The sequence below is a fragment of the Dama dama genome, chromosome 28 (genome assembly GCF_033118175.1).
Source record: "Dama dama isolate Ldn47 chromosome 28, ASM3311817v1, whole genome shotgun sequence".
NCBI classification, from domain to species: domain Eukaryota; kingdom Metazoa; phylum Chordata; class Mammalia; order Artiodactyla; family Cervidae; genus Dama; species Dama dama.
In genome coordinates this window covers 41,018,454-41,120,215 of record NC_083708.1, presented here as the reverse complement: position 1 = coordinate 41,120,215, position 101,762 = coordinate 41,018,454, and the positions used below count along the sequence as shown (strand labels likewise).

Here is a 101,762-nt window from a genome sequence, read left to right as displayed (position 1 = left end):
TACTGCATCACTAACATGAGAATGGGTTGTTTAAAAAAAAAAAAAAAAAAGACATTAAAAGGATAAAAGAGGATCTTTGGAATTAAAAATATGAGAGTAGAAATGGAAAATAGAAAGATCAAAGGATGTTGTCAAGACAGAAAAAACTAGAAGAAATTAGGGGCAGTGTAGGAGAAATATGGCAGGCTAATGCCCCTTGAGGGGTCCACAGAAGTGAGATACACGCCCCTCCTGGCCTCACTCTCCTGCAAGTTTATTTTAGCCAGTTTTTAGTTGCATTTGGATGTATTTGGGGAAAACAACGGTTTTGGAGCTTCCTAGACCATTTTGCTGACATGAATAATCTTAAGTAAAGTTTGATTGCAGCAATTTTTGTTCCCCTGCCTTAAGATGTATTTTAGAAGCAGAGAATAAATTTCTTAAGGAAGATTTATACATCCTTTTAAGAAATCATGCTGTTTTGGAAAATATGTTAATCGGAATATTGTTGCTCTCTCATTCGAAAATACTTTAGCAGGAGAAGTACTCTAAAGACACACAGATGGATTTGGAGCTGACACAGGAATGAATCCAATAGGTAAGAGGGCCCTGTCACCTTATTCTGTTTTATCCCTCACCTACCTAAAGGCCACATTATCAACATCTTAACTGATAAAACTGCATTTTAGGTACCACTTTGGGTAAAGTCCAATTTTCAGACGCTAAACTTCTAAGCATCATGAGAAACACTGGGTTGGATGAAGCACAAGCTGGAATCAAGATGGCCGGGAGAAATATCAATAACCTCAGATATGCAGTTGATACCACCCTTATGGCAGAAAGTGAAAAAGAACTAAAGAGCCTCTTGATGAAAGTGAAAGAGGAAAGTGAAAAAGTTGACTTCAAGCTCAACATTCAGAAAACTAAGATCATGGCATCGCGTCTCATCAGTTCATAGCAAATAGATGGGGAAACAGTGGCTGACTTTATTTTTCTGGGCTCCAAAATCACTGCAGATGGTGACTGCAGCCATGAAATTAAAAGATGCTTACTCCTTGGAGGGAAAGTTATGACCAACCTAGACAGCATATTAAAAAGCAGAGACATTACTTTGCCAACAAAGGCCCGTCTAGTCAAGGCATGGTTTTTCCAGTAGTCATGTATGGATGTGAGAGTTGGACTGTGAAGAAAGCTAGGCGCTGAAGAATTGATGCTTTTGAACTGTGGTGTTGGAGAAGACTCTTGAGAGTCTCTTGGACAGCAAGGAGATCAAACCAGTCCACCCTAAAGGAGATCAGTCCTGGGTGTTCATTGGAAGGACTGATGTTGAAGCTGAAGCTCCAATACTTTGGCCACCTGATGTGAAGAGCTGACTCATTTGAAAAGACCCTGATGCTGGGAAAGATTGAAGGCTGCGGGAGAAGGGGACGACAGAGAATGAGATGGTTGGATAGCATCACTGACTCAATGGATATAAGTTTGGGTAAACTCTGGGAGTTGGTGATGGACAGGGAGGCCTGGTGTGCTGCAGTCCATGGGGTCGCAAAGAGTCGGACACGACTGAGTGACTGAAATGAACTGAACTGAAACTTCTAACCATATCACAAGACCTAGGGACTTTCCACCCAGGACTTCCCAACAACAGGGGGCACCCTCACTGTCTCTGGACCTCCCAAGCACCACCCCAGCCACAGCATACATCAGCCATCTCTTTAGTCAGGGATGGGAAGGGCTCTCCCACTAATAATTTTGATCACCCAGATAGGTGTGGTGACTCCACAAACAGGTGATGACATCTGTTAATCAGTATTTTAGTACAACCAATTCATATGAAACAAAGCATGATACACATTGTATTACATAAGCTACCACTCCTTCCCCCCGGAAATGTTAATCAGCAATACATATCCCAGGGTTTACTCAAAAATCTGCCTAAAATTAGCCATTTCTTTATATGTCTGCCTTGCTAAACCCTGGATGTTTGGGGAGTTGCTGGGATACAAACACGACAGTCTTCCCCACAATATCACATGCTCTTCCATTTTCAGTGGGGATATGAACAGGGCCATGAAGCTGTGGAGCACCACACTTCTCAGAGCCATCACTCTTACAGTGATATATGTCCAATCTCTCAGGTGGTCTTTGTCCCTCCATACATCGGGATTTGTATATCCGAATGCTGTTCTGGAGCTTATCCTGGGTTGTTGACTACCAGTCTCGACTGCCCTCCCCACCCGCCTTCTTCAGAGAGCCTGGGAACATCCATACAGGTCTCACATGTCCAGTAGGTACGATCAGTGCTGGCAGATCATTTGGGGATGAATTTGTGATAGGTACTTAGAAAACCAAGAAAACAAGTTTAAAAAAATAGAGAAAGAGACAGAGAATTATTAAGTCAGAGAAAGACAAAGAAAATGTAACTGTAATTCATTACATGATTCAATTCAAATGATATATAGTTTTTCAAAACAATATTATCACTAAGTATTGATTTCACTAAATATTATGCCATAACTTTATTGGGAGGATGGAAAGAGGAAAAGATGGGATGAGGTCTTTAAGCTAAACTTTCACCTTCAGACAAAAGAGATCAACAGACTATATCTAAAATAAAAAAATAATCAAGAAAGGGCATTATATGCAGTTTAATTAGAAACTCAGGCAAATATCAGAAACAACAGCTGAAAACACTTGTCACTGGAGAGCAGGGATGGGAAATAACTATTCTTTATGTAAATTTTACAGAATTATTTGTCTTTTTCATTTCTTTCTCAATAGATACATATATTCATACATACATAAGTTTAACTGTAAAAAGCATTAAATAAAAAATTTTAAGCTTGTCCATTAAAACAGAAAAAAGATCACTGATCTTCTACCTCTGAGGGTGGAGGAACTTAATACTAGGAGCATGATTTTTTTCACCTAAGAAGAGTTGGCATTTTAAAAAAATATGTAATGAAATCCAACCATAAAATAAATTTTTTTAAGATTTTAAAGTAAATCTAATCAATCACATTGGGTGTTTTTACACATAATAAAAAATTTCTGTGTTATTATAGATTCTTTAGGAGAATACCAACCACTGCTTTCTAGCTGGACACTGGAATAGTTTTCTTGGAGAGATCCAATGAGCAGTGTAGTACCTAGAACAGTGCCTGTCACAAAATGGGTACTCCATAAATGTTTGTTAAATGATGAATAAATGAATGAGAGATACTAATTCATTAAACACTTGTGAACATCTAGTTTTCTAGATTCATAGTTCAGTGACTCTAATCCTACCTCTGAGTGAGAAGGAAAGAGTTCCTTGAAAGCAGACAGTGTTGGGTCTATTTTGGGGTCCTGATCTGGAAAAACTGAGGTTACCCACTCTGTGTCTAGTACACCCCTATTTTTACAGGGATTTTATACTAAATAGGCACTTTTTGAGCTGTCTGGTATATCAGGTGCTCAAAGATTCCTAATTTTGGAATGCCCTTCCCCTAACTTACGGGAAGTGAAATGACAGGAAATGTTTCCCTTCATCCATTCAACAGTATGTAATGAGTGCCTTCTGTGTGCCAGGCACCATTCTCGACTCAGCTTAACAAACAGACCAAACTCTCTAGCCTTGTGAGGCCTATAGATTATAAAGATTATAGATTATTGCCAAATATTTGGGAATCTTCCAGATATCTTACTGTTACTGATTACAGGCTTAATTCTAGTATACTTCAAGGACATACTTTGTGAGATTTCCTTTTTTTTTTTTCCATTTATTTTTATTAGTTGGAGGCTAATTACTTTACAATATTGTAGTGGTTTTTGTCATACATTGACATGAATCAGCCATAGATTTACACGTGTTCCCCATCCCGATCCCCCCTCCCACCTCCCTCTCCACCCGATTCCTCTGGGTCTTCCCAGTGCACTAGGCCCGAGCACTTGTCTCATGCATCCAACCTGGGCTGGTGATCTGTTTCACTCAGATAATATACATGTTTCGATGCTATTCTCTCGAAACATCCCACCCTCGCCTTCTCCCACAGAGTCCAAAAGTCTGTTCTGTACATCTGTGTCTCTTTTTCTCTTTTGCATATAGGGTTATCATTACCATCTTTCTAAATTCCATATATATGCATTAGTATACTGTACTGGTCTTTATCTTTCTGGCTTACTTCACTCTGTATAATGGGCTCCAGTTTCATCCATCTCGTTAGGACTGATTCAAATGAATTCTTTTTAACGGCTGAGTAATATTCCATGGTATATATGCACCACAGCTTCCTTATCCATTCGTCTGCTGATGGGCATCTAGGTTGCTTCCGTGTCCTGGCTATTATAAACAGTGCTGCGATGAACATTGGGGTGCACGTGTCTCTTTCAGATCTGGTTTCCTCAGTGTGTATGCCCAGGAGTGGGATTGCTGGGTCATATGGCAGTTCTATTTCCAGTTTTTTAAAGGAATCTCCACACTGTTCGCCATAGCGGCTGTACTAGTTTGCATTCCCACCCACAGTGTAAGAGGGTTCCCTTTTCTCCACACCCTCTCCAGCATTTATTGCTTGTAGACTTTTGGATGGCAGCCATCCTGACTGGCGTGTAGTGGTACCTCACTGTGGTTTTGATTTGCGTTTCTCTGATGATGAGTGCTGCTGGGCATCTTTTCATGTGTCTGTACCTGCCCACCTGCCCTCCGCCCCACGGGCCCAGCAAGGGCGCCACACACACTCTGCAGGCAGCAGCACCTCCTGCCCACAGGCCCAAACTCCAGGAACCAAGAAGAGGTTTCCTTTTTTAAACCTGTTAAGGTTTTCCTCATGAGCCACCGTATGGTCTACCTTGGTGAATATCTTGTGTGTGCAGTTGGGAAAAAAAATGTGTTTTCTGCCCTTGCTGAATATTCTATAAATATCAATTAGGTCAATATTGATATTATCCAGATCTTCTTTGTCTACTGTTTTCTATTTTTTCTATCAGTCCTTGAAGTCTCCATCTATAATTGTTGATGTCTCTTTCTCCATTCTTTTTTTTTCTTTCTCCTTTTAGTTCCCGTAGTCTTTTCCTCATGTCTTTTTAAGCACTACCTTAGATACACACATATTTAGGATTGCTATGTCTTCTTAGAAGATTGATCCCTTTATCATTATGTAACATCACTATTTATCCTGACAATATACCTTATATTAAAGTCTAATTTTTCAGATATTAATATAGCTATTCCAGCTTTCTTTAGTGCATATTTATTTTTCATCCTTTACTCACAATGTATCTATGTTTTTATATTTAAAATGAGACAATGTAAAGTGGTCTAATATAGCAATTGAAATACAAGAAAGAGAAGAGAGAGAACGAGGCAGAAGAAATACTGGAAGAACTAAGGACTGAGAATTCTTCAAAATTCATAACAGACACCAAACCACAAATCCAAAAGCTCAGAAATATCAAGCAGAAAACAAAAACATCATACCTAGATATATCATTTTCAAACTGCTGAAAATAAAAGATGAAAAGGAAATCTTGAAGACAGAGGGGGTAGAAAAGGCATATTACATTCCCTGGGGAAGACTAGAGACTCTCAAAGAGTAGTCAGAAATATCATTTCAGTACCTCTTTAGAAGATCATCAATCCAAAATTTTAAAAAGGAAAAAACAGAATTGACTTCACCAAACCTGGAGCATCTGTTTTGCAGCAATTTTAACAATTTTAATAACATGCCTTTTGAGCACAAGACATTAGAGAAGTGTCTTATTCAAAATAATCCAGGAGAACAACTCCCCACACACCATACACTTCTTTTACCAGTTTCTTCATCAACCTGCCTGCTCTGCCCACCGACCCTGCAGGTGACTTCTGCGCTGTTCCCCCACGAGCCCTACAGAGGGGCACTGGAGAAGAGCAGGACGCCTGTAGGCACATTCAGCTTCAGGGAAGGAGACCAAACATATTGCCAGGTGGGAATGACCCATCCAAATTTCTGGAAACAGGCTGGAGGGGGCCGGACAGGGATTGATCACACCTGCTCTCACAAGATCTAGAGAGCTCACTGGTGAAGAGCGTGGGAGGTATGGCAACAGGGCTGCTGGTACCAGGGCTGCTGGTGATGTTGCTCAGCTTCAGCACCTGTGATTTGGTTTCCACACCCCTGGGAGAGGGCTTCCCTCATAGCTCAGCTGGTAAAGAATCCACCTGCAATGCAGGAGACCCCAGTTCGATTCCTGGGTTGGGAAGATCTGCTGGAGAAGGGATAGATGACCCACTCCACTATTTTGGGCTTCTCTTGTAGCTCAGCTGGTAAAGAATCTACCCACAATATGGGAGACCTGGGATCGATCCCTGGGTTGGGAAGATCCTGTGGAGCAGGGCATGGCAACCCACTCTAGTATTCTGGCCTGGAGAATTCCATGGACTGTACAGATCATGGGGACACAAAGAGCCAGGCACGACTGAGTGACTTTCAGTTTCACTTCCACCCCTGGGAGAGAAAAACCAAAGCAACAGAAAAAAAAGAAAAATTGTAATAATAGCGAACTGAGTAGAAGACACAATCAAGAGCACAGTATCAGACTAAAACAAGTAAGTGTTTGCTAAAGAAAAGCTAGATGTAAGATGGGAGACCGGAGGCTCCTGCATTGCAGGCGGATAAGATGGTAGACAGGAAAATTGAAAAATAAAATGTATACCATGACACAGAACAATTAAGTGATGGGACACAGGTGTGAATGTGTGTCAGGAGGAGAAAGAAGAAATGAAGAACTGACAGGAAGAAAGCATATGTAGTTCATGGGAAGGTGAGTGGGTACTCTGGAGCAGAGCTGACTCACAAAAGCATGGGGATACATGTTGTTGAAGGAGGGGGCCAAAGAGGGAAGGCAGGAGAAAGGGTGCTGGTGCCCATGTTTACAAGTGATTAAATTAGTCTTCTACCCAAAATCTCTTTTCACCTAAAATGCACAGAAGAAATTATTAATGTGCTCACAATGGATCAAGAAACTGATGATTTAAATGATTTGTAGGTACTAATTAGCAGTCATAGCTTCTAACATCTTTAAAGGTGTGCAGAAGGATATTAAAGGGTCCCTGCTGGATCAAGACTTCCTCACTTTGCCAAATAACTTTATTTTTAAGGACAGAATCCAATTCATTTTCCAAACTACCTCCAAAGCCCCAAATTGCACTGGCCATCGCAAAAAGGGGACTTCCTCCCTGAAGCCATTCTCCATCCCATTTGTTCACATGCCAAATTTTGCACCTTCAATATGTTAATATTTTACAGAAATTGAAAATTCATATCCCCAACACAGTAAGACAAAGGACCTCATTTTGGAAAAAAGGACCATTCAAAATTAGGTCTAGGGGAGGGGGGTTGGCAAAAATCTCTCCAAATGTAGCAGGACTTGATGGCCCTGACTACCACGTTAGCATTGGTGGGGCCTGGAGACACTCCCAGGGGGACCAATAATGCTGGGAGACCTCATGTGCTATTAGCCTGTTTTCACTCTGGACTTAGCAGTTACTGGACAGGTAATAGTTCTCTGGAAACTACAGAATGATTAACTGGATTCTTTTTGTCTCCAAAAACCAGTGGAGGAACTGGGATTCTCTCACTGACCTGAGAGATTTCCTGTTACTAATTAGAATATTAAAAGCTTATGGAACAATAAGGTGACCGAAGTCTGAGTTTGAAACTCTATAGTGACTATACTCAGAAAGAATTAGGCAAAGCATTGTTTTGAGTCTTCAGATTTCAACTGTGTAACAGAACACAGCACTGCATTAGAGTCTGTCATCAAAGTAAGAAGATACAGTCCAGGGAGGCAGGGTTTTATGAGACCCAAATTATGATAAACATTTACTACACATTATTAAATTTTTACCTCCAATCCTCTGAATGCCTGCCCTGGTTTTTCTTTCTTGGACCAATTCCCAGCACCTCAGTGAACTTGGGTGTCACATTGACAAATCCATGGAGGATGCTCTGCTCAGGGTCCCGTTTCCATCTGCAATGAGAGAAGACAAGTGGGCCTCTGCCCTGGGGAAGACAAGGACCCCCTCCCTGGAGCGAGCATCTCCACCACACTCACTGTGGAGAGGAAAGCGTCTCTCCTGCCAGGAGCTCAGCTGGTTTCTCCAACCAAGTTTAAGCATCTGAGGGGAACAGTGGGCTCTCCCAGGAAGTCAGCACTTCCTGGGTTCTGGGAGCTTCCTGATCAGAGCTCCAGCCTGGCAGCCAAAACTCTGGCTATCGAGGTATAGATGGGACCCCCTACCCCAGAGTCATCTTTCAGGTACCAATGAATTGCACTTTCATTCATCAGGGTTTTCTTGGTGTTATGGGTTGAATTGAGGCTTCCCTGGTGGCTCAGACGGTAAAGAATCTGCCTTCAGCAGGAGACCCAGGTTTGATCCTTGGGTCGGGAAGATCTCCTGGAGAAGAGAATGGCTACTCACTCCAGTATTCTTGTCTGGGGAATTCCATGGACAGAGGAGCCTGGCGGGCTACAGCCCATGGGGTCACGAAGAGTCGGACATGACTGAATGACTAACACACACACACAGGTTGAACCATGTCCCTCACAACAAATTATATTGAAATCCTAGCCCCCAGTTCCTCAGAACATGACCTTATTTGAGATAGGGTCTTTACAGAGGTATCAGGGTAAAGTGACATCATTAGGGTGGGTTCTAATTCAATATGGACTGGCGTCCCTATAAAAACTTTGGACACAGACAGTGGTACATATACTCCATGGAATATTACTCAGCCATTAAAAAGAATTCATTTGAATCAGTTCTAATGAGATGGATGAAACTGGAGCCCATTATACAGAGTGAAGTAAGCCAGAAAGATAAAGACCAATACAGTATACTAACACATATATATGGAATTTAGAAAGATGGTAATGATAACCCTATATGCAAAACAGAAAAAGAGACACAGATGTACAGAACAGACTTTTGGACTCTGTGGGAGAAGGCGAGGGTGGGATGTTTCGAGAGAATAGCATCGAAACATGTATATTATCTAGGGTGAAACAGATCACCAGCCCAGGTTGGATGCATGAGACAAGTGCTCGGACCTAGTGCACTGGGAAGACCCAGAGGAATCGGGTGGAGAGGGAGGTGGGAGGGGGGATCGGGATGGGGAATACATGTAAAAATCCATGGCTGATTCATGTCAATGTATGACAAAAAACCACTACAATACTGTAAAGTAATTAGCCTCCAACTAATAAAAATAAATGAAAAAAAAAAAAAAAAAACTTTGGACACAGACAGACGTGTATAGAGGGGAGACAGTGTGAAGAGACACCAAGGAAAGATGCCATTTATGAGCCAAGGACAGACCCTGGAGTGATCCTTTCCTCACAGCTCTCAGAAGGAACCAACTTTGCTAACAGCTTGATTTCAAAAATCGAGTCTCCAGAACAGAGACAATACATTTCTGTTGTTGAAGCCACTCAGTTTGTGGTACTTTGTTACAGCAACCCTGGGAAACAAATACACTTGACTTCCTCTCCTCCCAGACTATGCAGGTCAGGACCAAGGAGAGCATATCTAGATCCGAGTCAGTCCTATTTTGGATTGGATTCCACAGTGGAGTGAGGGAAATAAGCTCAACAAGAGCCAAACAGTGTTACTAGGAATTTCATAAGGGATCTGGTCCCTCATAGGGGATTGAGTCCTTTGACCCAAAATCTAAATGTAATGAACACACTGACTGTACATGTGTGTGTGTCCTATAGGATAGTGGTTGTAAAATGGTTACCCAGAAGTGAGGTCTCCAGGTGGCTTCCACCAGGCTTTGTACAAGGTGGTGTACAGGTGGTACCATGAATTCCATATTTCTGCCCCACCCAACAGTTCCTATTCAGCCTGGTCTCCAGTCAGAAAGTAAACCTCTCTGCCAAAATTACAAAGCACAAATTTGCCTATTATAATAAGTTTACTTTGGCCACCTGATGCAAAGAGTTGACTCACTGGAAAAGATCCTGATGCCGGGAAAGATTGAGGGCAAGAGGGAAAGGAGATGAGATGGTTGGATAGCATCACTGACTCAATGGACATGAGCTTAAGCAAACTCAGGGAGATAATGAAAGACAGGGAAGCCTGGCGCACTGCAGTTCATGGGGTCGCAGAGTCAGACACCACTTACCAACTGAACAACAACAATATAAAAACATTAAGCTTCTCGAAAGGAAAGGTTCCATAGACATAAAGGGCAGCAGCTTTAGCTGAATTCCATGATCTAAGTGATCGGTTGTTTCTTTTTAAAATCTGTTAAGAAAGCTGATGGCTTGGGAGAAGAGTCACAGACAAAACTGTACTTGAGTTTACCTGAAACAAAACAGAGAGAAATTGTATTAAAAAAGAAAAAAAACTATCCAGGTTTTTACAAGTGGAGTTTAAAATATACAGATAAGACACTCAAAAGAACAGAAATGAGTATCTCTAGTGCTGAGAGCTTCACACATTCTTCCATTCTTCACACACCTTTCCCTTCCTCCCTCCACATAAATTAATTCTTGGCTAGTTACCAGAAAAATTATAGGACATTCAGTCAAATTCAAATTTCAGAGAAACAAGAAACACACCCACATACACACATATACATTTAGTATACCAAATGTATATTCCTGATACATGTATATTTATTAATAATGTTTATACATATTATGTAATGTATTTAGCATATTTTCCTAAACATGTAGTATAAAAATATATAGTTAAATGCATTTCAGTATAAGTGTGTACCAAATATTGCACGAGACACACACCCTAAAGAAATAATCTGTTGTCTATGAGAAATTCAAATTTACCTGGCATTCTTTTGTGTGCGTGCTAAGTCTGCCAACCCTGTTCCTGGCCCCAAAGCCAGGCCCTTGACAGCTCCGAAGGAACGAATTTATCCCGGGGGGTGGCTGTATTTTAACCCTGCTCTAGCAAGAGACCCCAAAATTCACTGGGTCCCTCCTCCGAGGCGATGACCGTAGGAAGCTGTCGGCCCTCGGGGTAGGGGTCAGGGGCTGGGTCCTGGGGACAGCGGGGAGAGGGGCAGACCGCCCGGGGCAGGGCGCCAGCCCTCACCACCCGAGAGACCAACAATCAAAGCGACAGTGACTCCCTTTTGCCTCCAGAGGCCCGAGGAGAAGCAGCTCGGTCCGGGGAGGGAAGCGGGGTCGTGGTCGGGCCGCCGGGCCGCCCGGACCTCGGGCGTGGCGGGGCCCTGCCCTGCGGCCGTGAGGCGCCGGCGGAGCGGCCGGACCGTAGCGGCGTCCACGCCACAGAGGTTCGGGCCGCGGGCTCCGGGAAGGGGCCCCGGATGTCCCGGCTCCTCCTCGGCCTCCTCGCGCCCCCTGGCGGCCGCAGCTGGACACGCGGCACACTCTGAGTCCGTTCCCGCCTGAATCTGAGCACCTGCTCTGAGCGCCTGCCTTGAATGGGAAGAGTCCTGGGGAAACCAGGGCTTCACGGGACAGGGCGGAAGAAAGGGAGCCTTTCAACCGAAGGCACGTCTTTCAGGGTCTTCAGATGCAAGGGAATAACTGAGCTCCTGGTCAAAGGACCCCAGGAACAACCTCACTACTTCTGAGAGCACTTTTGCTCGTGACTTCTGCAGGTATTAGCTTAATGCTCAGCTAGCCCCACCACTTGGAATAACTTGAGTTAAATGTGATGAGGAATCCATCTTTTCAAACACAAGACTTGCCAAAGTGTAAGAAAGACGTAGGTGGACATCTTGCTCACTCAGAATTAATAATATCCTCAGGCTCTTGCTGCAAACGCAAAAAGATCAAGGTCTTGGGCCTTGTTTTACCTAATTCACACAATGATTCCATCCTCTCCACTTCCCACAGTGCTGTGTGCATGTTCTCTAAGCAGACACAAAAATCAGGAGGCAGACGTTCTGGTGAAAACTGAAGGCAAGGGGTCCTAACAGCCGACTGACTGTCTCCCTCCTTCTCCACCCCAAGCAAGTTAGTTGACAAATATTGTCAAAGTCTTCACAGTGAGTGGTAATTTTATGTGTCAATTTGGCTGGGCCAAAGGACTCTTATATTTCAAACACGGGTCTGGATGTTGCTGTAAAGGTAGTTTTTAAATGAGGATTGCCAGTTTGATCAGTAGAGTCTGAGTAAGGTAGATTATCCTCCATAATGTGAGTGGGTCTCATCCAATCTGTTGAAGAGATCAAAAGGGAAAAGATTGACTTCCCCCAAGGAAGGTGGGAATCCTACCTCCACACTGCCTTTGGACTCGACTGCATCAACCCTTCCCTGGTCTCTAAGGCTGCCAGCAGCCACCCTAGTGATTTTGGGCCTGCCCAGCCTGTACAGAGGATGAGATGGTTGGATGGCATCATTGACTCAATGAACATGAGTTTGAGTATACTCTGGGAGTTGGTGATGGACAGGGAGGCCTGGCATGCTGCTGTCCATGGGGTTGCAAAGAGTAGGACATGACTGAGCGACTGAATTGAACTGACTGAACTGAGCCTGTACTTGTTTGAGCCAATTCCTTAAAATGCCTGTCTGTCTCCCTCTCTCTCAGATACATAGATATAAAGACGTCTATATCTGGCTGGCACCCAGCTCAGTCCAGACTCAGTCCAGCTCATCCCTCTTGCCTACTGCAGAACCTGGCTTCAGCAATTCCCCTCTCTTGTCTTTTAAGTTTTTGCTCTAGTAGATGATTTCCTTCTGCGTAAAACACATTGTTATTTCATTTCTCTTCCAGCCACTACTCTCTTTGGTCTTTTTTTTCCCCTTTAGTCTTTTTGTAACAATATTCCTCTAAAGAGTTGCTAGCACTCTTTCTCCAGTTCTCTCCTCCCATTCTCTGTTTGCCTTTTTTTATCGTGAAATACAACACATATACAAAAAGGGGGGGGGGGGGGGTGAAGGTAAAAATAGAACCATACTGCTTAATGATTTATTTGAAACAAACACCTTTGCTAAAATAGCACCGAAGCCTTCCTCAGGCCCCCTCCCACTTCCCTGTCTGCCCCCAAAGGTAGCCACCATCCTGACTTTTATGACCAACACTTGCTTAATTTATTTTATTGTTTTGCCTTTTAGGCATGCATCCCTCAACACTGTAGTTTTACCTGGTTTTTTAACTTTAACAGTAGGATAATTTTAAAAATGGATTCTGATCCTGGCTCTTTTCATGCAATATCATGTTAGTAAAATTCACCCATGTTGACAAATATGACTGCATTTCATTTATTTTCACTACTTTATAAAACCCCATTGTACTAGTTATCTATTGCTGTGTAGTTATCTATTGCTGTGTAACAAATTACCCCAAGATTTAGTGGTTGAAACTAGCATTAATTATATCACCTACGTCCTGAAAGTCAGGGATCATTTGTGGCTTTCCTGGGTATTCTGGCTTTGGGTGTCTCGTGTAGCTGCAGTTAAGCCGTCACCTGAGATTATAATCTCTGAAGACTTAGTCTGACTTGGAAGATCCTCTTCCACTTTCACTAACATGTCTGTTGACAAGAGTGTTGCCCCATGGGCCTCTCCATAGGGCTGCTCATGACATAGATTCCCCAGAGCAAACAGTCGAAGAGAAAAAAAAACTGTGATTGAAGAAGCTCCCAAGATGGAAGCGGCACTGTTTTGTGTGACCTAATCTCAGAAGCGACACACTGCTCCTGTAAGCTGTTGAGCACACAGATCATCCTGGTCCATGTGGGAGGGGACCACCATGTGGGAGGAAGCAGGCATCACTGGGGGTCATCTTGGAGGCTGCCCACCTCAACCTTTGCCTAAACATAGAAAATTTGATTTATCCATTCTATTATCAATCAATATTTAGGTTACTTCTAGTTTGAGACTGTTCTGAATATGGCTTCTGTGAACATTCTTGTACATGCCTACTGGTGCATATGTGCATGCATTTCTGCTGGATAAATTCCTAAAGGTGTAATTTCTAGGTCACTGACTAAATGTCAAGTTTAGTGTGTGTGGAGGGAAGTGGGGTATGCCCAGTCATTCAGTTGTGTCCCACTCTTTGCAACCCTATGGACTGTAGCCCGCCAGGCACCTCTGTCCATGGGATTTCCCAGGCAAGAATACCGGAGTGGATTGGCATTTCCTCCTCCAGGGGATCTTCACCACTCAGGGACTGAACCAGCGTCTCCTGCGTCTCCTGAATTGGTAGGTGGATTCTTTACCACCGAGCCACCTGAGAAGCCCCATCAAGTTTAATAACAAATGGCAAACTTTTATATAGTAATCTACAAAGTTGCAAGCCTACCAGGAGTAGATGAGATTTCTGGTTGTCCTCAATATCACTTGGCATTGTCAATCTCTTCAACTTCTGCCATTCTTGTGAGTCTGTAGTGATATCACACTGTAGTTTTCATTTTCATTCCCTGATGGCTAAAGGGTTTGAGCATTTCTTTGTGTGTCTTTTTGGACTTTAGGATACAGTGTTTTGTGAACTGTAGTAGATATGGAGACATGGCACTCAGCTCCTTCTTCAGGAAGGACTTACTGCCCAGCGGCAAGGAGTGTGGTCCCCAGACAGCCTCCAGCCAGCGGCTTCTTCAGGGTCAGCCGCAACAGCAGAGAGCCACTTTGTCTGAGGTCATGCTTTTCCTGGGAAGCTCACACTCTGACTGAGCAAGTCACAGCTACATCAGCCTGACCCGGGACACAGGACACGCCAATGAGCAACCTCCACTGGATTAGCCTGGGCTTTGCTGGGCCTGCCTCGAAGTTCAGCTCCTTTCTCCTCCCAGACCTGCTTCTTCTCCCTTTTGTTCACAATAAGCATCTTGATTCTTAATAAACATCTCATACCACAAACTCTTTCTCATGGTCTGCTTCTGAAGAACCCAGTCTGTGACACAAAGTGTCTTTTTCAGCCTATTGCCCATTTTCCTATTGAGTTATCTGCCTTTTTTTCTTACCAGTTTTGTCAGCATTTTTTATTTAATATGGATGCAAGTCCTTTGTCAAATACATGTGTGGCAAATATCTCTCCCACTATGGGGCTTGCTGCTTCATTTCTTTATTGTGTCTTTGAACAGAAGTCCTTTATTTGGATATCATTCAGTTTCTCAATTTTCTTTCCTTTTTAGACATGCTCATTGTATCCTACCCTAAGGTCATGAATATATTCTCCTATATTTCAAAAGCATTCATTGTTTTCCCTTTCAATTTTAGACTTACATGCAACCTGGAATTAATTATTGTACAAAGCATGAGACAGAAGCCTTGCATCTTTTTTTTTAACCAAATGGATTTCCTACTGTCCCAGCACCATATTTTGAAAATGCCTTCCTTTCCCCCATTGTCTGCAGTGCCAAACTGTCACATATATTAAGTGTGTGAGTCTATCCGCACGTGTGGGATTGTTTCTGGATTCCAACTCTGAGTCATTGGCCTCCTTGTCTGCTCTGGTCCCAATACTGCACTGTTATAATTACCATTTGGAATTTCAAGCCTGCTTGGAGCAGGGTTTTTCTCTCCAATTGTTCCACTGAAATGGCTCTTGTAGAGATCACCTTCTACCTTCAAAATATGCACATCCCAAATCCAAACACTGCAGCCCACCTCCACATGGCTGCCAGCCCACAGAAGCCCCAACTTGGACAAAGGGAGAGCTACGTAGGGATAGAGGCTTCTCTGGCGGCTCAGACTGTAAAGAATCTGCCTGCAACACAGGAGACCCGGGTTCAATCCCTGGCTCAGGAAGATCCCCCGGAGAAGGGAATGGCCACCCATGCCAGTATTCTTGCCAGGAGAATCCCATGGACAGAGGTATGGGGCTACTGTCCATAAGGCCATAAAGAGTTGGACATCACTGAGCAACCAACACTTCCGTTTATTCATACAGGCATACCTAGTTTTATTGTGCACTTTTTTTTTTTTATAAATTGAAAGTTTTTGACAACTCCCTTTCAAGAAAGTCTATCAAGCCCATTTTTCTACAGAATTTGCCTACTTCATGTCTTTGTGTCACAATTTGATAATTCTCACAATATTTCAAGCTTTTTCTCTATAATATTTGTTGTGATGATTTGTAAATGTAATCTTTGATATTACTACTGCAAAAAGATTGACTTGCTGAAGGCTCAAATGATGGTGCTTTAGCAATAAAGTATTTTTAATTAAAGTACATATGTTTTTTTAGACATAATGCTATTGCACACGTGCAAATATAAGTTTTATATGCACTGGGAAACTAAAAAAAAAAAACCTTGTTGCAATACCTGCTTTGCTGCAGTGATCTGGAGCGAGGCTGCAGTCTCTGAGGTCTGTCTGTATATTAGCCATTGCCTCATAACACATGTAAAAATTCCAGGGAGAATTCTTCAGTAACCTTCTGATTGGTCTTCCTACTTCAACCCCTCTCTCCTTCATTTGTTTTTTTTTTAAACACAATAGCCAGAGGAATCCTTTGAAGACATAAGCCAGATTCTGTCACTCCGCTGTTCAAAACCCAGCAGTGGCTCTTCCTTCGCTCAGAGTAGAAACCAAAGTCCTTAAACAACCCTCAAGGCCTTTCCTGCTGCGCCCTTGACCTTCCATGTCTCTCTGAGCTCATCTCCTGCTCTTCTCTCCTGACTCTGCTCCAGCCACTTTGATGTCCTCTTTGCTGCTCCCCACGCTTGCCAGCTGCTTCTGTGTTACAGCCGGTGTGTCAGCTTTGCCCCCTGACTAAAACACTCTTCACCCAAACATCTGTATGGCTAACTTCTTCACTCCTTGGCCCAAATGTGAGTTTTGAGATGAGACCCGTCTTGACCACAAAAATCAAAACCTGTTTTCCAATCTGCCTGCTTTGCTTTTCTCTACTTTCTTTTTCCCATCACTCTTATCACCATCAATGTGTGCGTGCATGCTCAGTCATGTTCAACTCTTTGTGACCCCATGGGCTGTGGCCCTCCAGGCTCCTCTGTCCATGGGGATTCTCCAGGCAAGAATATTGGAGTGGGTTGCCATTCCTTTCTCCAGAGGATCTTCCTGACCCAGGGATTGAACGGGAGTGTCCTGAGTCTCCTGCACTGGCCGCAGATTCTTTACCACTGAGCCCCCTGGGAAGCCCTATCACCTTCAGTGATGCTATATAAATGATCTGTCAATTATGCTTATTGTCCATTCTTTCTCCTCTTCTAGAATGTCCCCAGGGATCTTTGTCTGCTTTTTCTCTGTGTTACTCTCTTTGCATCCCAAGCACCCAGAGCTTTAAACCACAGTCCACTGTTCGCTTGTCCTCTGCCTCTCCCCTCTAGGCAGTGATGGGCTTCTGGTCTCGCCCTGCTATTGGAAGCAGCAGTGTGCGTTGAGACACGGGGATTGTTCAGCGTAGCCCCTGTGAGGCAAGGTGCCTGGGTCCCAGCTCCAGGTCTGTCACCAACTGTGACGGGTTGCTTCTCTTACCCACATCTTTGTTTCCATGTCTCTCCCTCAGGTCAATGCCCTGCCCTCTGTGGGTGCAGATGGGAGTGCTACTTACTCCAAAGCAGAGTTGCAGACAGAGGGTCTCAGCATGTACACTCATTACTCATGTACATTAACTTCCCACTGTAATACCACCCAACAGATGTAGCGCCAAGACTAAAAATCCATGGATTTTGTTTCCATACCTATATCCCAGGCTCTTTTATTAGGCTGTGGAGGGGGTTGAGGGAGGGGAGGTGTGGGCAGGCACTTGGTTCAATCAGATTGTAAGTACCTAGTACTAAATGCAAAGAAAACTTTACAAATCATACCAAGGGAGATGAATTTTTTTTCTCGTTCTAAAAATTATTCCTTCAACATACCGAGACAGTCACAATTCTACTCAAAATACAAACCTAAGCTCATCTGAAATGTGCCGCTCCTGAGGTGTCATTCCTGACACTGAGCGTGATATCCTGTCATTAAGTCAGAAGACTTGAAAGATGTGGGGGCTCAGTGTATAAAGAAATAATGCTGTGAGTCATAACACTAGTTTCATCTCCAATTCTCAAGAGCACCCTGCTGAAAATCGCATTAATCCTTATAATTTCCATGATAATAGACCCAGATCAGCACTTGGTGAGTGGGGTGGGGTAGGTGGAGTAGGATCTCCTCCTTGGGATGGTGAAGGAACTGCGGAGTTCTGAACGGAGACTTGGTGGTGGGGAGAGCTGCAACTCCGATACTTGGAAGGGATGCCCTGCTCCCCTTCAACTGGGGGCACCTCTCTCGGTGTTCCCCTTTCTCTCTCTCACTCATATATGTGTTGTCATGTCAAAAAGAGGAACTGTAGGCTTCTGGAAAAATTTGAAAAGCTGATGTACAGCGTAGTCGGCAACTGGAGTCGCAAGATAAGTGGCAGAGAATCAAGAAATTTAAAAGCTGGAGACACTGTGGATGTGATTATAAAGTAGACTAACTTTACAAAGATATAGATGTGGATTAATTCTTAAAAATGAGGGAGGCTATAGTTACCCCTGTAATAATACTGAATGTCTCCTTGGGAGTCCTCAGATGCACTTTAAATAAAAATCATGATTTTTAAAAGTCATTCATTGTATTATAGTCTCATGCTTAATTTTTCATCAAAATCATCAGCAAATGTGACTACCCTCCCAATTTATTTGGATCATCTCTAAATACTTTTCACAGGAAAAAAAATAAATATTCTTTCAAAGGATGATCAGATGCCGGCACAACTGTTCAGAAGAATATTTCAGAGGTCCCTCGATTATTTCAATCAAAGATGCTCCAAAGACTTCTTGAACTTGGGTAGCATCTTAGGAAAAAGGAATGGCAGTTCTACAAGGATCCAGATTCACTTGGAGGCACACTTTCAGTTTGTTGCGAAGAGTGCGATTTAAGAAAGAAGGTGGATGGGTGTCGGCGAAGCACACGTTTTGGGCTGAGGTTTTGGGGAAAGGAACAGAGGCAATTATCAGAAGATTTTATGGTTACAATATATAGCAACTATAGTGTTCATTTTTAGACACTCTTTTTCCACTGTCACACTGTTAGGGGAAGCACACTGATTGAAACCGCCCACCCTGGCCAGGCACCATAGTAACCATTTGCATGAGTTGTTTTATGACAGGAGATCCTGATAAGGAATACAGAACTAATAAGCCACCACCAACCGGAAGAGTTCGGGAAAGGTCAAAAGGAAACACCACGTGTCTATCCACTTCCCAGAATCCCTCTTGCTAGCATCCATCTTGGCTGAGCGATGCATGCGCCACCAGGAAAGACTCTGAATTAGAATGATTGGCCAAAGACCACCCGGAAACGAATCCCATCACCATAAAACCCAAGACTGCGAGCCACGCGGCAGAGCAGTTCTCCAGGGTTCCCTTACCTACTGCTCTCCACCCGGGTGCCCTTTCCCAATAAAATCTCTTGCTTTGTCAACATGTGTCTCCTCGGACAATTCATTTCCGAGTGTTAGACAAGAGCCCAGTTTCGGGCCCTGGAAGGGGACCCCCTTCCTGCAACAACACTGCTCTGGATTCAATTTGGAAAATTCTGGACTTTTAGTTGGCACACAGGTTAAGTAAACTGTCTTCAACTGTAACATAAAATTATCTTTGACAATAAAACATTTGTGAGAGGTATATTGTCAAGGAGGATGGTCTCACTGGTCCTAATCTGCACTAAATAGAACTCACTCTGTTTGAAAGTAAGTACCCCATGTGCTCAGTCGCTTCAGTTCTGTCTGACGCTGTGACCCCATGGAGTGTAGCCCGCCAGGCTCCTCTGCCCATAGGATTCTCCAGGCAAGAATACTGGAGTGGGTTGCCATCCCCTCCTCCAGGGAATCTTCCCGACCCATAGATCAAACCCAAGTCTCTTGTGTCTCATTTATTGCAGGCGGATTCTTTACCTGTTGAACCATCGGGGAAGCTCATGTCTTTGTAAATAGAGATACTATATAATCTGAATTCCAACTTTTGAGAGACAATTTTCTATAGCTATCTCATGTCTCTGCAAACCTTGTGAGCAGAGGCACACTGCTTTTGTTCCAAACTATCCTTTTATATTTGCATAAGGAACAGCCTTGGAAGAAAGAGTACCTCCCTCTTGGGCAGCTTTGCTTGCATATACTTTAGAAAGGTTTCTTGAGCTCAGAATTCCTCAGTATATACAGCTTCCACCTGGGCTGCTCCACATCGGCCCCATGGAACTTGGGGGACAGAGGAGTAACTAGACAACAGGAAGCCGTCTGTGATGCCTCTGACTTGGGGGTCTCCTGTCTTCTGCCAGCATCCATGACACTGCAGAGAGTGTTAGCTTGCACAGAGTCAGACCCTTTCATGGTTTTTGACACTTACCATCCAAACACTAATTTCGTACAATAAAAGGATTTCTTGTCCTACCCAACTTCCCACTTCTCTCAGGCAAACAATCTGATACAATTCTAGCACAATTAATAAATGTGGATTGTCTTCTGGAGTTTGCTGCAAAGGGGCTCAATGGATCAAGCCAGAAAACCGAGAAGTTTAATATATTAAAAGACATATATAAGAAAGAAAACACTAAGGGGGAAGGAGGTAAGCCTAGAAGGTGATGATAGAAATAAATTACACAGCCTGTCTTTAATTTTAGTTGTCTCACAAACTAAACCACTCTTTTGCTAAAGAAAATTATAGCCCTATCGCCCTCTACCAGAACCAAGCTAGAAACTTCAGCAAAGTGGTTTAAAGTTCTTTCTGAAATTTGCTCATACCCTTTGTGGTATCCAGGGGTTTCCCAGGTGGCTCAGGGGTACAGAATCCTCCAGCCAATGCAGGAGACATGGGTTTGATATCTGGGTGAGGAAGATCCCCTGGAGAAGGAAAAGGCAACCCTCTCCAGTACTCTTACCTGGAAAATCCCATGGACAGAGGAGCCTGGCGCATTACAGACCATGGGGTCCCAAAGACGAGGACACGACGTGGCAACTTAACAACAAAGTGGTATCCACTGCAGCAGTTATGCAGAATTAAAAACATAAACTTCAGGTGTTCACGAAGGTAAAAGGTACCCAGCTGCCTTTGCATACCAAGCCTGCCAGGTTAGTGCTGGACCATCTAGTGCTAGAGTGGACAGCCTTCTCACACTCACCTGCCATTTGTATCAGCCATGGACTGCAGGGACCACGAACAGAGCTGCAGACTCTGCTGGAAGTCCCTGGAAGCCGCACCTAGCACTTCTGCCCTCACCTGTTCCACATTCATTCTGTGGATGACAGCTGCATAGAACCCTCTATTCATCTATTAACCCTGTCAGCATACCTACTCAGTTCCACCTCAGAAAATAACCACTTTGCTACACAGTGAATGCCGACCTTTTGACTCTAGCAAAGGAGCATCATCTTGCAAACTCAAATGGTAAGTACCAAAACCCCAAACCTTCATTTTTGCTTAAATGGCATTATACCAACACGTTAAACACACTACAGCAACACTTTAAAGCATTATATCCAAATATTTGATCAAGCATTGAAATCAGAAAAGAATGTCTAATACGCCAATAAATGTATTTATTTATAAATTATAGAAGTGTACAATTGTACAATATATTATGTACATTATAAAACACACAAAAATAGAAATTTAAAAGGTTGAGATTAAATACAAACAACCACTTTAACATTTTCCCAATAGACTGATTACTGCATACTCCTGGGAGGTACACATCCCCACCTAAAACCACAGCCCTAAAGCATGCCAATGATTGCTAGATTTGAATTTTTAGCTAGTTACAGAAAAATGTACAAGATCACAGCTTTTTTAAGTTTTGCAAAATAGCCTGAGCATCAAGTTTAAATGTTAAGATGCTTGATGCTAACTTTTCAAGACATGATTGGACTAATCACTGCGCAGCTGGTAAAATGTCACATTATAGTTCACCGATAGCTGTCTCAGTTATCATAGGGCAGATTAAACTGGGGATTCTATGAAGTTTAATATTTGGGGAGGAAATGCTTTAAGGAAACATTCAAAACCAACAAACAGCTAGCACCTAAAAAAAAAACCCTCCTCTGCCTACAATGGAAAAACAAAAAAAATGCACTCCAAACAATGGCCATTAGAATGCAAACGGATTAAAATAGATTGCTATACATTTGCCTGACTTAACACCTGTGAGCCATAAGAAGATAAATTCTTTTAATAGCCCCAGTGTCTGATCACAGACCTGGAAACACTGAAATTCAGTAAACAGGTGGTGAACAATGAACAACTCCTCGAAAAATATGTGCGACATGGAATTACGTTTGAAATTACAATTGTTGCTAAAGACCACTCCAGCATCTGTCTTTGCTTGGCTGAAGCAAATGACTGGATAAATGTTGTGGTCAAGAATTACATGCTCAGAGCCCCTTCACATTCCTCCACACCCTTGCTCCCCTTTCCCACATCAGCCGGTTGGTGTCCGCCTGCTCTGCTTCTACCTAGGACTTGAGCTTCCCCTCTCGCGGGGGACCCTGCAGCCAGACAGGCTCATCCTCCTCCAGCACGCAGTGCAAGCTGGGGTAGAGAACACAGTTATGTTCTACACAGAAAACCTTATTCCATGTACTCCTTAATTTAAAAAAAATTCACAAATTTTTTTTTTAATTTTTAAAGGCTATAAACACCTGACTTTGAGATGAGATATGCACATAGGGCTTCAAACAACTTGTGCAACAAAAATTTATAACTCAAAGACTTTCACTGATGGTCTCCTCTGGAGGAGTACCTTTTAATAGGTACCTCACCAATTCAAAAAGATAAAAATACTACACAATGGCTTAATTTCATAAAAAACCACTTTCACTTTACATACATACACTGATGGTTTTCATCTATTCTGTTGACAAAATGTCAGTGTTTCTTGATGGGACCAAATTGAAACTACACTTAGAGAAAGTTTCATTTGATTAAATACACACAAGGGTAAATTAGTTATTACATCTCAAGAGAAGTAAAGAGGGGATGCAGAGTTCAGAGACTTGCTGGAGAGAAGAGAATGATAAAATGAAAGTTCAGTCATTTCACTATGGCAATATTGAAAGAGCTTACTTAAAGCACTCATTAGAGGAAAATGTGTTGTTGGTTGCCAAGTACATATATATCACACAAATGGCAAAGCAACACAGACCAGTAGGATTTCCTAATGAGGTGATGCTATTTTTAAGCATTGTGGTGAATTACTAGGTTGTGAAATCCTCTAGTCTTAAAAATGAGAAAGAAGCCAGTAGTTTGAATAACTTATAAAACCTCTTTTATAAGACAAAACAGCCACTAGAATAAGTACTTTTCTTGAAAAGTATCTTTCAAGAAAATCAGAACTGCACACACTACACTTTGTTTCATTTGCTCATTTCCCTTGCCTTCACACCACCTGAGTTTTCTCTAACCTCTCCCTTCCCTGGGTGCTACTGGCTGGCCCACTCCCTTCCACCTCACTTAGGTGACCAGCAGCTTCCCAGCAAAACCTGACTTGAAAATTAAACCTACCCTCTACTTAAAAAATGAAACAAATCCTCACAAACGAATCAGTGGCACTCCTGCTTGCCAAGGAAGGGTCTCACTAACACTTTTAAAACAAAAACAATGGAGGCTCCAGAGAAAAAATCTGCTTTGACCATATTATAGGAAATACTACATCCCAAATTTAGAAACAAACAAAAAAAAAAAAAAAAGAATTCATGCTTTGGTTAAGTTTCAAATTTTATTTCCAACTACTGCAGTAACAAAATACCAGTGGTAGTTCTGCATGGGAAGTGGCCACCTTTCAAGTTTAGGCCACAAATTAGTATTCTGACAGCACTTGGATCTATGGAGATTTTGATACGGGAGTATTATTACCATCAGTACTATAATATAAACTTATGTTTCCTCCGTGTTTAGTAACAAAAATATTCATTCTACCTCAATACTTCATCATGTACACATTTCTACTCTTTGTAAGCATGATCCTTGCAGGCTGTACTGTGGGACAGTGTGAGGGGGAAGTTCCCCCCAATCACAGGTTTTTCTATAGTACACAGAAATAGCAGTCACTTTAGCAGTCATGGACAGTATTACTAAATTTTTAGTTGAAAAATAAAAGAATGAGTTCTCCTATTATCCCTTTCTGGGAGTAAAAAGACACACACCATTACAAACATAAAATGAGTCAAACTTCTATTTTATTGACAGGAGTCCAAAATGAATACAAAAAAATGCCTCCTTTGCATGTTATATTTTACCTTAAAAGGCTTCTGATAGAGTCAGGTAGATTAAAAGCTAAGAATGTATTTCAGCTTTTATAGTGACCTTTTTAAAAAGGTTTAGTAACATAAGTCACCAACATCAGAGAACATATGGTCCCACAATCATTTTTAGGTCTATAGCTTATAAAAAGAATTAGATCCTGCATTGATCTGCTAAAATAGAGGCTTAAAAATGTTTTAAGCCATTAAAAGCCATTTTTATAATTTATCTGGTAACTCTGGGCAATTAAGAAAAGGAAAAATCCCAAAATGTAGCCCTCTAGATTATGTGGAATGTGACAGAATGCCAACTTATGACCAAGATAGGCAAAAATAAAATGTTTAAAGCTATGAATGGAGCTATTATAAATAGTCTTATATCACTGCAAAATGTCAGTAAATGAATAATAGAGCTTATTAAGACATTAAAACTTGAGCAGATGTTACTTAAAACATTTGTGGTGTTTATCATACACACTTTAATATTTGTTAAAACTAAAGCTAAACAAAGAAAGGTCACTCATTTATAGATTGTTTTTCATGTACCTTTACTTTTACTGGGACCATAGATGATAGATAATACATAGCCCACACTTCTGGACAGTTGTAACAAAGGGTTTATTATCATTTGTGGATGAAATAAATGCACCATCCCATACCTGAAAGGCTTTCACAAACCTTAAGCATTTTTCAGACTGTACCAAGGCACCACCACTGCCTTGGTAACACGCCCATTTCTAGTAACACTTCCCTCAACATCAGTTCTGCACTGCTTTTGGTTTATTATACACTTCTAAAACAGCAAAAACTTGCAAAGATGTGCACATATTGTGGCCCATGCGTTTACTGCTTAGTCATCATCTTCCTCCTCTTCTTCCTCTTCCTCAAAGCTGTCTTCAAAGCCCTCACTGTCTTCCTGGTCTTCATCCCCCTCTATTGCTGTATCCCACTGTGGGTGATTTTCTGGCACAGGCTTAGCCTCATGAACTTCCAACTAGAAAAAAGAATTAAATGCAGACATTAGAAATCTGGGGAGGAATAATGGAAGAAATATCTGGGAAAGAAAAGGTTTTCTTTGACAGCAGCACTTGTAAAGAAAAGATTACATCTTTTAACTCTAAATTTAACACATTTAAGAAAAGATACTCATCCACAAAATAAAAACTCAATCTAGGAACATGTTAGTAAAGTTAAGTTTCTAGTGTAGTTTAATAGTATGATTTTACAGGAGCTATATACTATTTATTCTGCAGCATGAAAGATGAATAATTCTGACTCTTGAGCAGGAACACTGTTCTTAATAAGTCTTCTGTGGATGGAAAAAAAGTTCAAACATGACTTCCAAAGAGGTATCTGCAGCCTCCAGACTACTCATGAAATTAACATCCTATAGCCAATGGGAAGAAATACAGTGCCCTCATGGGGAAAAAAAGCCACGCCTTTGCTGGCTCCTTTCAGTTGAGGCCCAGTACACAGTGTTAACACTTCTTCAGCACAATCTCTCCAACACAATAGCATGCCTTTATAAAAAGCTCAAGAGATTTCCCTGGTGGCTCAGGTGGTAAAGCGTCTGCCTACAATGTGGGAGACGCAGGTTCAATCCCTGGGTCGGGAAGATCCCCTGGAGAAGGAAATGGCAACCCACTCCAGTACTCTTGCCTGGAAAATCCCATGGACACAGTCCACAGGGTCGCAAAGAAACAGACATGACTGAGCAACTTCACTACTTTCACTTTCACAAGTGAAATGGTAACATCGATGGGAATGTGCTTCAACTGATACTCACACAAGTGTACACTCTAAAATGAAATACATGTGCCTTTCTAAAGAAAACAGAAACGATCTGGTGAGGCCCTATAAAGGTATGGCACATTATAGTATATTAAAATTATCACACTGGTAAGTTATACTCAAGGTTCTAAATCATCATACTCCTTTAACACAAGTTTATTACTGAGAGCAGCCCATCAAGTGTATTATATTAAACTATGAGAGGACCTCTTTCCCTGTTATTCTACATTTCAAAATTAGAAATGCTTCCCTAAGATGTAATACACTTATTCAAATAGACAACCTTATTTTTTTAAGTTCCCTTTATTACCTCAAAAATGTATAAAAAATTTTTTTGCATGGTTTGATTCACACTTTTTCTCTGTGTATCTCTCTTCTTCCTTCCTTCTCAGGTATTTGAAAATTTCTCAAAAAGGAGGAAGTGGTAACTTTCATTTCCCACACAAGTATAATAATACAAATCCATACCCACCATAGATTGAAAAAAAATTCATTTTCAAAAAAACTTTATTATTATAGTTGATTGACAGGGTATATAGCAAAAGAAAAAAATCAGCTATACATATACATAAATCCATTCTTTTTTTTTTTTTTAAAAAGAGTCTTTTCCCATATAGGCATTACAGAGTATTGAGTAAAGTTCCCTATGCTATACAGCAAGTTCTTATTAGCTATTTATTTTGTATACATAGTAGTATGCATATGATCAATCCCAATCTCCCAATTTATCCCTGCCCCCTCACTTTATCGCCCCAGTAACTGTAAGTTTGTTTTCTACATCTGTGACTCTATTTCTGTTTTGTAAGTAAGTTCATTTGTAGCTTTTTTTAGTGTGCACATACAAACAATATCATATAATATTTGTTTTTCTGTGTCTGACTTACTTCATTCAATATGACAATTTCTAGGGAACACCATATTTACAGCATAGTCATTATTCTTACCTTCAGTGGTTTAATCTGATCCAAACCCATATAGGAGTCTGATCTTAGAAACACCGTATATTGATAATTTCCAGGCTTGCCTGGTGCAGGAAACTTCAGTTCTACCTAGAAGATAAATCAGAACTTAAAATCTATATTTTAAAGAATGGAAGAAACAATAGCCCCCTCCTAACATATTTAGACCAGAGAGTATTTAATAGCCAATGCTTACGCAGATGACAGAAGAGGTCTTAACACATGTTACAAAAGTTCTAATGACAACAAATGTATGTACATATATGACACTTGTGTCATATATGTACTACGTAAAAAGGAAATAAAAACAGGCAGAATTGATAGGGGTAATTTCTATCTCCAGAATTCAAGAAAACATATTTAAAGCAACCAAGTTCTATCTTGATAACCTGAAGAAATGAAGCTGGGTATAAAAGTAAAATAAATGAAATGTCGAACTAAAACAGACTTCACCAAACAGGAATAGTTCTTGCCAAATTTTCTTATTTCTAGAACAAATGTTGAGAGAATAGAAAATACATTCATCATATATATATATGTGTGTGTGTGTGTGTGTGTCTCTGCCCTCAGTCACAGAGCTCCTCAAATCCCTCTAATTCCAAAGTGACAAGAGCACATAAGGAGCATCTTCTGTTCTAAAATTTGGTCTTTGGATCTGGTTCCTGACACTGAGCTGACAAATCCCTTTTCCTGGATGAAAAGAATGAGTTCTCTTCTAATGAGGCAACTCTTGGTCTCCTAGATAAGGACCAGTCACCAGAAAGCCCAAGCCATGAGTAGAAGCCTGAACTTTTAGTCCCACCCCCTACTCTCCGGAGAGAGGCTGAAAGCTGAGTTAATGATCAATTATGCCTATGTGATAAAGCCTCCATAAAAATACCAAAATAAGGGGTTCAAGGAGCTTTCAAACTGGTGAACATGCAGAGGTGCTGGGAGAGTGGATTGCTCAGAAAGAGCATGGAAGCGCGATATCCCTTCCCACATACCTTGCCCCATGTATCTCTTTCATCCGGATAGTCATCTACTTCATCATACTATTTTCATAATAAACTGGTAAATATGTTACCCTGAGTTCTATGAGTCATTCTGGCAAATTACTGAACCCAAGGAAGGGATCATGGGAACCATGATTTACTGCCAGTTGATCAGAAGTACAGGTGACAACCTGAGACTTGAAACTGGCATCTAAAGATGGACAGCGGGGCAACAGCAGTCCTCTGGGACTGAATCTTAATCTGAGCTGTCTGGGGAAATAGTGTCAGTACTGAGTTAACCACAGGACACTCAGCTGGTGAAACAGAGAAAAAGAAAGAGGTCAAAACCCATGGATGAATGGTCCATGGGGGCATGATAATATGCCTGCAACATTTTTATATATCTCACAAACTGAAAGGCAATGAACATACTATACTTGAACATTCTTTCTCCCTATGGAGAAATAAACATTTAACAACATCTATCAAAATTACAATGTATAGAGCCTCTAATTCATTAATTCTACCTCTATGAATTTATCCTATAGATGTATCTGAATGATATGAGGTTATTAATTGCAGCAAAACACAAGAAACACCTTGTAAGTCCACTAAAGAGCTGAGCACTGAATAAATAAACTTCCACACAAAAGAATATCATGCAGCTGTAAAAACAAACAATGAAGCTTTTTTCTGTATTAATATGGTACAAATTCCAAGTTTTATCACTGAGAAAAAGGTAAGGTGCAGAACATGATGTATGCTACTTTTTGTGCAAAACTGGGGAGAATATACCTACGTATATGCTTGTACTTTACTACAATATCACATGAAGAATACATAAAAATTTGGTAATATTGATGGTTTCCAGGAAGTGGAATGGGTGACTGAGAGACAGGAATACAAGATGTTTCAGCGTATGCACTTCTGTGTATCTTCTGAAACACTACCTAGGCAAATGTATTATCCATTCAAAAATGGGTAAAATTTAAATTTTAAAAAATGTTAAAATTACTCTGTGAAAGAGATATCCATAAGTTGGCACTATCGCTAAGTGTCAAACAACAATAAACTACTTTAAACATTTACTACTTGGTTAGAAAGGTAGGAAAAATCTTTTGGGATTTAAAAATCATCGTTACAGAACTCTCTTGAAATTCAAAAGCTTTGCTCTTGTCCACCAAGTCCAGGTAGACAGAAACTTCTTTCTCAAATAGTAATGTAAAAAAATCAAAAAGAAAAACAAGGAAATCCAAGGGGAAAGTATGTTCATCACAATGCCATTTAAGTGATGTCACTGACAGTGGACAATGCAATAAAGTAAAAAATTACACTTTAAAAAATCAATCACTAGTACTTACATTTGTTTTTAACACAAAAGCACTAATTCAATGAGGATACAAACCATAATTTCTGAGCACTAATCCAACAAGGATAAAACTCATAAGAATTTGTAGAACATAACTAAATTCTGGAGATATGGTAAGGCAAGTATTCTTAAGACAGTAACAGTGAAAACTCCCCAAAATAAGTTGAGAACAAGGTTTTAAAAGACCACCAAGTTGTCTACCTTTAACAATTTAATACTCTATAAATTTCCAATGAGCTCCCTCCAAAAGTTGTCAGAGAACAGTTATAAAATGTGTTTTAAATAAAATGCAATAAGCCGTATGTGATAAATGGATTTCTATACTGTTTTTTATATCTAAATAATGTTGTTGTATACTTACCTCTTCCGTATCTTTTAGTGTACACACATGATATGGCATAGATATTAATGTCTGTTCCTTCCTATCCGCGATATAAAGCCACCACCATTCTTGCTTTTCCTGCAAAGAAAAAAAGAGAAGAGTATAAATAGCCAGAAAGAATTAAAGAAATACAGTTTTGCCTTATCTCATTTTAGGGGTACCTTGGTACCTTAGGGGGACTGATTCCAAACAAGTTCCCCTTTCACCCCCACAATGCGGATACCAAAATCCATGAATGCTCTAATCTCTTACATAAATTGGCGTAGTATTTGTATATAACCTATGCACATACTCCTGTACACCTTATTTAGCCTCTAGATTAGATTACTTATAATATCTAGTACAATGTAATTGCTATGCCAATACCCAGCAAATTCAAGTTTGCCTTTTTGGACTGTCTGGAATCCACCCCCCAACATTTTCAATCCACAGTTGATCAAATCCATGGATGCAAAACCCACAGATGCAGAGGGCCAACTGTATTGCCCTTTAGCCACTGCTCTACCCCCAGCACATACACCATGGTTGGTACCAAATAGACGTCAATAAACATTTACTGAATGAATAAACTGTTCTTAGAACCATTCTCCAACAAAAGAATTTTGTATGTAATTTTGGGGTTTCAAATGGCCCCTTAAACCCTACTGATGAACCCCTGCATTTTAAAAACCCCTAATTAACCTTAAATGATAAAAGATATGCTAAAAAATAAAACAGTATAAGCTATCATGAATTCATCTAGCAAATAATTTTAGTAATCTTAGCTAGTAATAAGCAAAAGACAGGAAGTAGGAGTGGAAGGGACTTGGGTAATAATATCAGAAATCAATACATTAAAACACGTTACTTATAAGAGAGCATCTCAGATTCTAAGAATCTCTTTGTACCATTTACAGTACATGATTTCAATAAGCTCAGCATTTTCAGTTATACTACATAAAAGATTAGGAACAGAAAAAGGGCTGGGTAAAGAAATTGCCACCAGAACGCACAATGATAGCAGGAAACACTGACAGGAGACAAAAATTTATTAAAAAAAAAAAAAATCAGAATACCAGTCTGGGAGCACCAAACTTCAGTGTGGTCAGCAATCACCACTGAATTACAGCACAGATCAGTAATTTTTTATTCACCCACTTTGCATCCACTGTTTAAGAATGGGATAGGGAAGACACCTTTCTAAAATGGCTTAAAAAAAGTTTTGGAGCTAAAAATAAAATAAATTGTAGGATACTCCAATTAACCAAAGCAACACTAGAGTCTCAATTATCCAAGAGAAGTTTAAAAAAATAACTTTTTATTGAAAATAGTTTCATAGGAAAAATGTCTGCATCTTTAAACCAAAATCACTTGTGCTTTCTATTTTATTTCAATCTTAAGACATTAAAATATGGTTTATTATCTTCCTAATAATGGTACACTAAGTTCAACTAAAAGCTTTTGTTTAAATGCCTTAAACTACAAGGCAATGCAACATTAATAAGCAGGATAACAAATCGTAAGTGGATGACTAACTCAACTTCTGCTTAATCCAAGGGTTAGGACTGCTACAACAAAAGGTATAGGTGTATACATATGTCTTTCTACATGTGTTTTGCACACATGAAATGGGCAGAAACAACAGACTCAAAGTGGAGTACTGTTGTACTCACAGGAGATCAATTCCAGGACCACTCCACCTCCGGAATACCGAAATTCATGAATGTGCAAGCCTGTTACATAAAATGTCGTGGTACACTTGGCCCACCACATTTGCAGGTGCAGAACTCACAGATTTAGAGGCCAAAGAGTCTGCTCTAACTACTCAACTCCGCTGTAACTACTCAATGCTGCCACTGCATTACAGAAAGAATGAGCGTGGCTCTGTTCCAATAAAACTTCATTCACAATAATACTTCATTCATAAAACGAGCTGGGAGGCAGATCTGCCTGCAGGCAGTAGTCTGCCAATGTCTATTTCAAAGTCATCCAGACCCAATTATTTCACTTCTTGAAACCTCACCTTTTTTCTCTGTTAAGTGATGAATGCCTACCTCAAGTTGTGTTGTGAAGACAAACTGAGATAATACAAAAAAATATCTGTTAAAATGCCTAGGACACAGAGTCCAATAAAATTACAGTTATATCAATATAGCCACTCTGGAAAACAGTATGGAAGATCCACAAAAAATTAAAACTACAACTACCATACAATTCAGCAATTTTACTTCGAGCAATTTGCCCCAAGAAAAAAAAAACACAGACACTAATTTGAAAAGATACGTGAACATCAATTCATTGCATCATTATTTATAATATTCAAAATATGGAAGCAACTGAAGTGTTCATTGATGGATGAATAGACAAAGAAGGTACATATAAACAATGGAATATTACTCAAGCCATAAGAAATCAAAATCTTGACATCAGAAACAACATGGGTGGACCTAAAGGATATCATGCTAAGTGAAGTCAGAGAAAGACAAAATACCATGATCTTGCTTATTTGTAGAATCTAAAAAACAAACAAAATGAGATGAAAACAGGCTCATAGATACAGAGAACAAATATGGGAGAGGGGTGGAGGTGGCGGGAGAAATGATGGAGATTTGGAAGTACAAACCTCCAGCTGTAAGGTATTAATAAAGTAGGCATGGGATGTAATGTACAATACAGGAAGATGATCAGTAACGTTACAGCGACTCTGGACAGGACAGACAGTGACCAGGCTTACTGTGGCGACCATCCATCCCACAACGTGTGCCAACGTCAAACCACTAGGTGTTATACCTAAAACTAATGCAATGTATGTCAACTATATCTCAATAACAATTTTAAATGCTGTGATTATTCATGAAATGAGGTAAACATTTCTCTATTTAAGCAGTCTGACATTTCATTTTCAGAAATATCATTACTAGAACATACATGTTCAAGAATGTGGATTTATTCTTTATCTCTACTTAGAGAATGCCTCCCACTGCCCCAAATCTATCTGATTAAAATGAGATTCATTCAAGAAAAATAAACATTAAGAAGCTAGTGATTATTACCTATGGAATTGCACCCAGATTCTCTTGATGCACATGGTTAAAGTAGAAGAGTCTCTATCATGAGTTATTTGCACTTTAAACCAAACTGGTTTTCTATTGCATGGGATTCCCAACCATTCTTGTTAAATATATGACTTTCAATAACATTTAAGTCAATTATTAACATAAAACTTTAAGTAATATACATGAGAAGGTAGACAGGTAGAAGTTAGGAAAATCCCAAATAAAGTCCATCTGATAAACGGCACTCTGAGATGTTTACTATGCAGATAAAATTACAAAGAGGCATTTTCACTACTAAAATGTACTAAGGGAGTAAATGAATGCTTTGCCTATTAACTAAGCATGGTCTAAAATGAAGCTGTCTATTATAAGGGTACAAATTATGCAGCTTACAGCGTCCCATGGTACTTTTTTTTTCTTTTTTTTTTAAAAATATGGAACGCTTCACGAATTTGCGTGTCATCCTTGCGCAGGGGCCATGCTAATCTTCTCTGTATCGTTCCAATTTTAGTATATGTGCTGCCGAAGCGAGCACCCATGGTACTTTTAAAACCAATCAATGAATGAAATTTATTCGCTTGATTTCAGGAGCCTTGGTGTTGGCAGACTACACTGCAATGGGCGAAATGCCCCTAACAGATGGGCTATAGCTCAGGACATGCCAGAAGATCAGCATGCACAGTAAGATGGAATCCTGGGCTGACTGCTCTCCAAGTTAAAAAACAAAAGTCTGTGCATAGCCACTCATTTATTAGGAGAGCCAAATTACTTAGGAACTTGCCTTCAGCAGTCCCCAATAACTATAGATTGACAATCTGGAGCAGAAAGCATATTTATACATGAAATCACCCGCCAAACACAAGTGGTGAGCAGAAGGCTCTATGGCAAAGCTGCGAAGCAGTCTGTGGAACAGCTTCCCTGAACTAACAGGCAATAGTCCTTGACCTCCAGCCACAGAGAATTATCTGCAAAAGCAATATGTCAAGATCTCAAATTGATCTCAAATTCATCTGAAAGACAAAGCCTATCAAAGGGATGGAAAGCTGAACAGGCCACAGCCACAAAGTAAACAAGCACAGCAGACAAAGAACGTCGCAGTGATCAGTCTGGAGCTTGGGGATCAGCTCTTACTAAACTCAGAGGGTCCCTCAGGCCTGGGCTTCTTCCCACAGATCAGGGCAATTATCAGAACAAGTCTAGCGTCTCCAGATGGCCAGTATAGGACCCTCAGAACAAAATCCATGAGCAGAATTTAAGAACATTTTCATCCTATTCAAAACATGGTAGAAGTATGAGACAAGTATGAGACTCACAAAAGCCACACAAAGTCACAGGCAAAATATGCATTTGTCTCATTAAGACTGCCTGAACTGCAAGTGAGAAATCATCAGTAAGTATAACCCTCAGTAATCCAGGCACAGAAAAGACAGAAGCCCAGGACAACAACAAGGTGCTTAAAAAGTTGACAATCCTCCTTTTAAACAACTCATTTACTCAAAGTAATGCATACTGAAATATATGCTTCAAAAATGTGACGTATCGAGAATACACCACATTCAGCACATCTGAATCAGTACACGCTACAGAGAGGATAAGAGTCAATTCAGGCTACAGAAAGCACAAACAGCAACTAAGAAATATCTGACTAGAAGAAGGAAAACACTAGGCTGTGGATGAATAACTCACCTCAGGAAAGTAAAGACTATAGACAGGATGTGTTATCTTTGATTTGGTTTCCAGTAGTGCTCTCTCCTTTCGCTGAATACTTTGTTGTAATTCTTGCCACTCCTAGTAAAGTGAAAATTAGAAATAATGGAAATGAAGCATGTTTTCGATCATTTCGAAGGGTGTCCATCTTCTTCCAGATGGCATTCCTGACAATGCTAAATACTACAGTACCACAAATCTGATCACTTCCCTGCTCAAAACTTACAATGCTTCTTTTCATAAATCTAACGTGTATAGCATGAACTACACTACCAATCATGACCTGACCTGAGCCTCTCTCTCCAGTCTCCTGTCACTGCTCTCCTCTCTTCACTTTTTATTCTAATCATTTCAAACTGCTAGACTTCCGTGACCTCACCGGCTACTTCACTCTTAAGCCTTGTTTGTATTTTTGCTTTCTTTTTTCTCTACCTGGCAAATTCCTGCTCATTATCTTCTCAGGAGCACCTGAAGCCTAAAGTAGGAGTTCCTGGGTCCCACAGACCATCCTCCCAGAGCTGAGCTGATCACACCTTTCTTTGTGCCATCACGGCCCCTTGCACAATGCGCACAGTCTCTTTTGTACTATAACGTTTATTCATTAGTCTGCCTTCCCCTTCAGGCTACCATCATTCAAAAGCAGAAACGTTCACATTTGGCTTTGTATTCCTACTAATATTTGTTATTCGTATAATTATTTGTTAACTGAATGAATGTATTATTGGTCATCTGAAGAAATCAGTTTATCAAAACCCTAAAGTCACCTCTACTAACCCTAATATAATCAGAAAGAAATATGTCAACTCTCTGTCAAAGCAAGGATGCTGTGTTTAGTCGCTCAGTTGTGTTCAACTTTTCTGCGACCCCATGGACTGCAGCCTGCCAGGCTCCTCTGTCCATGGGATTCTCCAAGCAGGAATACTGGAGTGGATTGCCATGCCGTTCTGCAGGGGATCTTCCTAATACAGGGATCTACTGTGTCGCCTGCACTGCAGACGATTCCTACTCACTGAGCCATAATCAGAAAGAAATATGTCAACTCCTTCTAAAAGAGAAGGAGGGGTAATAATTTCTCTGACAGGTTTTAATTTCATGGCAACCAACTTAATTCTCAAAGTACAAAAACACTCAAGGGCCAGCAACTGCTAAAAACAGACATCCTTATTTTTCTCCCATCCCAAAGGCAAGTACTTTATCTCCTTATACTTTTATCCTTTGCCCTTTCCCTTTTTTTTTTTTCCCCAGCCTCTGCTTTTGCTTCAGAGGCTATTCAGGCAATCTCTCTTAAATTCCTAAACCACAGGAATTACTTTTAGACCAATAGCCCAGTCAAGAACAACACAAACATTAAAAAAAAAAAAAAATTGGCTGATCAAGTTATAGTTCATCTGCAGTGAGCATCGATGGGCCATTATTTGTTCACCAAATATTCTTTTCTGTAGCCTTCTCATAAGTCATGTGCAACTTCACACCATGCCATGAGATTTTTTTCTATTCCCTATACCCTCATCATCTTAATCTCTCAGTGACTTCCTCTTTTCCTGAATGTCTTATACACCTCTTAAAACAAGGTGGCATTCTGTAACTATTAGCCTTTCCCTTAACCAAACTCTTGACATTAGAGCCCACAGTAATGTTTCTTACCCTAAACACTGCCTGCAACTTTTGAGAACCTCTTCCAAGTAACTGCTCCCTATTTCATAACCCACCTTTCCTTCCTCGTATTTCCAGAGTCATCTCCAACACAAAAAATTGCCTTAGGAGAACAAGCTGAGTTCACCTCAGACCCAGGTCTTACTCTATCTAACAATGTAAGATTTAAGAAAATTAGGATTTCCAGTCCTTGTCAGAAGTAAGTTTTCTTCATAATTACAACCACCATCTCTCAAAAACATTGTCTGAAAGTAATGCAACAGTATAAAATATACTAGTATTGTTTAAAACAAGCAAAGAGATGTAAGTAAGCAAAAGAAAAACAACAACAAAAACCAAAACTATCATCAGAGGTATAATTCCAGTTATTTAAACCTATGTCTTACTGCTTCATCATCCTTGTTTTGTTTTTCATCTTGCTCTCTATCAGAGTCTCTGTCACTACCATCTTCTTTTTCACTCTGAGAGTCTCTATTGGTTTCTTCTTCCTCAGAGTCACTGCCTTTGTCAGAAACTTCTTCTTCATCTTCCTTTACTGCAGCTTCCTAAAAGGAAAAAGCAACCACAAAAGTTCTGAATGTCTCATTGAATACATCCTGAGTCCCTGAAACTAATCTACGGTCATTATAATTAAACTGGCTTAAGACTACAGTTTCACTATTGATATAGAATCATTAAAAATTGTTATGAACATTCTTATATATAAATACATGGGAGTCAAGCTGAAGAGGTTTAACGTTTGACTTATCTGCTTATTTGTCAGTTATTTTATTCATTCTTCATAGCTGATAAAAAGAAAAAAATACTTCTATTTGCAAAATATACAACAATGGCTAAACTGGTTCATTTTTCAAAAACATCACTTATGTAATATTTTATACAGTATAATGAGAAGTTGATAGAAAAGTACTGCTTTAGGAGTTTAATATTATCTTCAATAACTAATAGTATAATGCAAAAAGGAAAGTCAATGTCCCAAACAAAATACTTAGTCCATTTCAAGAAGCAAGAAAAATAGCAAATTAAATGCAAAGAAATCAGAAGTAAATACAGATCAGAAATCAATTAAAGAGAAAGCAGATATAAAAAAGGGAAACCCAAACAAGACTAAATGTTGGTTCTTTAAAAAGATTAATAAAATTCATAAATTAGGCAAGACTGATAAAGGAAAAGACACAATAAAATTACCAACATTAGGAATAAAAGATACATAACTACAAATCCAAAAGACATCAAAAATAAGGATATTATTAACTCTTTAAATAAATTTGACAAGTCAGAGGAAATAGACAAAGTCCTTGAAAAACACAATTTACTAAAACTGATATGAGAAAAAAAGTAGACTATGTTAAAGAAATGGACTCTATAACTAAATTCTTTTTCAAACTCCAAGCCCAGATGGCTTCTCTATGTAATTCTTCCAAATAAGAAACAAATCCAATCTTACACACCCTTCCAGGAAAAAGAGAAAGTAACCTCTAACTAATGAGGCCAGCATAAATGTAATCCAAAACCTGGCGAGAATATTACAAGAATGATAAACTGATATTCTCTCCTAAAAATAGTTTCAGGAATCCTAAACAAAGTATCATCAAACCCAGATAAATAGTTTAAAAATACTATGTTATAACAAAATGAGATTTGTTTACAGAATACAATGATAATTTAATTTTTTAATTCATCAGTATAATTAACCACATAAACAGAAAGGAGAAAAATCATACAATCATCTCAATATATGGAGAGAAAGTATTTAATAAAATTCAGCACATGCTCATAATAAAAAACCAAACTGAGGGAAAACCTCCTTAACCTGATAAATATTATAAATAAAGTATATCTACAAAAACTCTATAGCTAACATCATACTCAATGGTGAAATAATGTATGCTTTTTCCATAAGACCAACAAGACAAGGTGACTGCCATCTTCACTTCAAATCAACTACTGCAAGTTCTGGCTGGCACCAGTAAGGCAAAAAGGATGAAATAGCATAAAGATTAAAGAAAAGCTGTTTTCATACCCAGATGGCATGACTGTGTATGTAAAATATCTTTTTTTAATATCTGCAAATTGTTACAATTATTGTCAATTCATCAGGAATCCTTGATACAGGGTAAATATTTAGAAGGCAACTGTATTTCTATACACCAGCAATAAACACTGAAGAATAAGCTTTTTTTAATGTTGTTTGCAATAGCACTAGAAAGCATCAAATACACAGGAGTAAATCTAATGAGAGGTGTGTCATTCTCTGCCAAGAGAAATCACAAAACACTGCCGAGAAAAATTAAGGGAGATAATAAAGATAAAGCATAATTATGAATAAAAACAGTCAATAACCTGTTAACCTGTGAATTCTCCCCATATTGCACCAAAGATTAAACACAATACCAATCTAAGTGCCAGAAGCATTTTTGGGGGTGGAAATTGTCAAAATTATTCTAAAATTTTAGCTGAAAATGCAAGGGACATAAAATAGTCAAGACAATTTTGAAGAAGTAAAATAAGAGTTTGAGGACTAAAAAAGAAAAAAAAAAGAGTTTGAGGATTTACATTATTCCATTTTAAAACTTCAAGCCACAATAATTAAGACAGTGTGGCACTGGCACAAGAGACAAATAATCAATGGAAGGAGAGCCCATAAAGAGATTTCCACATATACAGTTAAGGTAACTCATTTTACAACAAATTACGACCGCAATTCAGACAACCTTCCAATAAATGGTGCTAAAATAAATGGCCCATAATCCCAATCTCACACTATTCACAAAAATGAAAGATGCATCACAGAGCTAAATATAACAAGTAAAATACTGTAGTAATACTTATAGAAGGAAACAAAGTATCTACCTTTCCTTGTGCCCTTGGGATAGGCAGAGATGTCTTAAACAGGACACAAAAGCACTTAACCATAAAGATTTCTGAAACAGACTTTATTACTAATAAGAATCATCTAAAACTCCATTAAGAAACACTTATCCACAATGTATAAAAGATTCCTACAAAGCTGTCAGAATACAAATAATCCAAAAATAAATGATGATATCCAAATGGCCAGTAGGCATGTGAAAAGGTGTTCAATACCATTAGTCATTAGGTAAATACAAAAATGACCACACACAGAAATACCAACTACAGATCCATTACAGTGGCTAAAACTAAACAGACTGGTAAAACCAAGTACTGGTGAGAACGTACAATAACTGGACTCATATTTTGCTGGTAGGAGCATAATATGGTACAACTTTAGAAAATGGGCTCTTTCAGGAAGTTAGACATACACCTATTTTATGACCCAGAAATTTTACTAATAGGCACATATCAAAGAAAAATAGATGTCCACAAAATGACATGTATCAAATAGGCAAAAACTAGAAAAACCTGTATGTCTACCAATCACAGGACAGACAAACTGTAGTATATTCATAAAATGGAATCTCTCACACACACACGCACACGCGCACACACTTGCTGCTACACATAATACTGAAGAGTGTCAAAGACAATGTTGAGTGAAAACAGCCAAATGACTCTACTTACATGCATTTTAAGAACAGGCAAAACTAATTCATGGTAATGACAGCATAGTGGGGAAGGGAGTGGGGGTGGATGGAGGGGCCAAAGACTGAGAAGGGGACCAGGGAGCCTTCTAGGGTGCTGGTGGGTTTTATATCTTGACTTGGGATCATGGGTACATACATTTATAAAACTTCAGGAGCTGTACATATAAGATTTGAACATTTTAGTGTATTTCAGACCTCAACAAAGATGATAATAATGATAGTCTTTACACAGATAATAAACTTACACTCCCAGCGACTCCATTAGCCTGTTTTTGTTTCTGCTGCTTTGGTTGAGATAAGGGCACAGGTGTAGGCTTTTTTTTCAAAGGTTTCTTTTTTTTTGATTTAGCAGTTTTCTTGGGTCCTTTACTCTTCTGTTGCCATCCTCCTTTTGTCTTGTTCTTGTTACTATCACCCTGCTATAAATCACAACACACATACACACTCAGATGCTGCAGCAATAGCTTCATTTGGGAGTCAGAGTAAATTTTAGATGGAAATGGCTAAACTAATAAAATGTTTTAGTAAAGTGAATTATTGTCCCACAGCAAGATAAATCAATCAGAGAGCTAAACAAAACAGTTCTTCTACCAGAAGAGATAGATAGGTAAACTCAAGCTTTTACCCCATCTTCTGCTGGCTGTTCCTCTGCAGCACAGATGGACTGCTCCTTTTCAAATACTTCCTAGAGCAGAGGGAGCAAGAAAAATAGAAACTTTGTCCAACTTATATTTAACTTTCCTATAAAACAATCTTTCAATAGACATTATCAGTGCATTTCTGTATTTTTGGCTGTGCAGGCTCTCCTCAGGCTGTGGAGAACAGACGTTACTCTCGAGTTGCAGAGTGCAGGCTTCTGACTGCAGTGGCTTCTCTTGTTGCAGAGCACAGGCTTTAGGCCGTACCAGCTTCAGCAGTTGCACCACGTGGGCTCAGCAGTTGCGGCTACCGGGCTCTCGAGCATAGGCTCAATAGTTGTGGCACACGGAATTAGGTGCTTCATAGAACGTAGGATCTTCCCGGATCTGGCATTGAACCCCTGTCTCCTGCATTGGCAGGTGGGTTCTTTACCACTGAGCCATCAGGGAAGTCTTATCAGTAAGTTTATTAACTGCTGACAATTACAGGAGGTGGGGACAAACAAATGGCTAGACAGGAGGCTTTTAGCAATTGCTAAATGATGCATGTATGCAAATTTGGCCATCACTAAAAGGACACCTTAGAAGTTATCTTCTGAAATATCTCACATCTGTCTTGAATATATTTTGAAAAGTACATTCTATCTAAATTTATAAATGCAATGCCTTAAAATATGTAAAATTATTATAAAGTCAGTCATTTCATAATTTAAATTTTTACTTTTATTCTAATAGTAATCAGACATCACTGTTTTTTTTTTTATTAGTTGGAGGCTAATTACTTCACAACATTTCAGTGGGTTTTGTCATACATTGTCATGAATCAGCCATGGAGTTACATGTGTTCCCCATCCCGATCCCCCCTCCCACCTCCCTCTCCACCCGATTCCTCTGGGTCTTCCCAGTGCACCAGGCCCGAGCACTTGTCTCACGCATCCCACCTGGGCTGGTGATCTGTTTCACTATAGATAATATACATGCTGTTCTTTCGAAACATCCCACCCTCACCTTCTCCCACAGAGTTCAAAAGTCTGTTCTGTATTTCTGTGTCTCTTTTTCTGTTTTGCATATAGGGTTATCGTTACCATCTTTCTAAATTCCATATATATGTGTTAGTATGCTGTAATGTTCTTTATCTTTCTGGCTTACTTCACTCTGTATAAGGGGCTCCAGTTTCATCCATCTCATTAGAACTGATTCAAATGAATTCTTTTAAATGGCTGAGTAATATTCCATGGTGTATATGTACCACAGCTTCCTTATCCATTCGTCTGCTGATGGGCATCTAGGTTGCTTCCATGTCCTGGCTATAATAAACAGTGCTGCAATGAACATTGGGGTGCACGTGTCTCTCTCAGATCTGGTTTCCTCAGTGTGTATGCCCAGAAGTGGTATTGCTGGGTCATATGGCAGTTCTATTTCCAGTTTTTTAAGAAATCTCCACACTGTTTTCCATAGTGGCTGTACTAGTTTGCATTCCCACCAACAGTGTAAGCGGGTCCCCTTTTCTCCTTACCCTCTCCAGCATTTATTGCTTGTAGACTTTTGGATAGCAGCCATCCTGACTGGTGTGTAATGGTACCTCATTGTGGTTTTGATTTGCATTTCTCTGATAATGAGTGCAGACATCACTATTTTAAAGTTATGAGAATCTGAATACATTATATTACTCTAACTTCAAAAGTTTATGAGACCAATATTAGTTTATTTATGATTATATGTGATATTGCTAATATAACTTAGATATAACTAAGTGGAACACCAAGAAAATCTACATATCTGAGACATACCCACCCACCCAATAATCCCTTTTGTATCAGTAGACACTATAAAATTTAGAGTTTGAAATCCAGTAAGAATTCAATGTGACTCTATATAGAACATGACAAGTGGGTTGTTCCATAAACTCCTCAGAATTATTAAAGCTAACAAGTGAAAACGATGATAACTATGGGGCTCTAAACTGTTGGCCTAAGGCAGGGGCCAGCAAGCTATGGCCCATTTTTTGCTTTTTAAACAAAGTTTTTATTAGAATACAGCCATGCCCATTTGTGAGTTCAGCCATTGCTACAGAGATTGTATGGCCTGTAAAAACCAAAAATATTAATATTTACTGACTGAACCTTTAGAGAAAAAGTTTGTCGTCGCCTAGCCTAATTCTATCATCTCCGCTTCATTTCTTCATTTGTCAGCTGAATTCTAATAATTACATTGAAATACAATTGAAACTAGAACTAGAAGATAAATAGCTGATTCTTCCCCGTTCTCCAGGCCACGTCTGCTTTTTCTTCTATCAATTACCTGAGAAATGTGAACAGCCCAAGGGCAATTTTGTGCTCATTTCTCCGGCTAGGAATTCCAAAGCACATAGGCAGTGTAGTTTGCATTCGAAACCTAACCCTGGCCACCGGCTTAGAGCAGCCTCATCTCCCAGGAGGCACCTCTCATCCAGAGTCCATGATACATACAAATGCTTCCTTTACCACCTGCTACCATAAAATCAGTATCTTTATTTTGATGTGTCCTACTGTGAATCATAGAATGGCTATCCACTCCAGTATTCTTGCCTGGAGAATTCCATGGACAGAGGAGCCTGGCAGGCTATAGTCCATGGGGTCCCAAAGAGTCCAACACAATTGAGCAACTAATACAACAACAACAGCAACTACAAAATATGCTTTTTCTACCAGAGGTTTTAGACATGGGTTTTATTTTATTTGTTTACTTTTTTAAAGTGCCTACTTTATTTTTTTATTTTTTCCATTTATTTTTATTAGTTGGAGGCTAATTACTTTACAATATTGTAGTGGTTTTTGTCATACATTGACATGAATCAGCCATGGATTTACATGTATTTCCCATCCCAATCCTCCCTCCCACCTCCCTCTCCACCCGATCCCTCTAGGTCTTCCCAGTGCACCAGCCCTGAGCACTTGTCTCATGCATCCAACCTGGGCTGGTGATCTGTTTCACCCTTGATAATATACATGTTTCGATGCTGTTCTCTTGAAACATCCCACCCTCGCCTTCTCCCCCAGAGTCCAAAAGTCTGTTCTTTACATCTGTGTCTCTTTTTCTGTTTTGCATATAGGGTTATCGTTACCATCTTTCTAAATTCCATATATATGTGTTAGTATCCTGGATTGGTCTTTTTGGATAAGGAAGCTGTGGTACATATACACCATGGAATATTACTCAGCCATTAAAAAGAATTCATTTGAATCAGTTCTAATGAGATGGATGAAACTGGAGCCCATTATACAGAGTGAAGTAAGCCAGAAAGATAGACATGGGTTTTAAATGCAGCATATTTCCTGCAGATGCCCATAGACCTCAGAGTAGAAGAGGCTAAAATCTACCACTGGTTCAATAAAACTGAGCTGAAATACTATAGTTTAGTAAAAATTAGTTACAATATTTGCAACTTGGGAGGTGCACTTAGCTTCGGAAGTAATACAAATATGTAACAAAAACTGAGAAAAACAAGATGCAGGAAACATACATATGACTAGATTTAATGAAAAAGAATGAGAACAATACCAGCATACATATGTATGCATGTACATATATGCACTGAAAAGTTCCAGATAGTAAACATGAGCATGGGGAAAGATACAAAAGGATTTACACAAGACTGAGTTCTGGTCATCTGGGTCTGACAAGGTGGCTTCCTAAGGAAGCAGGGGTAAAATAAGGGATCCATGTTATCAGTATCAGTATCATTTTAATTCTGTGGGTATTCATGCCATCAGGCTATCGCAAAGGATGAGCTTCAAAACTGATGATCTCAGAGAGACAGAATTTTAGATGCTTTTAATTCCTTCCCATAGTTTTCTGCATTGCCTAAATTTGTTTCCCAGACAGCATAAATTTTTTACATAATTAGGAAAAGAGCTATTTTACTGTACTTTTTAAAACAAAAAATAAAAGGGAGTAAATTTTCTCAAGAACTGATTAAAAAAGGAGTAGGTAATGAAATTCTCCACAATAATCAATAATCAATCTCTGTGTAATATTTTATAGTTTAAGAAAGATACCCAGATTACATTATAATGCTTTATAGGGAATGAACAAATCATCACCTGAAGAATTCATCTATCTTCCAACTTTGTGTGTGTGAAAACAAATGAGAAAATCTAAAATTAAAATTTCAAAATGGCTAATAGAATCTGCAAAATTAGATTTGCAAAACTATATAGTTTTGACTTTGAAAATGTATAACTTAAAATGAGAAAATAAACATAAATTTCTTAACATATAAACTCTCAAAGCATAAAAATACAGACTACTTACTGCCATTGTTTGCCTTGTCAATTTAACCAAAACTGTAACTAAGGATCCTACTGTGATGTTGTTGCTATCTTCATCATCCAATACTGTAAGATATAAGAAAAAATAAATAAAAACCAATCTCTATGTCAAGGTAAACAGCAAAACTTAACTTATCCAAATCAATCTGAGACTTTATTTCAAACATACAGAATTTTAAGCCTACTAAATAAAAAGTAATTTACTATCTACTCTATATAAATTTCTCCAGAAGATATCTTCAACAATGTACTCATTTAATCCTTAAATTAGCTCTATGAAGCATTATTATTTCTTTAAAGAGACTGAGGTTAAGGAATAAAGTAAAATGCCCAAGGCCACAAAAGGGCTATGCTGGCACCGCCAAGTTTCAAGTCCAGATCCTTTAAAATACAGTATATTGTGAGGGTTACCATAGCTTTCTCTCACACTGATATAAAAGAGTGTTCTGTCACTCTACTAAATTGCACAAACTTTATACTCACGAGATTTTACCTGTATAATCAAATGCCTGCAAATTAGTATTCTAAGAAATGTTAAAGATACTTAATTTTTAAGGCAAGAACTTCAAAATATTGTTTAAATGAAAAAGCACCTTAAAGATGTTTTCTGCAATGTTTTTGCATTGTTTGCTTTTTTCAAACAAATTTGCTACATACATCCCCAAAAGTCTTAATAATAAAATGAACTTAACTACAAGCCCTTTAAAAACAGGAACAATTCCTAACACATCCTTGTATTCTTGGTCCCACAAGAATATTCTAACAGCAGCAACTTAGTAAATGCCAAAGCTCAGAATAATGTCACAATGAAGGAATGGAGCAGAATAATCTCTAAATCTGTCACCATTCTAAAATATTATATTCAGTTGTAAAATGGGAATTCTAGGACAATTATATAAGTAGAAAAATAATCTCTATCTCTTTTTCCACTCCAAGCAGACACAAAGACAAAAGTAAGTCAAGAAAAACACATGAAATGTGGCACAGAGTGTGGTGATTTTCCAGGCTTAATATGTATAAATAAGTTAGGTTTTTAAAAAAATTAATTTTAGAACTAAGCAGCTATTTTATACTAACAATAGAAATATTTCAAATATCTTCCATTACATTTGGAAATCTCTTCCATTTGAAAAGTTAAGATGTTCCTTCAAGTTGAACTATAGAACAAAAGCGTTCTCAAACCAAAACTACTAACTCTACAACATCTTCCATCACAGCAAATCTGACAGGTAAACTACAATTCTACAAAATCTAATTAAAAGTTATGAAGTGAAATGTTTTGAGAACCTTGAGCCAAATAAACAAAAGCCAGTCCATTAACAGGGAAACAACAGGAAACCTCTCACTTACCCTGTGACTTTATGTCCATAGTCACATACGGGAAACTCCCAAGAACAGCCATAACCTCCTCATATTTTTCATCTTCAAGGAAATGCAACAGATTGTGGCGATCTGATTCTTTTAAACTCACCAAATCCTGGATAGTTTTAATTTTGAACTAAATTTAAAAGAAGACAGAAAATAAATCCCAAAGCCATGAAACTTTTCATAAAAAGAAAATTACTAGTATGTTTACTAAAACAAAATCCAAAAGATTTTAGAAAAATGTTAAAATTATATACATTTAAAAGCAGAAAATACAACTTTACTGCATTTCACAGCCCTTTTCTCCAAGGAAATTTAAATTTAAGAATTTTTTATTACAAAGTTAATACGCAGTTATTTTTTAAATTAGAAAAAATTAAAGTTGAAGGGAAAAAATAGTAACATTCCTATAGACTCTTGACCCAAGCAGGAACTGTTGTCATTTAATTTGTTCAGTTTGCAGACCTCTGTTTTTAATTTTAAAGATAAAAACCTTTGAGAATACAAATTTATCTCCAAGTATATAGCTGCATGTACTCTTTAGGTTTTACTATACAATGTTCTTTTAATTGTTTTTTTTTAGAAGAAATTAAAAGACACTTGCTCCTTGGAAGAAAAGCTATGACCAACCTAGACAGCCTATTAAAAAGCAGAGACATTACTTTACCAACAAAGGTCCGTCTAGTCAAAGCTGTGGTTTTTCCAATAGTCATGTATGGATATGAAAGTTGGACCATAAAGAATGGAGTGCCAAAGAATTGATGCTTTTGAACTGTGGTATTGGAAAAGACTCTTGAGAGTCCCTTGGAGAGCAAGGAGATCAAATCAATCAATCCTAAAGGAAATCAGTCCTGACTAGTCACTGGAAGGACTGATGCTGAAGCTGAAGCTCCAATACTTTGGCCACCTGATGCAAAGAACTGACTCATTGGAAAAGATCCTGATGCTGGGAAAGACTGAAGGCAAGAGAAGGCGACGACAGAGGATGAGATGGTTGGATGGCATCACCTACTCGATGGACATGAGTTTGAGCAAGCTGCAGGAGCTGGTGATGGACAGCAAGCCTGGTGTGCTGCAGTCCATGGGGTCACAAAGAGTTGGACAGGACAGAGTGACTTAACTGAACCTATGCAATATTCTCATTCTTGTTATTTTCTAAATATCTGTTACTGCAGTAATACCAATCCTGGCTAAATGAATACCAAGGAGAAGGTTTTTTAATTTCTGAGTATTTGGTGCCAGTTATTAATTTTTACTTTCACAGATAGGAATTAGATCATGAGGCATGTGAAATGCCTGCTTTTGAATTCTGAAGTTTTCAATTATGACTTTAAATGTGATCAAATTTAAAAGAGCAACACACTTACTTGAGAGAAGAGTGTTCTGATATAAATTTCTAATATACATTTATTAGTTCTACCTTACTACTATCAAGTCCAATGTCTATCTTCTGTCCTCTTTGTCTAATATATACAAAGTGATGTTTAAAATTATAATTTCATTCCATTTTTTCCTGTACTTCCTCGTTTTTCATTTATACACATTTTCTGCTGTGTCTTTTAAGATTCACTCTGCGGGGTCGCAAGAGCTGGACGCGACTTAGCGACTACACTACCACTAAAATTCACACTGGAGCAGGAAGTGGCAACCCACCCAGCGTTCTTGTCTCGAGAGTCCCACGGACAGAGAGGCCTGGTGGGCCGCAGGCACGGGGTCACAGAGAGTCGGACACGACTGAGTGACTCACACACACACACACAATTCACTCTCATAATCTATGTAATTTCTAAATAAGAATTATCTTTATATGATCTACTTGTATATTGAATGCTTAATTTTTTGTTCATAATCAAACTACTGCTCAAGCTTTAAGCCATTAATGAAATAAATGAAAAGTATACAGTGCATTTTTACACAGTACATTTATTTTGGCAACATAAAGAACAAAGTGTTAACTGCTAAAAATTTGACCCACCCCCCAACGTGGTAAAATCATTTCAGTAGTATGAATAAAATGTTACAAAACAGCTACCTATTCAAGAAAGTGTTAACAGAATCACTTGAGGGATAGTTTTAGAATGCTTGAAACATTGTAAATCTAAGATGTTCATAGTAACCACTTCTAGAAAAATTTTCATTCCTGTTACCTTTAAGTGACATGACAGACTGCTTAAGACTAATTTTCAAGTGGCAAATTACCTTTTTATGATTAGAAACTCTCCTAAGATTGTCTTCTTCAATGTGGGGGAGCTGCAGAAGGGGAGATTTAAACTGCTGAAGGCCTTGAACAGCCATCTGGGAAAGCTTCATGCAGTTTTCAAGGGATGCCAAAGTTGGAGCACGAAACTCCCTTTCTTAGAAAGAACAGGAGGAAAAGCAAAAACAGGGCTGGACTATTTATATGTTCAGAGTACAAAATTCATAACAAACACAAATCCATGTGAACACCCTTAACACCTCAAATTTTATGATCACAGTGTTGACTTTCCTTTAAAAGTTACTGGATAAGACACAGAAAATATACAAACTTGGTCAAATGTACATTAACCAGCAACAACCATTGATTTTAATAGAAAAATTCTTTGCACCACTTCCAAAACCAGTAAATCATAAGACATTTTTGGTATTAAGAACATACTGATGTCATGCCACAAAATGACATCATTCATAACAAAACACAACCACCACCTCCTTTCTTAAGGGTCTCTTTCCATTATAGACCATAAACTCCCTTGTTCTTTTCTTCCCTTCATGCAAAAAACACTACATGTCAGACGAATCATCATTACAGCACTTAAAAGAATTATTTCAAACTCATTGCTAACCTAATTCTAAAAATATTCAGAGGAAGAAAAGGATATTTTAAATCTTTGCAAACAAACAAACAAAAAAAAACCAATAAAACAATGAAAAAACTGAATTAAAAAACATAAGTTGTGGTACTTCACATGATAGAAAATACAGGAAAAATAAGAAAAACCATAAGCAAAACTGGGAAAGCTGATTCAACTTACAGACAGAAATATATTAGGTTCCCACAAATCTTAAAAGTATAACCTATACTATATGCTTGCAAGAAAAAGTACAACATAATTATGCTTCCTCCTCACCTTCACGGCTCCTGGCCATTATTATTAGTTGGCAGATTACATTAACCATTTCTTGAAGTAGGGCAGGGCATTTTTTCAGCATAAATTGCTGATCTGCAAAACAATAAAACACCTGAAACAAATCATTCTTCTTTTATACTAAAACATTTTTATTACTTGTAGTCCAAGACTAAAGCTAAATTTAAGTTGTCAAACAAATTTTTCATATGACCTCAGAATTTTACAGGCTGAACACAACTGTTTCTCCTCGGCAGCACCAAGTCAAAAAATCAGTCAGAAAATCCTAGCTCAGATTAGATGTTTGCCTTTAAAGCAAACTTTTAATATTATGGTTTTTGGCTTTATAAATTACTCCCTACCTTTTTTTCTGGTAACAGTCTTAAACTTAATCATAACCTCGCTAACTGAAGAACTTCGAAATTTTTTTTCTTGTGCATCTAAGTTTCTATAATTATGGATAAGTCTAAAGACTAAGACTGAGAATGAATGTCAACTAAATGGAGAGAGAGGATAGGAGGAGGGGAGAGAGATTCTTTCACTTATACTGCAATAATAGTTAACCACTGAGATCATTCAGTGGAGTTGATAATCTAAAATAAATTTGTTTCCTGTTCCTTACATAATTGGTAAAAATGGAGATGGCTTCATATCTGTACAGAATATTAGAAACAGAATTACCAGCTACTTTGCAACTTCAATAAACAATGCCTAAATAGTGTACCTTAATTCCATCATACGTAGCCTATGGTACTATCATTAATCACTGAGCATCAACTGACCTTGTTTTCAAAGGCATTTGATTGCATTATTGGCTTAAAGCAGGGGGAGGGTGGGTTGGTTCATTCAGAAAGAAAATTTATTCCCTAAGGATAATAACTCTTAAAACTTTCAATTGAAATAATGCAAGTGAAAAAAAGAGGACACTCAAATTCACAACATTCCTGGAGACATCACAGTCCTAATTTATTGCTTTTTTTTTTTTTAAGTAGAATAGATGGCTTCAAGTACTGATGAAGCTTTAAGTAAAGATTAAATAGACATTTCACTGGTTAACTACTGCTGGAGTATGGGGAGAAGGCAATGGCACCCCACTCCAGTACTCTTGCCTGGAAAATCCCATGGAGCCTGGTAGGGTGCAGTCCATGGGGTTGCTAAAAATCAGACACGACTGAGCGACTTCACTTTCCCTTTTCACTTTCACGCACTGGAGAAAGAAATGGCAACCCACTCCAGTGTTCTTGCCTGGAGAATCCCAGGGACGGGGGAGCCTGGTGGGCTGCCGTCTATGCGGTCGCACAGAGTCAGACACGACGGAAACGACACAGCAGCAGCTGGAGTATGGTGGAGGTACTAGTGGTGCTGACTGAGATATCTGTTGTGAAATCCATTTTTTCTCCCCGCAAAAAGCTTCAAAATTCTTTTTTTAAAAAAAGTCATCACGAATTATTGAATAATCTGAAATTAACTAGACATTTTTCATAGAGTATTCTCTTACCTTGAAATACAACATTTTAACATTTGCCAAATCATTTGACTTACTAAGACCTTCAAAGTATTTGTGAAAGTAATTATGTATGTAGCATATAGATTTGTTTTTAAAAGGTCCTTGAGTAATTATCTGATTAAGCAAAAAAGAACAGTGACAAAAACACTGTACCATGAGGCCTAATTAAATCTACTGCTTTTGTACCACTAAAACCCTACAGACAGTAGAATCAAAATACCTTCTTCAAGGGTCTCAGGAATTTTCATTCTAGCAAGATGAGACAGTAAAAGAACTCTGGCCTTCAGGCTATAAGGACAAGTAAGTGGAGGCTCATTCTTCTTTAAATTAATGCTGCCAATTTCTCTGATGAGCTAGGGAAAATAAAATAATTATTTAAAAAATGTATACTTAATAAAGCATAAACTTTAATATTTAAATGTTTATCAAAGAATTTGGGAGACAGGCCTAACCTGAGGTATTAAAATATTATCTGTTGGTCTGCTTGTGGCATCTTTATTATACTGAGGATCAAATTCAGAGGCTCCAGCCAAAACCATGATAAGACCTAAAAAAAACAAAAGAAATATGAAGAAAAATAAATTTACTAACCCTTAATCACCCTCCCCAAATGATACCAGATTAATGCTAGAGGGAGGCAGTTTTCTAGTCACACACAATGCTAAAATCAATATTAACAGGTAAAAATTTCTCTCGCAACAAAAGAAACATCTCATTTTTAAAAAGTGTTTGTAATATTACCTATCACAAGTAAATAGAAATACACGTCAAATTAAGGGCCCAGAAGCAACTAGGTGCATTAAAACCACTACAAATAGCATCGGTTTCTAGATGTAATCATGTGTTCCACATAAAATTTCTTTTTTAAAAAGAATCAATTTTTATTGGAGGACAGCTGCTTTACAATGCTGTGTTAGTTTCTATTGTTTAGCAAAGTGAATTAGCTATACATACACGTATATTCCCTCTGCTTTGGACTTCCTTCCCATTGAGGTCACCACAGAACACTGAGTAGGGTTCCCTGAGCTACAGAGCAACAGCAAGTATTCTATGTGACATTACTAACTGCTTTGTGGAAAAAGGGGGTTAAAAAGGATTTCAGGTTTCTTCACTTCATGACTCCTCAATGCCATGAGTAATCTAAAATGTACTGTAATTTACAAAAATTTTTATTATGGAATCATGGAGGGCTTTGTGGGAACGGTGTTCCTTGATACACATGATTTGAGGTCACATATATTAGTGTTACGTTTCTTAGTCTATACAAGCTCTTTAATGACTGGCACTAGAGTTATCAATCTTCACCTTATGGCAGAAAATTCATGCAATGTTCTCACAAAAATCAGGACAGTATACAAGTTAAGTGCATAAACCCTGAAGCTTTCAAGCCCTAGCTGAATGACCTAAGACAATATTCTTCACTTCTCTATGGGCCTCAATTTCTTCATATGTGCCTGATACACATAAGCATAGTAATGTGTGTGAGCTATTACTATTACTACCCTCAAATGTTTGAATGAAAACAACAGTTCCTAAGACAGCATATAAATGGTGCCAGTCCTAAAACCAATGATAACTAACCAAACAAAATTAAATAAAGCTAAACAAAGCTTTTCTGGAAGAATTGTGTAAGGCTAAGTACCACCCTCAGAAATGAAACAGAACTCAAGATCACTGATCCAAAAAACATATTAAAACTGGTTACAAACATGAAATATTTTCAAAAGGGAGAATGTTTATAAATTAATATTTCAATCCAGCACAAGGAAGAGTGTACATGTGCACAAGGGAGGGTAACATTCACTCATTCCTCAGAAATAAAAGACCTGCTCATTCTTCAGAAATATAAAATCAGCTCACACAGTCATATAATACTGGGATTATAAAATAAATCTCTTTCTCATTATCAAGAAAGTTAATAAAATTGGCAAACACAAAAATATGACAAAGTCCACTGAGGTTTTGGAAAAAAAATGCATCCACGCATGAAGCACAATTTTAAACTTATGTCCCTTTTTTTTTAATGTGTAAGATTTCAACAGAGCAGTGATTCTGAAAAGCAATATAAAGTATTCCAGGGATAAAATTTACAATCCTAGCTTTATGGAATCAAAGAAAGTATTCAGGATGTTACTTTTTATGTCATAATAAATTCTGAAATAAGCCTCTGGGAATGAGATATTTTGGCAAATTTCTTTAAACACTCCTAAGACCTCGACTTATTTTACACCATTAGCACGGTATAATGTACTGGCTTGGGAACCATACTGACTGAGTTCTATCCTAGCTGTCACTTACTGTGTATCCTTGAGGTCAGTTTCTTCATCTATAAAATGTGCTTAAAAACAGCACTTATTTACGGGAGCATACAAAGATTAAATGAGTTAATACATGATAGTGCCTCACAATACTTGGCAACAATAAATACTCAAGAAATGTTAGCTGGAATTATTACAAAATTAGTCCACACGGAGCTTTACCATAAAATCTCTGAAGGGAAAATATATACATATACATATAGCTGAGTGAATGAGAATAACAGAACTACAGATCAAGAAATATGACAAAGGGTATTAGCATCTTCCTCCAGCTTTAGCTATAATGAACTGAATATCCCTAAAACTATAAAATGGAATTTCTCCAACTGAATATATATACCAATTCCACATAAATGACTCAGAAAATTATTTACTATCACAGTTACTTAAATTTACTTACGTTTCATATCCATATTTCGAGTTTTATAAACAAAGTAGGTATAAATCTGTGTTGTGCGTATTAGAATCTGGTCTCCACTATAGCGTATTGAGCGATACCACCAAGAGCCCTAAGACACAAAATTAAACAAGAAAAAAAGCACGAAAACCACAATAAATGTTCATTTTGATGCAGAATGTTTATGGTCAAATTTTCTAAATGTTCATAAACCAATAAAAATTTGCCCTTTAGAACAAATACCTTTACTATATATTTCAAATGATTTATACGGCAAGTATTTATGCTGCATGATGCCTAAATACCAGCCTATCTCATTACATATATATGATTAAAAGATTTAAGTTTCAACTAGAAATTGTTTATAGACAAAACAGGAATGAAACAACCCATTGCTATAAGCAACAAGTTGGTTTCTGACACATGGCATGTCTTCAACAAATGTTTGACAAATAAGTGTAAGAGCAATTTTACAGTTGATATACTACTTTCATTCACATTATTCCATACAATTGGATTCTAACACAACAATCCTATGAAGAAAGCAAGACAGGTTAATTATTAGCCTCACTACAGGACTAATAGGAACCCTAAGATCAGTAAGAACACCACCAGTCATGAAGGTAATAAACAATAAAATCATAAACATTATGGTATCTCTATATTTGAGGTCACAAAGAGTCAGACACGACTGAGTGACTGAACTGTTTGACGCAACTGTTTTTAAAAATGAGGTTGTTCTACATGTACTCCTGCATGAAGCAAAGAAGTCACAGGACAATATATATAGTAAGACCACATTTTTAAAAATGTGTATATACAGTTAATGCATAGAAAAAGATCTGAAAAGGAAATCAACAAACTTAGCAGTGATTATCTCCAACAGAGAAATGGAGTTGGGGGAGGTGGTAATGGAAGACTTTCATTTTAAATTCTAAATATATCTGTATTATCTCATCTGTGTGTAACTTTTGAATCATAAGGAGACACATTTTAACATACTAAAGTGATGTCACCTTTAGAAGACCTTAAAGGATAGTTGAATATAAAATTCTTAAAACTCAAGGATTAATGGATTATGGATTATATTCTAACACAAAATACGATCTTATAAGGAGACCCCAAACCATGCCACCCATTCTGTTCCCTAAAAAATGTTAATAAAAAGAGCTGGAACTTACCACAACAACTGGAAGGATAACCATGAATGCCAAGCCATATACAAGTAAAACCTTGAATTGAAAAGGAGGAAAAAAAAGATCATTCCTTCATGAGGTAAATTGCAACATCCATGAACACTTACTTTGAGGCTTACATGGAGGAGGCACTATTAAAAGCACATCTTATGTATTTCATTGAATCCTTACTTTCAAACTCTGTGAGGAAGGTACCATTATTATTTTCTTTTTGCAGACAGGGAATCTGCAGCATATACAATCATCCCTCAGTATCTGAGAGGAACTGGTTTCAAAACCCCCAAGGATACCAAAATTCAGGGATGCTCAAGTCCTTTATATAAATTGGTGGTAACAGAGTATCCAAGGGATGTGAAACATGCTGATAGGGAGAGCCAACCTCAGTTGACCTTGAGCCATGTTGGGGCTGGGGGACCAACCTCCTTGCAGTGGAAAATCCACATATAACTTTAGAGCTGGCCTTCCATACTGTGGCTCTGCATCCATGGATTCAACCATGGATTGTGGAATACTGTAGTCTGTATTTATTGGGGAAAAAAATCATATATAAGTGGACCTACACAGTTCAAGCCCTTGTTGTTCAAGGGTCATCCACATCTTTGCAAGTAGTTAGTGTCTTAGAAATAAATGATAAAACCTGGCTTCTTTGCCTCAATATCAAACAGAATATATAATGTTGTTTCCAAGTAATTTCTATTGGTCTGATTTTTGTCCTACTACTCAATCCTAAATCTGGTAGCTAACAAACTTTCTCTTCTCTAGTATTCCCTCAACATGCTTATATACAGCAACTATATACCCTGGAAGAAAACATGTAAATAAATAGCCATAAAATGACACTAAATAGCCATTTTCAAAACAAATGACAGACTATAAGGATTGGAACAACTGTTACAAATGACAGACTGGGTTTTATTGCTTCAAAGACAGCTCCTAGATAATTATTTTCAAGAAAGGAGAAGTAGGGAATTCCTAAACAACAGGTTAAGATAATTTCTGACGTTTTAAGAATTACAGCCTCTCATCGCTGGCTGAAGTCTGATCATCCTGCTGCCCCTTAAAGTAGCACATAGAATATATACCATTATGTTAGGACACATTAATAATTTAGCTTGGATAAATGTGGAATACAGGATAATTTAAATTTTGAGAACTAATTAGCGATAACTGTCTACGCCATAAGAAAAGTAGTTCCCTAAACCAATGGTAAGACCCAATCCGAAACTACCACCAAAAGAAATCACCACAATTTGAAAGTTCTAAAACTACACTAGAGTACATTTCCCCAAATTCTCCAATGTAATAATAAGAACCAATTCTTTTCTCCATTACGTAAAGTTTCCATCATACACAGTTAAACTAGAAACAGTATACTGGGATTTTCTTTGTAATGCTTTCTTTATATTACCAAGATATATCCAACACATTAACATGTGTCTTATTAAGTGTACTCACCAATATTGAATTTTTCTGGTCAACGATCCAAGCTGGGAGGGCAATTCCAAAGCTTGTGGCTAAAACAGGAAGAATGCTTTTGAAGAGTCTGCACTTCAGTTTCATTTATTTATATCCCTAAATTCTACCTCCTGTCACCTCCAAAAAACTTTAAGATTATCTTATTATGTGTGTCTCACACACAAAAGTTGATGTGAAATGGTTTATATCTGAAACTGTAAATTTTTCCAGAAGAAAAAAAAATCTAAGTACATGAAATCCTTCTTCTCAGAACACTTAAATCCATTTACATGTCCTGAATTTATGTAAACACTATGAATATATGGTAAAATGTTTAGTCAGTAAAGAAAAAACAGATATTTCATCCTATTTTTATCAACTGCTAACTGTAAATGATGAATAATGACAGTGACTACTCTTCTCATCAAATCAAAGATCTATCTTTACAACTAATCTCTAGAAAAATTAAGTAAAGGAAACTCAATTTACGTATCCATTTAACTCTGTGTGGTTATAATTTTTCTATTCACAAACTAAGAAAATCAAAACATTCTTTTAAATCTAACATTTTCATAATATACACAATACCTTAACCCCAGTATTTTTTAAATAATCATTTACCACACCTTGAGGCCCATCTGGATTTCCAAACTCTTCCCAATTTTTGCGGGATTCTTCATCAGTTAAACTAGCATAAAAAGAACAAAGGCGCAAAATTAGAAAACCACGTCTGAAAAATAAGCACTCAACTACACAAACTCTATTAACCAACCAACTCAGTTCTTAAAAGAAAGAATTTTAGAGACTCAAGAAAAACTCTCTGAAACCTGAAAAAAAAATAGGGACAGGTAAGGAAGGAATTCAGCATTAACAGTCAGTTCAGTTCAGTCGCTCAGTCGTGTCTGACTCTTTGTGACCCCATGAATTGCAGCATGCCAGGCCTCCCTGTCCATCACCAACTCCTGGAGTTTACTCATACTCATGCCCATCAAGTCAGTGATGCCATCCAGCCATCTCATCCTCTGTCATCCCCTTCTCCTCCTGCCCCCAATCCCTCCCAGCATCAGGGTCTTTTCCAACGAGTCAACTCTTCGCATGAGGTGGCCAAAGTATGGGAGTTTCAGCTTCAGCATCAGTCCTTCCAATGAACACCCAGGACTTATCTCTTTTAGGATGGACTGCTTGGATCTCCTTGCAGTCCAAGGGACTCTCAAGAGTCTTCTCCAACACCATAGTTCAAAAGCATCAATTTTTCGGCGCTCAGCTTTCTGCACAGTCCAACTCTCACATCCATCCATGACCACTGGAAAAACCATAGCCTTGACCAGATGGACCTTTGTTGGCAAAGTAATGTCTCTGCTTTTTAATATGCTGTATAGGTTGGTCATAACTTTCCTTCCAAGGAGTAAGCGTCTTCTAATTTCATGGCTGCAGTCACCAACTGCAGTGATTTTGGAGCCCAAAAAAATAGTCTGTCACTGTTTCCACTGTCTCCCCATCTATTTCCCATGAAGTGATGGGACCAGATGCCATGATCTTAGTTTTCTGAATGTTAAGCTTGAAGCCAACTTTTTCACTCTCCTCTTTCACTTCCATCAAGAGGCTTTTTAGTTCCTCTTCACTTTCTGCCATAAGGGTGGTGTCATCTGCATATCTGAGGTTATTGATATTTCTCCCGGCCATCTTGATTCCAGCTTGTGCTTCATCTAGCCCAGCGTTCCTCATGATGTACTCTGCATATAAATTAAATAAACAGGGGGACAACATACAGCCTTGACGTACTCCTTTCCCAATTTGGAACCAGTCTGTTGTTCCATGTCCAGTTCTAACTGTGGCTTCCTGACCTGCATACAGGTTTCTCAAGAGGCAGGTCAGGTGGTCTAGTATTCCCATCTCCTTCAGAATTTTCCAGTTTATTGTGATCCACACAGTCAAAGGCTTTGGCGTAGTCAATAAAGCATTAACAAACAATGCTAATTAATGAGCCCGGATACAAATTCTTAGTTGGCCCAAGAGTTCTCAAGTTTAGCCAGTTCAAGACAGAAAATCAAACTTTAAAGGCTATTACATTTTCTAAGGAGGCAGGGGGAATTAGAGGTGACTTTTTAAAATCTTATACACTCATTTATTTCCCAAAGTTTTTTCAATGAGCATGCTTTTATTTTAATAATGACATACACCTATATTTTAAATGTAAACTTAATACATGATTAATAATAATCCCTCCAAAACTTGCACCACAGTCTCAAAGAAAAAAATAAACAACACCTATAAAATTCCACTGCTGTGGTAAAGGTCATTTGCACTGTACTGAGATCACAATTTTCTCCTAAGCCAACTTCCAGGAAGACTAGGCAAATACCTGCTAAAGCAACAGCTTCCTAACTCAGGCAATATGAGAGACAGCGACTCTTTTTTTTAATACGTAAACATAAATATAACCCATGGCCTGGGCAATGGCTCAAGGCACAGGGTAAGAGTAGCTTTATTCCAAGTCCTGGCTAGACGTTTAAAAAAAAAAAAAAAAAACGTTAAGAGAACTCTTTCCTTCATAAACTTTACAATGTTGTTAAGGAGACAAGGCAGTCACAAACATACAAAAATGACCAATAACATAATAAGGAAGACATTCTTGCAGACCTACTGGCAGAAGATTATGTTTATGTTCAAACCTAACTTTAGCCAAAGATGGAGAAGCTCTATATGGTGAGCTGACTGTGGCTCAGATCATGAACTCCTTATTGCAAAATTCAGACTTAAATTGAAGAATGTAGGGAAAACCACTAGACCATTCAGGTATGACCTAAATCAAATCACTTACGATTATACAGTGGAAGTGACAAATAAGACTCAAGGGATTAGATCTGATGGACAGAGTGCCTGAAGAACTATGAACAGAGGCATGACATTGTCCAGGAGGCAGTGATCAAGACCATCCCCAAGAAAAAGAAATGCAAAAATGTAAAAGGGCTGTCTGAGGAGGTCTTGCAAATAGCTGAAAAAAGAAGAGAAGCTAAAGGCAAAGGAGAAAAGGAAAGACATACCCATTTGAATGTCTAGTCAAAGCTACGATGTTTCTAGTAGTCGCGTACAGATGTGAGAGTTGGACTATAAAGTAAGCTGAGCACCGAAGAATTGATGCTTTTAAACTGTGGTGTTGGAGAAGACTCTTGAGAGTCCCTCGGACTGCAAGGAGACGCAGCCAGTCAATCCTAAAGGAAATCAGTCCTGAATATTCACTGGAAGGACTGAAGCTGAAACTCCGATACTTTGGCCACCTGAAGCGAAGAACCAACTCATTGGAAAACACCCTGATGCTGGGACAGACTGAAGGCGGGAAGAGAAGAGGACGACAGAAGATTAGATGGTTGGATGGCATCACCAACGTGATGGACATGAGTTTGCGTAGGTTCTGGGAGTTGGTGATGGACAGGGAACCTGACATGCTGTAGTCCATGGGGTTGCAGGGAGTCAGACACAACTTAGTGACTGAACTGAATTTTAGCCATATTTTTATTTCCCAGAACATATGTACCTAAGATACAATATATTTTCTATTCAATAAAGCTCCAAGTTGAGAGAAAGAATGCAAAAGTCCTTAATAAAATTGCAAAATTTTTCAATGATTTGAAATATTTTTACACTTATCAATTTGGTCACTTACAAAAACAAAGCACCTTGACATCTTTAGTCCTTATTCAACTGTAACTTCACTTATATTATTTGACCTAAGGCTACAGTAAAACACAAGAGCCAAGGAAAGGCACTGTTAGACTGCAAGTTAATAAGGAGTGGTGCTAAGATTCTTTCTGCTAAGGGAGGGATATTTCTCAACAACTTTTGCCGTGGTTTCACTGTATAATTGTCCACCTCATCAAGAGCTTTAGCCATTGTTTCTTTGAATTTTCTGTCTCCTAATGAGATTCTTTTCCCCAAAATAATTATCTCTGTCCCTTTCTGCCTTTCTAATGATGGCAGCAACATAAACTGTTCTGTTCTCTATTCAATGTCCTCAGATTTGCAAAATAAAGCACAGCTCGCATCAAAGAAGCATTTGATTTTTCAACCTGCACACACATCTGATTAAAACTTCATTAACTCATTCATTAAACCAATCTGTGTACAACTGTTGTGTAACCATTCTGTATAGTCAAAGGAATTACCAACTTTTTTAAAAGTCAGTTTAAGAAAGCAACTGATTTTTTGCTACTTATTAGTGTTTCAGTACAATACCATTTCTAAGACTTAAAGAACTTAGAAGCTGTGTGATTTCAGTATAATTTATATATAATAACCTCACACAACACCACTGGTACTAAAGTAATTTTTTTTTAATTCAAGGAGTGTGAAGATTCCTAAACATGATTATATCCCTTTACTTTGAGGGTGGGAGGTTATATCATAAACCCCATTAGGAATCTAAATCTAATGAAATCTATGCCCCTCTTGTCCTGGGAAAAAAATGCACATTTACCAATACACATAAATTCTGTATACCATTTCAGGGACCTCAGATTATAAATCCAAATGCCTTCACTAAATGATATATGAGCAGCCTGAGTTGGCTATATACAGCTAAATTATGTATTCATATGTAAGAATACATGCAAACATAGGTTGTAAAAGTTAAAATAGTTTTAAATATGTTAATTCATGCTGCCCATGTGTTATAAAATAGTTTAAACACAGGTTCTACACCCAAAAGCAAAATCCCAACTGTATCCAGAAAAATGAATCAGAGAATTCATAAGTTGGTCTAACTCCTCAAAAATAACCATACCTCCTTTCCTTTAAGTAACAATCTGGTCTGAAGAAATAGCAATGACCCACTTAAATATTATCATGAGCAAATAAGGGAAGAGAAACTAGCTTAAATAACCAAGGCAAATTCTCAAAAACTTTGTAGATCAAAGTCTATAACTACATTCCCCAAGTTGCTTGAAATGCATATCTTAGGCTACTAGAGTTATACGTAAGACAGCAGCTTCAACTCAATCACTCAAACCTATCACATACATATTCAGTAAATGTACCCTTTTAACTTATCTAGTTATATTTGTACAAGTTAAAGTAACTCAAGAGTTCTGGGTCCCAGAATCATTTTACTTCTTCACTGCCTGATAGACCATCAACTATTTTAGACCTTTTACATACAAAACACTCTACATCATGATCATGCAACCGAGTTAAAACCAAAGGCCATATGTTATTCTTCAGTACTTTTTAGAATAGTGACCATTACAAAGTCAGATTTCCAATAACCTGAGAACAAAATCATGACCTTGAAAATGCTACAATACCTGAAAACTAAGTGGGGGGGGGGGGGGGGGCAGGGGGAGGAATAACTGCACCAAAAAACACCAGAAGTAAAACTACTCATTAATCTTGGCTGACTTCCTCTGGAAATCTTCAGTTCTTAAATAACCTGAAGACAGCAATTAAGGCACTTCAATACTTGTGCAACAAGGGTCAATGCGTGAAGGAGACACTGAAAAAAGGGGGAAAGAACACACCAACTGAAAGACAGCGATCTGGAGAACATCTGCTGCGTAGAAAAGAAAATGCAGAGCACACGTCAGAAGCTGTTGCAAGTGCTGCTTTATTACAGAATCATATTCACCCAGAAAACAAGTAATCCCCGAAGGATGGGGGCAGGGGAGGAGGGTGTAGGCAGAAAGGAGACATGGTCAATATACTTCTATTAGGCACAAAAATGCGTAAGACAGTATTTCCCAAACTTTTGTCACTCATACTCCACTTTCACAGTCTGCTATTATATCTGCATGTTCTATTACTTATATTTTTCAAGTTAGTTTACAAAATTGTACATCACTGAGTTTTCCTCAAAAAACAGATAACATCTTGTCTGTATTTTACTCTTTAATTCAAAATATGGGTTGTGTGAGATATACCTATCTTGATTCCTGAAGAATCCAGCTACCTTTTTATCTCTTGCAATATTAACACTCAAGAAGTAACTAAATTTTATATCCTCTATCCTGTTTTCCAAAAATTAAACTCATCTTTAAATAGTTTAAATGAAACAAGCTATAATGCTTATATGCTTGTCTCATTTAAAAGAACTAGATCTAGCCTAATAAAAAGCCTAGAAATGAAAGCAAGGTGTTAGTATATCCTCTTCTAATCAGTATGCTTTGAAAATAGCTCAATTAACATATCACTTATTACTTAATCAACTCACATGGCAAAAGCACTACTGTAAGTTACTTAAAATCAAGGTTTAGCTAAATTACCACTCCAGGGTTATCAGGAAGTTCCACAGAAGACTCAACATATGAGGTCAACACTTGAAAAAAGTATATGACAATTATTTTACTGATCACTGTTTTATTCCAATAGAAACCTTAAAAATGTATAACGAGTCCTAAAATACTTACGCTGCATAAGCTTTTGCTATTCTCATGAACATAACTTCATCACCTCCTTTATCTGGATGATATTTAAGAGATAGCAAACGATACTGTTTCTTAATCTCTGCTACAGTTGCCCCCTAAAAGAAAAGGCTTTCTTTTAGTAAAAATAAGCAGACTACTGTAAAACATAATCCATCCCATTCCGAACTTAAAATATTGAACTACTCAATATTTTCAGAAAATGAAGTTTTCATTCTATATATCTTGTCCTATAAAATTCACCCACATATTTTTAAGTAAAAATATTTATGCTGTCCAATATATTTTATTTTACTGAGCATCTAACTATATTCCATGCACATAGATGATTTGAGATTGATAACATATAAATGCAATTTAAATAAAATGACAGTGAATTTTAAATATCAAAGAATGATCAAGTTAATTAATTCTGGCTGGATTAAAAGCTCAAATCAAAGGTTAACCTCTTTTCTAAGAAATAATCTGAAGACCATCTGGTTTCATCTGCTTGACAACATTTTAATATTAAGTAACATTAAGTTTACCTTAGTTGTTTCCTAATTGGATTCAATTTCTATTAATCAATTTTTCACATTGATTTTTTTATGGCATTAAATTATTCCCAAACCTTTAAAACTTAATCTCTCTTGATGACCATGATCATCACAGTAAGAAAAATCAGATGGTATGCAAACTTTTCTTCTACAATGCGGAAAACCAGAAGATAAATACACTCCTTACTTTGCATTATATGAATCTCTGGATCAAGCCATCTACTGAGCAGAGACAAGAAATAAAAGACAGCAGTATGGGGAGAAATGGAAAGAGCACTAGGTTCAACTTGTTTACCAGGAAGTCTGGGGACCCCAGGCAAGACACAGATTTTCCAGGCCTCATTTTCTCCATCAGAAGAAAATGCTAGATGATCTCTAGCATTCATTTCAGTTCTCGCCACAGATAAATTTAAAAGACTAATTTTCTACTGAGACCATCAATCAAGTTCAATTAAGTCACCTAGTACACAACACTGTAAAGCAACTATACTCCAATAAAAATTAATTTTAAAAAAATGTTAAAGAAAAACAAAAGAGAAAGTCACCTAACGGATACATTCCAGGTTAATCTGAATTTCTATGACAAAGCTACCAGTTCTTTATAAGACATAAAGACTTAACATACTGCCTTAGTGTCAACTAAAACAGGGTCCTATCCAACTAACATAAATAAACCTCCTGGTTCTAACTTTGCATTAAACCAATCTTAGAAATGTCTTTTAAAAATATACTAACTTCTCATCTCCAAATACTTTTACATTTTAGCAATTACAAACCAACTCTTAATAGGATGGTAATCGACATCTATAGCTTCAAAAACACAAATATATATATATATATATATATATGCATTAGAATAATAATAGATTGGGTATCTTTTTTAACTGATCAGAGTCTGATTTCTTTAGGCACAACTCAATTTCTTTTAGGCTGTGGGCCTACAGTATTTTCAAGGGATCATTAAACTAATGTACATTATATAAAAATACTACTTACGGGATCTAAATTTAATACTTCATAAGGATTGTATTCTTGATATTCTCGGTCTGTTTTGGAAACTTTGTATGCAAGGAATAAGAACAATGCCCAGCCTGCTAGAAGAACAATTTTCCTGTTGAGAAAAAAGATAAGTAAAATATAAGTAAATACAACTCTTTGGCTTTCCTTTAGATTCTGAAGACATTTTGGCAAGATCAAGACATAGAACAATCTAAAGTAGTCTCACTGACTTAAATTAGGGCTATTGACCCATTTATTGTAAAAATAATCGCTCTTGACCTTGCAACTACACTTTTAGTAAGATAAACTACAAAAAATAATTGGTCAATTGTGCAAAGATAAGTAGCCTTAAGTAGTCTTGTTTACTATAACAGTAAAAATTTGGAAACAAACTTAATGTCCATTTATTGGGAACTAAAATAAATCATTCATAGGAGACTAATTAAATAAACCAAGATAAAGCCACAAAATGGAACATTTTTAGCTAATAAATATAGACAGACATGTGGGCTTCCCCAATGGCTCAATGGGTAAAGAATTCGCCTGCAATTCAGGAGACACTGGAGACTCAGGTTCCATCCCTGGGTTGGGAAGATCCCCTGGAGGAGGATATGGCAAGCCACTCCAGTATTCCTGCCTGAAAAATCCCATGGACAGAAGAGCTACAGTCAAGGGTCACAAAGAGTCAGATGCAACTGAGCATGATAGAAAGATCTGCACTACAGGTTAAAAAAAAAGACATAAAAGAACATATAGTTGGGGGGGGGAATAATTTATTTCTACCTCAGTATGTTCTATTTGGTAAAAATACTTTAAAAATTGATATTACCAGTGTTGGAGAAGCTAAGGAAAAAAGGAACACTCATACATTGTATACTCTGAAGGAATATCTGGCAATAAGGTTATCAAAAGCCCTAAAGAACTATATACCTTTTAAACTATCAATCTACTCCACTGAAAGAAATTAAGAAGCAAACAAACTAAAACTAAGTTTATAAAGTATAAGGGTGGTAACAGATATAATTAATACCTGAAAACACACATAAATGTCCATCAATAGAGTACTGAACAGATCAGTAACAGTACATCTATAGAGAAATGCTATCTAGACACTAAAAATACTTGCTGTGGAAGATTCTCTACTTTGTAGTGTTAAATTAGAAAAACATTTCAAAGCTGTATGTACAATGTAATCCTATTTTTTGTAAATAAAAATATAGAAGGTAAATCATCTTAACGGTGGTTATCTTTAAGTGATGAAATGGAATAATTTTTATTTTTTATACGTTTTGTATCACCATCTATTAGATAGGAACTCTTAAGACATAAATGAATCATAGGAATCCTAATCAAACAAACCGAAGTGATCTGTTTTCAAACACAAAAAGAAAACATTTCACACATTTAAGCTCTCTTGATAGAAACATAGCTTAAAACGTGTTTATTTGGATTGAGTTTCTCGGACCTAATTCCAACCTACCTCTATACTTATATCACCCTAGGTTTTCAAACAAAATAAACTGCCACCTCCGAAAGTTCCCTAAGTTTTTCCACCATCATGCTCTTGCTCCCCTGGGTCTTTCTACCTAGAATTCCCATTCTTCATTTCTGTATATCCAAACTGTATTCATCCTTCAAGACTCAACTCGAATTATCCACCCAATCCATAACCGCTGTCAAGATGATCAACAGAAAGACTACGGTTACAGTCACAAAGAAACATAAACCATGACCCTCTCCCTCTGGCTCATTGCAAACTCCTTGAGCATGTGGTCAGGATCTTATACTCAGTTCTGACTAACCTCAGAGTAACAAACACAGATAGCACTCAGATGCAAATTTTGTTCTACCTGGCCAAATCAATGTTCTAAACCTTATTAAAGGGCATACTACTGGAAGCTGCTTTCCACATGTCCAAAGACAAAGAATACCTAGAATACTTCCAGTTTTACCTGCCTATCCAGTGATAGGTAGTTAGGACCACAGACTCTGGAACAAAACTGCCTTAAGTCAAATCCCAGTTTCACCGCTTATTACCTAAGAGATCTTGGCGAGTTGCTTAGCTCAGTTTCCAATTTCTAGAGTGGGTCTGAGAATTAAACAAGATTAGGTATGTAAAGAAGAGAGGGAAAGATACACCCAATTGAATGCAGAGTTCCAGAGAACAGCAAGAAGAGATAAGAAAGCCTTCTTAAGTGAACAATGCAAAAATAGAGGAAAACAATAGAATGGGAAAGACTAAAAATCTCTTTAAGAAAACTGGAGATACCAAAGGAACAGTTCATGCAAAGATGGGCACAATAAAAGACAGAAACAGCAAGGACCTAACAGAAGCAGAAGAGATTAAGAAGAGGTGGCAAGAATACACAGAACTATACAAAAAAGGTCTTGATGACCTGGATAACCATGTTGGTGTGGTCATTCACCTAGAGCCAAACATCCTGGAGTGTGAAGTCAAGTGGGCCTTAGGAAGCATTACTACAAACAAAGCTAGTGGAGGTGATGGAATTCCAGCTGAGTTATTTAACATACTAAAAGATGATGCTGTTAAAGTGCTGCACTCAATATGTCAGCAAATTTGGAGAACTCAACAAAGGCCACAGGACTGGAAAAGATCGGTTTTCACTTCAATCCCAAAGAATGCTCAAACTGCTGCACAACTGTGCTCCTTTCACATGCTAACAAGGTAATGCTCAAAATCCTTCAAGCCAGGCTTCAACAGTATGTGAACCAAGAACTTCCAGATGTAAAAGCTGGATTTAGAAAAGGCAGAGGAACCAGTGATCACACTGCCAACTCTTGTTGAATCATAGAGAAAGCACGGGAATTCCAGAAAAACATCTACTTATGCTTCACTGACTAAGCTAAAAGCCTTTGACTGTCTGGATCACAACAAACTGTGGAAAATTCTTAAAGAGATGGGAATACTAGACCACCTTACTAGCCTCCTGAGAAACCTATATGCAGACCAAGAAGCAAAAGAACCAAACATGGAACAACAGATTGGTTCAAAATTGGAGTATATCAAAAAGCAGTATGTCAAGTCTGTATATTGTCACCCTCCTTATTTAACTTATATGCAGAGTACATCAATGTGAAATGCCGGGCTGGATGAAGCACAAGCTGCAATCAAGATAGCCAGGAGAAACATCAACAACCTCAGATATGCAGATGATACCACTATAAGAGCAGAAAGTGAAGAGGAATTAAAGAGCCTCTTGATGAAGGTGAAAGAGGAGAGGTGAAAACGCTGGCTTAAAATTCAACATTCAAAAAAAATAACATCATGGCATCTGGTTCCATCACTTTATGGCAAAAAGAGGGGGGCGAAGTGGAAACAGTGGCATATTTTATTTTCTTGGCCTCCAAAATCACTGCAGACAGCAACTGGAACCATGAAATTAAAAGACGCTTGCTCCTTGAAAGGAAAACTATGACAAACCTAGACAGCATATTAAACAGCAGAGACACCACTCTGCTGACAAAGGTCTGTATAGTCAAAGTTATGATTTTTCCAGTAGTCATATATGGATATGAAAGTTGGATGATAAAGAAGGCTGAGTGCTGAAGAACTGATGCTTTCAAATTGTGGTGCTGGAGAAGACTCTTGAGTGTCCTTTGAACAGCAAGGAGATCAAACCAGTCAATCCTAAAGGAAATCAACCCTGAATTGGCAGGACTACTGCTGAAGCTGAAGTTCCATTATTTTGGCTACCTGACGCAAAGAGCCGATTCACTGGAAAAGACCCTGTTGCTGGGAAAGATTGACTGCAGGAGGAGAAGGGGGCAACAGAGAATGAGATGGTTGGATGGCATCACTGACTCAATGGACATGAGTTTGAGCAAACTCCAGGAGACAGTGAAGGACAGGGAAGCCTGGTGTGCTGCAGTCCGTGAGGATGCAAAGAGTCAGACCTGACTTAGCAACTGTACAACAACAACAAAGATATGTAAAGCATCTAAAAGGCGCTTCCAAGATGAGAAACAATTCATGGCAGCTCTTGGCTGTTACCACTAACTCTTGCCCATGTCTCAGCTCTCAACTAGGACCCCTCACTTACTCAAGAAAGCCTTCATTGTCTCAAGCCAGTTAAGAGCCCTCCCTCCATTCTTTCATGGCACCCCAAGCTCCCTTTACAACCCTTACTAAACTCTATTATCATCATTTGCTTACTCACTAGTATTTTGTTACTCACAGTATATCAGCACCTCCTATAACATTTGACACATACACAGCACACAGTAACTACTTATTGACTGAATGATGAAAATAGTTTAAAATAGAAACTTGTGACTCAAAGGCAAAGTTTGCTAATACCCTCAATATGCAAAGAAACATTTTAAATTATATTTTATTTCCACACAAACTTAGTAACTCCACATTTTGTTTTGTCAACTTTCCCAAAAGGCTACAAAGCTCATAAAACAAACATAAAAGAGAAACTGAAAACCACTAAAGTAAAATTTTTAAAGCAAACAAGGTGAGAAGAGAAGGGGAGCAAAATACCTGAAACACACCACAGCCCATGCTGGACGGCTCTATGCGCGGCATCTGGCTCCCGGAGCCAAAGGATAAAGCAACGAGCGGAGGCTGACGAGAGTTCCTGAACTGACGGAAGCCACCGCAGCCAATAAACCCCCCCTCTGATTTCCTGAGAGCCAAACCAAAGGAAGAAACAGGACAGACCACGTCATGCTCCGGGCCCAGGTTTTTAAAAGCATGTTTGGTTTCTCTGAAAAGACAAGCATTTTCCCTACATGTGATTCCCTTCAGTAATTAATGTCCTGTATTTTTTCTTTAAGCATACCTTAAAAGTCATTTCGGAAGCAACTTTCAGAAATTAAAGTATATACATAATGACTGCTTAATTTTGAAAGAATGCTTCAGGGTTAAGTAGCAAAAAAGTTTGGATGGCTCCTGATCTTATTTATATTTTTACCAGTATTATTTAATTCCTACTTAAACATCCAATAATCTGAAGTTCAATTTAAGTAAATCTCTTTTCTAATTACTGAAGAGAACATCACAAAGTTAGGTTTTTTTTCCCTTGAAATTTGAGGTTCAGATACCCACAATGTGTTGACCAAGGCCAAAAGAGAAGAAACTGAAAGCCTCGTAAGTTTAACTTAAAAAGAGAAGCAATAGCAAGGAATACATAGCAAACACGAAACTACTCTGGTAAACACCAATTCTGCCTTTTAGTTTCATACTATTAAAGTGAAGATTTCCCTCCCTATACAAAGGAACTAAACCAGGCAAAGTCAAATCTTGCAAAGAAAACTATTTAAGTCTCCTTAAGTAACACACATATGTTGAAAACTATCATCATTTAAACCAAGATTTAAAAATAACTGGTTCTACTTTCACTCATTTCCTCTGCCAGGTGTTGCCCTCCTAACTACTAGATAGATACATGTAGGTGATTCACGGGGTACAGTCCTTCACTAATGGCAGCTCTTTCACTTCCCCTCAGTTTCATGTTACCTCTAAACTGATGACTTAGGGTGAAGATCCAAAGCCTCAGTGCTAACCAACAAAGCCCTGAAAAATCAAAGACATCTACTCAGATTAAACATGCTAATGGCCGATTTATGTAGATTGCCTTGCAAAAATAAAGGGTAACCAGGTCCTCACTCTACCACTTCTTGCTGCAAGAACTTAGTCAAGCTTCCTCATCTTCTTAGTTTCAGTTTCCTCATTTGGGAAAAAGCAAAAATATCTACCTAAAAGTTAATATAAAACTAATGAGTAACATATAAAATCCCAGTACAGCACCTGGCACACAGTACGCATCAACAAACTTCAATCACTATGAAATGCAAACTTGACTATGTCACCTCCATGCTTTTGATAATAGATTCCTCCATAATCTTTGAGACAAAATTCAAATCCTGACACAAGATACATAAGATCTTCCTTCAAAATTTGACTTCTCTTTCTCCCCTCCTCCCTCTAGTCGGAAGTACCCTCTCTCTCTTTTGAACTTCTAAACCACTCGGTTCAGACTGTTCTCAAATTTACTAATCACATCTTGCTCCTACTAAGGTTACAATTTCTCTACAGACACAGATTTTATTCATCATTATGTGCTCAGTCGTGTCCGACTCTCTGCGACCTACGGACTGTAGCCCACCAGGCCTCTCTGCCCATGGGATTCCCCAGGCAAGAATACTGGAGTAAGGTACCATTTCCTCTTCCAGGCAATTCCCAACCAGGGACTGAACCTGGATCCCCTGTGTCTCTTGCTTTGGCAGGATTCCTTACCACAGTGCCACCTGGGAAGCCCATTCATCATTATACCCCTATTTCATATGATACCTAGCAAAGAGTAAACACAAAGCATGTGTTGTTTTGCTTTTAATTGAAACAAATTACTTACTTTACTGTAGGAATAATATTTGGCTGGGGTTTTAATAACCGCAAACGGTACCACATACATCTTCCATATACTTTTCTGATATTCTTTAATCGATTTTGCTCTGTCAAAAAAAAAGAAAAAGAAGGGGATAAATTAAACCATTTTCACAGTGAAGGCAAAATCAGAGTTAAACCATCCTAGCCTTCATTATCATGCTGATACTTTACTGGAACATGAAAGTATTCTCTGTGCTATGCTGAGCTGCTCAGTCGTGTCCAACTCTCTGCGACCCCATGGACTGCAGCCCGCCAAGCTCCTCTGTCCATGGGGATATTCCAGGCAAGAATACTGAGTGGGTTGCCATGCCCTCCTCAAAGTACTCTCTACTTAACATTTTAAGAAAAATTCACAAGATAGGCTCAATTTTCTACCACTTAGAACAAGTGATCTATCTGGAAAATTTTATTCAACTACCAGGCAATCATTTTTCATGTGAGACATAATAACTTCTAATTGAAAAACTTAAAACCTGACTTGAACCCAAAATATTTAATTACATAGTAGTTTCTAAGAAAATTCTCTCCTCCTTTTCCTTCTGCTTCAGAAGTAACAAAAAGTGCAAAATAGTTGAAACACGCACTTTATTAAGGAAACCAAGCAGAAATGATACTCTTCAAACATAAAAATAATTAATTTAAATGAGAAAAGTCACACAAACTCATAAGAAATTAAAACATTTAAAAGTTGTAACAAAAGGCATCAATTTAGTCCCCAGGAAAAATCTGCAATTCAATTTTAAAAGGAATTAAACCAAAGACAACATACCATATACTGTTTTACTAAGCTCACCACAATCACTTAGTTTAAATAAGTCTCCCAAGTTAAAAAAAATTTTTAGATTAAGTTTTAAAATAAAAATCTACCTTTTCATGAAAATGGCATACAAAAAGCAAAGAAAGAAGCCCATGTCACACCAAAGCCAAAGACGAAAGCTTGGAAGGCCAAGAAGGCAGTGCTAAAAGGCATCCACAGCCACAGAAAGAGATCACATTACCCACCTTCTGGGTGGCCCACAACACTCCAAAAGCAGCCCAATTACCCTTGGAAGAGCAATAAGCTTAATCATTATGTCATCATCAAGTTCCCCCTGAGCAGGGAGTTGGTCATGAAGACGACAGAAGACAGCAACACACTTGTGTTCATTATGGATATCAAAGACAAAGTACCACATCTATGAAGAAGCTCTACAACATAGATATGGCCAAGTCAACACCCTGATTAGGGCTGATGGAAGGAAGGTATATGTTCAACAGGCTCCTCACTGTAATGCTTTGGATGTTGCCCCAACAAAATTGAGATAATTAGCTGTTTAATATCAAATAAAACATTTTTCATAAAATTAAAAAAAACTACGACACTTCCCTAGTGGTCCAGTAGTTAAGACTGCACTTCCACTGTTGGGTGCACAGGTTTGAACTCTGGTCAGGGACCTAAGATCCCCAAAGGTCACATGGCACGGCAAGAAAAATAAAAAACCACCTACAAAACCAAAGTCCTTAAATGAGATACCAGGTAAGTAAATAAAAGAACTCTGCAGATAACAGAATGCTCCAAAGCTGTCATCTAAGTCCACCTACCCTGTTACCACCATGCTTGAGGAAAGAATCCCCATGAGAACGCCATGTGGCAAGAGTTACCAGAATCAGGTAAGATGAAGAGGGATTCAGGAAGGGGGCTGAGTAGTAGCACAAGGGAGAGTGGTAACATGCAAGGAGACTTATCAATAAGTTAATACAGTAAGGACAAGTGGAGTCAGTTTTTCTTGTCAGAGAAGTGAGCTACATGTATGATTAGAAAACATGAAATGACCTCTGTGGTGTCAAGACTGGAACTGGAGGTATCAGTGTGAACCAACTAATATCTTTTAATATAGAAATACAGATGTAGACCTATACACATACATACATACATATTTCCTAACTCGACTAACTGAGCCTAGGAACAATGACATCTCAGTAGCAGCAAATACACCTAGCACCCAGATCTTGATTTCCAAATAGCATTCTCCACTAGATCCAAGTATCTGTCCACAAAATACTACAAAAGGAAGAGAATGATTTTACAATGGGGAAGTGATATGCTGAACAACTGCTCCCCCTGAAGACATCTACCACATCCTAGTACCCAGAACCAGTGAACGTATTCTCTCACATGGCAAATAGGACTTCACAGATGTGACTAAATTAAACATTTAAGATGGGAAGATTATTCTGTATTATTTGGGTGGCCCCAATATAATCACAGGGGTCCTAATAAAGAAGCAGGAGGGTCAAAGTGAAGATGATGTGACAATGGGAGCGGAGGTTGGACTGACATCCTTTGAAGATGGAGGAAGGGGCCACAAGCCAAAGAATACAGGCTGTCTCCAAAAGCTGGAAAAGATAAGATTCTATTCTAAACCATCCAGAAAGAACCTGCCCTGCCAACACCATGACAAGCCAAGTAAAACCTTCCCGGGAAGTCTGGCCTTCAGAACTATAAAAGAATAAATTTGTATCATTTTAAGCCACCAAGGTTGTGGTTTGTTACAGCAACAATAGGAAACTAATACAAAAAATCTGATGGGCACCATCTTAATCAGGTGATCAGTAAACATCACCAGCAATGACAATGCAATTATATGCCATCTGATAGAATGCAAAAAGAAGAACACAGAATTAGTTTTGCGAAATTCTTCTCTAAGATATAAAACCTGAATCTAATCATGAGAAAACACCAGACAACAGAACTTTGGGTCCATTCTACAAAATAACTGGCCTAAGATCTTAAGTCAAGGAAAAACTGAAGAACTGTTCCAGCCTGAAGGACATGAAAGAAACATGTCGGGGGAGGAGCCAAGATGGCGGAGGAATAGGACGGGGAGACCACTTTCTCCCCTACAAATTCATTGAAAAAACAACTGAACGCTGAGCAAACTTCACAGAACAACTTCTGATCGCTAGCTGAGGACATCAGGCGCCCAGAAAAGCAGCCCATTGTCTTCGAAAGAAGGTAGGACAAAATATAAAAGATAAAAAGAGAGACAAAAGAGCTAGGGACGGAGACCCGTCCCGGGAAGGGAGTCTTAATAGAGGAAGTTTCCAAACACCAGGAAACCCTCGCACTGGCGGTTCTGGGGGAAGTTTTCGAGTCTCCGAGGGCAACCTAACTGGGAGGAAAAATAAATAAAACCCACAGATTATGTGCCTAATAGCAACTCCCAGCAGAAAAGTACCCCAGACGCCCACATCCGCCACCAGCAAGTGGGGGCAGAACGGAGAGGAGTGGGCGGCATTGCTTAGGGTAAGGACTGGGCCTGAGTGCCCTGAGGGCAATCGGAGGGAGCTTTTGTGAGATAGCAACTTAAACCGTGGGATGGCAAAAGAGAAAGAGAAAATTAACTGGTCTGAACACACTGCGTTCGCAGAACAAAGGGACTGAGCAACTCCAGAGAAGAGCTAGCCGGTGGCAGACCGGCCCATCCCCGCGGGAGGCAGAAGGCAGGGGGGAGGGGAAAGGGGCAAACTCGGCCCCAGAGACGGCACCCCCTACCACACTGCAAACAGGCCTCCAGTTTCTAACCAAAGACTTCCTGAGATTCTGGATGGTCGACATCCGCCGGGAGGGTCGCGGCTAAACACAAGGCGCACGCACCCGACTGGCACGCGCGGAAACTGAGGCTGGGACCGCGGAGGGGAGAGTGCGCCCGTCAAGCTCCTGGCTGCCTGAGCTGCTCCCGCTGGGGAAGGCACAAAACGCAGCCGCAACCGAGTCCGCGCTTTTGTGGAATACCCGAAAACTGGAACCGCAGACAACGCAGGGCCCGCTCCATATAGAGCAGCCGGGAGCCTGAGCAGTGTAGACGGGGAGAGCACACACCCGTGAGCGGGGGCAAACCCAGTGTGGCCGGAACACGGTGAGTGCTCCCCACACACAGCCATATCTGTCTGCAGCGCCCCTCCCTCCCCGCAGCAGGACTGAACTAGCGAACCTAAACAAGAGACCACCTCCGCCCGCCCGTGTCAGAGCGGAAATTAGACACTGAAGAGACCTGCAAACAGAAGCCAAATAAAGGGAACCGCTTCAGAACGGACGGGTGCAACAGATTAAAATCCCTGTAGGTAACACCGACGACACCGGAAGGGGCCTATAGATATCAAGAAGTGTAAGCTGGAACGAGGAGCTATCTGAAACTGAACCGAACCCACACTGACCGCAACAGCTCCAGAGAAATTCCTAGATATATTTTTACTTTTTTTTTTTTTAATTAAAAAAATTTTTTTTCTTTTCTTTTTTTATTTTTTCTCTTTTATATTTTCTTTTAAAATTCCCTATTACTCCCCCATTACTCCTTAACTTTCATTTTCATATATTTTCACGATTTTTTTAATTAGGAAAAAAATTTTTTTTTTCATTTTTTTTCTCTTCTTTTAAAGTCCTCTATTACTCCTCTACTACTCCTTTTCATTTTCATTTCACTATAACCTTGCAAAAAAATAAAAAAGAAGCCCTATTTTTAAACCAAACTTCATATATATTTCCAAAATTTTTTGTTTTGTTTTTTTTTTCTTTTTACTACTCATAACACTTTATTTTTACTTTGTACAAAATACAAAAATGCAAATCCAAAGAGTACAGACCAGTAGTGACAGGCACACTGCACAACAGCAAACCTTGTCTAGCAAGACATTAGTTTTTTAAACTTTATTTTAGTGGATACATGCATTATATAAAATAACAACAACAAAAACACACAAAGAGGCTAAAGATTTCACTATTTCTACCCCCAAAGTAATGCAAGATTACTTTTAAGACTTTGGATGAGACCAAAAAAATTTTTAAAAGGCCAATAATATTTTTTTCATATAAAAGTAAAAGCTACCATAAAATGTCCTTTTCCCCCCTCCCCCATCACACTGACTAAATTTTTCTGAAAAGCCACACATATAAACAAAACAAAACAAAAATCCTGAACTGGACAGTAAATAAATACTCAAGAGGGTTGTTAACCTAGGTAATCGCTCAGTAGTTTAAAGAATCTTTTAGACATTTTGAAGCCTTTCTATTCATTTCTCAGTACAGTGTTCCACCATCCTGCCCTTTTCCCCCTTAAGACTTCCCAGAACAGAATTGTATTTTTAAGAGTCTAACCTCTACTCTAGATTTTTAATCTTTGTTTTTCAGTATGTGATATCAATTTTGGACATTTAAGAATCCAATATTCAGTTCCCATTTTTATTCAGGAGTGTGTTGATTACTCTCTCCCACTTTTGACTCTCCATTTTCTACCTCAGAACACCTCTATTTCCTCCTTTCCCCTTCTCTTCCCAATCCAATTCTGTGAATCTCTGTAGGTGTCTGGGCTACGGAGAACACTTTGGGAACAGACAACTGCGTAGATCTGTCTCTCTCCTCATGAGTCCCCCTTTTTCTCCTCCTGCTCATCTTTATCTCCTTCTTCCCTCTCCTCTTCTTCCTGTAACTCTGTGAACCTCTCCAGGTGTCCCTCACGGTGGAGAATCTTTTCATCATTAACCTAGACGTTTTATTATCAGTGCTGTATAGTTGGAGAAGTCTTGAGACTACTGGAAGAATAAAACTGAAATCCAGAGGCAGGAGACTTAAGCCCAAAACCTGAGAACACCAGAAAACTCCTGACTACACAGAACATTAAGTAATAAGAGACCATCCAAAAGCCTCCATACCTACACTGAAACCAACCACCACCCAAGAGCCAGTAAGTTTCAGAGCAAGACATACCGCGCAAATTCTCCAGCAACGCAGGAACATAGCCCTGAGCGTCAACATACAGGCTGCCCAAAGTCACACCTAACACATAGACCCATCTCAAAACTCATTACTGGACACTCCATTGCACTCCAGCAAGAAGAAATCCAGTTTCACGCACCAGAACACCGACACAAGCTTCCCTAACCAGGAAACCTTGACAAGTCAATCATCCACCCACTGGGTGAAACCTCCACAATAAAAAGGAACCACAGACCACCAGAATACAGAAAGCCCACTCCAGACACCACAATCTAAACAAGATGAAAAGGCAGAGAAATACCCAACAGGTAAAGGAACATGAAAAATGCCCACCAAGTCAAACAAAAGAGGAGGAGATAGGGAATCTACCTGAAAAAGAATTTAGAATAATGATAATAAAAATGATCCAAAATCTTGAAAACAAAATGGAGTTACAGATAAATAGCCTGGAGACAAAGATTGAGAAGATGCAACAAATGTTTAATAAGGACCTAGAAGAAATAAAAGAGTCAATTAAAAATGAATAATGCAATAAATGAGATCAAAAACACTCTGGAGGGAACCAAGAGTAGAATAACGGAGACAGAAGATAGGATAAGTGAGGTAGAAGATAAAATGGTGGAAGTAATTGAAGCAGAGAGGAAAAAAGAAAAAAGGATCAAAAGAAATGAGGACAACCTCAGGGACCTCTGGGACAATGTGAAACGCCCCAACATTCAAATCATAGGAGTCCCAGAAGAAGAAGACAAAAAGAAAGGCCATGAGAAAATACTCGAGGAGATAATAGCTGAAAAGTTCCCTAAAATAGGGAAGGAAATAGCCACCCAAGTCCAAGAAACCCAGAGTCCCAAACAGGATAAATCCAAGGTGAAACACCCCAAGACACATATTAATCAAATTAACAAAGATCAAACACAAAGAACAAATATTAAAAGCAGCAAGGGAGAAACAACAAATAACACACAAAGGGATTCCCAAGGATAACAGCTGATCTATCAATAGAAACCCTTCAGGCCAGAAGGGAATGGCAGGACATACTTCAAGTAATGAAAGAGAATAACCTACAACCTAGATAACTGTACCCAGCAAGGATCTCATTCAGATATGAAGGAGAATTCAAAAGCTTTACAGACAAGCAAAAGCTGAGAGAATTCAGCACCACCAAACCAGCTCTTCAACAAATGCTAAAGGATCTTCTCTAGACAGGAAACACAGAAAGGTTGTATAAACGTGAACCCAAAACAACAAAGTAAATGGCAACGGGACCATACCTATCAATAATTACCTTAAATGTAAATGGGCTGAATGCCCCAACTAAAAGACAAAGACTGGCTGAATGGATACAAAAACAAGACCCCTATATATGCTGTCTACAAGAGACCCACCTCAAAATAAGGGACACATACAGACTAAAAGTGAAGGGCTAGAAAAAAATATTTCACGCAAACGGAGACCAAAAGAAAGCAGGAGTCGCAATACTCATATCAGATGAAATAGACTTTCAAATAAAGGCTGTGAAAAGAGACAAAAAAGGACACTACATAATGATCAAAGGATCAATCCAAGAAGAAGATATAACAATTATAAATATATATGCACCCAACATAGGAGCACCAGAATATGTAAGGCAAACGCTAACAAGTATGAAAGAGGAAATTAATAGTAACACAATAATAGTGGGAGACTTTAATACCCCACTCACAACTATGGATAGATCAACTAAACAGAAAATTAACAAGGAAACACAAACTTTAAATGACACAATGGACCAGCTAGACCTAATTGATATCTATAGGACATTTCACCCCAAAACAATCAACTTCACCTTTTTCTCAAGTGCACATGGAACCTTCTCCAGAATAGATCACATCCTGGGCCATAAATCTAGTCTTGGTAAATTCAAAAAAATTGAAATCATTCCAGTCATCTTTTCTGACCACAGTGCAGTTAAGATTAGATCTCAATTACAGGGAAAAAAATTATTAAAAATTCAAACATATGGAGGCTAAATAACACACTTCTGAATAACCAACAAATCATAGAAGAAATCAAAAAAGAAATCAAAATATGTATAGAAATGGATGAAAATGAAAACACAACAACCCAAAACCTATGGGACACTGTAAAAGCAGTGCTAAGGGGAAGGTTCATAGCATTACAGGCTTACCTCAAGAAACAAGAAAAAAGTCAAATAAATAACCTAACTCTACACCTAAAGCAACTAGAGAAGGAAGAAATGAAGAACCCCAGGGTTAGCAGAAGGAAAGAAATCTTAAAAATTAGGGCAGAAATAAATGCAAAAGAAACTAAAGAGACCATAGCAAAAATCAACAAAGCTAAAAGCTGGTTCTTTGAAAAAATAAACAAAATTGACAAACCATTAGCAAGACTCCTTAAGAAACAAAGAGAGAAGAACCAAATTAACAAAATTAGAAATGAAAATGGAGAGATCACAACAGACAACACTGAAATACAAAGGATCATAAGAGACTACTACCAGCAGCTCTATGCCAATAAAATGGACAACTTGGAAGAAATGGACAAATTCTTAGAAAAGTGTAACTTTCCAAAACTGAACCAGGAAGAAATAGAAGATCTTAACAGACCCATCACAAGCAAGGAAATCGAAACTGTAATCAGAAATCTTCCAGCAAACAAAAGGCCAGGAACAGATGGCTTCACAGCTGAATTCTACCAAAAATTTAGAGAAGAGCTAACACCTATCTTACTCAAACTCTTCCAGAAAATTGCAGAAGGTAAACTTCCAAACTCATTCTATGAGGCCACCATCACCCTAATTCCAAAACCAGACAAAGATGCCACAAAAAAAGAAAACTACAGGCCAATATCACTGATGAACATAGATGCAAAAATCCTTAACAAAATTCTAGCAAACAGAATCCAACAACATATTAAAAAAATCATACACCATGACCAAGTGGGCTTTATCCCAGGAATGCAAGGATTCTTTAATATCTGCAAATCAATCAATGTAATACACCACATTAACAAATTGAAAGATAAAAACCATATGATTATCTCAATAGATGCAGAGAAAGCCTTTGACAAAATTCAACACCCATTTATGATTAAACCTCTTCAGAAAGCAGGAACAGAAGGAACATACCTCAACATAATAAAAGCTATATATGACAAACCCACAGCAAGCATCACCCTCAATGGTGAAAAATTGAAAGCATTTCCCCTAAAATCAGGAACAAGACAAGGGTGCCCACTCTCACCACTACTATTCAACATAGTTTTGGAAGTTTTGGCCACATCAATCAGAGCAGAAAAAGAAGTAAAAGGAATCCAGATAAGAAAAGAAGAAGTGAAACTCTTGCTGTTTGCAGATGACATGATCCTCTACATAGAAAACCCTAAAGACTCTACCAGAAAATTACTAGAGCTAATCAGCGAATATAGTAAAGTTGCAGGATATAAAATTAACACACAGAAATCCCTTGCATTCCTATACACTAACAATGAGAAAACAGAAAGAGAAATTAAGGAAACAATACCATTCACCATTGCAACAAAAAGAATAAAATATTTAGGAGTATATCTACCTAAAGAAACAAAAGACCTATACATAGAAAACTATAAAACACTGATGGAAGAAATCAAAGAGGACACAAACAGATGGAGAAACATACCGTGTTCATGGATTGGAAGAATCAATATTGTCAAAATGGCTATACTACCCCAAAGCAATCTATAGATTCAATGCAATCCCTATCAAGCTACCAACGGTATTTTTCACAGAACTAGAACAAATAATTTCACAATTTGTATGGAAATTCAGCAAACCTTGAATAGCCAAAGTAATCTTGAGAAAGAAGAATGGAACTGGAGGAATCAACCTGCCTGACTTCAGACTATACTACAAAGCCACAGTCATCAAGACAGTATGGTACTGGCACAAAGACAGAAATATAGATCAATGGAACAGAATAGAAAGCCCAGAGATAAATCCACGAACCTATGGACACCTTATCTTCGACAAAGGAGGCAAGGATATACAATGGAAAAAAGACAACTTCTTTAACAAGTGGTGCTGGGAAAACTGGTCAACCACTTGTAAAAGAATGAAACTAGAACACTTTCTAACACCATACACAAAAATAAACTCAAAATGGATTAAAGATCTAAATGTAAGACCAGAAATTATAAAGCTCCTAGAGGAGAACATAGGCAAAACACTCTCAGACATAAATCACAGCAGGATCCTCTATGACCCACCTCCCAGAATATTGGAAATAAAAGCAAAAATAAACAAATGGGACCTAATGAAACTTAAAAGCTTTTGCACAACAAAGGAAACTATAAGCAAGGTGAAAAGACAGCCCTCAGATTGGGAGAAAATAATAGCAAACGAAGCAACAAAGGATTAATATCAAAAATATACAAGCAACTCCTGCAGCTCAATTCCAGAAAAATAAATGACCCAATCAAAAAATGGGCCAAAGAACTAAACAGACATGTCTCCAAAAAAGACACACAGATGGCTAACAAACACATGAAAAGATGCTCAACATCACTCATTATCAGAGAAATGCAAATCAAAACCACAATGAGGTGCCATTACACACCAGTCAGGATGGCTGCTATCCAAAAGTCTACAAGCAATAAATGCTGGAGAGGGTGTGGAGAAAAGGGAACCCTCTTACACTGCTGGTGGGAATGCAAACTAGTACAGCCGCTATGGAAAACAGTGTGGAGATTTCTTAAAAAGCTGGAAATAGAACTGCCATATGACCCAGCAATACCACTTCTGGGCATACACACTGAGGAAACCAGATCTGAAAGAGACACGTGCACCCCAATGTTCATGCAGCACTGTTTACAATAGCCAGAACACGGAAGCAACCTAGATGCCCATCAGCAGACGAATGGATAAGGAAGCTGTGGTACATATACACCATGGAATATTACTCAGCTATTAAAAAGAATTCATTTGAATCAGTTCTAATGAGATGGATGAAACTGGAGCCCACTATACAGAGTGAAATAAGCCAGAAAGATAAAGACCATTACAGTATACTAACACATATATATGGAATTTAGAAAGATGGTAATGATAACCCTATATGCAAAACAGAAAAAGAGACACAGATGTACAGAACAGACTTTTGGATTCTGTGGGAGAAGGTGAGGGTGGGATGTTTCGAGAGAACAGCGTCAAAACATGTATATTATCTATGGTGAAACAGATCACCAGCCCAGGTTGGGTTCATGAGACAAGTGCTCGGGCCTGGTGCACTGGGAAGACCCAGAGGGATCGGGTAGAGAGGGAGGTGGGACAGGGGAGCGGGATGGGGAATACATGTAAATCCATGGCTGATTCATGTCAATGTATGACAAAAACCACTACAATATTATAAAGTAATTAGCCTCCAACTAATAAAAATAAATGAAAAAAAAAACTTGATAGTAGCTCAAAAAAAAAAAAGAAACATGTCAACTAAACGTGATGTGTGATTCTGAAACAAATCATCTGAAAAGGACATCACTGAGACTAGTGACAAAAGTTGAATAGGTCTGAAAATTATATGGTAATAATGTCAATTTCCTGATTTTCACAGTTAAATTATGGACACTTTTGAAAACACCACTGGAGATTTTTAAATCTGTATTTCATTAAATTAAGCCTCCACAGTCTCCCATTTTAAGCATAAAACCAAGGAAACATGTTACAAGAACATGCTGAAGTCTCTTTAATAACCAGATGGCTTGATCTATTCAAAGGAATGATATTCTCCCAATGCTTCTGTCCAAGAGAAAGTACACATGGTTTTCAGCCCCCAAGTCTCACACAATGTGTACATGCACCTATGTCTTCTTACTCTCAATCCAAAATTCACATCCTAACCTTTTAGGAGAACATTTAATCAATAAGTAGGACGGGGTTTGGCTGACACAGTAACACAGAGGCATCCAGCACAACTAAATATTCACAGTACACATTCCAAAATTCTATACGAGCTCAAGTCAAAGTAACTATCAAAAGTAAAATCTTTCCACAAGGAGGGTTGGCTTGGGAGTTTGAGACCAGCAGATGCAGACTATTATACATAGAATGGATAAACAACAAGGTCCTATTGTAATAGCACAGGGCACTGTATTCGATACCCTGTAACCATAATGGAAAAGAAAAAAAAGTGAAGTCCTTCAAGACGGTTTCTTTTAAAGACACTTAGAATAAAAAGAAATTCATTTATAAGCTTCTAGTTTATAGAATTACTAGTTTCACGGCCAGGAAAAACTACCTAAGTAATATCATTAACTTATACTTTTTAAAGAAATTATTCACATTTATAGAAAAGGGAAATTACAAGGTCATAAAATAATTCTGTGATTTAGAAAACAACAGAGCAACATATGATGATTGCTCTCAACAATCATAAAGTCTGTATGTTCACAGGAATAGTCCAGGTTTGGGGATAGGTTATTACGATTGTGATTCATAAGCTATGCAGTGCCTTCACTAAAACAGTCACATCCATCTGTCCTGCAGAATGATCTGCCAGTCTGTAGTACAGAGTGAACCCTTAGCACCATACTCCTAGAACCTGAAGAGCTAAAAGAATGTTAGCCAGATGTGATCTTCAGGTCTGTGTGCCTGCTTATTACAAAATAATTTAAAAAAATCATGTACCTTCTTGTAGAGTTCTAATTTGGCATCTAAAATTTTCATTGTACGTTTGAAGAGGTGCCAAAGATGTCATTCCCAACATAAGTTGACATTTTAAAATCAGTTTCATCGCTTTTAGATGTACCAATGAAATCTGAAAACCACAGCAATTTCATACCCACCATCATCCATTTACAGAAATTCATGAACAAGCTCTTCATCCTACCTCCCCCACATAATTTTATCCTAATTGTAATATATTTTTATCCTAGTAAGTCATTTCTTATACTACTGACACATCCTTCTTAAAATTAATGTTTTATTCCCTGTGACTATTTTTCCCAAATACATATGTTGAAAATTTTCAAGCCTTCAGAAAAGTTGAAAGAATATTACAATGAACAATACCCTTCACCTAAATTCACCAACTATTAATAGTTTGCAACTCCTGGCATTATCTCTAGTTCCTTCTTTCCCTCTCTCCCCCATTTTTTTAGAGTAAACTGAAGACATCAAGACACTTCACCTCTAAGTGCTTTGGCAATACATGGCCAAAGAACATCAGGGACGTTTAACACAATCCAGAAGTTTTTTTTTTACATGTTAAAATTTCTGACGCTACTTTTATCTGTATGTGTGTGCATGTCTGTATGTGCTATTCAAGGCAACATAAATATTATAAATTGATAAATTACTAAAACTAAAATATGTATTATGCTTCCACTTATAAGCAACTTGTAAACATCCCATGAGACTTCCCTGGTGGCTCAGTGGCAAAGAACTCGCCTGCCAATGCAGGAGTCACAGGTTCAGATCCCTGGGTCAGGAAGATCCCCTGGAGAAGGAAATGGCAACCCACTCCAGTGTTCTTGCTTGGGAAATGCCATGGACAGAGGAGTCTGGCAGCCTACAGTTCATAGGGTCCCAAAGAATCCAACATGACTTAGCACCTAATCAACAACAATATGTATGATTATATTTCAAAACAAAACAAAAACCTGAGGTTCAGAGAGGTTAAGTAACTTACCTGAAGTTACACATGGTTACCAAAGGAACCGCAAATAACCACTAAAGAATACAGACAGGACTTATGCCCAGGTTTAAATTCATAGACCTGTGCACTTAATCATTTTAACTGTCTTTCCTAATCAAAGAATAGTTAAGATTGCCTTGACAATTCTCAAAAGCAGCTAAAATATACTGTGTCCCTATTCTCATTAATTTAACCAGAACTGACTATACTTCCTAAGCAGAAAATGTCAAAAAAATTTAAGAACAAGGAGTAGCTAAAAACAACTGATGAGGTGATCCTCTAGTAAAAAGTCTGGTGAAACAGAAGTTTACAGACCAAAAAAAAAAGTACTACAAATAAAACTGCAAGGACTTCAGTATTAAAGAGTGTGGGACAAGGCAAGGTAGCACATAAATTGGAGGCAGGGGACGATGGTAAATCAGTTCTTCTTTTGTTTGTTTTAGTTCAATTTGCTATAGAAGTGTCAAGATTCAAAGGAAAAACAAACATCCATCCTTCGTATCTGTAGGACACAGGCGTTTTTATAAGCCATTTGTCTCTAAACCAGAAGATAATGCTAAGGAAAGATGGGAGGTTTCAATTGCAGAGATGATTCAGTTACATTTCTTAAACTGGACTAAGGTGAAATCTAAACAAACTACAGTGTGCTCCAAGTGCCTCTGAGAAGGATGCTATGTCTCCTTAGCGTGCTCTCCTCAGCATGACCCAAGATCCTACCAAAGGGTGCTCTCTGCCCTGCCATGTCATCAGCCAACAATACAGTTACCCCGTTAGCTGCTTTACTCTTCATCCAATCCTCTATTAGCACTCTAATTTTCTTTTCACCTTTATCTAAAGTGATAATCCACAGCCCAAGTCAAAGGTTACTTCTAAGACAAACCAAGAGAAAAAGAAATAGAGAAACTCAAATACTGTTAAAGATATAATAGCTTAAAAAAAAAAAAAAAGCAACTTAAAACACAAGGATGTACATCCCACTAGAATCTTAAACACTACATACCCCAAAGTAAAAAGAATTCACTGAGCTGAAAGGGCCTGTAGACATAAGAGGTACTGAAAATGTCTTCCTCAAGATCATAGCCAATCTATCCAGAGATTCTTTAAATAAGCCTTTAGACATTAATATAAATCCATATAGTAAATTCGGCATATACATAAGAGCAGAAGGAAGAAAACATTCACCATTCCAACCTCCAGATAATAATCACTAACAACATTTTAATACATTTCCTTTGTAGTCCTCTTTAGGAGAACATCTGGGAAGCAGGAAGAAAGGAAAGTTGGCAAGGTGGATGGTACATACTCAGGGAAGATTCCTCTGTGAACAAGGTAATTCCAGCAACTAATTTCTAGGGACAATATGCTTCCCTCAATTGAAGGGCTATGGGGCTGCCTCAATCAGGACTCTCAGGGACCCTCAAAACCCTCTTTTCGGCAGTAAACATGACATCTACTACTATTTCCAGTGCAGCAGATGCCCAAGTGAGTGTTTCTCAGACAGCAGAACAAATAGGACATATAAAGGCTAATTTAAGGAAAGCACTGTATGATGTACCAAGGTCTAAATGGACAGAAACAACCACATAAAGCTAAAGTTTTAATTTTTTAATTTCTAAATATCTCCATGTTTAGAAATTTGTAAACAATATTTAATAACTACTAATAGCCAAATGAATTAAGACACCATAATATACCTACCATCCTATATAATTAGACATATAAACTGTTTCTAATTTTTTGGTATTATGGGCATACAGGGTGTTCTTTGAGACTCATTTCCAAAGTGAGGGTGGGGAAAGTCTCCATACCTCCAATGAACAATTCCTGGAATACCAGCTGGGTATCCAAGAATTCAACTCAACTCTGACAATATCTATTCCAACTGTAGGGTTGAGGGTTCAGTCCCCCAAGACTGTACACGCAAGCCCCCCTACTTTAGATGCCAGTCGTTAGCCCAGATAATAGACTGGGGGTTCCAACGACCTCTTCCTTTGGTTTAATTTGCTAAAGCAGCTCACATAACACAGAGAAATATTTTACTTACTGTATTACCAGTTTACTATAAAAGGATACAACTCAGAACAGACAAATAGAAGAGATGCATAGAGCAGGGTTTGGAGAAAGGGTGAGGAGCTTATACATAAATGTATAAAAGAAGTACATATGTGGTCATTCAGATGACCAAAATATATTTCTTTTAAGTCACAATATCACAGTATCTTTCTCTAGGCCTGTATTTAGAGCTATATCCTTAGAACACTGTCCTAGAGGTGGAATTACTAAATTTAAAGTTTTTAACATTTATATAGCTCTTTTCTAAAAAAAAAGAAGTAGAACTATACATTCTTTTTCAGAAGTTTGTGTGAACAGCACCACCATCCTTCAGCAGTCAGTAATAAAGTCAATTTTTATTAATCTGCACTCAACTCCTGGAAGCAGACATTGTTTTCTTATACATAATCACCCCTCCCCTTTCCAGCTGCCAAGAATATAATAGGCACTACATAAATTTGTAAAGAATGTACAGAATTCCTTTATCTAGAAAACATTATTAAATGTCCTTTATTAAGTATATATTGGTGAGTACCTACTATGTGCCCAGATCTCTCTGGACACTGAGGACACATCAAAAAACAATATAAAAGTCCCAGCTCTCACAGACCATACATTCCAGTTCAGGAGACATCAGTAAAAAAAATTAAATAAACTTTATAGTATATTAGAAGATGATAAGTGCTGTGAAGAGAAATAAAACAGAAAAAGGAAGAGCTTTTTTGCAGGCAGAAAGAAACTTAATTTTAAATAAGGTGCTCAAAGAAGGCAACACTGAGAAGATGGCATTTGAGCAAAGCCATAATAGAGATGAGGAAGATCACAACAGGCTATCTAGAGAAAAAGTATTCCAGGCACAGGAAGCAATAATCATAAAGGTTCAAAAGAAGCATGCCTCACGTGCCATAAGAGCAGAGCAGCTGGTCTGTCTGGAACAGAAGGAGCAAGAGAGAAAGAAACAAGAAATGAAGTCCAAAAGTTCATGATGGATTTCATAGACCACTCTATGACTTTAGCTTCTACTGAGATTGAGATGGGAAAGCCTTAAAGGGTTCTGAGTCCAACAGTGACATGCGCCAGCTTCAGTTAAAAAAGAATCACTGCGCTTCAAGAATAGACTTTCAAGAATAGACTGCAAGGAGCAAGGGTGGAAACAAGACCAGCTTGGAGGCTAACGGTAATCCAGGCAATGAAGCAGGACAGGGCTTGTAGCAAGGCAATTAGAAATGGTCAGTATATAATTTGAAAGCAGAGCCCACAGGACACACTAACATCTGGAAGCGGCACATAAGACAAAGAGATAAGCAAGAGAAGCTCCAAGACTGCTGGCCAGAACAGCTGAAGAAACAGTTGTGATTAACTGAAATGGAAAAGACTATAGGTCAGGAAGGTTGGGAGAATGGACAGAAATCACATCGGTTTTTCGCATATTAAGATCTCTATTAGAAACGCAAAGAGAAATGTGGAGAGTTCAAGAAGAGTTCTAGACTGGAAATGTAAGTCTGGGAAATATAATTTTTATGAGTCACATAGATGATACCTAAAGTCATGAGACTGGGTGAGATCACCCAAGGAAGAGGTACAGATGGAAAAGAAGTCAAGGTCTCAGCCTAGAGATATTCTAATACTGAGGTCCTCACTGGTAAACTATGTTCAATAAATCATCCCACGAAAAAACAGATACTACCCTCACATCTTCAGCCAAATGATTCTTGAAAACACTGTGTTCATTCAGTGAAAAATGAACAGTCTCTTCAATAAATACTGCTTGGACAACTGGATTTCCACCCGTAGGAATATACTCAAAAGAACTGAAAATAAGGACTCACAGATCTGTATACAATGTTCACTGCAGCATTACTCACGACAAAGACTAGAAATAACCTACGTGTTCATCAATAGATGAGTGAATTAAAATGTGGATGTATCCATGCAACAGAATATTCTTCAGCCATAAAAAGAATTACGTTCTGATATATGCTACAACATGGATAAATCTAGAAAAATTACGCTAAATGAAATAAGCTGAACATGAAAAGGCAAATACTGTATGATTCCACTTATATGAAATATCTAGAATATGCAAATTTACATAGTTTTGTCTATATATATGGAGTTTACTAGGGGCCGAAGGAAAGGGACAATAAGTAGCTATTGTTCAACAAGCAGTTTATTTAGGGTGATGAAAAATTTTGGAAACAGTGGTGATGGTTGCACTGCATTGTGAACCTAATCAATGCTGCTGAACTGTACACTTAAAACAGTAAAACTACAAATCTCTTTTGTTTTGTGACCCTACGGACTGTAGCCTGCCAGGTTCCTCTGTCCATGGGATTTCCCAGGCAAGAATACTGAAGTAGGTTGCCATTTCCTTCTCCAGAGGTTCTTCCCAGTGCAGGGATCCAAACATGCATCTTTTGCACTGGCAGGAGGGTTCTTTACCACTGAACCACCAGGGAAAGGTGGCTGAGGAAAGCCCTCATCCTTTAATAGTCCAGTCAAAATCAACCTAACTCTAAAGAGACTTTCCTTACCTCTAGATACTGACAACCACCACCACCAATTAGATGCAAATACTTTACCCAGCTAACTTCCATAGCACTTGTTTTCACTTTTCCTACATTTCTTTGCTGTGTTTTGGACATATTAATAATAATTTGTATTTGTATAATTCTAATTCTCCCACCCCATCCGGGTTATAAACTTTAACAAAAGACTGTATTTACACTGCATGCCTCTTTGTACTGTCAGCTGTTTTTATACAGGTAAACAGTGAGTGGTCATTCAATAACTACTAGATTTAACTAAACAGGCAAAAATCTATAGCAAAAAACATCTGGAATACACATGAGAAAATTCCTTCATCCATACTGACACAAATGTAATTCCAAAATGTAAGAACACCTTATGTTGCCAGACCCAACTTTGGGTTCACCTGCCTGCCAGCAAAGCCAATTTACTGATGCTAGTTGTGGTGAAGGACACTACAGTGTTTATTGTGGATGCCAAGCAAGGACGAGGGGTGCTCATGCTCAAAAGACCCAAACTCCACAACCCAAACTCCAGGCGTTTTTAAAGGCAACGTCTGGGGGCTTCAGGGTTGCAGGATGCACGACTTTCTTCTGACTGGCTGGTGGTAAGGTAGAGTGGTTTCAGGGATCTCAACCATCAACCTTCCAATGTCAGCAGAGGTATGCAGGTCTTAGTTCCTAAGAACAGCTCCAAGAGATCCTTCAGATTGTTCTGCATATTCCTTGAGGAGGAACTAGCACTCTTTTTACCCATGAACTACTGTCATTACTTTTCTTGTTTAACTGCTTCTCCTTTGTTTCTGCATTCACTCACTTCCCTACTTAAGTAACTACCTATGCCTGCTCTATGGAACTCAAGGAAGGCCCAGAAGACTGAAGTCTTTTTCTACAAACAAGAAATGGGGAACATGAAGGGGCTTTTGTACCTGGGAGGGCTCTGCAGGGTCCTCCTTGGTTTCAATCCCCCATTCCTTTGATACTCTTCACTCTTGAAAAGAATAGGTGCAGGACAAGGAAGGGAATAGTTTCGGATAGAGGTTAATCATAAACTCTGCAGACGAACCTGGGCTCAAGGGAGACTCAGTTTCACTTATTAAGAAAATAAACAATAATGCCTTTCAAACAAACAATGTGATGGTGAGACGGTGTAAGTATATTTACTATCAACAAAGTCTGGTAACAGGAAACTTTTTTTCAAAGAAGTCCAAGTACAATATGGATACATTCGTTGCTGTTGTTGCTTAGTTGCTGAGTGGTGTCCATCTCTTTTGCAACCCCATGGACTGCAGCCCACCAGGCTTCTCTGTCCATCAGATTTTCCAGGCAAGAATACTGGAGTGGGTAACTATTTCCTTTTCCAGGGCATCTTCCCCATGCAGGGACTGAATCTGCATCTCCTGCATTGGCAGGCAGATTCTTTTACCACTGAGCCATCTGGGAAGCCTGGATACATTTGTTTGGACTTTTTAATTTCTGAACAAAAAGTGTAATTAAGGGAATGAACATCTGAAAGTTTTATTTGATATGAAAATAAACCTATCTTTGTCTTTCAGGTTCTCCAAGATCAAGCAAGAAGGCTAGATGACCTTTACATAAAAACAATTTATGTAACGCATTCACTAATCCCAATGTTTGTCACCTTATTTATAAAACCTAAATTTGTACTGCCAAGTTTTCAGCTGGTTTCCTCTACTGTGTGGAACTTAAGTGTGTCTATGCTCATGTCTGGTACCCTTTCGGTCTGGAGAGAACACAAAGACAATGACTTGATTTTAAAATGAGTCAAACTTTTCAGATCTCTAATACCCCTTTCAAAATATAAAATTTTAGGAAGACTGTATGTTCTAAGTGGAATAGGAACATTCATAAAATATACTCCCTTGCACATAGCGCTTTCCACTTCTCATTTTAATACTTATTATAATGTGTTATACTAATTACAGAGGGAGTACAACGTAGTTGCTAGCAAGAGAAGCTTCGGCATAAGATGAATTTGGTTCCAACAACCAATCTTCCACTTAGTAGCAATATGGCTTTAAGCAAGTTGGTGAGCTCTTCTATGGCTCTATTTTCTCATTAATAAAACTGGGATAACATTTGAGTCTAACTCAAAGTGATACAGTGAGTGCATTCAGCACTTCCCATCCTTGAGGCTAGTAAACATTCAATGAACAGCTGCAGCGCCTGACATGAGGATTACAATCATCTGTCTCAGACTGGAAGGGGATGTGGGATCTCCCCTGATGAGAAAAGGGACTAGATCTAAAGTCATCTCAAAGGAGATGCCCACACTAAAATATTTTAACTGTTTTTGGGTGACAGAATTACAAGCAATTTTTGTTCTGTTCCTTTGATCTTTTTTGCATTGAGTGTATGTAACTTATTAAGAAAAAAGCTAAAAGCCCTTAAAAACCTGATCTATCACCAAGAAGCAGCCTCTAGCACAAAGTCTTATATGCTCTGTGTGTGTGCTCAGTCACTCTCATCATGTCGACTCTGCAACCCTACAGACTGTAGCTCGCCAGGCTCCTCTATCCATGGGATTTTCCTGGCAAGACTACTGGAGTAGGGTGCAATTTCCTCCTCAAGGGGATCTTTCCAACCCATAGATCAAACCCAGGTCTCCCACAATGCAGGTGGATCCTTTACCGCTGAGCTACCAGGGAAGCCCATTATGCTCTATAAATAACTTGCAAAATGAACAAATTTCTACAGTGCATTCAGTTTTAAAGCAAACATGTTTATATGCATCTATTTCTTTGCTTCTCATCATCACTTCTTGGTAGGTAGGGCAGTTTATTATTACTACCTCTAGAAAATGAAGATGAGAGTTCAGAAACAACTCATCAGGGACCAGGCTGAAACTTAGGAACCCAAAACCTCTAACTTCAAATTCAGAGTTTTTCACTTTACTACTAAGCACTAAAAGCGAACTCTTACATTCCCAAGTCAGAGAGCTAAATCACTTGTACATATCTGAAAGGCAAGGAACAAAGAATAAAGGAATGCAACTTTTTAAGAGTTTCATTAATCCTTTCAAACAATCTGAGTACATGAGTGTACCAAATCAAATTGTTCCAGAAAGTCCAAGTAATCAGCAAAAACAGCAGGCCCTAACAGCCCCAATATGTGCCAGACACTGTTCTAAACACTTTATATATACCTATTTTATTAATTTAATTCTATGGAACATAACTACTGTCTCTATTTCACAAATGAGTACACTAAAACACAAAGAAGTTAAATCACTTACCTAAGATAACACAGTAATTGGCAGACCCAGGTTTCAAAACTAGTTTTGAAAAGTAAGGAGTGAAAAAAAAAAAAACCCAAATTTGGGAAAAAGTAATGATATATTTTATCTCAATTCAAATGATCTATAATCCTTAACCTATGGAAAGAATAGAAGTCCTCTCAGGATTATTTGAATTTCTAATAATTACAGCATTAATTTTCTCTTGTCAAATATCACTGTAAACCTATTAAAGTTACTTTAACAAAAATATTCTGCTTTCAACTACATTATTTTATAGCACTATTTTACTCTAAGTGCTTCTTAGCTTGGTAAAACCAAAAGGCAAAGACATTAGAGACTTTTTTGTTTTTATCAAAGTGCCCATGTCAAGAGAAACATGCCACCTCCCAAAATGACAATTCAGCTAAAGACCACTACCTACCTTAGCAACTCAACCTAGCTACAATTTACAATCACAGAGGGACCTTGTAAAAAACCAATACACAGCACTCACTCCAGACCAATTAAATCAGAGTACCTGGTGATGGGTCAGACGTTTTCAGTGTTTTCAGACGTTCCCCCAAATGATTCTAACAAGGAGTCAGGGCTAAGAACCACTACTCTAAGGAAATCCAAACCCTCCATATTATTACTTCAAACAGAACTTTTTTCGTAATGGTCAGAAAAAGTATTTAGTCATCTTATTCAGCCAATTTGCGAACAACCAAGAGAGTAAGATAAACAAGATCCTTCAACTACTAAAAGGGGTATCAATTATAAGTGCACTTAGCCCAACAGATTAGACAAAGTAAAGGCAAAATGGGGCTGTCCAGGTGGCTCAGCAGTAAAGAATCCATCTGCCAATGCAGGAGACACAGGTTCAATCCCTAGGTCAGGATGAACCCCTGGAGAAGGAAATGGCAACTCATTCCAGTATTCTTGCCTGCGAAATCCCATGGACAGAGGAGTCTGCCAGGCTACAGTCAATGGGGGGTCGCAAAAGAGTCAGAAGCAACTTAGGGACTAAACAACAGAAAAGGGATTCCAGTGATAATGTTAACAGAGTAACTTCAATTAACATCTCAAATATGCCAATGCAAACACCGAGCTACTTCTGTTTTTCAAATCCAAGATTTGCAAACCTGAAATGGCGCCATGCTTTCTTGATGGACTCATGGGCCCAACAATTCCAAAAGAGCAACACTGAAACAACCGTCAACCTAAAAACTGAAAGCCCCCAAAAGTGTTATCTTTTAAAAAAAAACTAAACAAAGATTAAACTCAACTTTAAGGTTGTATAACTGCTGGTAAAGAAAATCTTTTTAGGCTTTCACATAGAAGATACCCCTGAAAAGTCAAGATTGCCATAAGAACTCTGAAAATCAAAATCATCATATGCCTACATATGTTTGCAGGAAAATAATTTGGTGACTTGTACTAATAGGAGGCTATTTATAATCTTTATTCATCTCACTTAAAAACCAGTCATATTCTGCTGTTGGAATAATTTGCTTGATTATTAGAGCTGTTGGAATAATTTGCTTGATTTATTAGTGATGTTTTAGACCCTTAATGGCTGTTAGGGCAGGTACTATCTTTCTAAAATCTGAAAAATTCTGTGGTATATCTGTCCTCAAGCATTTTGAATAAAGGGTGTGGGTCTGTAGCAGTAATTCTGAATAATACAACATGATATTTTAATATTTGAGCTTATTTGATTTTCCTGTGAAACAGTAAGCAGCCAAAAGCACTGAATCAGTCTTAAAGCATAATAAGATCTGGGTTGATTCAATGCTTCACTGGGTAACAATGTCCCCAAAGTACAGTGTATCACCTGGATAACGTAGACCCCCAACACAGCCAACTTGAGAGTCTATTTACTCAAGTTACCAGAGCTCTTGAGAAACAAAAAACCTTCCCTAAATGTTCATGCTCAAAACCTACCTGTTACTGTTAACGCACCATGAGCAACCTCCATAAACAACCTATTAAGGCCTTGCAGTTCTATCAGTCTTAAGAATATCACCTGCCATATGTCCTAGCAAGAGTGCAACAAATGGAATCCAAACATTACCCAAACATAAAATGCCTTGACAAGAATCTAGTTAATTCTGTGTTCTAAACCGATGTCGTTCAAAGTGAAAAAATTCAGAAATAAAAGAAAATGGACAAACCACCTCACAACGGAACTACCTACAAGACTTAACCCTTCATACTTGCGCTTTTTCCGCCATAAACAGGAAACTCCAAAGATAAGGAAATAGAGAAATGCCTAATTCTTGCTAAGGAGAAAAACATTATTGCTTCCAACCCGCACAGTGTGAGTGAACAAATGAAAATGCAAAGAGGGAAAGATACAGGGAGATGGGGGGGGCGGGGGGCGGTTGGGGAGCTCAGCTGGAGTCCTATACATGCCACCCAACTTAGATGGTGCCCGAAACATCTGTAACGACAGCTGCAACAGGGAAACGGGGGTGTGGGGGAAAGAGGACCGTGGCTTGGAGGCTCAGAGTGGAGCCTGCACGCTTGTCTTCTTCCTTTGCCAACTCTTCTCTCACCTTCCAATCCTCGCGATCCCATCCTGCTCCCTCCATAAAGAAAAATACCAATAAAATCCGAGGCAGAGAAGACAAAGGGGCAGGACGCGGCTGCAAGGAGCGTCCAGAACAATAGGGGAGAGGGTGCATAGCGAAACTCCTGAGGAGGACAATGAGGGGGGTGGGAGGAGCCCAGAGAGACACCCAGGGAAACACCACCGAGCCCGGGCCCCGCGGGCGGCGGGCGCCTGGACGCGAGGCCCCGCCGCGCGGGCGGTATCACCCCGTGTGCGGCGGGCCGGGCTGGGCCGAAGCGGCGCGGCCCGGAGGGGCCGGCGGGGCCTGCGCGGGTCCACGGGCAGCTGCCGGCGGGACTCACCGGCATTCTGATCTCGGGGCCAGAGGTAGTATGTGGCCGGAATCACGATGAGCCCCACGAAGGAGGTGAGGAAGTAGAAGAAGGTGTTCCCGCTGTCATCGTACTGGAACTGCTGCCCCGCCATGGCTCCCCCTCCTCCGCCTCCCTCTTCTCACCGCCGCCGCCACGACCCCGCTCTGCAATCCAGCTCCCAGCTCCCCGGCCCCGTGTGGCGTAGCTCCTACGCCGCCGCCGCCGCCGCCTCTCCTCCCCGCCCCCACGCTACTCTCAGGGACACGCCGCCGCCACTGCCGCTGCCGTCTCCAGCTCTCGCGAGAAGAGAGAGCTCCCGCCCCGCTCGGTTTTTCCCTCCCCCGCCCCCCGCTTCTCCCCCACTAGCTCGCTGAAGGAGACGTGGCGCGCGCAGCCGAAGATCTCTGCGAGGTCCCGCCCTTAGCCCTGCCCGCTTAGCCTCAGCTCCGCCCCTCGCGCTCTGGTAGCCCCTCCCTCAAGGCCCCGCGTCTACCCCTGAAGTTTCTCGTCCCCCACCCCCACTTCCGTTTCCTGGCCCAGGGTCCAACTCCAGGTCGCGAGGGTCAGTTTATTGGGTCTGAGCCAAGGCTTCCCGGCCGAGCAGTGGGCGCGGGGGGTTCATCTGCCTGCGACCGGGGTCACACCCATTCGAAGCAGAGCTGAGTCTTCCTTGCCTCCCCTGTCTTCTTCCATCCCTACGTCACCCTGTCTTGCACTCCCTCTTTTCTATTTCCCTGGTTGATAAGAATGTTTCTTTAAGTTCCGGATCGGCTCTTCCAGTTGGGAAACTAGGGTCTCTCAGGATAGGGCGGCGTGGGGACAAAGCGGGAGCTGCGGGGAGAGACGGTGAAGGGTTTGTTAGGGGCCTTTTGCAAAGCCATGTTAGCTCTTAAAAAGACCGCAATCTACGTTGCGCCCATTTTGCAGATGGAGATTTCCCACGCTGGTAGAGACGGTGACCGACCTATCCCAGAGCTAAAATATTCATAGCATTTTCTTCGACACACCTTTATTGCTATAAATTACGGTGGGCGAACCCCTTGGAATAAATCAAAGCATGCCGACTCTCCAGATGAAGGAAAATGAGGCTCAGAGACATTGCCTACAGTCAAGCACAGTAAGATAAGGTCTGGGGGTTCAAACTCAGATCACGCTGACGCCACAAAGCCAGAGCCCCTGACTACCAACTCGTCGCCGACCGTCGCATTTCCCTGAGAGCAACTGGCACTCCAGCGCAGAGCGTGGGCAGGAATCCGCGCTAGGAGGAGGGACCGCTGGGGAAGCAGACGCCCTCTGCAGTCTCTTTGTTCGCCGGCTGTCAGATCCCAGAAGCTGGTGTCAGCCAAACTGGGAGCCGATGGGCTGGTGCCCTGATCTGCGAACGAGCCGGTGTTCCCGGGGCAGTCCTGACGGGGGCCTAGCCCAACATCTCCATCTCCCCTCAGGGGACCAAAAGGAAAGGTCCACCCGACTCACCTCACAGAGCTTTTGTGAAGATTAAAGGCAGTTATAGTAAAAATCGGAAAACAATGTGATAAATATTACACTGTATTTTCAAAACTCACTTTAAGGTTATATAGTCTATTCACTAGGTTCCTTTCAATATACCTTACATTGATAGAAGAGAAATCTGGTCACGTACCATCTTCTATTTCATGTCCTCAGATAGTATTTATCATAATCCGGGATGACTTCCTTCATAACAGACTATATGCACATGCATTCTCTCTTCCCTTTCAAATGTCCTACCTACCCATTTTGAAATGAAAAATTTCAAAAAATCAATACTCTGTATTCCCATCCTCCCTTTTTTCTGTGTAAAGTTTTCAAAGACTGTATTTGAGGGGAAGAAGTAGAACAGAAGTGAGGGGAAGAGAATTGGACTATGAAGTCAGCACAGTACTGTGACCACCAAACGCTGATATGCCCAAAGCAATTTGCCTTGCTTCAGAAACAAATTTGTCATAAAATGGGCTCAACTACAGTGGGTAGGATCCTAAAGTTCCTCTTGTTTGTCTTGAATTTGTAATTAAGTTTTCCCAGGTTTTAATACTGCTGAACTGGTTGTTTTTTATTACTCTGATTATAGGTTTTACTCAGCATTTGTATAAAGATAATATGTCAGTTTTATCACCTTGTGTCAATATAAATTATTCATGATAGATATTCCTCTTCTGATGTTTTTTTCTGCGGGAGTAATCTTTTCATTGCAGCTTTGGGTCATGCATATGAGTGGTTTGAACAGAACTGAAACTTGAAACAAAATTTTGAACAAATCACATTTATTTGCTAAACTCTAGACCAATCTAAAATATGAATTTTTTTACTAAGTTAAAAGATTAAAGATTTGAAAATGTATCTTCTATTTTCAAAGGTATAAGTTCACTTTGTCTTAGAACTTAATGTTATTCATCATAGATGAACTCAGGTCACCCAAATATTCTCCAAGGCAAATCTGAATCATACCTTTAATTAATCACAATTTTCTGACTCTAATTTTTTAAATTGTTTTTAAACAATTATTTCTTTCAAGGTATCTTTTAAATGAAATATATAATAGCAGTGAATATGGTTGAACTAGAGTTACAAATACATTTTCTTTAGTCTATAGGACATGTTAAAAGACATTTTTAAAGTTTTCTCTATATGTAAATTTATTCTGTAAATGAGAATTTTCACCAATTCATTTTAATTGCTAGGTAGATATTTCCTCTCAAATGTAAAAAGCCTGGCTGTTCTTTGGTTCCTCCTAATAATTTGCTTTTTCTTTAGAGTGAATCTTTCACTCATTCATGCTTGTAACTACTGGTGTTGACTTACATTTATACATACCAAAATACATTTGTGTAGCCATGGTCAACATGATTTCATTTTCTGCTTAATGTAATTAGCCTCAAAGAGACTAGAAAGAACCAAATTAATAAGAAGATACATGCAATTATTTCCAGTCTTTTCCCCCTTCTCCACTCTAGGATAATCTTCACTATCAAAGCTTAGCAAATCTTCTTTAACATTATACCTCATTACTTGGTTTCAGTCAGAATTTTCCCCATTAACAGCTGAATCTCTTCTAACATAAATTGAAAGATGTTATTTGGTCTCACAGAGGTGAAAAGTTATCCCCATCATGATGACAACAGTAACATCAACAAAGTAACATTTGTACAACACTTTTAAAAAAATATTTATGTGTTTGGCTGTGCTGGTCTTAGTCGCAGAAGTGGGATCTTTGATCTTCATTGCAGCATGCTGCTGCTGCTGCTGCTGCTGCTGCTAAGTCACTTCAGTCGTGTCTGACTCTGTGGGACCCCATAGAGGGCAGCACACCAGGCTCCTCCGTCCCTGGGATTCTCCAGGCAAGAACCCTGAAGTGGGTTGCCATTTCCTTCTCCAATGCATGAAAGTGAAAAGTGAAAGTGAAGTCGCTCAGTCGTATCCAACTCTTAGCGACCCCATGGACTGCAGCCTACCAGGCTCCTCCGTCCATGGGGTTTTCCAGGCAAGGGTACTGCAGTGGGCTGCCAGTGCCTTCTCCGCGTTGCCGCATGAGGGACCGTTAGTTGCCACCTGTCGGATTGAGTTCCCTAACCAGGGATGGAACCTGAGCCCCTGAATTGGGAGCACAGAACCTTAGCCACAGGACCACCGGCGAAGTCCCTGTACACCACATTATTTACAAAAAGCTTCCTCAGCATTATTCCAGTTGAAATTTTAAAGCATGACCCATATGCTGGAACTTTGACGAGTTAAAACACACTAACCCACTGCAATCCCTTCATTTCATAGTTTCCCAAGGCCCTTATGGTGCAATGAAACCTCAGTCTTACACTTGGAGAGAATGTGAAGGGAAGTATGAGTTGAAAAGACATTAGAACTGGATTATGCTCCACTCTTTATTGACTTTATTGACTGCACCAAAGCCTTTGACTGTGTGGATCACAACAAACTGTGGAAAATTCTTCAAGAGATGGGAATATCAGACCACCCAACCTGCCTCCTGAGAAATCTGTGTGCAGGTCAGGAAGCAATGATTAGAACTGGACATGGAACAATGGACTGGTTCCAAATTGGGAAAGGAGTATGTCAAGGCTGTATATTGTCACCCTGCTTATTTAACTTTTAAGCAGAGTACATCATGAGAAATGCTGGACTGGATGAAGCACAAGCTGGAATCAAGACTGCTGGGAGAAATATCAATAACATCAGATATGCAGATAACACCACCCTTATGGCAGAAAGTGAAGAAGAACTAAAAAGCCTCTTGATGAAAAGTGAAAGAGGAGAGTGAAAAAGGTGGCTTCAAACTCAACATTCAGAAAACTAAGATCATGGCATCTGATCCCATCACTTCATGGCAAATAGATGGGGAAACAGTGAGAGACTTTATTTTGGGGGACTCCAAAATCACTGCAGATGGTGACTGCAGCCATGAAATTAAGACGCTTACTCCTTGGAAGAAAAGTTATGACCAACCTAGACAGAATATTAAAAAGCAGAAACATTACTTTGACAACAAAGGTCTGTCTAGGCAAGGCTATGGTTTTTCCAGTAGTCATGTATGGAAGTGAGAGTTGGACTATAAAGAAAGCTGAGCACCAAAGAATTGATGCTTTTGAACTGTGGTGTTGGAGAAGACTCTTGGAAGTCCCTTGAACTGCAAGGAGATCAAACCAGTCCATCCTAAAGGAGATCAGTCCTGAATATTCATTGGAAGGACTGATGCTAAAGCTGAAGCTCCAATATTTTGGCCACCTGATGTGAAGAACTGACTCATTGGAAAGACCCTGATGCTGGGAAAGATTGAAGACAAGAGGAGAAGGGGACAACAGAGGATGAGATGGTTGGATGGCATCACCAACTCAATGGACATGAATCTGAGTAAACTCCAGGAGTGGGTGATGGACAGGGAGGCCCAGCGTGCTGCAGTCCATGGGGTCACAAAGAGTCAGACACGACTGAGCAACTGAACAGAACTGAACTGATGCTCCACTCTGAAAGCATGAAAACAATGTTAAGAAAGGAATTGAAGGCTGTGGCGTTCTTTAGTGTTGGGAACAGGTTTGCATTTTGGCTCCTCTCTTTTCATGAGTTTGTTGGACTTGTCAATATTCTTATTCTATCCCTACTACTTTTATGATTACAAAGCTGATAATTTATTGCACTAAAGCCAGTTGTCAATGATGTATCAATAAATTTAGGGTATTCCTTTATGAATTAATTGTATGCATTACCAACATATCTAAATTACTTAATGAAAAAAAAAAGGATTGACATCTCACAGTAAGCCTTAAAATAGCACTTAATGAAATTTCCCACCCAGATTGAAATATAATTTGGAAGAGTGGCCAGAAATAAACAGGAGAGATCCCTTCAGGCAATTTCAAGGTTGTATATTTGCATAAGAAGAAAAATTCTCAATGGAGACTAGAACCTAAAAGGAAACATTAATCACCTTGTTGAAAAGCAAATATTTGTGGGTCCTGAAGTTTATAAAATTGGAAAGCCTTAATTAAGAAAATATGTAAAATTATTATTATAAATATGCTAAGTCTCTTCAGTCATGTCCAATTCTTTGCTACCCTATGCTCTGTAGCCTTCCAGGCTTCTCTGTCCTTGGGATTCTCCAGGCAAGAATACTGGAGTGGGTTGCCATTTCCTCCTCCAGGGGATCTTCCTTACACAGGGATCAAAGCTGCATCTCTTTCGTCTCCTACATTGGCAGGCGGGTTCTTTACCACTAGCTCAGAAAGTTCGTATTTACTATGGACTTTGATGACGATGATGTGTCAAGGTAGGTTCATTAGGTGTAACAAATGTACTGCTCTAGTGAGGGATGTTGAGGAGGCTTTGCATGAGAGCATGGGGGTGGAGTGGGGAGGAAAGTAGGAAATACATGAGAAATCTCTGTACCTTCCACTTTATTTTGCTGTGAACCTAAATCTGCTCTAAAAAAATAAAGTCTACTAAAAATAGCTATGATTTGTAATAATTATAATTGTATAGGTTTATGTTCTACAAATGAATACTGATAAATTCTACTTTTGCATGATTTTCACCAGGATTTTTTAAAATATGACTCATTTTCAATAGTATAAGCTACATATTGTATATATTTCTACTAAGAGAGAAACTGTGGAAAATTCTTAAAGAGATGGGAATACCAGACCACCTTACCTGCCTCCTGAGAAATCTGTATGCAGGTGAAGAAGCAACCGTTAGAACTGGACATGGAACAATGGACTGGTTCAAAATTGGGAAAGAAGTACATCAAGGCTGTATATTTTCACCTTGTTTATTTAACTTATATGCAGAGTACGTCATGTGAAATGCCGGGCTGGATGAAGCACAAGCTGAAATCAAGATGCAGGGAGAAATATCAGTAACCTCAGATATGTGGATGACACCAACCTAATGGCAGAAAGCAAAGAGGAGCTAAAGAGCTTCTTGATAAAAGTGAAAGAGAAGAGTGAAAAAACTGGCTTAAAACTGAACATTCAAAAAAGGAAGATCATGGCATCTGGTCCCATTATTTCATGGCAAATAGATGGGGAAACAATGGAAACAGTAACAGACTTTATTTTCTTGGGCTCCAGAATCACTGCAGATGGTGACTGCAGCCATGAAATTAAAAGACGCTTGCTTCTTGGAAGAAAAGCTATAACCAACCTAGACAGCATATTAAAAAGCAGAGACATCACATTGCCAATAAAGGTCCATCTAGTCAAAGCTATGGTTTTTCCAGTAGTCATGTATGGATGTGAGAGTTGGACCATAAAGAAAGTTGAGCACCAAAGAATTGATGCTTTTGAACCGTGGCGTTGGAGAAGACTCTTGAGAGTCCCTTGGACTGCAAGGAGATCCAACCAGTCCATCCTAAAGGAAATCAGCCCTGACTATTCATTAGAAGGACTGATGCTGAAGCTGAAGCTCCAATATTTTGGCCACCTGATGCGAAGGACTGACTCCTTGGAAAAGACTGTGATGGTGGGAAAGATTGAGGGCAGGAGGAGAAGGGGGTGACAGAGGATAAGATGGTTGGATGGCATCACCAACTTGATGGATATGAGTTTGAACAAGCTCCAGGAGTTGGTGATGGACAGGGAAGCCTATTGTGCTGCAGTTCATGGGGTCACAAAGAATTGGACATAACTGAGGGACTGAACTAAACTGAACTGAAGAGAGATTTTTCCTTTTTGACAGGGCTCCAATGACAGCCAAATCCTCTGCTTACAATTTGAAAATCTCATGAGTGGAAGAATTTTCCACAGAGTGGTCTCTGACTCTGAACATGTCAAACAATATTTCCCCTCCATTACCTACATACTTCAGGTACCAGGCCAAATGGAATATATTCATATCATGAATC

General features: G+C 38.8%; 1 protein-coding gene and 1 non-coding gene across 2 annotated transcripts; both read right to left on the bottom strand.

Annotated features, from left to right (window-relative positions):
• Positions 1-24,059: 24,059 nt before the first annotated feature.
• Positions 24,060-94,587, bottom strand: SEC63 (SEC63 homolog, protein translocation regulator). The gene is made up of 21 exons (XM_061131871.1): positions 94,385-94,587; positions 70,197-70,296; positions 63,814-63,928; positions 62,267-62,379; positions 56,495-56,556; positions 55,869-55,927; positions 54,399-54,449; positions 53,221-53,329; positions 50,955-51,049; positions 50,723-50,855; positions 48,999-49,091; positions 48,088-48,242; positions 45,874-46,021; positions 44,507-44,589; positions 40,201-40,260; positions 39,821-39,994; positions 36,396-36,554; positions 34,336-34,437; positions 29,594-29,692; positions 26,875-26,979; positions 24,060-25,133 (listed from the first exon to the last, which is right to left on the bottom strand). Exons 1-21 carry the CDS (start codon positions 94,506-94,508, stop codon positions 24,990-24,992), a joined length of 2,283 nt encoding a protein of 760 aa, XP_060987854.1. The 5' UTR covers positions 94,509-94,587; the 3' UTR covers positions 24,060-24,989.
• LOC133048340 (U6 spliceosomal RNA) lies at positions 33,078-33,184 on the bottom strand. Its single transcript, XR_009691002.1, has one exon. It is a non-coding gene; the product is annotated as a U6 spliceosomal RNA (small nuclear RNA).
• Positions 94,588-101,762: the final 7,175 nt, after the last annotated feature.

Excerpts from the sequence above, each read along its gene's own strand:
- SEC63 (XM_061131871.1), bottom strand. The coding sequence starts at position 94,508 with ATGGCGGGGCAGCAGTTCCAGTACGATGACAGCGGGAACACCTTCTTC. Across the intron at positions 55,928-56,494 it reads AAATCCAGATGGGCCTCAAG|CCACAAGCTTTGGAATTGCC; the intron begins GTGTGGTAAATG and ends TTCCTGTTTTAG. Across the intron at positions 26,980-29,593 it reads CACTAAAAGATACGGAAGAG|GTAGAACTGAAGTTTCCTGC; the intron begins GTAAGTATACAA and ends TTTATCTTCTAG.